This window comes from Lycium ferocissimum, chromosome 11 (genome assembly GCF_029784015.1).
Source record: "Lycium ferocissimum isolate CSIRO_LF1 chromosome 11, AGI_CSIRO_Lferr_CH_V1, whole genome shotgun sequence".
Lineage (NCBI taxonomy): Eukaryota > Viridiplantae > Streptophyta > Magnoliopsida > Solanales > Solanaceae > Lycium > Lycium ferocissimum.
This window is the reverse complement of record NC_081352.1, coordinates 47,347,004-47,489,234: the sequence shown is the minus strand read 5'-3', so window position 1 is coordinate 47,489,234 and position 142,231 is coordinate 47,347,004. Positions and strand designations below refer to the sequence as shown.

The following is a 142,231-nucleotide window of genomic DNA, read 5'->3' as shown; positions in this document are numbered from 1 at the left end:
CCAAAATCGAAAGCATCCATTTGAAGAGCAATGAAAATAAGCTCTATTGAAGGCTGATTTTTCTGCGAAAATTCAAAAGGAAATATATGTAGAGGAAGCAGTGACGCTTTGGCTTATTAGTGAGAGAAGAGAAAAGCACTGAGGAATTTGGATTTAATGCAGCAATTGAACCGTTTCAAATAAATAGGTTCTGCCATTTTTATAGAGTAACATCGAAGCGTAGAATAAACAATACGATTTTGCAAAAGCTATTTATGTTTAATCATTGTAAAAGCTATTTATGTTTAATCAGACGCCTAAATAATTGACAAACGGTTACTCACAGCTAATGGCGGAGATGGTAGTGTGGTGGTGCTAATGGCGGCAGCGGTTGTGAAGGGATAGTGATGGGTAAAGAAGGGGGTAAATGAGTTAGGGTGGTGAGGTGGCATGTCACGTGGTGTCCACCTCACCGATGATGATTAGCTTGTATACGAATTTGGTGTCACCTTAGGGAATTTTTAACGGAGGAGGGATATAGTTGAACCCAAAGTATAAAAGTAGGGGTATATTTGGACCCAAAGTATAACGAAAGGTATATTTAGCCCTTTTTCAATAGTAGAGGGTATATCCTGGCCCTTTTCCGTTTTAAAAATGTCCCTACATTCTTATGGCTACAAAAGACTGATATTAAAAGTAAAATTTTAATTAAGTACAGAATAAGCAACCCATTAATGATAATCAAACGTTAACGTAAAGCTTCAACTACAACATTTCATCAACATCCCGCAATCCTAGAACAAAGGAAATTATGGTTATATCATTTTAAAGGGTACCAAGTGTCCTTTAAGTCATTAGCAAGGTCTTTCCTATGAGGAAAGGCACTAACATAAAGGGAAATGAATTTTAGCTCTCCCAATATAAAAGAGCACTAGTTGGTGGGAAAAGGTATCATTGGAATATGTCAACTCTATCTAACGTATATTAGGAATGTATACAATCAAAAGTGCGATGAAAAGTTTCATTGGATCCTTAGAAAAGAATCTTTCACTTGGAAAAAGGTCTATGGTCATACATTTTGGTTGCAAAGTACTTACTTTTATGTTATCAAGAAGCTAAGTCTAGATTTAATTCCGCATCAATGATGTAAAACATTCTAAAATGTCTGTTTCTATTCGAATGACATGATTGAATATATAATCAGAGTACTACTAAATGATTATGCCTTAATCCGTAATGAAAAACCACTAAAACAGTGAAGGCAAATCACGTGCAGTACTAGACAAAAAATAAAACCAAAGTTGTGCCTAAATCCGATAAGATTAAATAATAGAAGGTGAATGAATCTAAGAAACAAATGAAACAATCAAAAGAAATTTCTATTCCTCACTTTCCTATGGGAATCATAAAAATAAAAGCTGCAAATATAACACACATTCCTGGTGCTTAAACTTAACACCTATGTTGCTAGGAAGTAGCAAATATTCCGTAAAATTAATTGAAGTATACGCGCAGACGGGCAAGACTTAGCACTTATATATATATATATATATATACAAACATTCTCATGGTGATCTTTGGTTAATAGTCTATGGCCATACCCTTATGCCAAGAGCTCTTTTTATATTGACAACATGAGGTAGTGCATATATTGCGGGACTAAAAAAATTACTATTACAAGGAAGTGATTGTATAATTAGTGGAAAACAATGACATGTGACTCTGACAAAAAACATATGCATGCTTATTGACAATATAATTGATCCAGAAATAGAAGCATCTATCATATTCATATATGGTGAAATTGACGATCGATCAGCTTGCTAAACTGCAGCAGAGATTCTCCTTGCTCCTTCCCACTCACATGCTTAGCTCTATTATTATTTCCACAGCCAAGTTGTTATTTATGAGATTGTTGTCCATTTCCTTCTGTTCTCTTTTTTGCTACAGAAACATTCTGACTACTCTTGTCGTGCTAATAATGTTCGTTGGATCATTATGGTTTATTTTAACTACGGTTCTAACACATTCTATTCCGTCGGTAGCAAAAAACAATGTCGTCATTATTACCATTTGAGTTAAAAAAAAAAAAAGTCTCTACCATTCAGGATGAAGAGCTTACATCACGCTTCACTCCAAATCAGACTCTGGTTTCAATCAAAAAATGAAATGTCTCAATTGGTTGACTTTGTGTCTTAATTTTTGATAGATCTCAATTGGTTGACTTTGTGTCTTAATTTTTGCTAGATTCGACTTGCAACCTGATTCCGGAAGGCTCGCGAGAAGTTTGCGCGATCACACGAAGATAGCAGAGGACATCCTCATGCGTGTGTTGTTCACGTGATTACATGAGCGATCAGTACATACATGAGAAGTCTTGCAAGATAGGTGAAGTTCGCAAAAAGTTTGTGCGATAGCACAACACTACTCCAAGTTTTGTTAGGTTTTAAGGAACATTGTGTTAGAATTGAATATTGTAAAATTACTAGGTTCATGGGTTTTGATGTTATCAGTGTGACCTTTAGGATATCTATGTGATTAGATGTATAGTTATTATGTTATTTAGGTGCATGTTTTTCGAGATGATCAAGTTCACAGTGAGAATGTGCAAGCTTTTAGTAGTATGAGTCTAGAAATATTGTGATATTGTAATTAAGAGTGAAGCATTTCATAATATTAATATCTCCATATCTTCTAGTTCTCTGTGTGCCTCATGTTATTATGAAGTATTCATCTTATACTCCCAACACTTCGATCCAATAGATTTCGAGGACACTTGGGGTATTTAAGGGGCTCTAATTGAGGATTTATAATGTGCCAAAAAGTCACAAAGAGTGTCACGTACGTACGGTGGCTTGATCGAAGCTTATTAAATTGTTAAATTCTTGCTAGTTAATCATCTTTAGTCCGCAAGAATTTCATGTGTAATTTTGTTAAAGAAAATGTAATTGCTCATCCAATGGATCTTGCTCATGCTTAGGCCTAAATAGTTTTGCGAAGTAGATTCCGTACACCCATCAATAATGTTAACATAGTTGGCCTACTTAAAGTTATCTCTCCGACTCTTTGATAGATAAAATAGAGACAAGATCTTGAGCTGGCTTTATCACATTTAACAGGAAATGTACACTTTTCTTGGTTAAAGACAAACTTTGAAACAAGAGTATCCCCTCCTAAAGCTTTCAAAGAAACTTCCTACAAAAATTGCTTATAGTGCTTCTGTACTTGTATAATGTAGTTTCACAATTTCATTTCGAGATATTAATAAACCGATATATCTGCATCCAAGCAAATACTAAATTTCGTACCTTCATATTGTGGGCAAGCCTTAGCTGTTAGCAGGGCCGGGCCGGGCCGGGCCGGTCAGGGTAAGGTAAGTGAATCTCTTGCCATAAATCCCTAAATAGTAAAAGACCCCAAACATATGAAGTACTATATTATTATACAAAACATAAAATTTATGTAATTATTAATAATTTCATAAAAATTTTAATACTTCTTTTGAATTTGGTAGAGGTTGGAACTTGTAAGGTTGAGTAAATAACAATAGGTCTTCTCTCATTATATTAAATAGTACATTATCTTATCGTCAATTCTAATTTTTCATCCTATCCATATTATTCCATAGTCTTTTTTCATGTTTATGATGACTTCAGTTTCTAATTCAACTCAGTTTTTTTGAATTAGCTATTTCTTTTATGTCATATCTGATTGATTCATACATTAGAAAATAAGTTCTTTTGTGTCTCATCTTCTTTAACTAAGAAATCAATGAGACAAAGTGTTGCAATTCGCAATGTTCGAAACTCGGTGGATAATGGGCTCTCCATTTCTCTACCCCTTTCCCACTTAAATACCGTTTTTTCGTACGGTGGAGAGTTTGATACCATAATGTGCGCCTAACACACATATCACGTGTTGCGCTCTCACCCCGCATCAAAGTCATGTGGGCTTTTTTTTGTGTCTCATTATCGATGGATTTTATGAAAGAAATTTAAGAGCCTTTTAATATATTTTGGCTTTAGGGCATCAAGTTCGTTGAGCGGCTCCTAATGGTTTTGTCCGGAAGCCTTTGAATTTATTGTGATGGGCTTTGTACTGAAATGTCTTTAAGTTGGGAGATTAGGCTGATCTAAAAGGACCCAAGATTTTGCTGTAAATTGGAAAATATTAGAAATGAAATGAAAAATTTGAAGTGCAGTACTAGGAATTTTATTCCAGAAGAGAATGTTTGGTATTAAAAAACGGTTAAGGTAGATGCATATAATGGAGAGAGCACTAATGTCTAATGGTGCTCAGTAGAACATGTTTTCGGTGACTTAGCTTTAGAGGTAACTCTCACCGGAGAAAACTTTGAATCTGAACTATGATTCAGATCAAGTCTGTTAAAGCCATAATTAAGTAAATAAAGATACGTTATTTCTAATAATTCAAGCTCTTAGATGACATAGTCACAATCTTCAACAACTGTTATAAAAAATGTTTATGAATGTTTGTATCTTCCCTCTCCGGAAAGTAGTTTCAGATTTTTGACGTTCTGCCATGCAAATCTAATTCAAACTCAGAAACATGACGAAAGCGGATTGAACAATGGCATAGTGAAACTGCAAGATCAAAAGAAGACTAAAACCAAAAGGGTAACCCTAAGATCAAAATTGGCATCTAAGTTTAAAGAAACAAAAATTAAGACGAATGCTTAGCTATGATCTTGTTTTGGTTCTGTAACCATAACTGTTGTTCATGCGAAAGATCTGTCTGACTCAGTGTGCCATTTAACATCTGATCACTACTTGGAAACGTCCCAAAAGGATCGGAATGCAAATCACTATGCACTGGTGATGAAGAATTTTGACCATTAAAAGTTGGTGTTGCTTGAAATGTAGGCGCAGGCGTTGATAAAAACATGCCTGCAGCTGTGTTAGTATCCATATTTGGGGTTGCAGACTGCTCCATCGACGTGTCTTGTAAAAACGGATTGTAATTAGAAGCTGGCAAGGTGGTGGATGAAGTAATTGGTTGTGAATTTAGGCCACTACTTGGGAAATACGACGATGTATTTTGATTATACAATTCGTCCAAAAAAGAAAAGTTGATAGATCTCAATTGGTTGACTTTGTGTCTTAATTTTTGATAGATTCGACTTGCAACCTGATTCCGGAAGGCTCGCTAGAAGTTTGCGCGATCACATGAAGATAGCAGAGGACATCCCCATGCGTGTGTTGTTCACGTGATTACATGAGCGATCAGTACATACATGAGAAGTCTTGCAAGATATGTGAAGTTCGCGAAAAGTTTGTGCGATAGCACAACACTAATCCAAGTTTTGTTAGGTTTTAAGGAACATTGTGTTAGAATTGAATATTGTAAAATTACTAGGTTCATGCGTTTTGATGTTATCAGTGTGACCTTTAGGATATCTATGTGATTAGATGTATAGTTATTATGTTATTTAGGTGCATGTTTTTCGAGATGATCAAGTTCACAGTGAGAATGTGCAAGCTTTTAGTAGTATGAGTCTAGAAATATTGTGATATTGTAATTAAGAGTGAAGCATTTCATAATATTAATATCTCCATATCTTCTAGTTCTCTGTGTGCCTCATGTTATTATGAAGTATTCATCTTATACTCCCAACACTTCGATCAATAGATTTCGAGGACACTTGGGGTATTTAAGGGGCTCTAATTGAGGATTTATAATGTGCCAAAAAGTCACAAAGAGTGTCACGTACGTACGGTGGCTTGATCGAAGCTTATTAAATTGTTAAATTCTTGCTAGTTAATCATCTTTAGTCCGCAAGAATTTCATGTGTAATTTTGTTAAAGAAAATGTAATTGCTCATCCAATGGATCTTGCTCATGCTTAGGCCTAAATAGTTTTGCGAAGTAGATTCCGTACACCCATCAATAATGTTAACATAGTTGGCCTACTTAAAGTTATCTCTCCGACTCTTTGATAGATAAAATAGAGACAAGATCTTGAGCTGGCTTTATCACATTTAACAGGAAATGTACACTTTTCTTGGTTAAAGACAAACTTTGAAACAAGAGTATCCCCTCCTAAAGCTTTCAAAGAAACTTCCTACAAAAATTGCTTATAGTGCTTCTGTACTTGTATAATGTAGTTTCACAATTTCATTTCGAGATATTAATAAACCGATATATCTGCATCCAAGCAAATACTAAATTTCGTACCTTCATATTGTGGGCAAGCCTTAGCTGTTAGCAGGGCCGGGCCGGGCCGGGCCGGTCAGGGTAAGGTAAGTGAATCTCTTGCCATAAATCCCTAAATAGTAAAAGACCCCAAACATATGAAGTACTATATTATTATACAAAACATAAAATTTATGTAATTATTAATAATTTCATAAAAATTTTAATACTTCTTTTGAATTTGGTAGAGGTTGGAACTTGTAAGGTTGAGTAAATAACAATAGGTCTTCTCTCATTATATTAAATAGTACATTATCTTATCGTCAATTCTAATTTTTCATCCTATCCATATTATTCCATAGTCTTTTTTCATGTTTATGATGACTTCAGTTTCTAATTCAACTCAGTTTTTTTGAATTAGCTATTTCTTTTATGTCATATCTGATTGATTCATACATTAGAAAATAAGTTCTTTTGTGTCTCATCTTCTTTAACTAAGAAATCAATGAGACAAAGTGTTGCAATTCGCAATGTTCGAAACTCGGTGGATAATGGGCTCTCCGCTCTACCCTTTCCCCACTTAAATACCGTTTTTCGTACAGTGGAGAGTTTGATACCATAATGTGCGCCTAACACACATATCACGTGTTGCGCTCTCACCCCCAGATCAAAGTCATGTGGGCTTTTTTTTGTGTCTCATTATCGATGGATTTTATGAAAGAAATTTAAGAGCCTTTTAATATATTTTGGCTTTAGGGCATCAAGTTCGTTGAGCGGCTCCTAATGGTTTTGTCCGGAAGCCTTTGAATTTATTGTGATGGGCTTTGTACTGAAATGTCTTTAAGTTGGGAGATTAGGCTGATCTAAAAGGACCCAAGATTTTGCTGTAAATTGGAAAATATTAGAAATGAAATGAAAAATTTGAAGTGCAGTACTAGGAATTTTATTCCAGAAGAGAATGTTTGGTATTAAAAAACGGTTAAGGTAGATGCATATAATGGAGAGAGCACTAATGTCTAATGGTGCTCAGTAGAACATGTTTTCGGTGACTTAGCTTTAGAGGTAACTCTCACCGGAGAAAACTTTGAATCTGAACTATGATTCAGATCAAGTCTGTTAAAGCCATAATTAAGTAAATAAAGATACGTTATTTCTAATAATTCAAGCTCTTAGATGACATAGTCACAATCTTCAACAACTGTTATAAAAAATGTTTATGAATGTTTGTATCTTCCCTCTCCGGAAAGTAGTTTCAGATTTTTGACGTTCTGCCATGCAAATCTAATTCAAACTCAGAAACATGACGAAAGCGGATTGAACAATGGCATAGTGAAACTGCAAGATCAAAAGAAGACTAAAACCAAAAGGGTAACCCTAAGATCAAAATTGGCATCTAAGTTTAAAGAAACAAAAATTAAGACGAATGCTTAGCTATGATCTTGTTTTGGTTCTGTAACCATAACTGTTGTTCATGCGAAAGATCTGTCTGACTCAGTGTGCCATTTAACATCTGATCACTACTTGGAAACGTCCCAAAAGGATCGGAATGCAAATCACTATGCACTGGTGATGAAGAATTTTGACCATTAAAAGTTGGTGTTGCTTGAAATGTAGGCGCAGGCGTTGATAAAAACATGCCTGCAGCTGTGTTAGTATCCATATTTGGGGTTGCAGACTGCTCCATCGACGTGTCTTGTAAAAACGGATTGTAATTAGAAGCTGGCAAGGTGGTGGATGAAGTAATTGGTTGTGAATTTAGGCCACTACTTGGGAAATACGACGATGTATTTTGATTATACAATTCGTCCAAAAAAGAAAAGTTGATAGATCTCAATTGGTTGACTTTGTGTCTTAATTTTTGATAGATTCGACTTGCAACCTTGATTCGGAAGGCTCGCTAGAAGTTTGCGCGATCACATGAAGATAGCGAGAGGACATCCCCATGCGTGTGTTGTTCACGTGATTACATGAGCGATCGGTACATACATGAGAAGTCTTGCAAGATATGTGAAGTTAGCGAAAAGTTTGTGCGATAGCACAACACTAATCCAAGTTTTGTTAGGTTTTAAGGAACATTGTGTTAGAATTGAATATTGTAAAATTACTAGGTTCATGCGTTTTGATGTTATCAGTGTGACCTTTAGGATATCTATGTGATTAGATGTATAGTTATTATGTTATTTAGGTGCATGTTTTTCGAGATGATCAAGTTCACAGTGAGAATGTAATGCGAGCTTTTAGTAGTATGAGTCTAGAAATATTGTGATATTGTAATTAAGAGTGAAGCATTTCATAATATTAATATCTCCATATCTTCTAGTTCTCTGTGTGCCTCATGTTATTATGAAGTATTCATCTTATACTCCCAACACTTCGATCCAATAGATTTCGAGGACACTTGGGGTATTTAAGGGGCTCTAATTGAGGATTTATAATGTGCCAAAAAGTCACAAAGAGTGTCACGTACGTACGGTGGCTTGATCGAAGCTTATTAAATTGTTAAATTCTTGCTAGTTAATCATCTTTAGTCCGCAAGAATTTCATGTGTAATTTTGTTAAAGAAAATGTAATTGCTCATCCAATGGATCTTGCTCATGCCTAGGCCTAAATAGTTTTGCGAAGTAGATTCCGTACACCCATCAATAATGTTAACATAGTTGGCCTACTTAAAGTTATCTCTCCGACTCTTTGATAGATAAAATAGAGACAAGATCTTGAGCTGGCTTTATCACATTTAACAGGAAATGTACACTTTTCTTGGTTGAAGACAAACTTTGAAACAAGAGTATCCCCTCCTAAAGCTTTCAAAGAAACTTCCTACAAAAATTGCTTATAGTACTTCTGTACTTGTATAATGTAGTTTCACAATTTCATTTCGAGATATTAATAAACCGATATATCTGCATCCAAGCAAATACTAAATTTCGTACCTTCATATTGTGGGCAAGCCTTAGCTGTTAGCAGGGCCGGGCCGGGCCGGGCCGGTCAGGGTAAGGTAAGTGAATCTCTTGCCATAAATCCCTAAATAGTAAAAGACCCCAAACATATGAAGTACTATATTATTATACAAAACATAAAATTTATGTAATTATTAATAATTTCATAAAAATTTTAATACTTCTTTTGAATTTGGTAGAGGTTGGAACTTGTAAGGTTGAGTAAATAACAATAGGTCTTCTCTCATTATATTAAATAGTACATTATCTTATCGTCAATTCTAATTTTTCATCCTATCCATATTATTCCATAGTCTTTTTTCATGTTTATGATGACTTCAGTTTCTAATTCAACTCAGTTTTTTTGAATTAGCTATTTCTTTTATGTCATATCTGATTGATTCATACATTAGAAAATAAGTTCTTTTGTGTCTCATCTTCTTTAACTAAGAAATCAATGAGACAAAGTGTTGCAATTCGCAATGTTCGAAACTCGGTGGATAATGGGCTCTCCGCTCTACCCTTTCCCACTTAAATACCGTTTTTTCGTACAGTGGAGAGTTTGATACCATAATGTGCGCCTAACACACATATCACGTGTTGCGCTCTCACCCCCAGATCAAAGTCATGTGGGCTTTTTTTTTTGTCTCATTATCGATGGATTTTATGAAAGAAATTTAAGAGCCTTTTAATATATTTTGGCTTTAGGGCATCAAGTTCGTTGAGCAGCTCCTAATAGTTTTGTCCGGAAGCCTTTGAATTTATTGTGATGGGCTTTGTACTGAAATGTCTTTAAGTTGGGAGATTAGGCTGATCTAAAAGGACCCAAGATTTTGCTGTAAATTGGAAAATATTAGAAATGAAATGAAAAATTTGAAGTGCAGTACTAGGAATTTTATTCCAGAAGAGAATGTTTGGTATTAAAAAAAAGGTTAAGGCAGATGCATATAATGGAGAGAGCACTAATGTCTAATTGTGCTCAGTAGAATATGTTTTCGGTCACTTAGCTTTTGAGGTAACTCTCACCGGAGAAAACTTTGAATCTGAACTATGATTCAGATCAAGTCTGTTAAAGCCATAATTAAGTAAATAAAGACACGTTATTTCTAATAATTCAAGCTCTTAGATGACATAGTCACAATCTTCAACAACTGTTATTAAAAATGTTTTTGAATGTTTGTATCTTCCCTCTCCGGAAAGTAGTTTCAGATTTTTGACTTTCTGCCATGCAAATTTATTATTCTAATTCAAACTCAGAAACATGACGAAAGCGGATTGAACAATGGCATAGTGAAAGTGCAAGATCAAAAGAAGACTAAAAGCAAAAGGGTAACCCTAAGATCAAAATTGGCATCTAAGTTTAAAGAAACAAAAATTAAGACGAATGCTTAGCTATGATCTTGTTTTGGTTCTGTAACCATAACTGTTGTTCATGCGAAAAATCTGTCTGACTCATTGTGCCATTTAACATCTGATCACTACTCGGAAACGACCCAAAAGGATCGGAATGCAAATCACTATGCACTGGTGATGAAGAATTTTGACCCCTAAAAGCTGGTGTTGCTTGAAATGTAGGCACAGGCGCTGATAAAAACATGCCTGCAGCTGTGTTAGTATCCATATTTGGGGTTGCAGGCTGCTCCATCGACGTGTCTTGTAAAAACGGGTTGTAATTAGAAGCTGGCAAGGTGGTGGATGAAGTAATTGATTGTGAATTTAGGCCACTACTTGGGAAATACGACGATGTATTTTGATTATACAATTCGTCCAAAAAAGAAAAGTTGAAGCTGTTACCATTGTTAGAGGTAGCAGGCATGGAAAATGGTGCTTTTGTTTGTGGGGTTGCTTCAAATAATACCATATCCAAAACACTACTTGCTCCATTTCTTGATACTTGTTCTGGTTCTTGCCTTTCTTGGAAGGCATTGAAAGATGGCAATGGCAATCGCGATGTGGAAGTGTTGTTAGCAGCACTATTAGGCATGGGTTGTACTGATTTTGTTTGTGGGGTTGCTTCAAATAGTGCCAAATCCCAACCATTGCTTGAAGAAGCCTTAACAGGCAACTCATTCGTTCCATTTCTTGACACTTCTTTTGGTTCTTGTTTTTCTGGAAAGGCGTTAAAAGATGGCGAAGATGGCATTAATGCCTCATTTAGTACAGCTTCCCATCCTTTCACTGAACTTGAATCTGATAATAGCTTTGTTTTGTCCTTGTTCTGTTCATGTTTAGCTTCTTTATAGTTAGCTTCTTTCACTTTCTCTGCAACAGGTTGTCGTTGCTTCTGATCTTGTACTTCTTCGTTGTCATCATTTCCATTATCTTCTGATAATGAAACAAGATCAATCATGGACACTGGCAATGACCTTGCAGAACCTGTATCACACACATCTTCATTAAATTGCTTCTTAAACTGAATATCCGAGTAGGCCTCCAAATCAATTGAAATGGAGGGACTCCGCCCAGTGACAGTGGCTCTTATGAGATCTTCTAGTGAACTACAAGGCGAACCGTTCCCAGAAGGAGTTTCACTCCTTTCCGAATATGGCTCAGTCGTTGCATAAGAGAGTTCAGATTGTCCGCCATAACTATCAAACCTACTTCTTGATGACTTCATTGAGCCTGGCCCTTGAAGAACCAAATCTCCTGAAGATTTTACTGGAAATGAAGATTGGTCCTTAAGAAATTCTTGTAATGACTCAATTAACTCCTCAGTTATTGTTTGCACGCTTGGATATTCTGATGTCCTGCCAACAGCTATGCTTTTACAGAACGAATAAAATGTGTTGATCTCCTCAAATTGCTTCGCGGCTTTAACACAAGTTTGAAAGGCATTTACACATGTTTGATATGGTAAATGAAAGAAACTATCAAGAACAAGTGCAAGGCCATCAGAAATATCCTTGTAAAGATCAAAACTTTCTTGTACCACGGCGTACAGAGCATTTTGCACTAGAGAATTGGTCTTGGCCTCACCTGTTGGCCTTGTAGCAATTGCCCTTTCGAGCAATCTTTGCCAATACGAAATCTTGTCAAGTAGCATTGGTGGTTTCATTTCACGTATCGCCTCATTAGTCCTGCTCCTGCTCCTCCTACTCCTGCTACAATCACTGCTACTCCGTGAATAGTTGGAAGTCTCCCGGTCCTTATAATTGCACCGCCTTTGGAGTTTTCCGGTGAGGAAACAATCCAAGCGCTCGTCAAGATATAGTGCAAACGTTCTAATAAAAGCAGTGAAATCCCAAGGGCTAGAATTTGAATCATCGCGAAAATTGGAAAGGTTGAGAATTTTGGCCCCACGTTTCATTGAATGAAGGACTTCTCGAGGGAAATAAGGATCACCATCTTGGAAGATTCTAAGGACAAGCATTAATGATTTGAGGGCGACGATCCAATTCCTAGTACGACCAATGCGTTTGCCAATGGCACGTGCACAGGCAGCCGCGTAGGCCTTGTTGGAAGAGACTAATTGGACAACCTCGTGAATGTAACGCTCATCGACAGGGACATCGTCGTGTGTGGTGGCTTTTAGGACAGCCACTTCGAGGGTTGAGGAAGCGTTGTTGGAAACTTTGGCAAGGCTAATGCTAGTTTGGTCTTTCACTGCACCTATTGCCTTCTTTAGCTTGCTTGGCATGTTAGGCTAATGCTCTCTTCTTTTTCTTTTGTCCGATTTTTAAGATTAATGCAGAATACTTACATGAAAATCTGATCATGTAACTAATCATAAATTCTTTACAAAAATAAAAAAGGCGACCCCTTTTTCAAATCAAAAGAAGTACCTCACATAAAAGTTATTGGAGTTCGGTTCAAAACTATGAGATGTTGCGTTTTTATCTTTCTCTAAGCCGTTTGATCATATAAGAGATCAAATCAAGAAGATTTGTACTTTGATAGTAAAATTTATTGATGACAAGAGTTGGTGCTTTGATGAGGGGGAGAGAGAGGAGTGAGTCTAGAAGGCAGTAGAAAAATAGTTTTTTCTTTTTCTTTTTTCCTTCCTTTGGATCAGTAATTGCGTTTCTGTTTCAGATGTGAAAAATGAGAGAACCTCCATGAGTTTCTCTCAGCCTAGTTGTGATATTTTATCTCAGCCACGAAAAGAACAAAGAATAAAACTCATACATACAAATGTAGTCTATGGTTGTGTTGTATAAATATTTATGTTTCAGAAATTGTTCGACAGTTATAATGTAGTTAAAATCAAATGATTATTATTATTGCAAATGTTAATATCTCATTTCGGAAGGTTTTCTTGTTATGGATCTATAATTCTTCCATGAAGGATAATGTAGGGTTGTATATATGCTTGTTCCTTGATTAATACTTTGTTAAAAAACACTTTTAGTGCAAACGATTGAATTGGTTGGAGCTTGCGATCCATTTTAAGATTATTGAGTTTCATTATCTTACAAAAATTGGTCATATAGGAATGTTAAGAGGATTTTAGTAAAGATAATGCTTTTCTATAAAATATATGATCATATGTAACTGTTATTTTTTTTTCCATCTACATGTTAAAGTTTTATACATGATACAATTATTTTTATGCTTTTTAGTATTAATTTTCTTTATTGAAATTGACAGGAATTATTGGAGCAACAATGATAAGTGATCGATATTGATCAAGCTACTATACAATTGGACACAATGAAAAAAGGAGAAGACTATGGGGCTTTGTATCTCATGCAAGACACTACCATTGTAATTGTTATAGAAAAATTATGTATTGTGAATATTTTGAAATTTAACTGTGTAATTATGTGTAACTTGAAACTCATTTTGAATCTAAATTTTTTGATTTTTCGCTACGTTATATGGAGTTTGTGTGATCATGACTAAACGCATATATAATTGTCAAAAATACAGTTATACGTTTTCACCTTTCATAGCAAAACTAAAAAGAATTGACTATAATTTTATGTATTTTGTGGCAAAAAGTATGAATTCTTAGCTATGTACAAATATGTTTGTGGCAAATACTTTAATTCATTAGATACGAATTTCGAACTCGTAGCTAAATATAAATATTATTGCCACGAGACTAAACTATAAAATAGCTACAAAGTTTAAATTTTCGTAGCAAACAAATTAAGTGATTTGCCACGATGAATTTTCATAGCAAACAAATTAAGTCTTTTGCCACAATAGAATATATTTTAGCTACAATATAAAGATTGCTACAAATTTTATTTGCCGTGGCAAAAGAGTAAAACCATCTGCTACAAGTACATATTTCGTAGCAAGAATTATTTACTATCACAGCTACAACACAAAAAAAGTTCGTAGCAATAAGTACTAGTCCTTAGCCACGGACCATGTAAAGTTTGTAGCTAACTTTTAGCTACGCTACTTTTAACATTTACGAATGCTTTCGGCAAAAATATTTGTAGCTAAAGTGTTTAGCCACGGAAATTTTCATATTTAGCTACAATGTATTTCGTAGCTATATGTACTCTGTGTTGTAGTGTGAAATGCTAATACAAGAGGCCAATAAAAAGGACAAAAATTGCTGCTTATGTACTACCATTATTTATTGAACAGGTAGTGCTAACTCTAAAGTGTTAGCTTTTCATGCGCTAGTGATTTTTCTTGCTTTAGGGATAACGATAGAAACAAAACCAACATTTTTTATGGTAGACCAACATCAAATCATGAATCTTTTAATATAATAATTGTCTATGCAACGTCCTAATTGTATAGTATTTGATAAGTAAAACATTGTTTTTACTATGATCCTACTAGTGGTCTTTAAATTAGGGGTGTAAATGGTTTTTCAAAAACCGATTGAACCGACCGAACCGTACCGTAAATGTACCGAACCGATTTTTAGGTTCTTTTTAATAAAATTGAAGGTTTTAAAATAAATCGATAACCATACTGAATTATTAGGGTGGGTTTTTTATTGTATAAAAAATACCGAATCAAACCGAATAAATACATATGTCGAAATATATTTTATATATCATAATTTATAATACATAGCTTTAGATATTTTGTCCTTGGGATGAATTTATATAGAGAGGGCTATAACTAAAACTTAAACCTACCCGTCGACCCAATTGAAACAAAATACATAAAGTCTCGAACACTACTACACGATAATATCATCAACTGCTTCAAAAGAAGAAAAAGTTTGGTTTCTCCTCCTCTTCTTTTTGTTTATATTTTTTCTAAATTTTTAAACTTCTTATTCCAATTAGCAATGATAGTAACTACATATAACTTTATATTGCAAATTTTTTAGTATAATTACTCTTTCTCCACTGCCACTGGAACCTATATGACAATTAATTTATATAGTTCTACTTTTCAATAATTTCTTATGATAAAAATAATCTTTAAACACCAATTATCATGTCTTGGTACAATTGTTAGTTTGCCGCCTTGCTACCTGCAAGATCCATCAATCAATTGTATAGTTCTAGTTTTTAATAATTTTAATATTCTTTTAGAATCAACGAATATACGTATTTATCGTGTAGTGTGTTCCTTATAAGTTATAAGTCGATGTCGTTGTATTTGTGAGCATCAATAATGTAGTGTTTTTAGTTTGTTTCTTCCATAACTTTTTAATCCTTGTTTTCTGTATTGCATTAGGTGATTTTTTTAAAAATACCGAAAATTAATCGAACCGTACCGATACCTAAGAAAAACCGATCTCATTGGGACTGTTTTCAAAAGTTTAATTTTGATTATATATAATAGAGTAACCGAAAAATTGGTATGGTATAAATTTTTGCAAAAAACTGATCGAACCGAACCATTGACAGCCCTATCTTTAATTGTAAAAATGTTTGTGATTTGTAGTACTTCTATGAAATTGTTATTTCATAAAATTGATAAACCAAAGCGTGAATTCGTTTAGAAAACTGAATGTACATACTTCGAGTCTCTCCACTCCAATTTGAATTGAGTAGACGCCTACAATCTACATTCCCTCAGAACCCAGGCCTGGACTAAAAATTGAACTCTTATCAATTGGGCTCATATAAAAAATGAGGGGAAAATTACGTGGGGTCAATACTTAAGCCTAGTATTACCACTGTTACCAACGTTATCAAATATTTACTAATATTACCAATAATTTACCAATTTTACCAAGCTGTTATGAATAGATAATGTGGATGCCATGGCCCACATGGGTACTGTAGAAAACACACTACTTCAAGTATTGTGTACTGTAGCAATAACACTACTCCAAGAATGATATATAGCCTCAAAGTTGATATGTAAAATCCATCCCAAAATAGTAGAAAGAAAAGAAATAGTACTACTGCTCATTTCTCTCACTCTTTGTGCTTTTATTGCTTTTAAATTTTAGTACACAATTATATTTTACAATACGTTATCAGCACGAGGCTCTATAAATTGTGGTTTCCCTTTGGAACAAGTTGAACGCCATTTCTCGCGAGGTATATCTCGATGATCCAGTGTTAAGATTATTAGGCCTAATTGCCAATTCTCACTGCACATTAATATATTCCGCTAAATAAATATTGATTTTATTATCTGTGTTTTTAAAAACTGTTCTTCCATCATAATATAAAAGTTGAACTATATGCTTTATCACTATGCTTATTATTATTATTTTTACATGATTCCACAATTGGTTATTTTAGTATACATAGTATAATAATTACTTTACAAACATAACTATTTGTCTTAACAAGAAAGAATATAGTACACGATTATGTACTGCCTATAACTGTAGAAGTTTTTTTTGACAATACTTCTTATTATGTCTAACTTTGGATATTTTCTTTGATAGTTTTCACTATGTCAAATTTATCAAAGCTTGAATTTGTGGCACTTGATATCACCAGAAACAATTATTTATCATGGGTCCTTGATGCTTAAATTCACCTTGAGGCTAAAGGTCTTGGGGATACTATTAAACAGGGAAATAAATCATCAAGTCAAGATAAAGCCAAGCCTATGATTTTCCTTCGTCATCATCTTGATGAAGGATTGAAAATTGAATATTTAACTGTGAAAGATCCACTTGAATTGTGGAATAATTTGAAGGATCGATATGAACACCTAAAACCTAAAGCCGACGGTATTACCGAAAGCTCGGTATATGACCGGATGCATCTCGGCTCCAAGATTTTAAAGCGTAGCCGACTATAATTCTCGCTATCCATCAAGTTAGTTCTCAGATTAAAATTGTGTGGAGAAACTATCACTGATGAACACTTATTGGAGAAGACTTTTACCACTTTTCATGCTTCAAATGTGTTGCTACAGCAACAATACCGTGAAAAGGGGTTCAAAAAGTATGTTGATTTAATTTCATGCCTACTTGTGGCCACGTAATAATACTCGTTAATGAAAAATCATGAATCCCGTCCCACTGGGTCTGCTCCATTCCCTGAAGTGAATGCAGCAGCAGGTTATGATAAGCCTGAAAGAAGGCAAAATAATTACTGTGGTCGTGGCCATGGTCGTGGACGTGGACGTGAAAGGGGACGTCATAATTATCGTCAATCGATGGTAAGAATAAACAAGAGATCAATAAGGGTTCTCAAAATAATGCTTCAACAGGTAAAGTTAATATGTGCCACCGATGTGGTATGAAAGGTCATTGGGCATGCATTTGTCGTACGCCCGATCATTTTGTCAAGCTTTATCAGGCCTCTCTCAAAGGGAGAGAAAATAATGTGGAGGCACACTTGACCTTTCGTAATAATGATGATGAAGCAGCTCCCTCAAACAAGCATGATGATATTAAGGCAAAGCTTGCTTATAAAGATGATGATTTTAAAAGTCTCTCAAATATTACTCATTTAGAAGCTGGAGACTTCTATGATGATATTGACTGAAGAATTGATCATCTCACTGGGGAATAGTACTATGAGAAAAATTGTTGTTTACTTTCATGTTTATCACTAGTTTGTGTTTCTTAAGTGTATTTCCTAAAATATCATGTCTTACTAGTTTCTATATTTCTAGTGCAGTTTCCTAAAGTTGTTTGTTCTCACATTTCTTATAATGTACCTTTTATTTTTATGAAGAATATGGAAATTCTCCAGTCGTCAGTTGGACCCAAGATCAATTACGATGATATATGTCTTATAGATAGTGCTACAACACACACTATTTTAAGAGATAAGAAATACTTCTCTTATTTGGTGATGAACGAAGCCAATATTAATACAATATCTGGAAGTACAAGATTAATTGAAGGCTCAAAAAAGCTAATTTATTATTATCGGAGGAACAAATTTGGCAATTAATGAAGCATTATATTGTAGTAAGTCTCAAAGAAACCTACTAAGTTTCAAAGACATTCGCCAAAATGGCTATCATATTGAGACTACAAATGCTGAAAAGATTGAATATCTTTATATTACTACAATAATGTCGGGTAAGAAATATGCGCTCAAAAAATTATCCGCTCTTTCTTCCGGCTTATACTTAGCATGATTGAAACACATGCCATAGTAAACCAGAAGTTTACTAATTCAAATGATTTTATTATTTGGCATGACCGGTTGGGCCATCCCGGTTCTAATATGATGCGCAATATAATTGAGAATTCATACGGGCACTTTTTGAAGAACCAAAAGATTCTTCAAGGAATTCTCTTGTGCTGCATGTTCTCAAGGCAAATTAATTACTAGACCATTAGCAATTAAAGTTGGGGTTGAATCCCTTGCATTTCTGGAATGTATACAAGGTGATATATGTGGGCCCATTCACCCACCATGTGGACCATTTAAATATTATATGGTTTTAATAGATGCATCTCTGGAAGATGGTCACATGTGTGTTTGTTATCAACTCGCAATTTGGCATTTGCTAGATTACTTGCTCAAATAATAAGATTAAGAGCACAATTTCCAGATTATGCAATTAAGACAATTCGCCTCGATAATGCTGGTGAGTTTACATCCCAAGCTTTTAATGATTATTATATATCAACTGGGATAACAGTTGAGCATCCGGTTGCTCATGTTCATACTCAAAATGGTCTAGCGGAATCATCAATCAAACGCCTTCAATTAATTGTTAGACCAATGCTTATGAGAACAAAACTTCCCATTTCGGTATGGGGTCATGCTCTTTTGCAGGCAGCAACTCTTGTGCGGATTCGTCCCACAAGTTATCATAAAGTCTCCCCATTACAATTGGCTTTTGGTCAGGAGCCGAATATTTCCCATCTCAGAATATTTGGATGTGCGGTATATGTTCCAATAGCTCCACCACAACGTACAAAGATGGGTCCCCAAAGAAGGTTGGGGATATATGTTGGGTATGAATCTCCTTCTATTATAAAATATTTGGAACCTATGACTCGAGATTTATTGTCACACCCCAATTTCCGATAGGGTGTGATGGGCACCCGACCCTTACCTAAAAAATAGAGCGAACCGCCAGACTCCCGATGAATACTCATAGCCATACTTGGGCCCACAAAACATAACATAAGCACGGGGTGAAATTTTTTCGGAAAACATACATACCTTTTCGTCTTTTTCAAATCAAATAAAATGCAACCATAACAAATCAGTCTCACATGAAATTCATAACACAATGCGTGCGTACATCGGCTTACATAGCGCTTACAAACGGACATCTCATACACACGACAACGTTCGCAAAGTCTCTAACATAACCGGACACCATACAAACGCACTCGACTCGGCGGCACCCGGAGAAATGGAGCTCGCCAATCCCGTTAAACATCATCTGTCGACATCATCTAAGCTGGCATCGTTGGAGTACCGCCAACGCGGCATGAAACGCGTACCCCCGAAAGGGGGGGTCGGTGAATATGTACCGAGTATGCAAACATTATACCGAAAACGAAATAAAGCGTACCAAACGCGAGCATAATAGTCCGGATGAACGTCTTGTACATCGACATCCAAGTCGTACATACATAAATCATACACACACCGCGGCCGAACCCGGCAAGTTAATATCATAAATGTATAAATATACACGGCACACACACATACGTACCGCGGTCAAGAATCCGGACCAAGTCACGTCACGGCCCAAAATAAGTATCCAAAAATTTGGACGATATCACACGTACACATACCGCGGCCAAGTATCCGGCGGACGGTATATCTCCAGGTATATCCGGGGACAATATCACACATACACATCTGTAAAATGAAGTATCCAAAATAGTCGTAGGTCACGGCCATGCCAAGTATCCGCCATCAATATCACACATACCTGGCCGGACTCGGCGAAAAAGGTAACAACGAGAATGCACGAACAGAATCACAAGCAACCAAATACACACTTTGGAATCGTAAATAGCCACACGTATATAATTTCTTTTATTACAAACTCGACAACCAAAGCACACCATATTTAAAACCAAGATAATAGTTAAATCGGGTTCTTTTCGAGACATTATTCGAAAACATATCAAGATCACGTGCATATGAGTAAATAAATAATTAGGTTGCCTTCCAAAAACCGGTGACCAAATATATTTGCTAACATCGGCAAGTGCGAAACAAGTTTGATTTATCGGAATTAGTATACAAAAGTTACAATTTTTACGAAAGCGTTCTTATGTGTCAAAATATATTATCAAACTCAATGAGGTAGTTAAAATAGCTATTTTATAGTAGTCGGGGCGATAGCCAAAAGTTCTTTTTCAAAATCACACAAATATACCAAATAGAGCAACATTGGGAGATCTCGGGATGCGTGGGCCCCACCTCAGGTCGAGCCGGGGGGCGGCGGACATAAAATTACCGCATTAGGCTACCTAAAGCCATCCATAAAAGTGTCGGAGCGATCCCACACGTTTACAACAATTACACGGATTTAAACATTCTTTTGATCGAATAAGAGGATTATAATTCAATTGGTGAATGAATAGTATGCAAAATCAAACTCGGATTTCCGAGAGCGGAATTATCCCCAAGGTTCGATCTTAGCCTAGTAGGGCTAGGACATGCCAAAAGAAGGAAAGGGCAAGCTTTACATACCTTTGTTGTGCCTTCACGCTCGTCCAATTTCAATTCCGTTTAGTCCAAAAACGCAAATGGTCATCTTTACCGATTCTTATTCATGCAAGTTAACATTTTAACTTTGGTTAAGCATTTGGCTACCGAAATTTCGGCATCACCTCCCTATGAGATATGACACCCAGAGATTCAACTCGGCTCAAAACAACCAACAACAACCCAACAATAACATCAATAATCACAATAAACACAATATAATACAACTAATGACGATGATCTTTCCAACATAATACAATAACTTCCATTTATGTTCCGATAAACTACATACGTTCGAGTCAACATCGACATTCACATATTCACATACCAACCCGAGATCATTTCATCAAGATTTAAGAATATTTCAAGTAGTCCACACAATATTCAAATCAGCCCATCCAACTTACAAGGCAATCGAAACGCGTCCAAGTAAACATCGACGACACATTTCTTTTCTTCTAAACTCATAACTACATCAACAATTCACTTGTTAGCATTGTCATTAGCATAAATGTAAGACCTACATAGGAATCATATTAACTTCCAATTCAGCCCGCAACCAACACAACTTCAATTTCATTCATTAAACTTCATTTTATCACATGGAATTCATATCGACGACGATCAAAATACTAAATAACATAACTTCATTTCTTGCATACAAACATTTATTTCATACACCTCAACCTACAACATTCCATGAATTTCATTCATTTTCTATACCTTACAACAACACAAAAACATCTTGCAAATTCATTAATTCCTCACCTTAACAACACACACTCCGATAGAGCCGTACTTTTATTTGCCTCTCTCACGCATGCCTCGACTATATATATATATATATCTTTCATGAATTTCATCCATTTAACGTACTACAACACATATAAATCATCTATAACACATAAAGGAAAAGGTTGAACCATACCTTCTTCATCCCACTTCATGTTTCGGCTAGGACAAGGTTTTGCAAGAACAAGTTTGGCTTGATTCAACATATACTTCGGGTTGTTTAGCACCTTCAAAAGTAGAAAACATGGAAGAGAATAATTTTTTCTTCATCAACATCTCATGGTCAATTAAAATGGCCATGCTTAGTATTCTCCTATCTTTCTCAAGGTTTCTTGATCTTTCTTCAAGCCTCTAGAGTTATGAAAGCTAGAAGAGAAGGGATTTTCATGGCCAATTTTTCTTGGTTCTCTCTCTCTCTCTCGGTTTGGTTTCTCCTCCATGGCCGTATGGGCCTTTCTTGAATCTTCTCCACACTCTTGAAATTTCTAAGGCACCACATGGTATAGATGACTTCATTGTCATCTTATACACACATATTCAACTAAAACATGTGGCCATGGCCCACGTATGCATGTGGCCGGCCACCTCCACTTTCTTTTCTTTTTTTTTTTGAATTTCAAGTCTCCAAATCTTCACTTTTGGCCCCATATTTCATGGATACTAGTTTCCATGACTTCACTCTTTTGAAGTTTTCCTTAATGTTTCCATCCATGAGATTCAAGCAACTTAAGCCTATAAAACATACAAAAGTCTCTGCTTCATCTCCCGGATCTCTTGTCCTTACCTTTCATGCAACTAATTAGGAATGTCCCGCGTTATGCGGGGTATAACATTTATTTACGGCAAGATTTGTTGATTGTCATTTTGATGAATCAATATATCCAGCATGAGGGGAGAAAATAAGCAGCTGAAAAGGGAGATAGATTGGAATGCAATATCATTATCTCATTTAGATCCTCGTACAAATCAATGTGAACTTGAAGTTCAAAAGATAATCTATTTGCAAAATATTGCAAATCAACTGCCAGATGCATTCACTGACCTATCAAGGATTACTAAATCTCATATTCCAGCTGCTAATGCTCCAATTCGAGTTGATGTCCCGGTAGGACAATCAATTAAGGCAAATGAGTCTAAACCACATTTAAAGCATGGTAGACCGATCGGTTCCAAAGATAAAAATCCTCAAAAAAAGAAAAGGAGCAAATAATCAAAATGATAATAATATGGAGGCGGTTGCTCAAGAAAAGCAACGAGACATAACAATTGATAAAACCTCGGAAGAGGTTCATGTACCTGAAAATAATGAAAATGAAGAGATCTCAATAAGTTATGTCTCCTCAGGAAAAATATGGAACCGAAATGATATAATTGTCGACAATGTTTTTGCCTATAATGTTGCTATTAAAATAATGCAACAAAGTGAGGATCTTGAACCAAAATCTGTCGAGGAATGTAGACAGAGAAATGATTGGCCAAAATGGAAAGATGCAATTCAAGTTGAATTAGCTTCGCTTGAAAAACGCGAAGTTTTCGGACCTATAGTTTCAAACACCTTAAAGCCAGTGGGGTACAAATGGGTTTTTGTGCGAAAACGAAATGAGAAAAATGAAGTCGTAAGATATAAAGCACGACTTGTGGCACAAGGATTTTCGCAAAGACCTGGCATTGATTATACGGAGACATATTCTCCGGTGGTGGATGCAATCACCTTCAGATATCTTATAAATCTAGCAGTTCATGAAAAACTTGATATGCATTTGATGGATGTTGTCACAGCCTATTTATATGGCTCACTGGACAATGATATTTTCATGAAAATCCCTGAAGGATTCAAAATGCCTGAAGCATATAAAGATTCCCGGGAAAAATTATTCAATAAAGCTTCAGAAATCTTTATACGGATTAAAACAATCAGAGCGCATGTGGTATAATCGCCTTAGCAAATACCTATTGAAAGAAGGGTATAAAAATGACCCAATTTGTCCTTGTGTCTTTATGAAAAGGTCTGGATCAGAATTTGTCATAATAGTTGTATATGTTGATGACTTGAATATTATTGGAACTCCTGAAGAGCTTCCAAAGACATTAGAATGTTTGAAAAGGGAATTTGAAATGAAAGATCTGGGAAAAACGAAATTCTATCTTAGTCTACAAATTGAGCATTTTACAAATGGAATATTTATCCATCAATCAACATATACTGAAAATATTTTAAAGAGATTTTACATGGATAAAGCACATCCATTGAGTACCCCAATGGTTGTGAGATCACTTGATATTAATAAAGATCCATTTCGACCTTATGAAAATGATGAAGCACTTGTTGGTGCTGAGGTACCGTATCTCAGTGCAATTGGGGCATTAATGTATCTTGCCAATAATTCTCAGCCAGATATAGCTTTCTCTATAAGCTTATTAGCAAGATTTAGTTCTTCCCCAACAAGAAGACACTGGAATGGTATTAAACATATATTCAGATACCTCTGAGGGACCATTGATATATTTTTATTCAAATGAATCCAATTCATAACTAATTGGTTATGCGGATATTTGTCGATCCACATAAAGGTCGATCCCGGATAGGTTATTTATTTACATGTGGATATATATATCATGGCGTTCAACAAAACAAACTATGATTGCTACTTCTTCAAATCATGCGAGATAATAGCCATTCATGAAGCAAGTCGAGAATGCGTTTGGTAGAGATCAATAACTCAACATATTCGGGAAACATGTGGCCTTCCTTTGGAGAGGAATATTCCAACAACATTATACGAAGATAATCTTTGCATGCATAGCTCAACTAAGAGGAGGTTACATTAAAGAAGACAGAACAAAACATATTTCACCAAAATTCTTTTTTACTCATGATCTTCAAAAGAAGGGTGAAATAGATGTTCAACAAGTTCGCTCAAGTGATAACTTAGCAGATATGTTCACTAAGGCATTGCCAACCTCAACATTTGAGAAGCTAATATACAAGATTGGAATGCGTCGTCTTCGAGACATTAAGTGATGTTTCCAACAGGGGGAGTAAATACGCGCTGCACTCTTTTTCCCTTAACCAAAGTTTTTTCCCACTGGATTTTCCTGGTAAGGTTTTTAATGAGGCAGCAAGCAAGGCGTATTACAAACAACTATGTATAGTACTTTTCTTTCACTAGAATTTTTAGTTTACATGGACATCCAAGGGGGAGTGTTATGAATAGATAATGTGGATGCCATGGTCCACTTGGGTACTGTAGAAAACACACTAGTTAAAGTATTGTGTACTGTAGCAATAACACTACTCCAAGAATTAAGGCATTATATATAGCCTCAAAGTTGATATGTAAAATCCATCCCAAAATAGTAGAAAGAAAAGAAATAGTACTACTGCTCATTTATCTCACTCTTTGTGCTTTTATTGCTTTTAAATTTTAGTACACAATTATATTTTACAACACAAGCATTGAAATATCCCCATCCCCACCTTTTTAGCCTAATTAAATGGAACATATATTTACAACTATTTTTTTTTTATTGTATTTACTTTCTTTGTTAGTGCCCATTAATTATGGTATACCCACGCCCACCAGTTTCACGTACTATGAAACAAACATTTTCTCCCATAATTCTTGTGATTTCCCTAACTTCCCTTTTCTCCCAAAATTCTTCTGTTTGTGTTATTACTATAATTTTTTTTTGTATATATCAATTATAGGTTCATTCTTTTCACATTTGATTTTGTATTTTTACTGTATCTTTTTGTATATATCACTTCTTTGTCATCAAAATATACTTCATATATTTTAGTTTTATACTTTTTACCGTATTTTATGTTGTAGCTATTGATACAAGTTCTTTATCTCATTTTTGGGAGTATATGTGTTTGTGTTATTATTGTATTCTTTGTATATTAACTCTCTCTCTCTCTCTCTCTCTCTCTCTCTCTCTCTCTCTCTATATATATATATATATATATATATATATATATATATATATATATATATATATATTTTTTTGTATTTCTTATTGTATTTTAGGTTGTAGCTATTGATATAAGTTTTTTTATCTCATTTTTTGGAGTATGTATGTATTTGTATTATTATTGTATTTTTCTGAATATATTAGTTATAAGTTCATTTTTTTCACATTCGATTTTGTATTTTAACTGTATTTTTTTGTATTTACTAATCGGTTCATTTTTTCAGATTAGAGTATACTTTTTTTTTTTTTATATTGTATTTCTCAGTTGCTGAAATTGTACGATTTATATTTTTCCTCTTCTATTAATTCTTCCTCTAAAGATTAAGTTTATTGTTCTAATAGAAGAGTATATAAACATGTTTTATATTTATATTATATTTGTCAAATGCTAAAATTGTATGGTTTATATTTTTCCTCTTTTGGTAATTCTTCCTCAAGAAATTTCTTATTGGAAGGAAGATTATGAATCTTGAAAGAAGGTAACGGTAAATCCCTAAAAATAATGCCTAGAAAGAGTGACCCTATTAAAGGTAAAAGGTATCCTACTCTTGTTTATCCTATTTATATATTGTTGGTAATCAAACTACTGATATTTTCTGTAAAAATAATTTTACTGGTATTATATGTAAATAAGGTTGTAATGTTACCTGTATAAGAAATTTTCCCAAAAATGTGCCCATATGTACTAGTACTCTTGGCCCATGGGCAATGACCAGTGATAATAGCCCGAAGGTCACCAATGAGACAGCCCATCTGCAGACCACATCTGGGCAATTTGCATTATTCGGGGGTGGTTTTTAATTTTTGTCCATCAAATTGTTGGTCTTTAATTTTCTCCTTCACCTAAAAATCCCTGGGTTTCGGGTTCGAATCCCTCCTCAGTCAAAAAATTTAAAAAAAATTGCAAGACAGAGTTTGAATTTCGCAAGGCATAGTTTGCTTGCAAACTCTACCTTATAAAGCAGAGTTACACGCCTTATAAGGCAGAGTTTTCCTTAAGGTAGCAACTCTATCCTTAAGACAGAGTTTGTAGGCAAACTCTACCTTATAAGGCAGGCTTTGCCTGCAAATTCTCCCCTAAGGCAGAGTTTTCCCTCAGGCATAAGGCAAACTCTGCCCTGCGATTTTTTTAAAAAAAAATTTTGACTGAGCATGGGTTCGAACCCGAAACCTCAAAGTATTTTCGATCACTTTTTTAAGCGAAGGACAAAAATTAAAGACTACCAATTTGAGGGCAAAAATTAAAGACCAACGCCTTTGAAGGACAATCCTCGCAAAAATAAGACCACATCTTAAGCGGTCTTTTGCACTTTTGTCTCTATTCTGTGCTGGTCTTTAATTTTTGTCCTTCAAATGGGCTGATCTTTAATTTTTGTCCTTGAAAATCGAACTTATGCCTATAAGGGCATAAGTTACGCATCATAATATTCATAAGTTATGCCAGTGCCCGTAAAGAATTTATGCTGCTATAGATATAAGTTCGATTTTGAAGGATAAAAATTAAAGACCAACCCATTTGAAGGACAAAAATTAAAGACCAGTCCATTTGAATGTCAAACCGTGCAGTTACTTCCATCTCAAGAAGTTGTAGATTTGCATATACAAGTCAACATCCATTAAGAAAAGAAGAATATATGTTGGAATTAAACCAAGATTACTACTCCAAAGTTGTTTAGGATTGGTATTTGGTATTTATTTAATTCATATTTAGTTAGGATTTATTTGTCTAGTTCATATTGGAATGGGTTTTAGTCACCTACTATTTTGGTTTCTAGTATTATAAATAGGGATGCTATGTCACATATTTTAATTGTAGTGAGATTCAAGAGTTTTGAGTTATTAAATAAAGTCTCCTGCCTTCTCTATCTAGTTTGATAAATTTCTTTTATATAGTCATTGTTAAGTCTTCCGCTTGTGCTTATATTATTCCTCTGAATATTTTTATTTCCTTCAATATAAGTTTTGAAAACCGGAAGCTTAGGTTTTATTGTTGCTATTACTTGGTTTATATGTACACTTGTTTCCCCATACACTGTACTTTCCTAGTTTAATACTCAAAGTATATATCACTTGCATATATTTTTAATTGTTTTGAAATTAGATGGATATGTAGTATGTAGTATATTTTGGATTTTGTGAACCTTTCTTTGGGTGACAGATCAAGCCCAACTCCAAGTGAACGCAGACTTGAAATGTAGGGCCATGTACCCGAATTTGGAAACAGGACTGATAATCCACGTTAATATGGACCCCCGCCCGACCATTAGCAAGTCTAATTATGATTTATGAGGCAACACAGGGAACATGTATCTCAGTTGTAATTAAGATCTTTCAATTCTTTTTTAACATTTTGTATTTGACCTATAATTCAAATGATGTCATTTTCATTCTAAACTCTGGTTTTAAATTAATTTATTTAAGGTATAAACAGAGAAGACCTTTTATGAATTGGTTATTGAATCTAATGTTATTTTTAACAATTGTTATTTTAATTGTGTGCATTAAGTATTTAAGTTCTCCCTTCCGTCTCTTTCGATTTAATCTTCATAGATAAAGTTTTGAGTTTTGATCGTCAATAATTAAATTAATGATATAAGTTATTCTATTTTCATTTATAACCTTTTATTTTTGCTCGGAATTCCTTCATTACTTAATTTTTTAAAGTAATATTCTTGGTAACAATAAACTTTCTTTTCTACTCCAAAAATAAAGTTTGATTTTTTATTTAGTTAAACACAATAACATAAATTAACAAAAGGAAAAAAATCGTCATACCACAAAATTTCCAAAGAGGCAAATGTGAATAATTTAAAGGGTAAAATAATTATTTGTAAAGTCCAACAGATTAGAGAGGGAGATATGTTTATAATTTAACTTAGACAATGAGTTGATTTTTAGACAAAATTAGAAGGGGGAAAAAAATGAATTTCACCAATGAAAACTGAGATGAGTGATAATGCTTTTCCTTGTTTGTAATACAAAGAAAAGAATGGGCGTAATTTAGAAATAATAAAAAGTAACCCCACTTTGTTCTAGTTAATTAACGAATGAAAGTTAATTTTTTTATCAAATAGTGGAATTGCTTCTAGTATCTGTCATACTAAATGGAGTGACCAACTTAGTTATTAGGATCTTATCACATCATTTTAAGCTAGTTATTTAAGATCTGATCACGTTATTTTAAGTTAGTTCTTAAAAGGAGCACAAATGTTTGACTTGAAAAAAGACATCTTAAGCTTCTTTCTAGAAACAAAAAGGACCTCACAATGTCTCGCTGCGTTAACTCCGGTGATTATTTTACACTCTATTGATATTTGGATTATGGCTCCCAAGATAATCCCACTGGCATTGGCTGGCAATAAAGTTTTCAGTGAAAAATATATATATTATAAAAAAGCACTAAAGTTAATCAATATCGAACGCATGTTTATTTTATAAATTCAGTTCCATAATATCATTGAAAAGTGTGGTGAGATGGATGAGATTCTTTCTTCCTTAATCAGAGAAGAGTTCGAGTCCTGACAATGGAAATTTAGTTCCATAATATCACTGAGAAGTGTGGTGAGATGAATGAGATTCTTTCTTCCTTAATAAGAGGGGAGTTCGAGTTCCGACAATAGAAAAAATTCAATTCCATAATATCACCTAATTGTGATGAGATGGATGAGATTCTTTCTTCCTTAATTAGAGGAGAGTTTGAGTCAGCTGGCAATGCAAAAACCTCTCATAGGAGGCACTTTCATATTTAATGGATCTAACGTGGTGTAAATATAAATTAATCTGGCCAAGTAGATAGCTATAATAGTTCTAGTAGTTGTCGCACAAATTTGTACTGGGGAGAAAGAAATAAGGTTGATAGAAATCATTCCATGTATCTTCTGAAATCTATATTCATCTCCTTAACAGTTAAGAAACAGGTTCACGAGTTCACCCCCTCTTAACATCATTTAAGATTCACGTAACCTAACCCACAATTTGACTAAAGACACATCACAACCTCTTTCGACAAAGATAGTAAATTACCGGATTCCCATTGTCAAAAGACCGATTTGAAATTAAAGCCTTAAGCAGAAGCAAGTTAGGTTTTTTTGTTCTATTCTACGTGACACAGTGATTTTAAGGTATACACTTGAATTGTGTTCTCCTACATCCCATTTTACATGACATATTGCAATTTTAGAACATACGATAATTTTTTATACCCTTCTAACAGTACTATTATTTCGTACAAATTTTATGATTCAAATTTATTAAGCGAATATAATCCAAGGTGGATGTGATATTTTATGCTTCAAACTATTACTTTAATATTTCTATGATTCTATCCTACTACTTAAATGAGTGAGTGAAACGAACATCTCAAATTCTACTTTGCAGTCAAATGGTGTTAGATATAAAACGGAAAATTGAGTGCATTGTAAATGTAATGGTGCAAGAAAAGGTTAAAGTGACAAATCCAAATTTGATCTTTAAATGTATTTGAATTCTTGAAACTAATGAAAATAAAGTGATTATGATTACAGTAATATTAATACTTCGTTATACTTTAAAATTAAAATTTGACTTATAGATGGAAGAGATTTTAGAATTGCCAAAAAATTCTTAAAAAACATGAACATTAATAAAGTATGAAACGGGATAGAAGTGAAAGGGAAATGTCAACTACTAAAAAGCATGAAAAGCTTGAGCTGACTTGAAGGCCAATTTGCCTTCTCTTCCTTTAAGAAAAGTTATCTTAAAAAGAAGTTCTAAATGCCTTTATTTTCTCCCAAAATCAACACTTTTTGTGTCCACATATCACATTTTCAAGCATACAACACTTCCTTTTCTTAAAGAAGACAACACTACGTGAACCTTTTACATTGTTGCAAGTTGTAACGCCCAGCACCAATTATCATAGGAAAAGTTTGCCAAGCCAAACTATTTGAACGATAAAAAGACAAGAAAGACACCTTTTAATTTATAATCCTAAATTTTGAATATCTAAACTCGATTGATTATTAAAAGGAATAATTTTTTTTTTTTTTTTTTTTTTAAAAAGTAACAAAGAAAGTTCAACTTATGATGTCTTGGCAAGGCTGGTTAGAGACAGATTTTTCATTAGCGCTAAATACTCTATATGAAAAAAGAAAAAAAGAACTATTTTTTTGTATCTTGTATCAAACTCAGAGTGATTTAGTCCTATCTATTTATCCTGGAAAAATGGTGACTTTTGCCTTGAACTATTTAAAATGGGACAATTTTACCTTCCATTTTATTTTTAATACAAGAATGCCTTCGTCATTAATTGAGTAGCTCAAAAATACCTCATCGTTAGCCAAGTAGCTCAAAGTTGCCCTCTCTGCTAACAGTTACTCCAACTTGGAGACAAAAGGACCATTTTTATCCCTAAATTATTCAAAATGGGACAACTTTATCCTCCGTTCCGTACAATTGAGGAGCAAAATTGGCCTTTCCCCAATTACTTTCTTCTTTCCCCAATTACTTTCTTGTTTTCCAAATTTTATTTATCTCACTTTTCTTTCTTTGTGAAGGATTATTCTATACATAATAGGAAAAGTACTAAATATGTCTTTGAAGAAGTCAAAAATTCTGAGAGGTCTTGGAATGTGATCCTTAGTTCCTTACACAGAAATCGAAAGAAAAAATATTTTCTGAGTCCTATTTTTGAACCAACATATTCTGTCACTCTTAGAAGAACCATTGTCAATGGGACAGAGTGGAGTTGATTGACCAAAAGACCTTAAGCCAATACTAAATCAATTGCTTCAATGTATACTTTTGATCCATTTGCTTATGAATATTCACAAATTTTTGAATTATTAACCGTTCTAGTACTATTTAATTACTTATGTGTTATGTTAAACTTTTAAAAAATAAATAAAGGGAAAGGGACGTGGAGATTCGAACCCTCATCAACAAAGTGAAAGTTTAGGTAGCCAACCAATTGAGCTACTGGATCCCTACTGTGTTATGTTAAACTTGCACTTTGTTACTCCATGTTAGTGGGTAATACACTACTAAAAACAGTATGAATATGACATATTTGCTAATAAAGGGACCAAAACTGCACATTTTAATCAAGGGCGGGGGGAGAGTGTCGGTCACTAGTTCAGTCATATTCAGTAGCTTTAGTTCAAACGTTGTATTTCTCATAAAAATCAATTGAATACGTATAAATTATTACTTTAAAACCCTTTAACTTTAAAAAGACTAAAATCCAAAATCCATAAACTGCAAATCCTACATCTGCCTCTTATTATAATTAACTAAGGATTAAATGTATCGAGTCATATATCACAAAAGCCTAAAATTAAAATCTATATATAATATAAAGCTAGGCATAAGTAAGGCGATGTGGCACCTCTCTATGGCCACCATTCCTATTTATCTTTTTTCTCAATTTTTGACATTTCTCCTATTTTTCTTCACCTATCTGCTATTAAAAAACTATTAAAAAGACACTTCTTAAATTCTTAATCTATGTTACTCACATTTGCAATTACTCAATATTAAAAATCATTTATTGTGTTCCACTATCTTCAGTAACCACTATCATTTGAAGTTAAGGCAAATATTAAGACATATGCTTTTAATTGTATTAAATTATTTTGCTAGTATGACTAAGACTATGAAGAGGAAAAGTTGGAAAGTTACGGTTGTAGGCTAATATAACAACCTTGTGTTTGTTGGATTTCTGCTGCATCTGAGCAAATTCTCAAGACCCAAAAATAAATTTCAATAGAAAAATTATTCGATGCTTTAGTGTAGTTAAACATCCAAAGGATTTTTACGATATATTGATTCAAAATGGTGGCTTCGTCATTAAGGGAGTAGCCTTACTTTTGTAATGTCCTAACTTTTTCCTTTTCATTAGGTAACCGTCATGGGAATTTTTTTTTTTCCTTAAATTTCTTTTCTTTATTTTTGGGGTTGTAATTTTTTGTGATTTAAATTTTTTATATCTAAATGGTGCTTCCAATAAGAGGTTTGAGCCTAACAAACACGTGTTATATCCTTATGGTTGAGAATCAAATTTAAAGCAGCCCGATGCACAAAGTATCCCATATTAGCAGGGACCGGAAAACGACATCTCTAGTAAAATTTCTCATTTTCGTTCTATTCAATGCCTTTATATGGTTAATTATCACGAGAACACATTACAATTGTTTATGTAATCTGCCTTTATATTTTACTTTATTCTCTCTTTTTTTTGTTTTTTGTTTCTTCATTAGCCAAAGAACTAAACTAAGATTTTAATAATGATCTGAAGGATACTGAAAGGTATTAGAAGAACAATTGCTCGACAATTTCTAATCAAGATTAGCGATGACGTAATTTCGGTCATAATTTTTTGATGATACTTATTAACAAGTCCAAAATGCTATGTTCTTATAGATGATGATAGAATTATAGTTTTAGTTATTAGTGGAATAGTACTACTTTTATAATATGCCTTTGTTTTTTTCTTTTCGTTTAGTAATTAATCGGCATGTAATTTTTATTATTTTTATTAATGTTTTTTTAATTTTATCCTCGGGGCTGTAATATTTTTGGGATTTTAATTTTCTATGTTTTTCATATCAAGTTCATGCTCCTAGAGAGAGGTTCGACACTAACAAATACATGTTGTGTTCTTTACTCCCTTCTTCTTTATTTCTTCATGTTTTTTTCTTTTATTTAGAGTAAAACCACAAATTCATGTTTATTAGCATGTTAGCTTTATTTTTTTGATTATTTATGTTGGAAATTTTCATTTCTTTTAAAAAACAAATGTTTTAAACTAAACGTAGGGATTATAAATCTACTTAACTACTATACTTTTTACAATTTTATACTTATTCTTCATTAAATTTCATTTTATATATATTTGAAAAAGAAATATACTTTAAACCCCCAATAACTGAGACGACAAAAATACTATCCCCCCATACTGATCTATCAATTAACTACCAGCACAATGATTTTTAAATATGGTATGCGAGACTCCAAAATGAGAAACTATGGGTCCCTGAGTCTGAAGCTGGCAATATGATTTCTCGTGGGATCCATTACTTTCTGATTTGCTCCAGTGTTTAAAACTTTAAATGCAAAAGCCACGATAGTCCATTCTTTGGCTAGAGAAGACCTTGATGTAATTTATTGTAACAAGCAAACTATGGACTTTGAAGGGTAGGGGACCGGGGGACGGATGAACTAAATATTGAAGTATTGAAGTCAAATCTGGGCAATTTGATAAAATTTAGCACCACAAATATTAAGTCAAATATGCCCAAAATTTTAAAATAACCTTTTCTTGCAAGAAATTTGGGACATTTTGGAACAATATGCTCATGGCCGGCACATACCGCGTAGACGCTTGAATGACATTTACGCTTGGATGACATTTTAAGTCTTTTGCAAGTTTTTTTTTTCTCATCAAGTCTTGTGCAAGTAAAATTTGTAAAAAGTGTACAACTGTTTAAATGTGTGTACCGCCTTCTTCTACACTTCTCACAAGGATACCAACTTGTAACCTATTTTCTTTTTATAACTATGAGACCTCATGATTCTCAACTCACTTGACGGCTAGACCACACTCTTGGTGCACTAACTTATAATCTATCATTATGTGACCAATATAATATTCCACAATCTTGTCCAATAGTTGGAGAAATGAAGGAAATAACGGACAATAAATAAGGTGATTTTGGAGGAAGCTTCAAAAGAAGCAAAAGTAGTAGGGAACTATTCTATTCATATTTCTTTGTAGAGAAAGGATTAACTTGAATTTGAAGTATGTAACCCTACCAAATTCCAGCCCATGATACCCTAAAATATAAAGCAGAAAGACAGTTGAAGTGAAGAAATCATTAACTGCCAAAGTTTTAGCGGGAAGGAAGGATAGAAAAAGTAGAAAATAATGGCAGGACTCACAGGAGAGAGAGGACAAGTGCTAAGCTTTACAGCTTGCAAAAAACTTGGGATATTGCAATTGCTTTAAAGGGATATGTTACAGCAAATATGACACCAGAAAGGCAACAAGTCTCAGCCTTTCCTCTCTCCTCTTTAGCCTCAGTATCTGATTCATCTCCATTGGGCATTGGCGTTTCAAACAAGAAGAATCAACCAACCCCTCAACACCCCCCACCCCACCCCTCAATAAGCACCCCAAAGCCTCAAATTCTTTAGGGGGTTGGGGGAGGGGGTTCTCCATAAATATAAATAGACTACTTGACTACTTCAACAAAAATTTGGATTGTTACAATGTGTAATATAATGGGCGCGTCAGAATATACGCAAAAATTACACTATACATATGTTCAGGTGCTCAATCGGAGCAGACGGTAGTTCACGTGTCTAAATGAGATTTACTGGTAAATTTAAGAAGATGTCTATGTAATCAGCCTTTTTTACCGTGGTATTCGACCTAGTTTATGTACACTTCAACTATTCCATTGAGTAAATCTCCTATCAGTGCAGGAACTGAGAAACTTTGCCTACCAAAACTTCAACTCAATTTATGCATATTTCGATTATTTGTATTATCCCCTTGAATACTTGCTACTATTATCAGTAGAAGCACTGGATTTAGTAAAACTTGAAACGAATAAAAACAATTACCTAAACATTTCTAATATACTAATTGCATATTTCAGGTGGGGTGAGCGGTGGGGGGTTGGGGTGGGACAAGTTAGGCAGGCAGGGCATGTGAAAGAGAGAGATGGTGTAGGGAAATGAACTGGAAGAGACATAGAATGTGAGTATGTCCCACCATTTCCATAGACAATCTAACCATATAGAATATGACATTATATGTATTTGATTTTTCTAGTCTTCACAAGTCCCTCTTTCCATGTGATGTCGCTGTAAATGGTAAATGGTCCCCTGTATTGTCCTGATTTTCCATTATCTTTTTCTCTCCATGTATTTTATATGCCTTTATTAGTTTCCTTCTTCTGCAGCTTCGCAGTTGCTTCCTCCTTACATAAGCGAGCACATGGGGACCATCCTTCTTTCATTCCCGATAATCATGGCTGTCCAATTTTTCCTATCTAAATTTGCGGATCAAGAACACATTATCAACAATGTAGAACTCAATTTGGAACCCCAAAATCTATTAGAAGTTTCCATTCAGTCCAAGTGTACAAACTTTAAAACCCCTTTTTACTTGCACCAACCACCCAAAGAATTAAACTAAGCTCAAAATGTTATCTTGGCATGATTAAGGGACTATAAAACAATTCACCAAATGCATTATATAGGAATCTATTCCAACAACCGCCCTAAAAGTTTAGCTTTATGTGAGGATTATAAGCTATATTCTAACAATGTAAAAAACAACCGGCAAACTGACCATAATTCTAGCCGCACCAAAAGGTTGTAAATAACAAATAGTATATGAAAAGCACAAAGTACCAATAAAGAGAAGATAAATTTAAGAGAAGTTGCACACTTTGTAATTAAGGCTTGTAGGCTTGGCCATTACAAGATAAACAAACCTTTGAATATACAATATCAACCGATGAGGATGATTGAAAAAAGGGTGCGGGTGCAAGCACTATCTATCACTCACTTACAAAGCTTCACATGGTGAAATAAACATGAAAATTTAAATAAATAAAAAAAAATAAAAATAAACAAACAAGGATACTCCCTAAAAACCGCATCCATGCCATGTGTTATATAGTTTAGAATAAATTCAACTTTTTTTTTTTTTCATCTTTTCTTTTTCTAATAATTGAAAATATAGTATAAGGTTAAAGTTGGGGTATACCGACTACCGAGTGTGCAGTGATTGTTTGTTTTTTTTTTTTGCAAGGAAATGAGGTGGTTTTCCACATTTGACAGTTGGGAAAAATCCAAACAACCACCTGCAGGAAGCAACATAGGTACGATAATGTCAGGAAAATGGATTTAGTGAGTAAAAGAAAAAACTTCCAGGCAACTAATTAACAGTAAAATGTACTTAAAGTAGCACTAATGTTCATCACGTGTAATCCAGTCAGTTAATGAAATAGTAAATCTAACAACAAGATACTTCTGATAAGATGATGAACCAGCAAAGCAGTGGCATCAATGCCATTCATATCCAAAGACTGAATAATAAAAGTTGAGAATCATGCCCCCACTTGATTGCCAATAAATTTATCACAACTCACCCTGGCCTATTGCAAGCATTAACATGTCTAGCGTGTTTCACAAAAGAGAGGAGAAAAATGTACTTACTTAAGGTTGGACAGTCAGGATTCTAATTATAGTCCACCAACTTTTACTCAATGGCAAATGACTTGATCTTGATAGTTGTCTACAATCTACTAGTCCAAGGAAAGTAGTATCATTTGAACATATGAAAATTTGACTAGGCCTAGGACTCATATTAAAAACTCATCATCTCATGCTCCCCCCTTCCTCTTAAAATGATTCGGTTGAAAAAATAGTCTTACAAAATCATTACTTTTTTTGAGTAAAAGAAGCCCAAAATACTCTCTTGTTTCTCTTTTGGAGGGGAAGGGGGATCAAGAACTATAATGAGTATGAGCCACTAGACAAAGAAGTTGAAATCTCTTAAACTAGAACATCTATGTTTCAAACTGATCTTCTGGTTTAACAAAGGATGTGTACCTAAACACAATGTTAAGCAAATTAATTCAAGCGCATGAGCATGGGCATTCTAGTCTTCAAAAATGGAAGGCAAATTAAAGAAAATAGTACTACATTAGCATGTCAAATTGGAATGTTGTTGACCGGTAAACGTTAGGACCCACTAATGCCATGTGGAATAAGTTAAGATACAACTAAACTGCTAAGTAAATACTGTAACTAGATAATTAAAAATGTTATGGAAAAATTACCTTTTGTTGGCTGGGGTTAGTAGCTTAGCTAATTACTCCATGTCCTTGTGAATATGCTCTTCAACCTATTCCCTGAAAGTCTCTGCAATGCCTTCTTAGCTCCGGCAACCTCCCCGTCCGCCAGCTTCTGCAAATGCGCGTATGCTCCGGCTTCCACTAACCGCTTCCTACAACCCTGGCTCCCTCCCGCCATGATCGCGGCCACAACCGCCACCGGAAACTTCTTCGACACCACATCATTCTTCCCATCCAACATTTGTACCAACCTCATCACACTCTTCTCATCCTTAACCAATTCCTTCCTATTCGATTTCACAGTCAACAACGAAACCAACGCATTCGTCGCCACTTCTTGCAACCCATCTGGTTTAGCTGATTCCATCAGCTTCACCAAAGAGGGAATGCAACCAGCAATAGCCCTCTTCTTTTCATCACTAATGGATACATTTGCAAGTAATGAAGCTGATATATACTGTAACATTAAGCTACCATGTTTTATAAGCTCAGCTAACTGAACACTAAACGTGGTATACGACGAAAGTATCCTCGACGCACAATCAGAAGACGATAACGAATGAATTGCACGTAAAACGTATTCTAACGTATCAGGACTAGATGATTCATGTAGCAAATGAAGCAATCTTTGTAACCCCTTTTCTTGAATTAACAAATCCCTGTAATACTCACCAGATGAAGCTAAAATCGCAATGCAATTCGCCGCCTTTTCTTGAATTAAAGCTCTCCCCGAAACCATTAACTGTAAAAGAACAGGTATTCCACCTTCTTCAGCTAATGCAATACGAACATCTTCATTAGTAGAAACATTTTTTAAAGCCCCAACACCATGAATTTGAGCTGAAATCGACCCGGATTTAATTAAATCAAGAAGTACAGAAACCCCACCATAAGCTGATATAGCCCAAGCATTTTCAGGGTCATTTGTAATACACTCAACAGCTAAAACAGCTTTTTCCTTCATAATAACCGAACCAGACTCAATAATCCTTAATAAAGGACCTAAACCACCTTCTTCAAACACACATTTCCTAGATTGTTCACTCAAATAAACAAGCGTTGATACCGCGAAAACCGCCTGTTCACGTATATAACAATCCATATTAACATCAAGTAAATTAATTAAATACCCAACATGTCCTTCTTTAGCAACTAAACCAGCTGATTTCTCATCTTCGTTAAGCAACTGTATGAGTGACTCCAAAGCCTTTTTCTTAAACTCGATACCACCAATCTGAATTCTCGTAAACACATCTCTAATAAAAAGGACTAAATCGTCTTTACTAGAGTTTCTATCAGGGTGTGAAAGTACAATAGCAGTAGATTGACGTAACACACCAGAACGACAAAGAAGATCAAGATGTTGAATCTGTTTAGTCAACCAACCCGAACCCATATCAAGATCCGACTGCATTAACAGTTTACCCGGAATCTTTTCCGGGTCAGAGCATTGTTCACATAAGGTCTGGACCCGAAGCAAGATAGACAGCAGGTTCGGAAGTAGGGTTGGGAGAAGCTCGTTTTCAGACCAGTGAGGTGAGTCAGAGATTTCCGTTAAAAGGGATTTAACAGTAGCGAGTTTCGAACGGAGAACTTGCCAACGTGAAGTGAAGGATTTGATGGAAAGTGAAAAGGGGAGGAGATGAGTGAGGAGTTGGTTGATTTGGTCAAGGGTTTGGTGGGTTGTGTTAGAGGGTTGATGAACTTGTGGTTGCATTTTCTTGGGGAAAAAAGTGAGTTGGGTATTGATGATTTGTATTGCCCGGGATTAATACCGGGATAATAAAGAGAACACAAGCATATGAGCAGCAAAAAAAGAGCTGAAATTTGGGGTTTTGAGAGAGAAGAAAGATATGGGAAAGAGGGAAATGGGGGAGAGTGATTAATTGCGTAGAGGCAAAGGTAAAGTAGTTTTCACAGAGAGTGTGTGGGGAGAGCTTTAGTTTAGGAGAAACTGAAGACTGTATTTCTGTGTTGACGAGAAAATGATTAAAATGGTCCCTTATATATAATAGTAGGTTTATAATAGTCTATTAAGTATCACTTGAGAAGTTTGGGTTATTTGAGTTTGTCAAAAATGAGCAGTTTTGGTCTCTGCTGGATATTTACAAAACTCTTATTGTTAAAGTTAATTGGCACTGTGAAAAAGAATGTATGTATTCTTTCAGTTCTAATTTAAGTGTTTTATTTTCTTTTTTTATCTGGTTCAAAAAGATTGTTTCTTTTTATAATTGGAAAAAGGTCAAAAATACCCCTTTATTTTGGGAAAAGGGTTAATAATATCTTCCATTATAAATTTGGGTCAAAAATACCCCTCCCGTCATTAAGATTTTCAAATATACTCCTGTCTCAACGAAAATCTCCAAAATAATTCGATTTTATTTTTAAACCCGCTCTATTTAAACTAGACCCAACTAAACAAAAAATTCATATGGGTTACCCGATTCAAATGACATTTTACTATATTACACACATATTTAATTTAGGACCACATGATTTATCTTTAAATATTGTGTCTGGTCAAACTAAGATACTTAAAATGGGGGCGGAGAGAGTAACCGGAACTCACATTTGGAAGTAGAGATTTTGTAGTTTATGTTATTTTCGGTCTATTTCAAAAGTCATGAACAACTTTTTGAGGTGCAATTTCTGTAATTTTTTGTGTCTGGAGTTGCGGTTGATGAAATTATGACGAAAATTTCTAATGTTTCTAGTTTAAGTATTTTCTCCACAATTCCAATAACATTTAACAATAAGAGTTTGGTAAATAATTGACGGAGATCAAAAGTACTAACTTTACGTCAAACTTAAAGGATCAAAACTGTTTAATTGATACTTAAGGGACTATTTTGAATCTACTACAAAAGATGAGGGACCACTCTTGTCGTTTTCTCCTGTATTAACTATTGGGAAATTAATATAATTGTGATAAACGAGAACTGCGGAATTACAGAGTGGAAAAAACTACAGAAGAAACCCTTATTCGGTTGGTAGTTGGACGCGGCTGTGAACCGTGGACGGTGACAACTGACCAGGAACTAACGTGCCTCACTATTCCTCTATTTGCCGCTTAAATAAATAAACAATTATATAAATGTAGTACTCCCTCCATTTCTCATTTATGTAAATTTATTATTTTCTTAAAAACATTTTAAATTTTATCATTAATGAAAAGTTTTTTTCGTAAATTTGGGAATGTTCAAGTCAAAGTTTCAAGTCTGATTTTTTTTTTTATTCGCTTGATATTTGATGTTTCGGTATCGGCTATGGAATCTGATTAAATTTATATTTGCATCGGAAAATCTTGTATTGAGGGATAAAGCGCTCCTAAAACAAAGGCAATTTCATACTCATAACTCGAAATGAAGAACTTCAATTAAGGATAAAGCAGTCTTTACCACACCACTACAATAATTATCGATAAAATTCAAAAGTTTTATAGCCATAAAATTATGACTTGTTTATTAGTGTCATAAGTTTCAAAAAATCTTCTCTTTTACCCTTCTTGGCCAAATTGCAAGAGAAAAAAGAAAAAAGAAAAAAAAGAAAAAAAAGGAGTATCTTATTCAGATTTCAATTTTGGTAGCAGAATTAGTTAATGCTGACTATATCTTTTGAACAATGACTGGTTTGACTTTTTATGGTGCCCGTGAATGCAGCGTACTTAGTACCAAAATAATCGTTTCTAGTGTGAACTGTTCAAATGAGAATTAATTTTACCACGTTATAAATGAACTGAATAAATAACTGTACTTGATGGAACATGCATGCACCTGCTTTCCGCTTCCTTAAATTTTTAGTACTACATTTTGTTGGTATACGACTCTCACAAATCAGCTTGTCGATGTATCAGGGAGACACGAGTTAATGATAAAACTAAATGCACAAGCTCAAATAACCACCTTGATCAGCTTAGTTCAAGAAACAAAGTACGATTAAAGTCTTTTTTCTTTCAAAAAAAATCTATTAGATGGTAGAAAATAATAAAAAGAAGATAAATGAGAATCTAATTCAAACTTATTATATAAAGATTACCATATTAATATTACTAGACTACTCCATAAATTTGATGGTGAACTAAATCACTGTCACCTGGAAAAGTTATGCAAGATAATACCCTAACAAGCTAACAAGCCTCAATAAAATAAAATAAAAAATTCCCATAGGATCCTTTAACATATACTTCTTCCTATTGTTTGTACAGTATTGAAGCCCGTGAAGGGCTTCCCCAATTATGTTTATACTTCTAAACTCTAAAGTCAACCTCAATAGCTGTTTCCTTATTTCATTAATTATTTATTACACGTAGAATCTTCAACAATAAAGTTCTTTTATTTGTATATAGGATTTCATCAAGTTATGTAAGCTATTTTGGATTTGTCAAAATGATGCAAAACTTATATAAATCGAACTGCTGTCGGTGAAATTGCAAGATATTATTGTTCATTTATCGTAGGTTTTTATGAAGAGATTCTTCATATGAAACAATTAGTTTTTTAATTTGGAGGAAAACATATTTTGGATCTGTTGTCTTCAAGTGGCAATAATTTGGTACTCGTCCCAATTTTTGTTCCATAACTTCCCTATTTCTCATTCTTATGTCAAACATTTGCAGAAGAAATAAAAGAGAAGAGGAGGAGGAGGAAGAATAAGGAGATGGTGTACGTTATTATTGTAAGTTATCTCACTATTTGTGAGTTACATTAAAAACGTACATTATATTTCAGACAGTAGCCTAAAAGTGGAGAGCTGTGAAAATCACCCTTCGGATTCAATGAAAAAAAAAAAGGGGGAAAGGACATAATTGCCCGGTCGGGTGAAACTAATTCCATCCGGTGGCCACAATTCTTCTAAACTCAAATTATACCCACTAAACTAATCTCATCCATTAGCCAAAACTTAAATAAGACAATTTTCAAATAAAAACCCAAACACAAAAATGTTTGAGGCGATTTTTGTATATAATATGTGTCATTTGTGTATAAAATATGTATCAGTACCTATCTGTAATATATAGAAACTGTATAAAATATGAATCACTAAGGTATGTATCATTTTGTATATAATATGTATCATTTTGTATATTATGTTTGCATAAGTGGTGCACTTTTAGTTAAACTCTCAAATATCTTTTTTATAATATAACGAAAAAGGGCAAAAATGCCCCTGAACTTTCAGAAAAGGTATAAAAATACTCTTTATTCATCTATTTTGTTAAAACTATCCCTCAATTCAACTTTTTAGCTGATTTATGTTCTTAGACTAACGGATAACGCTAATTTTTTTTTAAAAATTTGAAAAACTGGATTTTTATAAAAATCTGAAAAAATGAATTTTTTTTATGGAAAAACTGTGTTAAAAAAAAAAAATAGAAAACTGTCTTTTTTTAAATCTGGAAGAAAATTATGGAGTATTAGTTTTGCACATTTTACTTAAAAAACAATCAGTTTTTCAGATTTAAAAATTGAATTTTCTAAAAAAATGGGGTTTCCACCGGTTAAAAAAAAGTTTTCCAAATTTAAAAAAATTCCACATGTGTTAATGAAAATCCAATTCTGTTTTTATTTTTATCTTTTATATATATAAAAGGCTTACTACATTTGTTTTTTTAAAAAAAGGGTTTTGAAAAATTATTTTCCTTATTCTACAAATAACGATTTTTCAGATTTCTTTTTAAAAAAAATAAATCAAATTTTCAGTAATAAAATGTCATGCGTAATTTATTTATTTTTTAAAAAAAATTAGTGTTGTCTGTTAATCAAAGGGAATAAATGCGCCAAAAAGTTGAATTGAGGGGTAGTTTTAGCAAAATAGATGAATAAAGGGTATTTTTATACCTTTTCTAAAAGTTCAGGGGCATTTTTGTTCTTTTCCGTTAAATTTCTAAAAAAATATTTGAGAGTTTGACTAAAAGTGCACCACTTATGCAAACATAATGTACTTTTAGTGCTCCATGTGAAAGAATATGTATGATTTTAGGTCCAACCCCAAAGATAATGTACATTTGGAAAGTCTTAAATATTAGAGTAGATTTTTCTCAAAGAATATTTTTATAGATTGAAATAGTTAAATAATTGAAAATAATATTTATATAATATAATCGCTATAAAAATAATTTCAAAGTTTTTTTTTTCACGTATAAGAGGAGTATAATAACTTATAAAGAAAAAATTGTGATCTGTGCAAAAATCTCAATTTCAAACTTGAAGCAATTAGATATGATACTAAAATAGGATATGACTATTACTGTAATTTATTACAACTGCGCATCGCGCGGGTACGGACACTAGTACAACTTAAAACGTTAGGAGAACTGATGTTCAGGTTGTTTATACATCCTTCATTTGCCCTGCGTCTCATGGTACTCAGGACATAAAAATGCATTTTCATTCTGCCCAACTTTAGAACAAAAAATGAAGAAGTGTCGGACCTGATATTCAGCCCAACCCAAATAGGACATATGCATTTTGATATTTTACATCACATGATGATTTAGGAACTCTAATTACATTATGTATAGATATCTTCAAATAATCATCATTTATAAGAAGAATTTTCATTATTGTTGCAATTTAAGCCAACCACTAGATCTTTAATTTCAGTTTTGGTAAAATTTATCCCTCTCACTCTTCCCAATTCTTTTTCTCTCTCCCCCAATTCCATCATTCTCTCCCTATCACTGTATACTTGAATGTGTCATTTGAGATCCTTACGTATGAACGTGTTTGAAAAGTTAGTTGATCTTGGAGTTACTGAGCTGAAAATCGAAGTTGACGTTTTGGTACAAATTGAAATTCAAATTCCATTGTTGTATCTCGTAGTGTGAATCTGAGAACCCATGTTTGCGATTGTTTGCATTAAAAAAAAAAAATGAGATTTTGTTTGTTTGTTGTAAATCAGTTGGATATGATTATTTGTATGTCATGTGTATTAACATAATATACATGGCATACACATTACATACATATAATATACAAGTGATAAACACACGACATACAAGTTATATACATGCGACATACATGTCACTGTTCTTCTTCAACCTCTGACTTCAATTTGAAATTTGATCTAAAGCCTCACCTAATCTAAACCAAATTGTCTCAAATTTGAGGTATAAGCTCATCAAAATATACTCAAAACACTTGGAACAACACTCAATTAAAAGTATTTTTAATCCTGCAAATTCGAATTTCAGCTTCAGACTTGTTTGAAATTCACCCCAATTATCATCAATCTCATATGAGTTTCACTATTTAATCTCAACCACACCATGAAAGATATTTTTCAAAATTTCAATCGACTTCAAATAAGAAATGTGACAATTCCGAAAATTGAAGCCCAAATACAACAATAGTGGGTTTCCATAATTTTTCTTTCATATTCGAAGTTTAAATACAACATGACGGATAAATTCAGCTCAACAAGTCAAATTTTGAATATCAATATATTTTAGAACTTAAACAGTAATTGAATAAGAAAGAACAATGATAGAATTTTGAAGGTTTTATAGATCATGTGAAATTTGTTGGTATGTTTTGAAAGTAAAATAATACTGTATGTTATTGTAAATATGAGTTATTTTGTATGTCTCAGTAAATGTCCTTATGCAAATTTAAAATGATGTTATATGTGCAAATTAAATTTATATAATTTTGGTTGATTTGCACAGATAAGACTATTTTATGCCGTTATTTAACTTGTGTGAAAAAATAACGTCTGCATCAGAAGTTGGACAAAATATACTAGTGAATCGCTAAAAGACAAGCATGATTTCCGCAACTCACAGAGGACCACTAAGTTCAATTAGCACAAAAAAATTTGGTGGATCACTAGGAATTTTTAATGGATAAGCATGCACAAAAGATATTTACATGAATTTATTAAATCTTGAGCAAGAGTTCATTAACATATTCATATCATTAAAGGATATAATATCTTAATTAGCATTAGATATTTCTTTCTAGAAACATACTTTGTCCCGCTATTATGAATTTTGTTTAATGAATAAAATTCAAATGGTTAAATTGATATTCTAATTTCAACATCTTCTATTTTATAACTTAAAGACTTTTTAAATATGTAGAAATTTTATAATAATGCCAAGGGACTAATGTGCAACACAGGTTCCCAAAGACTAGTACTACTGTGAATGCCCCAAATCTTCACCCAACTAATACAAACTATTTTGTTGTTTCGTGTAATCTTTTTCTCACATTTTTTGATCCCTTTTTTACTCCAAAATCATCATCATGTATTTAAGACATCAATTAGCTAAATCAAAATATAATACTATCAATCAATCGAAATACATCACCATTAAATCACTATAGTCTGAGACTTATTTAGAACATCTAATCATAGACATGTGTAGTTAGTTAAGTGGCTTAACTCTTAGATCTGCATCCTCAGTCAATTTCACAACCTTCTGCCTCTTTGGTCCCGAAACAGTCACTTTCACTTCCCTATCAAAATGTCCACATTTGTTTGAAATCGACATAAGCGTGGTCATCTTCTAACAGTAACTACCTCCTATTCCATAATTCATTTTTCTATCCCCCTCAAATCTCTAAGGTTTTAAGAGGTAGGTGGTTTGGATGATTTGTTGATTTTTGTCTTCGTTTCAGCATAACGTGTAAGGGATCAGAAGCTTCTTTGAGTAACCTTTCTCTCTGCCGATGCCATTGTTGCAAAAGCTAAGAAAAAGTGGAAAGTGAAAGTGATTGAATATATAGAAGTGATCGATTGATTTGAATTTTAGATCCTTACACTTTTGAGATACTTATGTAATATTTCTCTCGTTAAATCGGACTGATAAAATTTGCTTATAAAACAGTTTGATATGAAATATGTTATGGGTTATACATATTTGATATTTGTTAAAAGTTTCACGGTAGATAGGTTTTGCATAATTTTGTGTATAAATATATTTTGATATGAAATATTTTATGAATTATGATGGTAAAATTTCTAAATTACAACTTTTTCTAAAGAAGTGTGAACAGTTTATTAGTATATATATAGAAAGTTTAATATATAAGATTTTTGATACTTATGCAAGATTTCACACGTTAGATCGGATTGATAAAAATTTACTTGTAAAACAATTTGATTTGAAATATGTTATTGGTGATACAAATTTGATATTTATGTGAAAAGTTTTACGTTAGATCGATTTTGCATAATTTTATGTATAAATATATTTTTATATGAAAATATTTTATGAATTATATGATGGTAAAATTTCTAAATAATAACTTTTTCCAAAAAATTGTAATTGTTGTAATTGTTCCATCTTGATATACAAATATTATTTGACATTAAATATGTCATTGGATTACATTTTATAAAATCTCTAATAAATAGAGCACTGCTAACCGTTCTTGCATTACTTTCTCCAGCCCTGAAAACTCCGAACAAAGCTTCTTCAACTGAGTTTGATAAATTATTATTTTTGCTCATGTTAGTAGTAGTAGTAGTTTAATAAGCTTCAATCACTAACGTAGTGGTGGTGGGGTATAACTTGTCAAATTACTAGAAACAAAAGGATAACATCTCACCAATTTTTCTTTCTTATTTGGAGATTCTGGAGAGGGTGGGTGGTCGGAGGAAATGTGTCATGATATAAGCCCACATCAGGTAAATTATCTTTTGGCCCATGTTAAGTGAAGCACAAGAAGTTGGGTAACTTGCACGATTGTCCTTCTAAGGCACTGGTCTTTAATTTTTTGTCCTTCGCTAAAAAAATTTCGGTTTCGGGTTCGAACTCCCCGCTCAGTCAAAAATAAAAATAAAAATTCTCATCAAAGGCAGTGGTCTTTAATTTTTGTCCCTCAAATTGGTGGTCTTTAATTTTTTATCCTTCGCTAAAAAAATTTGGTTTCGGGTTCGAACCCCCCACTCAATCAAAAATAAAAATAAAAATTGGCAAGGCAGAGTCGAAGGAAAATTCTGCCTTAGCCTTCAGGCCTTTTTTTTTTTTTTTTTTTTTCTCTTTTTACTTAGTTGGAATTTTACAAACCTCTGTCTTAAGGCTTAACTTTTGCCCGGTTAGGCCTAATTTTGGGCAAAAGTTTGCCTTAAGGCCTAACTTTTGCCCGAATAGACCTAACTTTGCTATAAACCTCTGCCTTGCATTTTTTATTTTTATTTTTTTATGAGCTGGGGTTCGAATCCAAAACCTCGGGATATTAGGCGAAGGGCAAAAATTAAAAATCACCAATTTGAGCGGCAAAAATTAAACACCAGTGCCTTTGAAGGGCAATCCGCACAAAAAAATGCAAGAAGTTAGCATTATGATCGCTTAAGCTCTTTATTTTCAGAATTGTGTCTTTGAGTTTTTGCATTAGTCCCCTCGTAATTTTCATTTCCTTGTAACTAATAGGACATGTATCACATTACACGTTCAAGTTACCGTCCTTCATTAGTTGGTTTGTAATATACCTGTTTGTCCAAGCTTTTGGGAGGTCAAAAGTGTTTTTTTCCTTTCAAAAATGACTTATTTTTAAAAAATGAGGTATTTGGCCAAATTTTTAAGAAAAAATAAATGTTTCTGAGGAGTAGTAGAAACTGTTCTTCAGAAGCTAAACAAAGTAGCTTTCTCCTAAAAATACACTTAGAGGTACTTTTTAAAAGCACGGCCAAATATTAAATGCTACTCGTTCAAATTGATTAGTCAAACACAAACTGCATCTCACCAAAAAGTACTTTCGAAAAAAAATATGCCTTTCAAAATGATATGATTTTAAAAGCTTTTAATATATGAAAATCAATCTTCTTCCTAAATTCTTCTATTCTCTTCTGTCCCTTTGTTCCTTTTGTTGAGTTGTTCACGATTTGAGTTAATTACTAGTAGCTCAATTCGTGACAATCTGATGGATAAAATGATCCCTATACTTAATTTGAGGCAAAGACTACTTATTCTGTTCCTTCTTAATCGCGAGGAGAGTTCTCGTAATTGATTGGCTTAATATCATGTGAACTGTTGACTTATATCAGACTCATAAATCTTAAATCTTGAACACGTTATATCAAATTGCAACAATTTATAATAGTTGCTATGCCTCAACTACAAATGTGGGATTAACTAATTGGTAAAACTACTAATATTGTATACTTTTAGGCCCTGTTTGGATATGGTTTGAAATCAAGTTGATTTGAAGTTGAAGTTTTGTTTGAACATACAATTTGAATTTCTTAAGTTATATATTTTTTTTTTTCATAAACATGAAAACCCTACAAGTTGTGAAAATTATCAAAACTTTTCCAATTCTTATACAATCTTACCAAATGAGCAAACCATAGTTCATAACAAAGTTAACACGCTACTAGAAGACATTTCTAAATAATACAACATCTACTGATCGAACTTTAGTTCAATAAAAAGGAAATTAACATGAGTTCTTCACTTCGAGCATGCATTTCTGATCAGATGACCGAGAAGACGAACCAACATTGTTACTTTGAGTCAAGTTTTACATTTAAAAAATATATCTACCAACTTATGAATCTTTTTTACAAAATATAAAAATATTTGTCAAGTTTTACATTTTAAGAAAATTGAATCACAACTTGAAATCTCAAATCCTACTTTTTAAAGAATTTGGAATTTGAAATCATAATATGAAGTTGAAATTTAAAATTTATGCAGATTTTATAAACAAACACTGATTTAAAATTAAAAGACTGAAATCACTCTTCCAAATCCTATGGCCAAACGCCTACTTAGAATGCATATGTGGGGAGCTAGAAATGCAAAACTGTATCTATAGAGTAGTAATGCAAAACTGTATCAAAGTAGTAAAGCATTCAAGGAAGTCAGAAATGACAGATAGCTTTTTATACTTTGTGTAATGCTTTAGAAAAGTGATTACCCGACAATGAAGAGAGACAGGGCAATATAGATGTTAAATCGTAAGGTTCTATCTTTGTCGCGTATACTAAACTTATTGGAATAAACAGCTTTTATGCTAAACTTATAGGAATAAACAGCTTTTATGCTTGAGCCTTTTGATAAATTTTAATTTTAATTCTTGTGATATGACTAACAATCAACGTATTTAACATTTAATTAATTAACATGTATATTTTTGGTCTCTATATGTAAGAAATATATTATATTGTGATTATTTTTAAAACTATATTACTCACATATATGACATATATGAAGTAACAATACAAGCTTAACAAATATAGATCATTAAATGTTAGAACAGTAAATAATTCTAGTAAATTTGTAAATTCACAAGCAAAGAGATCAAAAGTGCATATTTCAATTAAATTGAAGGTTAAATGCGCTTAGTCAAATATTACAAGGACTAAGATCAGAATTCATCAATAATTTAGGGACCTAAAATACTCTTATCCCAAAATTTTATTTGTTTATCTTTTTTTCGTTTTACATTTTTCCATTCACTTCAACTTCTGTATCTTTTTTTTTTTTTTTCCTTTAAAATTTACTGATCTCTTTATTGGGTTCCTATCTAATTTGATTTCACAATGGTACCTCAGACTAGTTGGGAAAAATATAATATCGAGTCCTGTGATATTCACCTGTGCAATGTTCTTAATCTTTGTTTTCTATCGAGTTTTAGATGAATCATCACATTCATGTATGGTTTAGGAAAAAGTATAATATAGATATTATACCTACATTAGTCATTAATTCACGACTCAAACATGTATGATGTAACCTATGGATTACATAAAAATAACACATATCACTGCTCTGCTTGATTAATCTTGAAATAAATCGAGCTTAAACTCTATTAATTGAACTAGTGAAACTATAATAAGGTGACAATTTTGAACAATGATTAGGCCAGATTAATATAAGGTGGACTTTAATAAAGTGCTGAGCCCTGGGGTCCCTCATGTTTGTTTGATTTGCAAATCAGTCAGAAAATTGAGCCTTTGCATAATGACAAAAAGACATTTGATTAGGGAATTTGATTATTAAGGGATCTTTATTTGTTTATTGAATTGAAATCTAATCATAATCATCATGCTTCTTAATGCACATGCTTATTATCTCAGTTTTCTTTTGCACCCTTTTACAGCTTTTTCCCTCTGGAATGGAGAATGCCTTTTTTTTGTTGGTTGACCTTTTTAAAAATTGGAAGAAAGGTAAATTGGAAATGGTCGAAGTAGTTTCTTTTCTTTCCGTTAATTCGAAAGTAGCTACTTCAGCTTCAGCCACTCGAATTTTTTATTTTTTTATTTTTTTTATTTCTCATCAAATGAATTTTTGATATTTCTTTTTATTTCTCATCAAACGAATGACATCTTCTTATGAAAATTCTAGCTATTCTTAGCATGATATTCGGAAACCTTCTTTTTGTAATATACTATTTGACGGAGTTTTTATTTTCAGGAGACGACCATATGTTTGGAATAAACTTACTACTTACAAGAAAATGCCTATTCTAGATATAAACAGTAGCATATCCAATTGGACCAATTCTGTTTTTCCAGATTTTATACTGAAAGTCATTTTCAATAAACAAAAGCAATAAGTAAACGAATAAAAATATATCAACCCGGTGTTACCATGAAGTTTATAACAAAGTACTACTATACCGTTTATAGTCACGAATAAGTAGCTTTTCTTCTAATTGAATCCACTGCAAATTGATTTAAGAATTGAGGTCTAAAAGCTCATTGCAAATTCCATCATGTAGGGCACTGGATCTTAGAAGAAAACATTTTTTGTTATCGGAAGAAACTATCTTACTATCCCGCACTTCCTGAAATATACAAAATATTTTAAATAAATTATCGGAGGAAATTATTATTTTTCTATTACAATTTTTCTTTTTGCATAATGTTCTCCTTCGTATAAAACACGTCTTTTTATTTAAAAATTATGGTAGTAGGCGATAGCGGTTGTAATAAGTACATTCATTATTTATCATATATCTGTAAATAGCATCTAATTTCTTACGCATGCAGATGATCTATTTTGCATGATTTTTCCGTTTTCTTGTTGTCATATAATTAATACTTATTAGCCGTACTTATTTTGGCATGACTTAATATTTTTAAATTATGATTATTTTCTTTATGGCTTATTAATTAGCAATATTTTTTTAATCGATTTTATTATCTTTTTTGTTGAATATTTTAATACAATGTCATCACTCATATCATATTTTGTGTTATTTTATTAAGAAACACCTTAATTATCTAGTTGTATCTTACTAGTCCAATATTTGAAGTAAAAGTTATATGTCTTATATGAAGACTTTTCCGGAAAAAAACCCGAAAAACTGAAAAATCCGAAAAAAATCGAGATTGAAAAACCCAACTTTTATTGATTTGGTTTAGTTTATAGATTTAAAATCCCCACGCCACTGATTTAGTTTGGTATTTAAAAAACCCGCACCAACTTGTCCATGAACACCCCTAGCTAGGTTCTTCTATAACGGATGTTTTCAATGTATCTAATACTCCCTCCGGATCAAAAAGAGTGTCCACTTAGCCATTTACACACCTCTTAAGAAAATACTAACTCCTAGAAAAAAAGAAGATGATTTGACTAAACTGCCCCTAATTAAATAGGTATAGGGATTTGATCACACAACATTTAATAAGAGGGTGCACTCTTTTTTTACCCAAGAAAAAAAGACCAAGTGGGCACTGCTTTTTATCTGGAGGGAGTACTATATATTTCCTTCGCCTTATGTAAAGATGACTGAACATAATTTTTTTTTTTTTTTAAAATAGAAGAATTTAAAAAAAAATTATGCGCTAAAATAAGTCATGAGTATTTATATATAAGTATAAATTGTTTCGAATGAACTATGAAGTAGAAAATTATATTATTCTAAATATATATAAATATAATTTTTATTCCAACCCAGCGGTAACCAATCCAACCTTGAGACTACCGGTTCATGGGTTCGAGTTTGGCCCGGATCAAAAAAATTTGTTTTCCTTTTTTTTTTTTTTTTTAGATTAGACTATATTGACACTCGTTATTTTTTTCGTACTGCTTTGAGTTGTTTGTCCTTGTACGAGGGTTTATTAGAAACAATCTGTCTACCTTTCAAGGTAGGTGTAAGGTCTCTGATACACTCTATCCTCCTCATATCTCACTTCCTGAGATTTCACCGGATATGTTATTATTATTGTATAATTTTTATTTGAGAAAGTCTAGAAAAGAAAGTATGACACGTAAAATAGGAGAGTGAAAATACCATCTACGCAAATGTAAAGGTTTTTAGGAATGTGAGGCATTATTAGGACGAACTTACAATAATAATTACGTAGTTATCCTGTAAATAAGTGAAAAAGCTCACTCACCCCATCCCCCGACACTCCACACTCTCATTCACAGTGAATTTTGCCAATTACAGAATTTCAGTCATGAGCTGTAAGCCTGTAACTAATCGCATAATCTTTCCAAAATTTGAACCTTCTTTTTCAACATCCCTCTTTTAACATCTTCCCCCTTTTTTACATCATCCCTTTCTTTCTAATTTGTCTTTAAGAGACAATAATTTGTCTTCTTAACTCTCTCTCTCTCTCACACACACACTGACAAAATAAGCAAACCAAGAAGAAGAAAATTTCATTACGGATACTTCGCGTAGTAATCCAATTACATCAATGTGATCGTCATTATACCAAGCTTTCATTTTGGACTCTATATATTAAGTAAGAATTTTCACCCTTTTCTTCTCTCTTCCTCATCATGCTGTTATCTTATTTTATGGTTTTTTTTCTTGACCTTTGATTCCATTGACAAAATTAAGTTGAATAATCAGAGAGAAAAACTACTAATTTGCAGGCCAGAGGTGGTGGATTGCAGACTACTTAAATACGCGACGGACTATTGTAAGTGGCATAATGAGCTTGCTGTCACGGTCCACTGAAATTTAACCCTTTATTCGTCAGAAAAAAAAGGTGGTGGATTCAACAATCTTTAGTAATTCAACCCTTTAAGTAAGAATTTCATCCTTTTCTTCTCTCTTCCTCATCATGCTGTTTTCTTAGATTTTATTGACAAAGTTAAGTTAAATAATCAGAGAGAAAAAGATTAAGTTGAATAATCAGAGAGAAAACTACGACTAATCTGCAGGCCCACGATATTGTAAGTAGCAGAGAGTAGCCTTGCTTTCATGATACACTGAGATTCAGCCTTTTATTCGTCAGGAAAAAAGGGGTGGATTCAACAATCAGAGTTTTAAAAAAAAAAAAAAAAAAAAATGGACGGACAAGATAGGCCCAGGACGATATGGAGAATCTTAAAGCAACGGCTGGGATTCACTGGGCTAGCCTGTTGTGGTTCCACTTGGAACCTAAGAGTATCAGAAGAGGCCCAATTTGAGGCCCAATTAGAAGAGCCCATGATTGTAGCCCGTCAAGGGAACGTGAACCTTGCTACAGCTCTAGCAGCAGAGCGTCGATTTCAGAGCGTGGATGCCACGGCGCAACTGAAGACGTTGATGAGATTATTTGAGGAAACGGACGGTGGAGATGAGAAGAAGAGGAGTCTCAAGTGGTATATTAAAGAAGAAGGAGGTGCAGGTGGAATTGATGACATGTGCTGCGTGTGCATGGAGAGGAATAAAGGCGCGGCGTTTATCCCCTGTGGACATACCTATTGTAGGGTGTGTTCTAGAGAATTGTTGGTGAACAGAGGCTTGTGTCCGCTTTGTAATCGTTCCATTAAAGAGATTCTCAATATTTTCTAAGATCTTTTTTTTCTTTCTTTTGTTAAAAAAAAAAAAATCTATTAGGAGCACTTTTAATATTTTGATCTTGATATTTTCTTGGTCGACTGGAACGGAGTTATATCATCCTCACTCCTTTTATTTTTTTATTTTTGGGTGAGTAAACATTTTATTATTTTGTGTAGTGAAATTCTTATTGGAATAAAGTGAAGCGGACGAGCGGAGCAATGACCCAACTAGAATAAAGTGCTTCTTGCATTTAATTGATCTGGCCTTCAGATATCGTCATATTTTACATAAAATTGCACGTTTTGTCCTTAAAATAGACTGGTCTTTAATTTTTGCTCTTTAGACTTCAGCAACTGAAGTCATACCAGAAAGATAACTTGTGGGATATTATGATATGAAAATTTAAACTTATGCTATGCCCAGTCAATTTTTTTGTTTGTTTGTTATGAGGGACATAAATTAAAGATCAGCACAAAATAAGGATAAAAGTGCAAATAATCCATATTTATTTAAGCCGAAAATGACCAGCCCTGCACTAATTTTTACGTTTAAATCTTGCAAGAGATCCCAGTTTATTTTATTTTCAGTCAAGTACTGCTTAATACTTGAACCTCATAAAAAAGGACCAGAGGTGGATTCATGTCTCAGATTATCCAGGTGAAAGAAAACAGCAATTTACCATAGAAAACATTCCCAAGAATGACATTCACTTGAAAAAAGCTTATACGGTTATTGATATTTGGATTGCCAAAAATCATGAGTTTCCTGCAATGCTCATTTAGCAAAATGGTTTTTGGTACTTTTAACACCTAAACAAGAAGAGATAACTGTTTCTGCAAAACTTTTATAAAGCAAAAATTCTATCGGGTCAAAACTCAACCTCCCATGGTTAATATTTACTTGCATTACACCATGCAGTTATTAGCGGAATTAACCGAACATCATTCTCAGAAGCTTGTATAGATTAGAGCAAGTCTCACTTCAATTTTCCAGAAAAACAAGGTACCATACTGTACTAACATGTCATACTTTAAAACTAGTGAGTATAATATAAAGCATTCCCTCCCACTTTACATCCGCAAACTCCTGACGAACTGTCAACTGATTCAGCGACTTGTATAACTTTCTAAACGACCATTCAAGTCGAGGATTCCACAAAAGCAAAAGGCAGATAGTATTACGAACCATCCATAGCAATGTCACTCTCTGAGGTATTCCGCTGATTATGAGCAGCAGCTCCAAAGGTGAATTCCTGTGGAGGAACGCCAAAAACAGGACGAGCAAAAACTGATGTAGCACCAGAACTGTTGAAGGTTGGAATTTGAACTGAATCACTGGGTGTTGGGTAGTTAAAGCTGAAGGCTGGCACGGGAGAAGTGAAGACTGGCATGGCAGAGGCAGGCTGGTTCTCCAGTGACCCAAAGATCTTCTGCTCATACTCCTGTAGTTTTTGGAAAACCCCTGCATTACAAAAAATAAAAAGAAAGGTCTCATTGACATATAGGGGCTCTAACAAAAACTTTTTACTAACAATTTAAAACAGCAAGCACCCCAAGAAACTTTATTGCATATGGTGGACCAGCAAAGTGGCATATCCGAGTAGACTAATAGTTAGGTATCATAGCTTTCAGATTGATAAAAGGTATATCACGAAGAAATGCTTATAAGGGTATATCTAAACCTTGATTAAGGTCGACAGAAGGTCTACGATCTTTCACCCACTGATAGCTCTGTGCAAGTTTCCAGCCTTTACTTTTCATCAGGTAAGCAATTACAATGGCAGGTGACCTGTCAACAAAGCACAATTAAGTTCTAATGATAATCACTAATTCTTTAAACCAGAATGGCAGTCTTCACAAGCACAATCAACTGAAAGCAATTTAATGGAATAGTTTACTGCATTTCTCATTCTCAATCAGCATATCTATGTTTCCGCCTCAAATGTAATAAGAGTAATAAGTATCAACCTGAAAACAACAACACACGCTTTGACCTGTACACCTTTATTTCAGGGAAAACCGGGGGAAGAAAAAATAGAATGGAGGAAAGGATGCAGCACAAAACCAAAAAGAAAAAACAGATGATCATGAAAACTTATGCACACAAAATTCACAAATCAAACTCCTACCTGCTTTTCCCGGACATACAATGTACAAGAACACGAGCCCTATCCTTTTCACATTGTTCTGCAGAAGAAAAAATACCATTAGCATCAGTTAGTCAGCAGAATGTCTCCTACAAAGCATATAAAGATTGTTCTAATACAAAGTTGAAGACACAAACATGATAGTTTCAACTAAAGCAGTCAGAATTGCATGATATCTTATTTAGTACTAATACCTTCCTACTCAACAGTTGTAGAATGTACAGAAAGTTCAAGTTAACTCTTCGATCTGTCATGTACAAATACATATCCAACACATAACCAAAACATACGAAAAGGCAAAAGAGGGTTCCCCAAAAGTTCAAAACAAGGACCGGCCCTGGACAAATCTATGCACTAAGAAGGCAGTAGAGGACTCAACATTCAACTGGAAAAAGCTAACATTGAAGATGTGTGAAAGAATGAATTCTCTGAATAGCTCGCAGTCGAAGTCCAGGCAGATTCAGAAGAGAAGTTTAACACACTTGATCTGTCCTTCACAGACAGGGATCAATAACAAACAGCTAGAGGGTAGAAGTAAAACACATACAATAAAACTCTCTATACAAGCATGTCAACTCAGAGGGAGGATGCCTAGTCTCGTTGAAAGCACAAGACCAAAGCTTCAAAGTTTGGAACTAGGTGATTATTAGGAAAAGGAACAAGGGACATAATCAAGCATATTGTGACTTAATAAATTGATCAGAAGTTAACTTACAGGAGAGCAACTCCAATCAAAGAGCTATTTCAGATCAATAAGCTGTAAACATTTACAGATGAAGAATTATCTCAGTTAAAGAATCATTATGTGATCCGATGTTGAATAATATTTAATTTTTTTGATGAACAGTTTATTGGTGTAATCGGAAAAATCCTCCATATAAGTTGTATACAAAAATAAAAATAAAAAAATATATAGAACCTTACACAAAAAAATAATTTTTCTTCCTTTGTCATGTTTGGCAAATATATCTTTTCCTAAAAGACAAAGTATTGAATCGAACTGAAACCAAACGAAGCTCACCTTCACAACGGCCACATGCTTCTAATGATTATCCATTTGACCCTCTTTTTTAATAAGTTAAATCTTCCTTCTAAATTTTCACCTTTTTCCCTCTCTAGTATCATATTTGACATTTTCTCAATAATTTATTTCCTCGTGCTATTTTTCAAATTTCAATTTTTCTTTTTACTTTTATGTCTTGATTTTTCATAAATATTATTTGCCTTTTATGCAACTATTAGTATAATGTGTGTTGTTTTACAAATATAGCTATGATGTTTCCATAATGTAAATGGAATTAATAATGCAGAGGTTTGATTGATAAGTATTGTAAAATAAAGGGTTTCTAGTTATGGTTTTCGGGTTTTGAAGAGGTTTCCTACAAAGTTCTTTTCATAAATAACATTTGTATTCTGTATGAAAGTACCCAAGAATTAACTATGTGCTAGTAAAAAATTTACTTCAGAAAAAGTCATTCAACCACAAATTATTTGTTAGGAAACTTCAGAAGATATTGCCAGAACTTCTTCAAAAAGATGTTTAAAACCCAATTTATTTGGTGGTAGTAACTTTACATGTTTCAAATCCTATTGTTCCTTGATATCCAACAAAGCCAAGTATCTAAATAGAAATTATCTGCAATCCTGTGTCAGACTAAAAAACTCTCGAACCTGAAAGGTCAAAAACTGTCAAAAGTAAGCTTTACACATACTAAGTTCACAAGTAATGACACTCACCTAAGAATTGGATGGCATCGTCAAAGTGCAAATCCTGGTCATCTTGAAGGCAGTGATAAGTAAAGGAATTTTTATATAGATTTTGACAAGCAGGTACAGTCTGTACAGAGAAAAAGTAAGTGTGAATGAGAAACCTGGTTCCATAATTTTGAGAGCCATAAGGGATCCATAGAGCATGCAAAGTTTTTCATGCATAATTTCTGAAGCACTAGAAAGAAAATTGAAATTGCATCAATAAGAAAATTGCAGAGAAACAGCTTAGTGTACTTGAAAAAGAGTAGGAAGTAAACGAGCTATGTAGAACTGTTTGCACTCTCTTAACCTCTAAATTGAGTTACCAACCAGTAAAAGTTAAAAGACCCAAAGTCCAGCTCGATGGTAAACGTGACAAACAAACCTCACCGGGTTCTTTCTGTTTTTGAGTATAATTAATCCACAGCTCCTATTCAAAAGATTCAAAGAATGTTCCTTTAAAGAACTATAAACTTCACGACCTCCCTGGCGGTATTTCATGATAGCTCATCAAGATCCTGATCAATAATGGAAGGGCATAAACAAAAACAAAAACAGACAACAACTGCCGAGCACTCAAGCTAAAAATGAATAAGGTTCTCTTCCTTTTCTTAGTAACTAGCATCTTATTCAAGATCTCCCACATAATCTAATGGAAGATATACAACGGAAAAAGGAAAACTAACATTTCCCTTCTCTGGACAAGATACTACTTGTTAGACAGTGAGAAAGCATCCAAGAGTGAAATCAGCTATATTGCACGAACTCTTCAAAATCCCTGCTCCACCGGTGTCGACACGACGTAGGTGTCGGATCCATACTGGAATTGGTAAACTTATCTTGGGTACTTTGACCATATTCTATGACCGAGAAGTACAGATTGATTAGGTATTTGGTTTATTTTTTGGGTTTTTGACTATGTGTGTGTATGCGTGTGTTATCGTGATATAAAGAACGAGACTGCTTTTTTATTACTCGAGACAAGAATAAAATATTGGTGTTTATAAAGAATGAAGTTTTATTAGTTTTAGTTCAATAACTTTAACTAATCGAAATATATACTTTATATGCCGTAATATACATTTATTGGCTGTATCACAGCACCCGCATCCACACTCAGATCCATAACCACGAGTCCTAAAATTTATCTGATGAAGAATCCAACCTCTAGATCCGCACCCGGACCGAACACCCACATCCGAGCTTGAGCAACATAGAAAATCAGCCCATACAATTAAGCATTCACCCCATGCCGTGTATTACACTTGCTGCAATTTCATCCATCTAAATACCATAATTTACATTAATTTCATTCTCTTTAGCTCTCTTGTCAGTTCCATTTCTTTCTTCATTTGCAGGAACTTCCTGCTCAACAAAAAATTCCCTTAGGAATCAGCCCATGTAAATAACTCCTACTGTCTTAGGCAATATCGTAATCTACTGAGCTATAATCTTTTGCCTTCCTACAAACAATACATCTCGCAATGATACCAGCACAATATGCTTTTCCACCAGTACAGTACACATCACAGTTAAAGTTTTTCACATGCATCATCATCATACATGAACCAGACAATATCATATCCGAACCGCAGCATTTGTTTCCTCAAAACTCCTATCATCTAATATGGACTGCTCCCACTAAAGCTGACTTAGCACTTAAAACCGTGGATTCAGAAACATATTAACTACAAGAGAATGTACTACTTCACCAGAAAAAGAAAATGTATTGCAGATCACTATTTACCCAAATGGCAAGTACAAGCCCAAAAAGAAACCCATGGAGTTCAAAATTAAAAACAACAAACCCTCACTGGGATTATTAAATAAAATGAGATAATATCCATGTTTCTTCCTATCTCAAAGGGGAAAGTTAAATTCCAAACACCAACCGGTCCTCCGAGGTCCAAGCATATGAATGTAACATATCAAAAGCTGTTTGTGTGTCATACTCTCGTATTTGCATCCTTCCCTTTCTGGCCAAGTGGCAAACGTGGATGCAAACATACTAATGACAACATAGACATACTGTATTGGTTCTTTTCTTACAGGCCAGCTCGCTTTAAATTTCAGTACCTGCTCTACAAACTAAATAAATGCGTGGTAAACCGCCATAATTTCAGTATTACTTTCAATAAGTTACGTTAACCTCTAACTTGATGACACGGGTTAAGAACAAAGACATCTTTGTCAAACACTAAATACCATCAAATATCACTTTCTGAATCATGAATTCTATCATAAAATCATGGATATGAACATAGGAGCAAAAACAAGAAAAAACATGCTTCTGAGTAAGCAGCCATTACTTATGTCACTAAAAATATGCTAGAAATCTCACATCAATGAGTTATTCAATAATGTAGCAAAAATTAAACTACAACAGTACAGCACAATAACAGTTAAAGAATTTAAGATAAACTTAAAACCCTTTGAAACAAATTCATCATCCATTTCCAACATCGATATCACCATCATCAAAATAATGGTCTGACCTAGATCTGCGCAGACGCAGACCAAGAAAATTCAGAACCATGACAGACATTCACACTATAATTGTAGGATGTAGTTGAAGTCGCACACCAAATAGACAAGGTCATAAACAACTATCTTTGAAGAATTGTGTAGGACCATAAAGATATGCATCATGTGTTAGAAGATACTTTTTTTCCCTTCCTAATAATGGTGGTATTTGGGCCAGTTCACGCTCACCTCGACTAATTCACAGGGTACCTATTATCTCTCACCAACACAAGTTCTTGCCCACCAAGACTTTATAAATGAGAAGAAATCACCTAGTGTTTTTTTTTTTTTTTTTCCTAATGAAATTTGGACCTCGCGTGGTGTAAGATACTAACAACTATGACACCAACTCATTTACAAGAAGAGGATTGAACTGAACTTCTTCACAAATGTGAGAAGGAAAATAAGCTAGATACTTTTGTGAAAGAAGATTCTTCTTCATTGCTTACCGCAATAGTCCTCTTATCCCTTCCTTGTGAACTATTCCATAAGCAAGAATATCATTTTTCTAGCCCCAACTTAAAGCAAAGATTTTCGTACAGTTCCCAAGAACTCAAAAGACCTAAGTGCAAAGCTTCTGTACAGACTTGACAAGTTGCAATTTATTACGGGAATAAAGGGTGTGGGTTAAGGCTGTGCACGGATCGGATTGGATTGAATTTGATAATTGTCGGTTTTATATTTTGGTTTTTGGATTTCGCAAAATGTAATCCGAATCTGACCCAAATAAGATCGGATTGGATCAGATTTGTTAAGTCCAGTTTCGGATTAATCGGTTTGGATATTTCGGATTTTCAATTTTGAACCTATATAAGTTAAGTTGCTTCTTTTTCTTACAAAAAATGAACATCCAAATAAAGTATTCATATCAAATTGCCTTAAATTCTTCATTGCTATCACAATCATCTAAATAAAATATTCATGCAAGCAATGAAACTATTACCAAGGAAATGCAACAGAAGAATTAATAAGGTCTTATGAATTAACAAGTCCAATATAGTAAAATCATGCCATACATAAAATATACTGACAATGACAACAACAAAAAAATATCTAAAACATAGTCATCTTGAAAATTTTAACAAATTCAAACATATTGGACTTACTAATTAGTATTGAACAGGTTGATGTCTAATGAGTAGGGTATACGTATTTGATTTATTAGATTGGACATATAGGTAATGCGCTAATGTCTAATGGACAGATGGATGGAAGGGCTAAATATAAGGTATAAGAAATTCGTATTTTCTGATATGTAAAAATCCAAAGCTCCAAATCCGAAATCCAATAGAAAATCTGAAAATTTAAAAAATTAAACCCGAAATCCAATCCATAATCTGAAAATCTAAAATAAAAATCTAAAACGTTTGGATTTCGGTTGGGATTCGGGTTTATCCAAACTATGCACACCCCTGGTGTCGGTATGTGTTACAAACATTATGTTGTGGTTAATTTAGTGATTTAAATTCGTTGGCACACCTTAGGATTGGAAACCCAGGCCACTTCTTGCAGATTATTACTTTATCCTCGAAGAAAAAGAATTGGCAAGCAACAAACGAAAACAGTGAAAGGTATTCAGGACAAAATTTATAGGGGAAATTGCCTAGTTATAAGGGAAATTGCCTAGTCTTTATCCCCACAACTCACCACCAGACTCCAAGTTATTGACCTTGACTATCTAAATATTAGTGAAGTTATCTCAAGAAAAGCATCTCCAAGAAATTTGGATACACTATCATCCTAGCCTCCCTCCCCACAAAGTACGCAGCTGTCAAGTTTTAATGGTTTTAGGGGTCGTTTGGTAGGGTGTATTAGGTAGAATAATGCCGGTATAAGATTTTAGTACAATGTTTGGTTGGAAATTTAAGTCCAGTACAACTAATACCGGTATTACTTATACATCCTATTCAGTACTATTCTTATACTTAAACACCCTATTCAGTACTATTTAGAAACTATGCAATTCAAACCAAATAGTCGATAAGAAATAATCCCGGCATAACTTGCCTTCGAGCCAAACAACCCCTTATTCTTCCAAAAGACAACGCAAGAGATAACGAGCATATCACCAAATCCCTCAAACACAAGAACAAAACAAGGTCAACTAGTTATAATTTACCAACAACAAAAAAGAGTCATATTTTGCAACTTATTTACTATTTGAAAATTATGCAATGCATGTTCGCAAACCAAACAGTCGATAAGAAATAATGCAAGCATAACTAATCCCATCATAACTTGTCTCTGAACCAAACGACCCCTTATTTCTTCCAAACGACAATGCAAAAGATAAGGAGCATATCTCCAAATCCCTCAAACACAAGAACAGAACAAGGTCAACCAACAAAATGAATCATATTTTTGCAACTTTTTCTTCAAAGATTGCAACATTTCAACTCTACTTAACAATTCAATCAACACCAAGAAAGTAAAAAAGGGACAAGTAAGATTGACTAACATTAAGAACTCGAGAAATCCCTTGAGTCTTGAGAAGTTCAGCTCTGGAAGCATTATCATAACTACCCAAATAAAGAAACTCGGGCAAGATCTCTGAAGGAAAAGCACTAACTTGAATTGAAGAACTCTTATCAGTTACAACTGCCATTCTATGACCACAAATCCCACAAGGTTCACCTTCTTCATACTTGTGATAATGACCACAAATACCACATGGGTTTTCTCTTTCTCTTTTCCTCATTATCAGAAAAATCAAGAACGACCCACAAGAGGAAAAAGAAGAAACTTTAATCTGTCTAGATTTGATCTGATTATTTGTAGTGATTCTTTAAGGGAAACAAGAGAAAAGAATTTCTAAATCCAAGTGTTATTATTATAAGGAGAAGTGTCAAAGGGAAATTTAGGCTAAATTTGGTGATTTTATAGCTACCGGGGGATTCTTGAGTGTTCGATGGAGTACAAGGTTAGCATAATAGTTAGGGGTCGTTTGGTATATAGGATAGGGTGGCATATTCATCATCATTAAGTTTAAGATTAATTTTATACTCTGTTATATTTGGTAGGAGGTACATAAATTTGGTAATATTATACCGCCTACCGGGGATTCTTGAGGGTCCGATGGAGTGCAAAGTTGCATAACAGTTAGAGGTCGTTGGTACACGAGATAAGTGAGATATTACGGAATTAAGTTTGAGCTTAATTTTACACTCTGCTTGGTGAAAGGTACCTTCTACCAACTCTATATCTTCTATCAAACAAAGTATAAAATTAATCTCAAACTTAATTATGTGTATCTTACCTTATCCAATCAAACTTGAGACTATTTTATCCCTCTTTCCAAATAGAATAAATTAATCTCGGGACTATAATCTCGAAATAATTTAGTCTGCATGCCAACCGATTCCTTTAGCCAATAGCAGCGGGGATAAATCAGTGATGCATATTAATTTGGTACTGAGTTTAATTGAGTTCTTCCCTTTTCCTGGATTATATTTTGTTTCTTTATCTTCATGGAAATTGACAAAAAAAATAAAAAATTCGTACTATTAAAAATTACTACTACTTTTTTTCCTAATAATTATTATTTATAGCTAAGCATAAATTAAACTAAAATACTTTTGTGAGATGATTCAATCGCTAATGTATACCTCATATTTTTTAAATATCAAACTCTTAACCCTCTTGTTTTGTGAGAGACCCTACATGTTTTTTTCTTTTTAGTAAATCTACTCGGCGGTGTGCCTATGGCTTATTTTATATATTTTCTAAAATAAAAAGCGAACTTCAAAACGAGGTATATTAGGCCTTACTTTACTAATCCTATTATGACAAAGAAATTAATATGCATATAAGGGAGCAATGAAATTATGGGAGAGTTGAGTGTTCACATTTGATTATGGGGATATCTATAGCTAAAATAGTAAGTACGCGTTTAGACATAAATTGAGTGATACTTTAAAAAACAAGTAGTGTTTGAAGTTGAAATTAAAAAAAATTGTAGTTGAAAGTTGAAAGTTGAAGTTGTGCTTGAACATATATTTTGGAAAAGTTGAAGTTTTGTGAGAAAAAAAGAATTCACTTCAAAATAAATTTTTAGAATTTGAAAAACGATCTTCAAAAACTAACCAAAAAATTAATCTAATGTATACAACAACAACAATAACATACTCAGTGTAACTCTATAAGTGAGTTTGGGAGGGTAGTGTATGTGCAGACTTTATCCCTACCTTGAGAGGTAGAGAGATTATTTCCGATAGACCCTCGACTCAAGGAAAGAATTTCAAAGCAGTTCGAAAAAAAAAACCTACTAATCCTGATCTGTGTCCTCCATAACCTCATATTAAGGTCATGTCATCGGTAAGCTGAAGATGTGTCATGTCTTGTGTAATCACCTCTCCCCAATTCTTCTTCGATCTACCTCTATCTCTCCTCCAACCCAACATTGCTAACCTCTCAATAATTTCTCTAAAAAAAAAAAAAAAAGAAGAAGAAGAAGAAGAAGACATAGGAGATAAATTGTTGAAACGTTCATCATGCCAATTGCATATTGCTAATTTTGTATAGGAGATATCATTTTTTATGTCTTCAGGTAATTAATAGCTTTTTGATTAAACGATGAAGCTTTAATTCTTTTGAATCGACTGAACGAAAAAATGAAATCGAATTCAAAGCGAATTGATAAACGTGATGATTTTAATATTTTGGAGCTGAAATTTGATGTAGTTTTGCTGAAAATTTTGAGATGCTGATAAAATGATGTCATTTAAGTATTCCAAAGTTCAAATTTGTTGTCGAGTGAACGGAAAATTGAAATCAAATTACAAAAAGCGAAGATAAAACATAACAAATTTATAGGTGTGTGTGTGAGAGAGAGAAGGGGGTTAGGAAAGATTGGTGCCTAAAACTAAGTTGTTGCTATGTTTTGAAAATCCCGATATATGAAATAACTAAGTGCATACTCGTTATAATAGTAATTAGACTTTAATTATGTACTTAAAGGTGGATACGGTAGGTCCAGATTACCTGTAATCGGTTAAATGAAACGGAAAGGAGGCTCACATGACGGAATTAAAAACTTAAAAGGTTGAATACATAAACAACCCCTTAAAGTTGTCATCAAATTTCACTTAAACCCCTCAATTGAGGCTTTTACCTATTAGGCACCTAATCTATCTCTAAAATGTTGAACGCAAAAAACTCAATCCCAAAATAAAGTAAGCATGTGAAGCTCGATCGCTCCTTACATGGCAGTGTGACCAATAAAAAAAAGGCTTAATACATCAACGGTCCCCTCAAACTTACTAGGAAATTTTATTTAGACACTTGAACTATGACTTGATCCAGTTGAACACCTGAGAACATAATAAAGTTTCTATTAGATATTTTCGGTTCAATTTTTTTTTTTTTTGGCGTACTCTCAATGTCCATTACGTAAATATGTTAACCACTTAATATGTCACCTCATTTAATTATAAGAATTAGTCTCAGCAAACAATAAAACCTCAAACATTTTTCAATTGAGGATAATGTGTATAATTAAATAAGATGATATATTTCAAGTGGTTAACTTATCTACGTAATAAGCATTTGAGATCATGCACAAGAAAAAGTTTCAAAATTTGAACCGAAAATTTCTAATAGGAACACTTAATCATGTGTTCAGGTGGTCAACTGGAATAAACAATAAGTCGAGTGCCTAAATGAAATTTGCTGGCAAGTTTGAGGGGCTATCGATGTATTAAGCCATTAAAAAAAGCTATGTCCGTAGGGTCAAGAAACTAAGAGGGTGTTTGGATTGACTTTCCAAAAATAGTTTATAAGCTAAAAGCTAAAATGCATAAGTTGGTAATGCTCAACTTTTGGCTTTAGGTTTATTCTTGTACTTTTTTAGCCTGAAAGTAAGTATTTAAAAACACTTTTATCTTTCTCAAATACCACAATAAATAAAAAAGAGCTTAAAAGCCAAAAAAAAAACACTTAAAATAAGTCAATCAAAAACCCTCTAAATCTATATTTTTTTTTCTTTCAAAAAAACACATTGAAATTCTCCTCAACCAGGATAAAATACGAAGATGGATATAAAGGAGGATGCCCTCGGTGTAATTTTTGGCCGAATAAAGATGTTCAGTGAAATTTCAATAGTGGAGTTTCTTGAACTTTGGGTCTTGAGAAAACATCGCCATTGTAAATGAAGCCAAAGAGGAATAAGGAAATTACTGTGCATATGAGGCAGAATTTGGTTCTTGCGACCAAATATATACCAAATCAGAAACAAACGCATACGGACTAAACAAACCAAATATACACGGACTTGATCAAAACCAAAATAAATTATACAAGGACTTAATTTATATAAGGTAAGATTCTAACCAATTCTAAAATTCTAAATGTTAGGACTTCTTAATTCTTACCTAATTGAACAAGGAAGAATTTAATGATCAAAAGTTTAATTGATTTTAAACTTTTAAATATTAGAAAAGTAAATTAAATTACTTATACATATACCTAATGAGTTTAATTTTTGTGCACTATTTGACCAATACTCAATCGAAGGGTTTCTTGAAGTAGAATGAGATTTCACGAAAGAATTCTAGTTGTATAGTAATAATTCATCGTTGCATGCAAGTCGTTTTAGTGTTAATAATAGCTAGTCTTCTTTCTTTCCCTTTTGGCAGTTTTCAATGTCTAATCTGGGAAAGAGGAAGCAAGTAGAGAGCTCGTCCAATGAAGAGAGGGTGGGGTTTTTTTCTTTACTGTATTCTTGTTTTTCTCAATTTGGGTTCTTGTTTTTTATGACTATATTCTGCATACACCATTTGGCTATTTGATTGGTATACCTTGAATATCCATGTGTTAAGTCTTTTGTATGTGTTGATAATTACTTGTTTAGTGTATTGTGGTTGTCTATGTTGCTTGGACTCTCCAAAAATGTTGCCGCACCCGTGTCAGATTCTCCAAAAATGCATTAATTTTGGAGGATCTGACATGCACCAGTCAATATTTTTAGAGAGCCCAAGCAACATAGACGGTTGTAGCTTCACAGTTTCTTTATCCTTATGGTTTTGTGTTCACAGGCAAACAATGATTCTGGTGGTGGTAGCTCTCTGTCGGAGCTTGCGATAAACAAATTCCAATAATTGATCTTTGACAGTATGTATGACTAAGCATTCTTTTCTGATGATTTTATTTCGATTTTCATATTCACTTATGTGCAAAGTTTTGTATTCACAGAAGTAGAAGATATATCTTATGCTTTTGTTCGTCGACTCAAGGTAGAGAGTGATGTCTTGATTGCTTTATTGTGGCTTCTTTATCTAGTTGTAGCTTCACACCTACTTTATCTTAATGGTTTTGCGTTCACAGACTGAAGCTAATTGGTTTCTCAGAGACAATGATTTTAAGCGATCGCCATTACTTCAAAAGCTTCTGGATGGTGGTAGGGTGTGTGGCTGATCCCGTATGTTGTAGAGATTTTGTATTTTGTTTCCAAACTATAGGCTGAATGTGGGTTTTAATGGTAACTGATTTGTTGATTTATAGTTAGATCATCAATCAAGGGTTGCTCGTGTTTTCGCTAGCAATCTGCAGGAGTCGACGACCAAAGAAGATGAAGAAATTCTCTCTGACAATATGACTAAGACTGCTCCGGTTTCTTTTCTACTGATTTTATTCAACTTGCATATCATTTACTTGCAAATTTTTATTCACAGAATTGAGTCGTATTATAGAAGATGTATGTTCTGATATTTTTGACTTTCTAGAGACAGTATTCGCCGCAGCTCCAGGTAGAGAGTGACTTCTTTGTGCATTCTTTAGTGTGTTGTGGTTGTAGCTTCACTGTTGCTATATCCTTATGGTTTTACGTTCATAGCCTGACGACGGTCACAACAAATTCTAGTACCTGCCCGACCTTAAGCAAAAATTTCAAACTCAGGAGGTTGGTCTGGGGTGTTTTAGACCCCTTATGTGGTATAGACTGAAGCAATGTTGATTAGCTGTAGTGATTGTATTTTCTTACCAAACTATAGGCTGAATGTGTGTAACTGAATTGTTGGTTTACAGTTTGACTTTGCTATTCAATCAATGGTTTCTCATCTTGAGTCTGTTGATAGCCATACACAGTTGTCATGGATCAAGGAACTTAGAGAATGGTTCTCAGGTATGACTAAGACTGCGCTTGCTGAATTTATTTAACTTGCATATCACTTATGTGCAAATTTTTATTCACAGGTTTCATTTCTGAAATAGATGATCTTGAATCTATTGATGTTTGTCTTCTACTTGAAAGTATTAAACAGACAACGGAGACATCAGGTTCACAAGAGCTCAAGGTAGAGAGTCATGTGTTGATTACTTCTTTACTGTCTCGTGATCGTAGCTTCACACTTGCTTTATCCTTATGGTTTTGCGTTCATAGTTGGAAGCTGATGTGAGTCTCATACATATTATATCTGACTACTTATCACGCTACTCATTGGAACCTATTTTCGTGATTAAGCATGAGGTGGTGCAAGTTCTTTTAGACCTTCTGGAAATAAATAGTGTTTGTGAGAAGGTATGTTTTAAAATTGGCAGACCCCTATGCTGTATAGACTGAAATTATGTTAATTAGCAGACTGATTGTATTTTCTTTCCAACTATAGGCTGTGGAGGAACTGCGAAAAGTTGCTTTCAACGGTGTAAGTCATGATAATGCTCTTTGGCATGGGACTTTGGATACTTTGCTGAAAAAGTTGGAAACTGCCAATGTTTCAATGCTGAGAAAACTCAGGTTTAGTATATCAAAGCTTTGTGGAGGCAAAATAGAACCTCCTTTTAGTAAGGTCAGCTAATGACTGATGAAAAGTTTTTAGGCCTGTAATTATGTGATGCAACGATATTGGTTTTCTTAAGCATTCAAAATAGGTCGAACTTAATGGATGCTTTACATTACTGATTATAATTCAATTGTTAGGTGAGACTAGCAATCAAAGCTCTTCGTAAACTTGTCAATGAAAATGTTGATCAAGAGGTGCTAAGTAATGCATACGACGCACTTTCTTACCTTTCTGGTACAATAGATTATTCCTGCCGTACATTGGGTTGAGGTTTTGTTGAAGAAGAACTCGATTTTGATTATGCAAGCAACAGTGAGATTGTTGAAGCCTTCCGTGAGGCGGATGTTCTTCCAGTGTTGGTTAAGCTCCTCATGTGAGTGGGATGTTTTAGTTTCTCATTTAACCCACTTCTTCCAATCTGACTTACGATTGAATATGATATATGCGTCAATTGATGTTTCAGGAGATACAACAGTACTTCAATAAACCGCCCTTCCATACATACTGTTCTATTTATTAGTAAAGATAACGACAAAAAGGAGATTTGCATACGTGGGGTGCGAAAATGGTCATTTATTTTTCGTTCTTTCTTTTTTGTCCTGTCAAACTATTATAACATACTCCTTCCTTCAAAGTGCTAAAATAGTTCCACACTTGAAAATGGATTTTTTTATTTTGTTATTTATTTCAATCTTCTGCTGAAGTGTTGTTACCTCAGACATGCATATTATTTGTTTTGACTAACATAGTCCGCAATACAGGGCTAGGAACAACACTTCATTGATTGCCTGTCAAGCTTGCTAGATAGAGAATTAGAGGAAGAGATGGTCTGCGCGATTATAGCAAAGATTACTTATGAGAGCATTGTGTGGGCAAAGGTATGTCTTCAAGATTTAAAGGACAGCTGTGTACATGTCTTCTCTAAGGAGTTTGCAAATCTTGGGTGGTCAAATAGGGAGTTCTTTGCATTTGTACCCTGAACCTATGCATTACTTTTTGATTCACACCTTATCATTTTTGTGTGTGTGTGTGTGTGATTTACCCCACCTTAGTATATTCATTTCTTTGCAAAATCGTGAAAGAGTTCATTTTACTTGGGGGGCGAAATAAGAACTATATTTTGTCAAAAAAATTATAAAGAAAGAAAGAAGTTGCCTACAAGAATGATGTAATCAGTAACTGATTTGTTATCACTAGGCTCCTGCTGTAAAACTATAGGCTTCTTGGGAGGGAATTTGTGTACTGATTCTTCTATTATCTGTTTCTTGCTTACTTCATAATATGACTTGTAGCATATGACTTAAAACATTTAGTCAAGGATTAAAAAACACGTATTAGATAGCGATTGCTTGTTTTGGAAAATGTTTTCCATGTAGTACTTTCTTTTTTTAGGAGAATAAACTTTGTATGTAGGCATGTCAAAGTCAAAGATACTGAAGTTTAACAATGCACAAAGGTAGTGCATCAAATATATTGGCGTTATAAATTTAATAGTTTGATGACTACTGAGATTTTCTGGGTCTGTACAAAGACGGAATGGATGTAATCACACCTCCGTTGCCTCCTCTTCTCTCAGACATGGATTTCTACATTACTGATAGAAATGCAAATCAACTTCTCTTACATTGATTTCTACATTACTGATAAAAATGCAAATCTCCTGTAGCTAAGAAAAGTTTACTTCTTCAAATACCTAATTGCTTTTGGCATATGGCGTTTATGGATTTTCTTTTCGTTCTAATTATTGGCTTAATCCTTACAATGATAGACAGAACAGTTAAAAACCAGTGATTGATGAACTTCATGTAAAGTGATATGATGTGGTGATGAGTTGTTGATTTAGGTATGTGGGTTTCAAGTTTAACCTCAAGCTGGAACTGCGGATGAATTTAAATCTAAAACCATGTATACTTGTGGTTGGTGTTTGAATTTCTTAGGCTGTATTTGAGGCTGGTTTAATAGGTCATCTGCGCAAATTGCTTGAAAAGAAAGGAATAATGGGTATTGCCGCTGTTGCAATTGCAAGGGCTATTGATGGTATTGTAGATGATGAACAGGAGTATGTAACCTCTTTTCCTTGATAAATCATCTCTGATATATTGATATTTGAACTCTCTCTCAATGTTTTCTTGTGCTTTTGGCTTTAGGTCCTTGGTGGAGTGCTGCATACGTCCTCTGTGTAATTATGTTGATGCCGATGATAATTATGTGTTGTGGCTAGTCTAACAGGAATAGAAAAAATATTGAAGCTTTGGGAAACAAAAAGGCAAATTATTGTGGCAAGAATGTTTATGCTCAAAAGATCAAAACGTTTGGGAAGTTCGAAGAATTGGAGCAAAATAATGCATTACGAGTTAAGGAAATGGAGATGAAATACTGTCCGTCAAAGCAGGGGTGGAAGCAGAGGGTGCAGGGGCAGAGGGGCGGAGGCAGAAGATTAAGTAACTTGCATTATGTTTCTAGTAACCTTTTCCTTGACATACTTTCATCTTCATATGACAACAGTTAGCGGAAAAAGGAAAGTGATAGTTTTTGACAAATCTCTTTATTATTATATTCATATTTCTACTTTTACTATCTTATAAATGAGAAACAACCACAAGACGCTTACTAACCACGAGGGTACCATTGGAATTTTAAATTGTTTGTTTTATGCTCGCGCATTCATGTGTGTACTTTGGGTTGAGTCATGAATGGACCAAGAAATCAGTTTGTTGGCATTTAATTCCCTTTACATCCGGGCCTCGGGGTTTCCTACTTTATCTCTGTATTCCTTTAGCTTTTCTCTTAGTTTTTGTGAATCCACTATGAGCCTGTTTTGGTAAATCTTCCTGCTGTCCGTTTCGGTTCTACTATGTCACAGGCACCAAAGGGATGTTTTCCTTGCCCGTGTACTTTTTTTTGATAAGTCAATTGTTCAAGGATGCCTTGTAATGCTGGTCACTGATCACGTGATGGAGCATTTCTGAAAGTTAAGGCTTAATAGCACCTCAACCGTTTAACTTCCAACTTTTTGAACTATTAGAATGCATACCTCAGGTAATGATTCAGGAACAGGGTGTTAGATTAGAATTTTGCAGATGGCTTTTTGATAACTGCATAAGCTAAGTAGCAATAGTTTGGTGCAGAGTGAGTGCATTGATCTGAATTAGAGTTGAACTTGGTTTGCTAGTCAAAAATCTATGGAAGGAAAATATTGAAGCTTAGGGTAACTATAGGTTGGCTGTGGAATTAGAGTTGACTTGGTTTGCTAGTCAAAGAATTTATTGAAGGCAGATATTGACTGTCTATACCTTCTAATTGGTGTCGTGCTATTTGGATTTCAATCAACAAAACCAAACTTTTTTCTTCTTAAAGAAGTAGGAAATGTTGATGTTTACAAGAGTTTTAGCTTGATTGAAATCTAGATTATTTTGTATGGCTATCCCCCTCTTGTTACCTGTATTTCACTGGGCAAGCAAATCTTGTTAGTATCTTGTACAGGCAGAATTCAATACCTTATTTGTTTGAGTAAAAAGACACTTCGGCAGTTTATATTTTGTGAAGTGGTTATTTCGATAAATTTAGAATATTGTATGCTTTACAACAACAGAAACATACCCAATGTAATCCCATAAGTGGAGTCTGGGGAGGATAGAATGTACGCAGACCTTGCCTCTACCTTTATGGGGTAGAGAGGTTGTTTCCAATAGATCCTCGGCTCAAAAGAGAAGTTTTTCGGAGCAGGGTTGCAAGAAAAATATGAAAGCAAACTATCAAGGTATAAAGCAAATGAAGCAATAGATAGTATTCATAGTAATACACATTAAGGAACAAGAACATTGTATGCTTTGAGTCTTATTAAATCACCATGCCAATTATAAAAACAAGTTACCCAGATCTTCTTTGCTATCCTGCTAATACAGTCTAGGCCAAAATTTGTCTAACTTGCTAATCACTTTTAATTTCTAGCATTCCATTTGCTTATACTCAAACCTTAAGGAGTGCAAAGCGCTATTCCCAAGTATGCCTTCTCTTGGCCTTCACCTTGTCATTAGTGGAGGGGTGTCATCCAATTGTTTCAAAGTATTTGAATTGTGTGGTTCAACTTCATCTGCATTATTAGTTGCCACCTTGAAGGGTGTTAAGTTACCTTTCTATAGGCACTTGAGAAGACAAATGACACACATACTTAGGAACTTGGTCTGCAAACTTTTCTTTATATAACTGCAAGGATAAGATTTATGATCTTTTATGTCTCCTCTTCCGTATATCAATCTTGTTACAGGAGCACCATTTTAGAAGGTGTTGGATGTATCTGGTTTAATCGCTCAGAAGCCAAGGATCGTGAAATTGTTGCACACAAGTACGTGATATCAGAAGAATCATTCTAGACATTTGATTCGGCACTGTTTTTTCGTACAGATTTTAATTTTCAGGTTGAGGCATCATGTTGAAGGGGCCGATAACAACCCTCTTCTTATATTCCCCGAGGGAACTTGTGAAAATAACCACTATACTGTCATGTTCGAAAAGGTAGAACTTGTGTAAATAACCACTACACTGCCTTGTAATGCAGCCACAAGATAAGTTAAAAGTTTCGTTTAATATTAGTACAAAATAACAACAGCAAGTGTCCATAGGTCTTTAATGCTTGAAATATCAACGTCACTTTCCCAGTATGCTAGGACAGGTATAAAGAAGGCCACAAGACTTTGCATAAGTTGTCAATCATGGTTACCCAAAATAATTTCTTATTATTGTCCTCTTGCCTTTGTCGAGCACCATAGAGTTTCGGATATTTCATAAGAGGCACGAATCCATAGTTAGGTAGTCTCCATTATGAACCACTAACATTGTACCTGCAACTTCAGTCAGAAATTATCAAACAATCTGGTTAATTTCCCAACATACATTACTCATTTTGAGAATGTATTACTCATTTACTACTTAACTCTTCATAGCTACATTACAACTAGACACGAGCCATTGAGTATTTTAAGCTACTACATTACAACTAGACACGAGCCATTGAGTATTTTAAGCTATGTTTCTTTTTAAAGCTTAGAAAGGTTTAGTGCTAATGCCTAAGGGTAATTCCTATTGAACTGTTCTAACTTACCAAGTCCTAGAAATAGTGAGAAGCTGAGAGAGAACTGTACTCTTGCTATAAGTACACTTAGCAAATAAGAAAGTATAGATAGTCAGAAATTAATGTCACCAACATTGTCAACCATTAAAAGTTCTGCAATAAACTAACATTGTTATTTGCGGTGTTGATAATCTCTTTATAAAGTGATGCCGAATGGGAACTTAGCCGAAGCTAGTAAATCACGAGACTCAGACTGAACCCTGTATTGGTATAGGATGAAGTTGAGGCAAAAACGATAGTACGAGTGAAAGCGAGGACGATTCCAATAATCTCCATCCCAATATAAATGAATTTCTGGCACTTTCTTATGATCCAAAATGAATGAAATTTTCAAAGTGCAAACATGTATTAATTAATTTTTTCCAAAATTATCCTTCTCTTTAATGAGTTTTTCCAGGCTTAAGCTGATTCTTTCAGAAAGCCTTTTGATAACCTTACTACTAATAAAAAGGGGAAAGATGCACTCAATCCGTTGCTTCTTGCTCCAACATAGGAGAAGGGGCTGACGACCTTTTTCCACAGGCTGCTATGCTTGTCGGCAGAATCAGGGGTGATTATATAACCTATTTTTGAAAAACATTGTAAAAATTATACAGAGTTGCTTGATGAGCTGGTGAATTTCTCTCTAGCAAGCTTAAGAGTAAAGTAAAGGCAGGAAAGGTTATTCAGGAGTGTCACCAAGAAATGGGCTCTGCAGTGTTTGTTTCTACTCATCACAGAGCGAGTTTTTTCAAGTGAATAGTCTCTAAAAACAATGTTCCTATAAAGGATAATTAGTAGTAGAAGACAACAACAACAACATACCCAGTCTAATCCCACGGGTGGGGTCTGGGGAGGGTAGAGTATATGTAGACCTTACCCCTACCTTGGAAGGTAGAGAGGTTGTTTCCGATAGACTCTCGGATCAAGTAAAGCAGAAACAACACCAAGATAGCAAGAAAACTAGAGCAGAAGAGACAACAAGTAGTAATAGAAAACTAAGAATAAGAGATACGAGAATACTATGTAACACTTGAGCTAAGAAAACCCAATAAAATAGTAAATAAAAGGATAAAAATTAAAGTTCAATTCATAATAATTAGCAAAACTTCACCTAAAAGATAATCTGGATATATAAGGACTATAACCAACTAATGGGACAAAAAGGAAAATAACAGACCCACTCATCCAGGGACACGTGTGACCCTAGGCCTTTTAGGATACTTAGGCAACTATCTACTAAGACTTGGGTTAAACAAGACCTAATAAAAGTATTGGGCTTCAGCAACCAACCCAACGACCAAAATAAACAACCCACTTAACTTATAAAGGGACCCGGCCCATTACATTCCACTACCCTTAAAGAACCTTGATAGATTTCAAGGTTCAAAGTTAGGGAATTGGGATCGGAGAAATGACGGGTCTTCCCAGGTGGCCTCCGACGATGACAAATTGGCCCACTGAACCAACCATTCTGTTTCCATTCTATTTCGCTTCTTCACGCTCCTCTGATCCAATACAGCCAAAGGCTCAGTCAAAATTCGTCCGTCATTAGCACAGTAAGGTGGATCTTGTGAAGCAAAATTTTGGTCCCCGATCTTCTTTTTTAGTTGTGAAACGTGAAAAATGGGATGAATCTTGGATCCTGGTGGCAGCTTGAGCTCATAAGCAACTGAACCAATTTTTCGAACAACCTCGTATGGTCCGAAGAACCTGGCAGAAAGCTTCAAGTTCCGGCGTATTGCGACAGAGCTCTGGCGGTAAGGCTGTAATATTAAAAATACCCAAGCACCTACCTCAAATTTTCGTTCGCTCCTTTGGTTATCTGCAAAATGCTTTATCCTATTTTGTGTCCTGAACAGGTTATCTTTTAAATGCTTGTGTAAAAAAAACGCTCCTTCTTCTCTCTAACGTCTCTTTCTCTCTCTAATGTTAACGGTCGACCTGTACGGGCCTGCGCCCACCCGACTCGAGCGGGCACCACCGGATCAATCTTCGACACCGTCCAGCAACACCGCCATCCTAACCCCCTCCACCACCGCTACTCCTCTTCTGACCAACAAAACTACCATCCCTTCCCTTACCGATAAGGAACCCACCAATTCTAGTGAAACCCATCTATCAATTTCTGATGCCTCTTCATCTGAGAATGAGGCTAATGATGTTGAATCCGGCGAACCTGTCAAAACCTCTCCAACAAATGAAATTGATTCTGAGCAGCCAACAAACCCCAAAGAATCTTCTTCTAATTTCCCTAAAATATCCTCCAATTTTGACAAACAGTCCAATCAAACCCTCAATAATTCAAATCAAGAAATCAAAGCAGGGGACAGAGAAAAAATTATTACCAAGAAAGCTTCTACCTCGAGCTTTAAGAAACCCAATGAAAATTACATCTCCAAAGCCTCTTTTGCTGCGACTGTCCAGGGAAAACTCGCGGATGAGGCTAAGAATGTTACGCCAGTAACGATCACTCATGGAACTCATCTAGGTAAGCCGGCGGTATTTTTTAACGCTCAAGACTATTTTGTAAATCTTGCGGATGCTTGCAAGCTCACTATAGTAGGCAAATTTACAAAGGGTAAGCCTTCGATGGATGAAATTAGAAAGATTCTGGCCGCAAAATTCCATCTAAAAGAAAGTGTCAGAGTTGCTTATTTTGATCCCCAACATGTCTACTTAGACTTTGCTAATGTGACTGATTACAATCATATTTTTTTTAAGAATTGGATTCACATAGGCGATTCTCCCATGAAAATTTTAAAATGGTCTCCTGATTTTAAACCCGAAAGTGAAACCACCATTGCTCCCGTGTGGATTCTCATTCATAAGCTCCCATGGCATCTCTTTCGTTGGGATATAATTTCTAAAATGTTAGTTGCTGTGGGTGATGCTGTTGCCCCGGACATGGCTACCTATTCCAAATCTAGAGGTAATGTTGCCAAAATTAAAGTTGAGATTGATTTGCTTAAGCCAAGACTTGATCAAATATGGTTGGGCTTCACTCGGTTAGATGGTTCCGAGGATGGTGTGTGGCTAGACATAGAATATGAAGATGTTCCTCACTATTGTCTATACTGCAAACTTCAAGGGCATTTGCAAAGCCAGTGTAGAAACAAGGCTAGAGATGACATAATTAAAGCTCATAAACAGGAGGAGATGATCAAAGATAAGAAGAAAAATGATGACAAACCTCAAGATGATGGGTTTACTACTGTCACCAGAAAAGGGAAAAGAAATTATCAAAGAATCAAAAATCAGGGGAACAGTGAAGGTGACCCCAATATTAGCCATAATAGAAACAATCACAATCCTAACAACAATCAACCAAACGATAAGTCCAGGGAGCCTCAAGGCGCGGACAATCAGCACCAACACGAAAGTCAATCGCAAACCCAAACTATTCAAGGTAAAGGAAATGCCAACCATCGACCTGATCAGCTCAATACCAACAAGAAGACTTCTCATTCCAACAAAATGATCACTGGAAACACCAATAAACAGAGCTCCAAAGGCAACAACACTAGCAAACAAACTGTCACTATCAGCAAGAATGTCAACAATCAGGGTGATAAGAAGCAACATGACAAAAAGATTGGAAACACCAATAATGTTGCCACTGGAAATCAGAAACAAGGGTTGCCAAAACAGATGGGGAAAACTTCTGACAAAACCAACACTTCCAGCCACTATAGCAACAAAGTTCAATACCATTCTCAGGTCCAGGCAGAATCAAGCAAGAAAAATCTCATGGAGAAACAACATCAGGCTCAAGGTGAACCAAAAAAGAATAATACTATGGACAAACAACATGAAAGTATCAAAGACCCGCAGAAGCTGAACAAAGAACAAATCAAACAACACCAAAAACAGTCTCAGAAAAAAACTTTGGATCATATTCCCGAACACCCAAGAGAGGCACAATTTTCTGAAAGGAATGCTACAAACAGACAACAAAATAAAGAATTGGTTCAATCTCAGGAACTTCAGGCTATGCAAATTCAGGAAAGTTCTGACTCAGAACCACCTGATCCAAATGAGGAGGATAATCAATCCAGAACCATTAAGGTGGCTAACCCCAAAACTCTTCAAACCAATTCATCAGAATCATTTGATGATGAGGGTACTGAATCTGGTGAGGAGGACGAAAGGGTCACTGACAAAGGAAGATGAATATGAAAGTCTTGGAAAAGACTATGTTGCAAGCTCTGAAGGCAGTGATGAAGAGGCCAACAAACTTTTAGATACTTTTGCGCCCCCCATCTTGGAAAAAGAAGTTAACCAAGTATTTGGGGAATTATTGACAACTCAAATCTTTCTCCTAGAGGTGGAGGTGGCAGAAGAAACAAAAGATACACCAAAATCAGAGGGGTGGCACCACTGCCAATACTACTGTGACTAGATCACAGGCAAAAAGTGCTTCTTAATTTTTCTTTTTTGATGATTAAGTCTCTTATCTGGAATGTCAGGGCAATCAAGACTAAAGGTGCCCTTGAAAGACTAAAAATAATCAAAGCTTCTCAAAACATTACTTTTCTTGCCCTCATGGAACCTTTTACCAAAGCCTCAAAGATCAACAGATACAAAAGGATGTTGGGATTTGATTATTGCTATGCTAATTGTAATAATACAATTTGGATCTTTACTGATATTAGTCACAACTGTTTGATCAAAGGAGATGAAGAGCAACTTTTAACTTGTGAGCTGGTTTGGAATGATATCACGATTATGATGTCTATTGTCTATGCCAAATGCAAAGCCCATCTCAGAGTTAATCTCTGGGGCAATCTTAGGGTCTGGTCTTCTATTATTACTACCCCATAGTATGTGACAGGGGATTTTAACTGTATCATTGCCCCAGAGGAAAAGAAAGGAGGCAACCCTCACGTAAATGGCCAAGAGCTTTCCTCTCATTGATTGTATGATGGATTGTAATCTTGTTGACATGGGTTACACAGGCTCCAATTACACCTGGTGTAATAGAAGAAGCTTTGAAGACAGAATTTGGAAAAGGCTAGACAGGGTCTTAGCCAATAATGAATGGATCAGGACCTTTCCTGACTCTAATATTACTCATTTAATTAGAACCGGTTCTGATCATTCACCACTATTTCTTTCCTTCTCTGCAGGTTATACTCAAAGGACTAGATACTTCAAATTCTTGGATTTTTAGACTGAACAAAGTGACTTTCTTGATATTGTCAAGCAAGCATGGGACATTCAGGTTCGGGGTAATCCAATGTGGAGAATGCACTTGAAATTGAAGAGTGTTTGCAAGCATCTCTCATGGTGGTCCAGAAACTGCATTGGAGATATCTTTGAAAACACCAAAAAGCTAGAAAAAAAGGTTAAAGATCTGGAAATTGCTATGGAAAACAATGTTTCTAGTAGTACTAGGCAAGAATATAACAAAGCTAATGCTGAGCTGATTAAACATCTCAAAATTCAAGATTCTTACTGGAAACAAAAGGCAGATTAAAATGGTTCAATGAAGGAGACCGCAACACAAAATTCTTCCATTCTGTTATCAACAGCAAGAGAAGAAGATTGAGTCTCAAAGCTATCAAGGATGATGATGGGAATTGGATAGAGGGAGAGGATCAAATTGCTTCAGAAGCTATTAAATTCTTTCAAAATCAGTTCACTCAGGAGGACTATCAACCTGACTAGAGCATTTTGGATCTCATCCCAAAGAAAATTACCGTGGAAGATAATGAACTTCTAACTGCCCTACCAACCCTAGAAGAAATCAAACAGGTGGTATTCTCCATGAGCAGTGGTTCAGCACCAGGACCCGATGGAATCTCAGGTAAGTTCTACCATTCATGTTGGGATATTATATCTACTGATCTTTTTAATATGATCTTAGATTTTTTTTCATGGTAATGACATGCCTAGATCCTTCACCCATACTTGTCTTATTCTTTTACCTAAAACTGAGAGTCCTAAAACCTTTTCTGAGTTCAGGCCTATAAGCTTGAGCAACTTTTCCTGCAAAATTGTGTCTAAGCTTCGTAATAAAAGGCTCACTAATCTCATGAATACTATCATTTCCCCTAATCGAGCTGGCTTTATCAAAGGGAGAACTATCACTGAAAATGTGATACTCACCCAGGAATTGGTTCACAATATCAATAAAGGCCCTATAAATGAGGGTAATGTTGTCCTGAAATTAGATATGACCAAAGCTTTTGATAGGGTCTCTTGGACCTATCTTTGTAAAGTTATGAATTGTTTTGGTTTCTCTGATAACTGGATTCATATGGTTAAAAGGCTTATCTCTAACAACTGATATTCCATTAATATTAATGGCACCAGATATGGCTTCTTTAACTCTAGTAGAGGTGTTAAACAAGGTGATCCCTTATCTCCCTCCCTCTTTGCTATTGGTTCTGAGCTTCTGTCCATCCTCATGGATCAATTGACTAATGAAGGGTTCAATCCTTATTTTGTAGATAATAACTCTCCTAAAATTACTCATTTATGCTATGCCGATGATACCATTTTATTTTCTTCTGCTGATCCCCTTTCCCTTAAAGCTATGATGCATAAGTTATCCATTTATGAGCTGGTTTACGGCAAAAGGTGAATAAGAATAAATCATGCTTTTACACTAGTTCTAACACCTCTTTTTCCTATATCCAAAATTTTCAAAACATAACAGGTTTTAAGCATTCTCTTTTGCCCATGATTTATCTTGGTTGTCCTATTTACACTGGTAGGAAAAAGATTTGCCTTTTCACTGATATGGTTGCTAAGATTGCTAGAAAGATTCAATGGTGGCAAGGAAAAATGCTTTCCATTGGTGGGAAAGCCACCCTTGTTAAATTTGTTTTGCAATCGGTTTCTATTCATCTTTTGTCTGTTTTATATCCTCCTAAAGCTATTATGCACCAAATTGAAATGATTTTTGCTAACTTCTTTTGGGGTGACAATTGTGGTAAACACAAGCACCACTGGAAGGCTTGGGATAAACTATGTTTTCCCTAATGTGAGGGGGGACCGGTTTTAGATCTATTGAAGATATTTGTAAATCTTTTTCTGCTAAGCTTTGGTGGAATTTTCGATCTCAAACCAACACTTGGAACTCCTTTCTAAGCTCCAAATATTGCAAAAGGATTCATCCTGCTGCTCAGAATAAGAACTATCTCCAATCTCACCCTTGGAGAAGAATGCTCGACATCAAAGATACTATCGAGCCTCACATTTTGTGGAAAGTTGGCTATGGGGATATCTCATTTTGGTGGGATAACTGGACTGGGTTAGGTCCCCTAGCCAATTTTGTTAATCACTATCCAAGAACGGGTAAGGTAAAAGTTTCTGATTTTTATTACTATGATGGTTGGGATGTCATTAGACTTCAACAACTGCTCCCTATTAACATCATTCAACATATCACCAAGCTTAATATCAATAGAAATGTTAAGGATTATGCTATTTGGACTCCTGTCCATTCTGCTAAATTTAATTGCAGTTCTGCTTGGAACATCTTGAGAAATCACAATATCATTACTCTCACTGGGAAGAAAATTTGGCATAGGAAACTTCCTTTCAAGGTCTTATTCTTTATGATGAGAATGCTTGAAAATAAGCTTCCTACTGATGATGCTATTATGAAGTTTGGTATTCATGGCCCTTCCATTTGTAACTGCTGTCCAAAAAAAAAAAGTTGAAACAGTCCAGCACTTGTTTTACGGACAGTGACTTAGCTATCAAAGTCTGGAAATTTTTTTCCGACTCCTGTGGCATTACTCTTAAGTTTGATAATCTTAGGTTCAATATCATGCAATGGTGGCTATTAGAGCCAAAAAATGGCATTCATTCTGTTCTTGTGCAATGCCTACCAACAGTCATATGTTGGGAAATTTGGAAAAGCAGGTGTGCAGCCAGATTTGATGAGATTAACATCAACAGCTGGTATGTTATTCAACAGATTAGGCATCTTATGTCCTTGCTTCTCAGCTCTGAATTTCCTTATCTCAACACCAATAGAACTTGGACGTGTGTTTGTGATGCAATTGATAATTGTAAGCCTAAGCTTTACGCAAAAGTTGTTATCTGCGAAACCAAACACTCCCTCTTCAAACTTAATGTTGATGGTGCTCCAAAGGTTCCACAGGAAGAGCTGGTGGAGGGGGAGTTCTTAGGGATTACACAGGCAACATGATAATGGCTTACACTGAGTTTTATGGTCAAATCAGCAACAATATTGCTGAAGCCAAAGCCATCCTCACTGGGATTCGATGGTGCTCCTGCAATAACTTTCATTAAGTCATTATTGATTCTGATTCTCAAATTATCATCAATATGATCAACAAGATTATCAACCCCTCTTGGCAAGTGTTGGAGATTCTTCAGCAAATATGGAACTTTAGCTTTACGGGGAACTACATATTCCAACATTGCCTTAGGGAAGGCAACATGGTGGCTGACAAGTTAGCTAATTGGGGTGAGCTCACCGGGAGAAACATTTTCTTCAATCAAACTGTCTCTTTGCCTACTCAAGTTAGAGCTCTTTTGAAGAATGATCAAGATGGACTTCCTTGTCTTAGAATTAGACATGTCAAAGGACACTATACTTTTGTATAACTTTGTCCATGACTCACACTATTTGTATCCTTTTTTCTCATGCTTTTTACTTTAGCATAGGTCACTTCCTTCACCTGGATGAGCTTTTCATCCTCAATGTAACTCAAGGAGGTTTGGCCAAAAAGCCACCTCTTGTACTCTCAACTTTTGCAGTGAAATCCACAGGTCGGGGTCTATACCTAACCCTCCACCAATAGGTGGTTTATAAAAAATAAAAAAAAACAGGTTATCTTTTAGTACTTTATCCATCAATTGTCAGTCTCGGAGCAACTGATCCACTGTATCTAGCTTGGTCTGGGCTAGGGCTGTTCAAAACCGACCGCTACTGATAACCCAACCGCAAAACTGGCTTATTGGCTTATTAGTATTGGGTTATCGGATTAGCGGGTGGGGAATGGATTTAAATTTTATAACGGCTTATCGGTGCGGGAGACGGATTACTCAATTTTCTTATTGGGTAAACCGTTAACCCGTTAAGAATCTGTTATATTTTATTATATTTTTATCCCTAAACATATAAAATATGTATGGTAATTATAATTTCTAAACATATAAAATATGCATGGTAATTATAATTTGTAAACTTAAAATAAGCCTCAGCAGGCCAAGCCCATTTAATTAGTAAATAAGGCTGCAATAGTTGCAACAGCCCATTTAGAAAATAACCCTCATTTAATCATTTTACTAAAGAGTAGGAACTGCTGTAGTGCCGTCATTTTCCACTCAACTCATTTTCCACTCAGTTGAACTAATGGATTCCTAGGGTTTTTTTTTGCTTTTTACACGGCGTCAAGACTGAAGAGAAGATCGCAAAAGTGGGCTGCATTTGTTATTAAACCACAAGTCCACAACAACTCAAAGAACTTCTAGTCTGCTACTACACGCAAGGTAAATTTCGAGTTTATTTTTTTCCACTTATGATCGTAAATTCGTAATGGGTTTTCCCCTTCTGATCCATGGGGTTTCCTCTATTTTGCAACTTTTAGAATTCTCCCTAGTCAATACTCCATAAAGACACATATTTCCTAGTATTAGCAAGTAGCAACTTCAAGTTCACACCACTGTTCAATAAAATAAAAAACTACAAATCAATTTATTTGGCTCAATACATGAACTGCAAGGTCTTGTGTGATCGATTTATTTTTGCAAGAGTTTCATTTGGCTTGACTATCTGTTCATCTATTTCCAGCCCTGTGATGTAAAGTTGTTGCATTTTTTGCTCTGTTTCTATTTTCAATTTTGCTTCCACTACCATAATGTGTCTATGTTGTATTTGGATTAACAAATTCTCTATTTTTCTGTGCTATGTGTATTTTTCGTTACTATTTGTTGTGCCGATCATATTTTGCCTGTTCTAATTTTGGTTGTTTATTGAATTGTTTTTTCTTATTACAGGGACTCAAAGTCTTAAACTTGTAGCATGGCTGAACAAAGTGATAAGGTGATAGGTGAAAGTGAGGCTTCAAATGCAGTAAGTCATGCTGAGATAACTCTGTCAACTAGTGCTAAAAAAAAGGAGAAAAAGGTGCATTGCTTGGGATCATTTTACGAAGTTGAAACTTCCGAAGGTACGAAAGCAAAATGTAGCCATTGCTATAAGTTGTACTATTTTAAGTCAAGAGATGGTACGTCGACTCTTCTTGGTCATTTGTTGACATGTCCTAAACTTCCTCGCTCCTCTTGTTGATAAAAAACAATCAACCATAGGCTTTAAATCTATTCGGGGGTAGTCAAGGTGATGTAGGTCATTTGTCTCTTGGAAATTTGACCAAGAAGAGTGTAGGAAGGCTTTATGTCGTATGGTAATAGTTGATGAGCTTCCTTTTAGCTTTGTCGAAAAAGAAGGTTTTAAAGAATTTATGAAAATGGCTCAACCTCATTTTTGGATCCCTTCCCGTAGTACTGTAACTAGGGACTGTTTTAATCTGTTTAATGAAGAAAAGCAAAAGTTGAGGAGGTATTTTATAGAAACAAAACAGAGAATTTGTATTACCACTGACACATGGACTTCTATACAAAGAATCAATTACATTTGTATCACTGCCCATTGGATCGATTGTGATTGGAACATGCGCAAGAAAATACTTAATTTTTGTCCTATTATTAGCCATAAAGGTGAAGATATGGCAAATGGTATTAGTAGGTGCTTACGTGAGTGGGGGATAAATAAGATCTTTACTGTCACAGTTGATAATGCAAGCTCAAATGATGTGACAAGAAAAGAATTGTCTAAGCAATTAACAAAAATGGGAACTAATTTGATGAACGGTAATCACCTTCACGTGAGGTGTATGGCTCATATCATGAATCTTGTTGTCCAGGATGGTTTAAAAGAATTCTCTTTGTCTATTGAACGTGTTAGACATGCAGTTAGATATGTTAGGCAGTCTCCTGCGAGGTTGAAAAGATTTCAAGAAAGTTGTGACGATGAACAACTCAGTTGCAAAAAATCTTTATGTTTAGACGTTCCAACTAGGTGGAATTCCACCTATCTGATGTTGAGTAGGGTGTTGAATTTGAGAATGCATTTTCAAATTATGCTTCCGTGAAATTGGCCTAAGACATTATCTTGAAAATTCTTATGTTGAAATTGGAATCACTAGCAGGTGAACTTTTGAGTAGTGATTGGGTCCATGAAAAGAATTACGAGATTTCTTGAGATATTTTATCTTCTTACTTTGAAAATATCTGGATCACGTTATGTTACGTCAAATATTCATTTTCTTGAAATTTGTGCGGTTGCTGTTTATTTGAATCAATTGATGGCAAGCGAAGACACTGGTTTAAGCGATATGGCAAAAAAGATGCAAGAAAAATTTAATAAGTATTGGGGAGATCCAGCAAAAATGAACAAGATAATTTTCATTTCGTGTATTTTAGATCCTCGTTACAAGCTTGAATCAGTTAGCTATGCACTTGTAAAGATGTTTGGGGAAAAAGGGCCATCTATACAAGCAGAAGTAAAGAAGTACATGACTTCATTATTTAGTGAGTATGTAAAATCCAACTCAAAAGGCGGCGTGCTTCTTGAATCTTCACCTTGCTCTTCTTGGACACTTCTACTTAGGGCTTTCTAGCGATCAAGTAAGTACCCAAAGTACAGGACTTTTAGAATCACTCATGAAAGATCTAAAGAACTATAAAACAGCGAGTGGAGGTGTGGATGCTAGAACGGAGTTAGATAAATATTTTGGTGAAGAAACTGAGGATGATAGTAAAGAATTTAACATCCTAGACTGGTGGAAAATGAACTCAGCTAGATTTCCTATTCTTGCTGAGATGGCTCGTGATGTATTAGCTGTACCAGTTTCAAGTGTGGCATCTGAATCTGCATTTAGTACGGGAGGACGTCTTGATTCATTTAGGAGTTCATTGACTCTAAATTAGTGCAAGCTCTAGTGTGTCTTCAAGATTGGCTTCGAAGTGAAAAATTAAAACGACTTTGTTAGCGTTGAGGAAGATCTTGATAATCTCGAGCGGCTTGAACAAGGTAATAATACTTTTTATTATATTTGTTGTATATTATTGTTATAAATGGTTTATACTTATTACATGACTCATTATGATAATTTTCTCTTGATTGCTTGTGTGTGGAAAGACCCTACCGTAGTTGACATATAGTACAAGGTGACTTTCATAATGTTCTTTATCTTCTCGTTGTTTGTTTGAATGCACTTAAAATTTTACATATTAACAATTGTTTTTTATTGTAGGATAGTTCTTTGGTTGTTTAACGAATAGAAAAAGCACCAAAGAAGTGCGAAAGAAGTTGTGCAAGGAAAAGCTCTTATGTACTGAAAGAAGTTGTGCAATTCTGTTTTGGTTCTTGTTAGTTCTTCCAACAATGTGATGCTCTACTGAGTCTGGGGGGGCTCCTTTGCTTTTGTGATATTTTGTATTATGTACTAAGAAAAAGCACCTGCAACTGCAAGGGACAAATTAACACGTATTGGTAACTGGTAAGTGTATAAAATTTTGAAAGTGATGATTATTTTTGCCTTTTCATTAGTATTAGAACTGCAGATTGGACATAAATTTTGCCTGATGACTTGTGCTAGACTTATAAGAGCATTTTGGATGTTAATCTTTGGTGTATGGTAAAAGGACAAGGAGAACTGCTTACTGCTTAGGACAAGGAGAACTGCTTAGGTGAAGGAGAACTGCACTTAAGGAATATTTACCAAGTATTAGTCATTACCAAGTAAATCGGTGCCTAAGCAAGACTTTTTCACTGAAATAAAGAAGGAAAACTAACGGACCAAATACAAGTCCTTTTGTCAGCAAAAAGGGACAAAATGTTCCTTGTTGCATGAAAAAATGCAGAAGCATTTCACAAGATCCAAGTTCATACAGAGCTCGCAGATTGGCATATTCAGTAGTCCAGTAGGAATATTTACATTGGCATATCCACAAGAGTACTTGTACTAGTCCAGTAGTGGACTAGTGGTAACCAAAATAAAAGATTGAATGTGGTAACCCATACTTAACCGATACACCGCCCGATAACCGTCCGATAATTGCTAATCCGATACTTAACAACCGTTATCTTATAGGTTGGCTAGCGGATAGTACTTTTAAAAGCCGATAACCGATTAAGCCAACCGTTAACATAATAATCCGTCCGATCCGCCCCCGATAAGCGACCACTAGTCCGGGCATCTAATTCAAAGGTTGGGCGAGGAGGATCATAGTAAAAAGAGCTTTGAATGGTGACATGCCCAAAGAGCTGTGGAAGTTCAAGTTATACCAAAATTCAGCTTGTGCCAACCATTTACTCCATTCTGTTGGTTTATGGCCCGTCATGCATCTGAGGTAAGTTTCCAAGCATCAATTTAACCTTTCTGATTGACCGTCGGTTTGGGGGTGGTAGGAAGAGCTTGGCTTTAATCGAACTTTGTAATCCGCCCGAACAATTCCACAGAATGTACTAACAAAAATCGGATCACGATCTGAAACTATTGAACTGGGTAAACTATGTAGTTTACACACATTATCAAGGAATAATTGTGCAATTTGTGAAGCGGTATAAGGATGGGTTAAGGCAAAAAAATGGGAAAATTTTATAAATCTATCAATTACCACCAAAATGGAATCTTTTCTACGTGATTTGGGCAGGCCACTGATGAAATCCATAGCCACATGTTCCCAAGCTCGAGTTGGAATTGGTAATGGCTGCAATAATCCGGGGTAAGAAATATTTTCATCTTTGTTTCGCTGGCATATTTCACACTCCCTAATCTGTTTTTTCATATCTTGTAATAAATTGGGCCAGTAGAAAATGTTTCTGATTCTCTGTTGAGTAGCTAACACACCCGAATGTCCTCCCCATGGTGTGGAGTGTAGTTCAGTGATGAGTTTTTTCCTTATTTGACCATTGCTTCCTACCCAAACACGTCCTTGGTGTCTAAGAATGCCTTGCTGCAATTGGACCCCCGTGCGCATTTGGATCGAGAATGAGTGGGTATGACGTCCTGGGCCTGTTGGTCACCTTCATAACTTTTCACAACCTCTAAAACCCAGCTTGGTTGCACGACCGTAATTCCAATGCATGCTCCTTCCTCAAACTTTTTCGATAAGGCGTCGACAGCTACATTTTCCGCCCCTTTTCTAAACTGTATTTCGTAACTTAGGCCCAACAATTTAATCACATCTTTGTGTTGTAAAGATGTAGTAATGCATTGATCCTTAAGAAATTTGAGGCTAAAATGGTCAGTTTTAATCACAAAATGGTTGGGTTGCAAATAGTGGCGCCATTTTTCCACTGCATATAATAGTGTTATTAACTCTTTTTCGTAAGTGGACAATCCCAAATGTTTTGGCCTGAAGGCTTGACTGATATATGCAATGAAGGCCCCTTTGGGCCAAGACGGCCCCAATCCCTTTACCACTTGCATCTACTTCTACGACAAAAGGCATGCTAAAATTTGGCAAGGCCAATACAGGAGCTTGAACCATCGCTTGTTTGAGCTACTCAAATGCCACTGTAGCTTCCTCACTCCAACAAAACCCACCTTTCTTCAACAAATTTGTTAATGATTTACTAATCGAAGCAAAACCCTTAATAAATCTGCGGTAATACCTTGTAAGGCCCAAAAATCCCCTTAATTCCTTTATGCTTTTAGGAGTGGCCCAACTTAGCATAGCCTCCACTTTTGGAGCATCAGTACTAACACCATTAGTTGAAATTATATGACCAAGGTACTCAATTTTTTGTTGAGCAAAGCTACATTTAGATCTCTTAGCAAATAACTGGTGGGCTTTTAATAGGTTAAAAACAATCTGCAAATGCTCCACATGGTCGTATAAAGAGGTGCTATAAATTAGGCTATCATCAAAAAATACTAACACAAATTTTCTTAGAATTGGGCTAAATATTTGATGCATCAGGGCCTGGAAGGTGGCTGGTGCGTTTGTAAACCCAAACGGCATCACTCTAAACTCCCACAACCCATGATGGGTCCTAAACGCGATTTTATATTCATCCCCCACCTTCATTCTAATTTGGTGGTAACCTGAGCGCAAATCTAGTTTTGTAAAATATTTAGCTCCAAACAATTCATCTAACAAGTCTTCCACCACCGGAATGGGATATTTATTTTTAACCGTAATTTCATTGAGCTTACGATAATCAACACACATCCTCCAAGTTGAATCCTTATTTTTTACAAGTAATACCGGTGAAGCAAAAGGAGACACACTGGTTGTTACCATCTTAGCTTTAAGCATTTCAGCCACAATAGTCTCAATAGCATTTTTCTGGTCAAATGAATACCTGTATGGACGTAAATTCACTGGTTTAGCTCCTGGAATTAACTCAATCGCGTGATCACTGGGCCTGGTTGGTGGTAATTTCTTGGGCTCTTGGAATATTTCTTGGAATTGGCCCAACACTTCTAAGACCTGTTGTGGAATTAATTCTTGTTTCCCTTCCTCACCTATCATACACAGTTGGGCAACATAATTACACTGCCCCGTATGCAAGAGTCTGTCAATTTTCTTGGCATCAACATCAGTGATTGGGCTTGATTCCTTATGGCCCAACAGATGCACCACACGAGAGTCCTTCATAAAAGTAATACTTAGGGGCTTTGTGTGTAAAGCAATTGGAGCAACTATGTCAATCCAATCCATGCCCAGCACAATGTCACAACCACCCACCTTTAATAGTTTAAGGTCAAAAGAAGATTCCAAGTCATGCATCTTCCATTTAAATGTTGCTACTTTCACTTGCGTGGGCCTTGGGAGCCTTTTAATTTTGTCTGCCGTAACTTCTACCAATTGGGGATCCACAAAGCTATGAGTGGATCCACTATCCACTAACACAATGAATTGGTTTTTCTTGGCCCAACTCAAAAGTTTAATGGTTGAAACACCTTCAGTATGGCCCATAATAGCATTCAGGGATACCTCACCTTGATCATGTTCCTCCTCTTTTTCCTCCAAATTTTCTTCAGGTAAGGCCTCCTCCGCATCACAAAAAACCTCTCCCTCCATTACGTTAACCATTTTGGGCTTACATTGGTGACCTGGATGATATTTGTCCAAGCATTTGTTGCAAAGATTTTTGGCTCTCATTTCCTCAAGGGACATTTTTTTTGGGGCTAGGTTTCGTAGGGTGACGACATTGGGACTTTTAGTAGAGATGGGATAATTGTTGGGCCTGGGAGTTTGGTTATGAACTCTGGCAGCCCATTGTGAATTTATTTGTTGGTAGAGGGCTTTGAAGGACTGTTCGTGCAATTTAGCACAACTATAGGCCTCCATCAAGGATTTTGGGTTGGCAAATTCCACTAATGGCATAATATCCTTAAGGCCACCAATGAAACATTCAACAAAATAAGCTTCCCTTAATGATGGATTGTTTAGAGAAATTTGACAACGTAATTCCTCAAAACGTCTTTGGTAATTTTCTACGTCAGTAGTTTATGTTAGTCGATTGAATTCCGACGTAACACCACGAACTGCGGTTACCAAATCTGTGGCAAACGTCTACACAAAATTTGGCCCAAGTTACATGGCCTCCACGGTCCAAGACATATCTATCAAACCAATTATCCACATAATCTTTTAAGTGTATTCCTATATAAATCATTTTTGTCTCCTCAGATATGTGATATAACTCAAAAAATTTGTTGCAGCAATGTATCCAACTTTGTGGATTGGTTTCACAAACTCTAGAAATTCGAGCTTTGCAAGGGGAAACTTCCATTGACGAAGAGCGTGAGCTATACCTTTCAGGCCCACTTCAAGAGCGGTGGAGGTACGCTTCAAAGGCGATGGTTGAAAGATCCAAATGGAACCATAGGGGTGTAAGAATAGGATTGGTTGTATGGTATTGAATAAGGATTGGGCTGGAACATTGGGCTCATGGAAGACAATGGAGTGCTGGGGTTTAAGGTTTGCGACATGGCAATATTTGGGTAGCCTTGTGACGAACTAAAAGAAGTGGTCGGTGGAGTGAAGGCTACTGGCATGGGTTCAAGGGTAAAGAAGAAGAAAGAAGAGAGGTTTGGTTTAAAGTATAGGGAGAAGGGTTTGAATAGTGAGCTGCTCCTCTTGCCACAAAAGGGTTTGAGGTTGGTGTAGAAGTATTTGCTTGGTAGTTACCTGCTACAGAAGAATGACCCAGATCTGTATGTATAGCCTTTGAACCAATCGGTGCCGGAGAATTCATTGGCGTAGATGCACCCGGATTTCAAGTCATTTTCATGTGCGCTATCATCTCCTTAACTATTTTGGCAGATTCTGTAAACTCTAACATTTTAGCTTCGAAATAAGATTGCCTTTCATCCATACGATCAAATTTCTGTGAGGCCGTGTCAACCAAAGCTTGGAGTTGAGATTCAAGCCTTTTTACCCCTTCATCAAGTGGGGCTGCACGTTGCTTATCCACTGTTATTAGCCAAGATCGAGGCTCCTGATACCAAATGTAACACTTGAGCTAAGAAAACCCAATAAAATTGTAAATAAAAGGATAAAAATTAAAGTTCAATTCATAATAATCAGCAAAACTTCACCTACAAGATAATCTGGATATATAAGGACTATAACCAGCTAATGGGACAAAACGGAAAATAACAAACCCACTCATCCAGGGACACGTATGATTCTAGGCCTTTTAGGATACTTAGGCAACTATCTACTAAGACTTGGGCTAAACAAGACCTAATAAAAGTATTGGGCTTCAGCAACCAACCCAACGACTAAAATAAACAACCCACTTAACTTATAAAAGGACCCGGCCCATTACATACTACTTAGTAGAAGACAAGTATAGTCTCTTATCAATGGTTGCCTCATGAGTTTGAAGGATGAAAGCATTAACCATCTGCTACTACTATTTTAGTTGACAGGGCTCTAGAGAGTCTTAATTTTAGTGCCATGTTGGGATCATCCATTGGTTGCAAAAAAAATCTTGCACTGAACCTTTCAGGTATACTCTGTTGAAATTCATAGCAAAGGGAAAGCCAAGATCTTTAAGAAAACAACTTCCTATTCGTAACAGCATGGATAAGCTCACAGTAACCCGTCAATTTGGGATCCAGACCAGAGTTTTTTTCCTTGGGAGGTGTGGGAAGGAGTTGAAGTGGAATAATATCAATTCACACAGAAGAAAGCTTCACTGAATTATACTCCTTAAACTTCTATAAAGAAACTATTGAAAAAAAATTCTACGCCATTCAGGAAGAAATAAGCTACTCTATGGATCAGAATACCATCAGCAGCAACAAAATTAGATGTCACTTTGCCTTTTGTCTTAGAACTACAAAATACCTTGACAAATTATAGGTCTTGATCTATGTCACCCACAGCCTAGGATTTTGGGTCGACTGTCAAAATCTTTTATGCACACACACTACAAGAAAAAATATATCTGGCAACAAATTTTTTTTTTTTTTTGTTGCCATAGATTGATCATTGTTGCAAAAAGTACTTTTGGCAACAAAAAAAAAAAATTTTGTTGCATGAACTTTTCCCAACGGCTGTTATTGCAACAACGTGCAACAACTTTTTTTTTTTTTGTTGCCAAAAGTACTTTTTGCAATAATGATTAATCTATGGCAATAAAATTAAATTCTTTGGCAACAAAAAAATCATTTGCCAACAAGAAAACTAAGTTGTTGCCAAATATAAAAATTTTTGTTGTAATTTCTATACTTTCTTGTAGTAACAATTTGATTCTCAATCTCCCTCAATCAATAACTTTCATATCAATTTATCTCCATGTAAATTAGTCGTAGACTAGTAGCATAGAATTTCACAATGTAGTTACCTTTCGTAAAGAGCTAAACCACTGGGCACTTTATTAAGAAGCTAAAGTACAATACATATATACCTTGTTCCTAGCGAAACCGACTTAATATAGACATTATCAATTGGTAGTACCTTCTGTTACTTGCCCGAAAGAGGAGAATGCGTGACTGACTGACTGTATCCCACAATATGATAAATCTATATATATATATATATATATATATATATAAAGCTAGGCAAATAATTGACAAGCAATTTAACACCTTTCTAAGACTAGCAATCATATTTTTCTTTTTTCTCCCTTTTTTGACATTTTTCTGTATTTTCTCCTTATTTTGCAATTAAAGAATTAACAATATTCTATCCTATTTATTGAGTTTCATTAAATTCTGTAACATCCATATTCATTCATTGTGTATGAGTTACTGTGTCAATTATGAATTATTGTCTTATGAATTATAAGCCTCACAGATGACATTACATAAAAATGACTACTTTGAGCTTAAATAGAACCGCCGTATATGTAGTGCAGTAGAATTATAGCAGGAGGTAGATGTCTTCATGGTCAAAACAGATTATATTTCATAATGGCATCGCGAATTCATCACATCTAAGTAAAAGAAATGAATAAAATAACAGGATGTACAACAAACAAAAGATGGACAAAAGCTTACCACAATGATGCTACTATACGTTTATAAAGAACTGAGAACCTGATGCTACTAACCATGGAAAGGGAGAAGGATTTTATAATGTTCTGGCGTGTTCTCTGCTATTATAGTCTCCAAACTGTGACCGTCAATCTTTATTGAGCCTGATGTACTTATGTTGATAATTGCTTATATCCACACTACTAATTTAAGTCACTGCACACGGTACAATAATCAATTTATTAGTCGTTCTTATCAGCTGTTGGGATTAAGGCATGTTGCAATCTTAATGAGGGAATATGATGAAATAAACCTACAAATGCAATAACTTAAAATTATTATCCCCATTAGACCTACAGCCCAAATGAAAGTGAATAAACGGAAATACAAGATGTAAACCTCTCCAAGGCAGCTGTTTAATCACAAAACCGAGAGATGTCCACAATGTCGGAAAACATGCATAATCTGTTCCTCGTATTATTGTTGTGAGAGTCATAGTGAGGTTAAGAAAAAATTATTTAGAATGTCTAATGTAACTAAGCTTTAATTTGGTGAAATTTTGGCCGTTTTATCACTTTATCATGACCAACATTGCCAAACTTTACATCACTATATTAATTGGTTGTATAATTTGTAGATTGGTCTTGCTATTAAAGGAGGAAAGGAAATACTTGAATCGGATCACACCTCCATTGCATTTACAAAAGGGCCGTACATTAATTATAAATTGTACAATGCAGCTAGTTTAGGAGAAGAAATAGTGTTAGTCAGGAAGTTATAGGTCAAACAGTGATCATGACCTATAGACTGAAGATGAATGTACATTTCCATCAGATTTAGCGGCGGCGCGACTCGTGTTCAAGGGGCCAATTAACACCATTTTACCGTAAAATTAAAATTTATAGATAATTTTTTATGTAGTATATGTTAATTTTTTTGACTTCTTTGAATATTTACTTTCTTATAGTTTGATTCCTTTACTGAATTAAGTGTAGTTTTAAGACTTTTACAGATATTAATCCCAATATCCTTAATTGAGAAAAAAATTAAGCGCACATTTTAGTTAGTCATTTTTTTTTCCACTACCCCTATTTATTAAGAAGATCCATGTGTGATGTGTCTTAGGTGAGTGTTCCATCACAAATATAACTTCAAGACATTCACACGATTGAGTGGATATATTCTTATTTAATTTCCTCCAAATATATGAACCAGTGGATATTTATGTGGGGATCAAATTTACTTCCAAGATTATTTATTTGAAAATAAGCAAGAAAATTAATTCTCTAAAGTAGAATACAAGGTCCATTTTTTTCTACCCTTATTTATATCGTGAATAGGGAAATTGATATGACTCTTTCCTTGAACGGAATTGGTAAAGTTGCAAACTAAGATAACAATTATATTCCGCATAAACCATACTACTATAAAATAATTGAGAGGGTGATTAACCAAGTTCGTAAGTTGGTCAAATTAGTTTATAACTTCTTTTTATTTAAGTGTATTGACCAAATGCACTTATAAAGCAAATGCTAACAAGTTAAATTGCTCACCCCTAACTTATAATTTTACAATTAATTATAAGCATTTTCTGTTTTTTACAATTTAATTATAAGCATTTCCTGTTTGACCAACTCTATTTATAATTTCACTAATAATATATTTTATAATCTTAGAAATATTCTTCCTAAAACATAATTATTAATTATCACTTTGTTCTACTTTAGTTATCCGTCATTTTATAAGTACAAATACTTTTAATTTTATATTTTCTTGTAAATAAATTTAAGGAGATTTCAATTCCTTTAACAAAATTTTTTTGTCAACATCTTTTACCAAACACAATAACTTGTATTTAAACACGTAGTTGCCTATATATAAAATTAATTTCAGCGCCTAATTTTTTTTCCAACACTTGTGTATTGGTAAAATAGAAGCGAATTATTTGACTGAACACGTGTCAGACATAAAGAAGACCACAATCAACTATTAAGTTAGTGAATGCAAGTCATACAAAAGACTTATTTGATTATCTGAGAATCAGCTTGCGGACCAGTCTTATTCACACCAAACAACACAAATCCGGGAGGATCTACACGGGAAGGTTCAGAGTGCCTGGTCAAAAGATAACCCAGATAATGATCAAGCCCTGAGATATCAGAGATTTCATTTAACACCCACGATCTTAGCCATTAACTGCTGAAACTAACAAGGATCACTGAAGCAATTACTATTAGCTATCCTATAAATTCCCCACTTCCCCACGGTTGTATAATCTAATTTTTTCACCCTAATCACACACAATTTTACAGTTACTTTCTGTCAATTTTATTGTTCATCTCTGATCTTCAGAGATTATCATCATATGAACCACGAAAATTAATAAGAATCTCTTTACCTCTTGCTTTTTCATTTTTTGCTTTTTCAATTATACGTTTTGTCGTTCTTATTACGTCACTCTCGTTAAGTTTGTCTAATGATTAACAAGATCTGAATTAATTACATTGCTTATGACCCCATTCTAAATAAATTGACTGATTGACCTAATAAATAAATTTTTAATTAAACAAGTTGATGCTTATCAACTAATTTTCATCAGCTTACATATTTGGTTCAATAGCGAAAAAGATAATTGATTTTTTTTTCGTTTACTATACCTGCATTCTCAATGAGTTCTGTCAAAAAATGAGTACGCAAGTTCTTAACTTCTTATAACTACAGCAAGATTGTCACAATCTAGGAGTATTAAATTCGAGTTCATCCAAAACCAAGAATCACAGAAGAGTGACAAAATTGCAATTCCCGATTCAAAATTAAAGAACCGCTGAACGGTAATTTACATACTTTCCAACCCAGTCTCATTAATTGCTTCCACTAAAACTTTTATTGGACTCTTCACTACTATACAAAAAGTTTTGCTAGTCATATTAATAGTAGTAATAACTTTAGACACCATTAAATGATCCCAACAAACCTTTACACTGATCCTCCTTCCAACCCAATTAATTAATGACTTATATAAAAATCACCAAAATTTGCACTCAAAAATCCCAACTCAAAAATGGCTTGTAACACTTTCATCAGTATATTCCTAAGTCAATTTTTGTTACTAATGTCTACAACTATAGGTGGCAAAGTTCCAGCAATTATAGTGTTTGGTGATTCCTCTGTTGATTCAGGTAATAACAACCAGATTTCCACGATTCTTAAGAGTAATTTCGAGCCATACGGTCGTGATTTTTACGATAAAAAGCCAACTGGAAGGTTCTGTAATGGGCGAATTCCACCAGATTTTATATCTCAGGGTTTTGGACTAAGGCCATTTGTTCCAGCTTATTTGGATCCAATGTTTAGTATATCTGATTTTGCTGAGGGGGTTTGTTTTGCTTCTGCTGGTACTGGTTATGATAATGCCACTTCTGATGTGCTTGTAAGCTACTCTGTCTCAAATTATGTTTTTGTACGCTCCTTAAAAAATTATTAATTAGGAAGAGTTTTTGACTGTTTTACCCTTATTTATGGCTTAAAATATATAATCTCTCTTCAAAATATATGTACTCAATTGAGGTGTATGTACTCTTTAGGAACAATTACTACTAAGGATAAAATGAATTATATATAGACAGATTATTTATGGCTTAAAATATATAATCTGTCTTAATAAAATCATACTCCGTCGGTTTAAAATAATTGAGGATTTAGCCTTTAAAAGTTGGTCAAAAATGATTGAGGTTTTAGTCTATATATATCAAGAAGGTATTTAGTTCTCTTTTTCAAATTTGCCCTTGACACATTCCCATATCCCCACGATAATTATGTCATAATAAAAAGGGAAAAAAATCATTTTGGATCGAAGGGAGTACCTTTACAGTACTTTATTTGTAATTTGTAAAATGGTCTACTTTTCTCATTTCTTTAAAGTTGGAGTCAATTATGTCCTAGCTGTTACAAAACTAGCACATAGTTGTCAATTCAACTAGTGGAATCATTACACAATAATATAGGAAATTGAAGGCCCAAAGTTGCCGCTGTGGTTTGCGACATTGTCCAAAATTGCCTTTTTTGGTTCGCAGAGTTATTTTATATTTGCTTATATTCATGGGCAAGTTGTTTGATATGAAAGTATATAATTGATTGTAGTTAATTCAATTTGAAAGATTGTAAATATTCCTCTAGTGGATTATGTTAAAAAAAAAAATGTTTTTGTACACTAGGAGCCTACTTAAAGAGCTCTGTTGTTTTAGCTAACAATAACAGATAGTAGTAGTAGTAGTAAAACTTACAGCTATTTTTCCTTGGATTTACTAACTTAAATGTATAGATAGCTTAAGTAGTTTTTCCACTAACAGTTTAACATAACCTATCAGAACCTTTTATTTTCCTTATTTTTCAGGTAACCAGTACCATTTATTATTAGCGTCACTTGATAGTTTAAAAATTCTTTTGCATATACGGTATTTGTACAAGAAGTAAACTCTTTTACTTTGCAGCATGTGATACCATTGTGGAGGGAATTGGAGTACTACAAGGAATATAATAGGAAATTAAAAGCATATGCAGGCAAAAAGAAAGCCAAATACATAATAAAGGAGTCACTATATTTAGTCAGCATTGGAACAAATGATTTCTTGGAAAATTACTACTCAATGCAAAGCACACGCTCGTCTCAATACACAGAAGAACAATTTCAAGAATTCCTTCTTCGACTTGCCCATAATTTTGTGAGGCAAATATATCATATGGGTGCAAGGAAAATTTCCTTAACTGGACTTCCTCCAATGGGTTGTTTGCCTTTAGAAAGAGCAACAAATTCTATAAGTGGGAATGGAGATGGATGCAATGAGAAATATAATAATGTGGCTAAGCATTTTAATGTGAAGTTGGATGGTTTGGTTAAGAGGTTAAATAAAGAGCTTCCGGGGATTAGAGTGGTCTTTGCTGATGCTTATAATCTCTTGCTGCAAATGATCAGAAAACCTCATTCATATGGTAAGTACATATTTCCACTTTTATTTGTCTCTGAAAACATTCTTGTGCCCTCTGGGATAGGTTAAGTCCTAAAAGATTTAAAACATATGCTCGATCAGTTAACTCCTTATATTTCAGGTTATACATTTATCAAACAACAATTACCATTTAGGTAAGCTATGTCACTGTATGGGAGTTAAACTCATCTCTAAAGAGCTTTCTTTTGTGTATCACGTTGACCTATATTGGAAATAAATCCACCCAATTTTATGTCGGGGTCCTATTAAAATCAAGGGCGAATACAAGACGATGTGCTAATTACAATCATATGAATGATCCAACAGTATAATTAATGATAAAATTAATATACTTATTTCTTATTGTAAATAGGTAAATTTGGATATTTTCCCCTAAAAAATCTTAACCTTTTTTTAGAGGCAGTACAGTTGAGCTCCTAAGAAATGACAAGAGGTTTTAGTGCTAGTAGTATAGCTGTTGCATTATATGCTGTTCACCTGTTCTTCAGTCTCTTTGTCCAATTATTTGGCTCGATCAGCGATTAAGTCTGAAGAAGTTAATAAAATCATGTGAGTAGCTTTAATAATTGACATTATTATATGGTTTTCAATAATTGACGTTGACGAAATGATCTTCAAATAGAACAATGAGATCATATAACGAACCCTACTCTCTTATTGTATTCAACGATAATGATGCATCGTTCCTAAAAGTAGCTTAGCCCCTTCAAATCTTAATTAATTCTCTTAAAGTTTGGTAATACGTCGTTGTTACTAAACTTTATTCTTCAAACTGCTATTAAAAGGTACTGAGTTAATTAATCTTTTATTACTTCACATCATATAGTTCCTAACAAATTATCTCCAATTTGTAACCTTTTCAATATGAATTTATCAGTGTATTTAATTTTGTCATTTTTCTTGCCAACCTATTTTTAAAATGCAGGGTTTCAAGTGGCAAGTGTAGCATGTTGTGGTACAGGATTATTTGAGATGGGTTACTTGTGCGATAGTTTGAACCCTTTGACATGCAAAGATGCAAACAAGTTCGTATTTTGGGACGCATTTCATGTCACGGACAAAACAAACCAGATTATTTCTGAATTCTTGTTGAAACACGTCTTTGGACAATTTTTATAGTTGCATTAATGTTGGATCATACTATGTGGATTTTGTAGATTTGGCAGGATGCATATGTGCTTTTCGATTTTTGGAATATGAGTTTGAGAAAAGTACAAAGTACCATTTTTTAATCTTAAACATTTTATGCCAGCGTTTAACCTTACAAGTTTCACATTCTCGTTTTTATTTCATTACTAGTCTCTCTGAAAGTGCGTTGCACATTTATATCATATCATTGTTATTTTTTTATATATATGTTGAATTTTTCATACGCATTACTTCAAACAATTTTTGCTCGAGTTATAAAGACATTTAGACATACATTATTTGCTAAATCAGTGTTTGCTTTATTAATTTATTTATTATTTCAATTTTCAAATGGAAATCTTTTAAGTTTTAGTTTTTGTTTGAATATCTCAAGTGAAGTAATGTTCTACTCATAATAGTCCAACTTTTTCTGAAATTCATGTCAAACACAATTTAACTTCTTTACAGCATCAACTTATCTCCAAACATTAATTTTTCAAAATTTCAACCAATTGTTGTCCAAACAAAATCATTTGAAATAGATATCTAATATCGACATTGTAATTAACAATTATAAAAATAAGTTTTTCCTAATTTGTTGGGTAGTACGGAAAAAAGGGAATCGACTCAATGATGACAACAATTAACTCCAAATTCTCCTAAATTTCGCATTTGTTTCCCTTTTTTCCGTCTCTCTCTCTCTCTCTCTCTCTCTCTCTCTCTCTCTCTCTCTCTCTCTCTCTCTTTGTTTTTTTTTCCTTTTGCTTTGTGATTTTGATAGCTATGAGCAAAATATTACTCCCAATAATTCACCAATCTTGGAAAAGAAATAAGAGAACTTTTTAAAAGTTGAACCTTTCAGTATCATACAATAACAAAAAAATAAAAAAGAACTCATGAAATTATGCATAAAATTGTCAAGAAATGAATTATTCAAAAATTTTGTGCCTAAGGACTAAGAACTTAGTTTTCAAGACTACAATATTGTCAATTCAAAATCAAACTACTTCACTCTCCCTTCAAATTGTAACACATAATACTTACATAATTCTTCAAGAGAACCTTTAAAGTTATTTATCAAATTGGTAAATGTATTCTACCTCGAATTGTACTGCCTCTTGCAAACCAAAATAGTAATGATCAGTTGATGATCTTATCAATATGCTATTGTTAAATGGAATTCGTATTTTCACCACTACTTGCATATACACCGTTATTGAGTACGTTGTTTAAAAAAAATTAGGCAATGATTTTTAAATAAATTATATCTTGAAGATAGTAATTTCCCCTCATTATGCAAATGGTTTACTGAAATTTGATAGACACAATGGCTACTAAAAAAAATTAAAGTTGCAATTTTTTTTTCTAACACAAAAACTTAACCCAGTGAAGAAATTTAGAATTAGAGCATAAGAATAAATGTGAACATACCACATTTGAAAAGCTAATTTGTTCGAAGGAACACAACCCTTCAAATCAAGGTATAAGGTTTATTTATAATAGTTTTAGCTATTCTTGTAAGTATTATTATCAAATATACATTGTAAATAATATTAATAGGTTTATCTTTTTGATTTTGGATTTTCTACTTTTAATATAACAAATCGATTAGAAATAGATAATGCAAAAGGATACAGTCAAAAAAATGAAGGCATGAAATTAAATATTACCAAAGACAAAATCTAACCATCAAGTACACGAATGAAAAGCTATGAAAAGAAAATGGTTGAGGAAAAAGGATAACAGTTGGGTGAAAGAAGATTGAAGTTGGATGAAAGAAAGAAAAAAAAAACTGAAAATGTGATAGAGTGCCAAACGGGGAGTATATCACTATATTCCCTTTATTTAAACTTGTACAATAAACACAATAAAAGAGGATTGTGTAAAGCTTCTAGCTTGTTTTTCCAAAAGAAAAAGGGAGGACACAAATGATACCTATTGAAGTGTCCGTTGATATTCTTATTCTAATTCTTTTCTATTTTGGGTGCGATTTCTAATGCAGGTTAATTTCAGTCTAACAAAATGATGCAACTAAACGGTGGCAACTATTTAGAAAGAGGAAAATAGGCGTATGTCTCTATTTGTAGTTCTTAAAAATTAAGGTATTTACATAGCAAATAATAAGAAATGTATTTATGTAATTTAACTTTTAAATTGGTCCATAGAATTAAATTCTACATATAAGAAAATAATGATTGTTATTTTATTTATCTTAACTCAATAAAAAAAAGAATTATGTACCTTAGAAGTCATTAATAATCTCTATTAATATATTCAACTTAAAATTTATTTGAGTTTGATAATTTCATTACTTCAATTTCAGAAGTATTCAAGCTAATTCCTTTTTAGTTTTGGCAAGAACATGTAACCCTTAAATATTGTAAACCGATTTTTTCTGTAAAGCTATTTATTGTTTATTGTTAAGTACACAAACAAAATTAACTACTCAGAAAATATGTCATCTTTTTTCAAATGACAAAAATTAATTTTATATGTTTAATCTATTTAAAAAATACTATAGGATTTGTCTCCAACATATCAATAAAGAATAAATCACTATCAAAAGTGAAATCCAGCCTCTACAATTGATTAATCTACTTTTTCTTCCTTTTGGAAAGGCACGGGACTATGCATTCTATTTTTATGTAAGAGCCTATGATTATACATTGTATTGTTTAGAGAAAAGACATCATTTAACCCTTGAACTTGGCACGAAAACTCAGTTTAGCAACTAAACTTAACTTGTATTTATTTACCCCCCTTAACAACTTTCATCCCAATTATTTACCACCCTGAGAGCTGACGTGGCAAAAAAAAAAAAGTAAAAAAAAAATTAAGAGAGTGAAAAGGTGGGCCCGCTGATATATATAGATATATATTATTATATAATTAAAAATAAAATAAAAATAATATATAATTAAAAAATAATTAATTATTTTTCTCTCCACCCACCCCACCCCCACCCCACGATACCCCCGCCCCCTCTCTTTATTACCCCACAACCCCGCCCCCACCACCATCTTCTTCACCCTTCCTTTTTATTTTCTCTTTCTTCTTCTTTCTCCTCATCCTACCATAACCACCCATAACAACAACACCCACATCTTTAACCCACACTCACACCCACCACCACCACCATCACCCCACCAAATTTCATCCCATTCCTTCTCAAAATCATCCATAATCATTATTTCATAATTTTATTTTTGAAAGAAAACAAAAATCAAAATCAAGAAACCAAAAAATGGTAAGAAAAGAATGATGAGAATATAGAGAGAAAGAGGAATTGATGGTGGGAGCGGGGGTGTGGGTGGGGTGGGGGTGTGAAGATGACGTGAAATGGTGGGGGAGGGGCTGTGGCGTGGCGGGGAGGGGGGCGGGGGCGTGGTGCGGGGTGGGGGTTGTGAAGATGGTGGGGGAGGGGGCGTGGGGGCGGGGGCGTGGTCGGGGTGAGGGGTTGTGAAGAAGAAGATGGTGGTGGTTATGGAATAATGATTATGGAAGAAATGGAAAACAAAAATCAAAATCAAGAAACCAAAAAATGATAATAATAATAATAATAATAATAATAGCCAACAATAACAACCAAAATAATCAATTTGGACGAATTTGAAAAAAAATGGGGTGAAATTTGGTGGGGTGATGGTGGGTGTTGTTTTATGGGTGTTATTCTTATGGGTGTTTATGGTAGGATGAGGAGAAAGAAGAAGGAAGAGAAAAATAAAAAATGAAGGGTTGGTAATTTTTTAGTATTGATTATTTTGCTTGGCGGCGGCGGTGCGGCGGCGGCAGGGCGGCGGTGGCGGAGGTGTGGCGGCAGCGGGGTGGGGGGTGGTGTTGAGGAGAAAGAAGAAGAAAGAGAGAAGGAGGAAAGAAGAAGAAAGAGAAAAAATAATAAAAGAAAAACAAAAAATGAAGGGTTAGTCATTTTTGACATGGCAACGACGTGGCAACGACGTGGCAATGATGTGGCAATGACGTGGCGCGAGTGTAATGCACCTCCCATTGTGAGAATGGTATTATTTTCTTAGGGTGGTAAATAATTGGGATGAAAGTTGTTAAGGGGTAAATAAATACAAGTTAAGTTTAGTTGCTAAACTGAGTTTTCGTGCCAAGTTCAAGGGTTAAATGATGTCTTTTCTCTATTGTTTAATTGTGGTTTTGTTAATTAATGATTATCACATAATCCATTGCTAAATTTCAGTCTAGTACCTATAAACGCCTGCCTGCGTTTTATAATTACAAAAATTCTTCTACGGTAAATATTACTCCATCCGTTTGTAAATTTTCGTCTGGTTTTGATTTAGGACGGAGTTTAAGAAAGTATAAAAGACTTTGGAATCCTCTAATTGTTAACTAAAGATATGTAGAATATATCAAAATGTCCTTTAATCTTGTAGTCTTAATATGCCATGTGAAAAGTTTGAAATAAAGAGTTGTAAAAAGGGAAAGAGACATTCTTTTTCAAGCGAATTAAAAAGGAAAGTTAGACAAACATTATGAAACGGAGAGAGTATGACAAAGATATAATGCACTATTAATGAAGGTGCTTGATCATGCCGTCATTAAATCATGAGAGTTGGATTATTTTCTAAAGTTTGTATCTTTTTCATTATTATTTTTTTTATTTTCATTCTTAACTATATTTAACACAATGATAAGTTTGCCATCTATTCCTTCATGTGAAGCAATAAAAAAAGAAGAAGGAAAATCATACCCGCATCTCTTTTTTAATCCAAATAGCCTAAGAACAAAACTAAATCAGAAGTTTATCATTATGGTAGTAATCTATGGATACTAAATTAAACCAACATTTATATGCAAGGAGGAAAAACCTAGAAACATAATTTAGCAGTTATTAAATAATATAATTAAGTTCTTCCACTTGTCACACACAAAAAGCGATAATAATAATTTAAAAAAAAAAGTTATGACCTGCCGAATAAACATATTCAGTGCTTGCATTTCTGAAACAACATTGGGGCAACATAACCATTCATATAATGTATCCGCTAGTTAATTCTTCTAGTGTGCTGGTGTTACTAAACTAAATGCTTTTATGGATGATTTTGTAGAAAAGTATTGAAAAATGAGAAGTGACAATATGTTTCCTTTGTTCTGAGAAGTTAAGATTTGGAAGTGACGATGTATTTCTTTAGTTTGGGAAGTGATGATTTGTTTCTTTTGGCTTTGTAAATAGCATGGTTGTGACTATTCATGAAGGGGTTTAAAGTTTTTTTTTTTTGCAGTTGTTCATTTTTATAAAGAAAAATTATAAGTAAAATATTTAAGTTATTAGAAGGGTATTTTGGTAATTTAACTTTTAAGTTTTGGAGTTTATACTTTTAATATATATATATATATATATATATATTAAAGAAAAGTAACTTTAACTAAGATATGTAGTGCACCATTCGTGGTCTGATCCGAAGTAGATGATTTTACTTTCTTGTTATATGTATAAGGTAATACCAACCTCTAGTATCACGAGCAATATACAAAGGATTTTCTCTTCTTATTTTTTTGATAACATATTTTAGTTTTTTTTTTTTTTTTTTTTTTCAAAAAAAAAAAAAAATCCTGCTTATTTTGTCAATTTAGTTAGATAAATGTTCTTTGTGTATGTAGGATTTTCATTAAATAAGATAAGAGGTTTAGGGTATTTGGTTTTGAGGAATAGAGATAAAATCATTAGTTTATGAAAAATTTGAAATATGTAAATGATTTAGGTGTGTTTACTAAGGATGTATTTATAGCTAAGTCATTTGTTGGGATATTTAAAGAAATTTACCCTTTATTTGAAAATAAATATGTCATCTATAGAAAACATGAGAGAAAAAGATAGGGCTGCGGGTTATGCAAATGAGAACCTGCCTAAAACTAGACTGAAATTATGAGGTTTGCCAAGTTGAAATAATTGCACGGTTTACCTTCAAACAGAAATAATTGCCCGGTTTGCCTTCAAAGTTCAAATGGACTGGTCTTAAATTTTTGGCCTTCAAATGGGCTGGTATTAATTTTTGTCCTTCACAATTCAATTTATGTCTAGTAGGGCATAAGTTCTTTAAAGAAAGTGGACATAACTTGTGGAATATTATGATGCGAAAATATAAATTTGTGCCCCATGAAAAAGTTATTTTCCTTGAGGTGCAAAACTTAAAAATCAGCACAAAATAGAGCAAACGTGCAAATGACCCTTGCCAGTTAGAGTCCTGTCAAACAGAGGCGGACCCAAGATTTGAAGACGAGGGGGGAGGGGCCACCAATATCTTTAACATACTCATGTCAATTACTAGCTACAAAGGCTTGCAACTCTCTTAAAACTTAAAAATTGCAATAAATTACGAGTAAAGTATAAACTTCAAAATGATAAATGTCATTAATTTCTACCAATATAGCAAAAGTAGATCATCCATTCATACTTGATATCGACGCGCTTTCATTTTCTGAAAATGGTCAATGATAGTATTGTTGCTTATATTACAAATTTTTCCTTCTTGATTTAACAAACTAAACAATTATTTAACAATTCATCACCAATACTATTACGCAGTTCATTCTTGATATGCTTCATGATGAGATGCTCTTTCTACAGTTGCCGTAACGATAGTTAAAATCAACGTCACTTCACAAGTATGTACACAAGAGAATAAGTCTCCACAAGATTTGCATTAACCAACGCTTCTGTCAAATCACCAATTCCTTTCAAATTAGAGAATCTAGGATCACCACATCCCATGAGGATTATGAAAGTATCAAGTTTGTAACGGAGATGTCGAAGCTTCAATCCACCAAACTCATCTGGATAATGCTTGGCCAATGTTATTATTCTTTCCATATCAAAATTAGCAAAACCATTAGCCGGATTCAAGCTTGCCATACTAAGAGCAATTTACCACTCACAACATCAAAACAATTGTTAAGCCCCTAAAGTTACAAGTCAATTATAGCATAAAAGTGATCAACATGTAAGTGATGTAAAGTAACACTACTAGGTCTACGCTTTGACTTTCCATGGATATAAATTCGTCCATATTAGGTACTGAAATAACATGTTTATCACAAAATGAGAAAACGTCATTCATCAAAGGTTTTCATCCATCGACTCTCATCGAGTGCAATCTTTCCTTAGTAATGTCAAGAAGTATCATGGCATTGACAATATCTTGATATTTCCTCTGTAAAGATGCGCTAAGCTCATTCGACATCACAAATATTTTCAACATCAAGTGAAGTAAGAAAACAAATTCAAATTCATTGATCATACTAAAAAAAGCTCCTGCTTGCGATCTCTCACCACTGCTAGAACCACCAGATTTAATCGCATCAAGCACATGAGCTATAGATGAAAATAAAAATAACAAAGTTATCCAATGTTCTAAAATGAGATCCCCAACGAGTGTCACCTGGTCTTTGAAGCCCTCGCTCTTGATTTAAACCCTTCCCACTTTGAACTTCACCACTCTCTAGAAGTTGCCTCAACATTTCTGCTTGATGGTCCCGAAGTTGATCTCTACGCTTAAATGATTCTCCAACCACATTCAACACGTTATCAATAATACCAAAAAAATCTTTCACAAGCAAATATTTTTTGGCAACAACTACAAGAGGCAATTGTAATTGGTGAGCAAAACAGTGAATGCAATATGCCGATGGAGTTTCGTACAAAATCAAAGCGTTAAGATCATTCATGTGTCCCTTCATATTAATAGCTCCATCATAACCTTGTCCATGTATTTTGAATGTACTTAAAGAGTGACTCATAAGCAAAGAACATATTGTTCCTTCAATGATTGTGCCGATGTATCACCAACACGAACAATAGCAATGACTGGCTCATTCACTTCGTCTTTTTTTGTTAACATACCGCAAAGCAAGGGCCATTTGTTCAAGATGCCCTTAGACTCAACAACTATCCATCCAAGTCATCAATTATAGCTTTCACAGTTTTTTGTGCACAACCAATCACAATCTCCTGTTGAATTTTTGAAGAAGTCAACATGGCATTGTTTGAAGCATTTTTTTAATATGACACTATCCATATCCGGAAGCATTTTTGCAAACCATTCCAAAAGCCCTAGAAAAAGGCCTTTGCTTTTTGAAGATTCATCATGACCTCGAAAAGACAATCCGAATTCCAAGAGGAACCTTGCCACACATGAACACGTTGCTCACTTTTGTCTTCCTTAAATTGCTTGTCAAAAGCAACTCGAATCGATTGAGATTGATTTTTCCAAATCTAGCATCTTGTTGAAACACCTATTATGATGCTATTTACTTCACCAACATGTAAAATAAATCTTTCCAAACTTCTGTTCCAAGCCTAAAATCGACTTTCGTGAAAGAACCACCTACGCTTCCCTTTACACAGTTATTTTTGAATAAATAGAAACATAAGAAAAATGCAGCATCTTTCTTCACACTATACCCCGTCCACCTAGAATACGAATCCTTGGACCACGCTAGAACAAATCGACGATTTTTTGTCCCGATTAAAGTTTGAGGGAATGTATGAGCAGGACCAACCAGTTGGCAATGCCCTTTCTAACTATAGTGTCTTCTCACATTATCTTGTATCCTAGGGCTATATTTATCAATAGGTATTCTTTCTCCAGGGTCATATTTAAGTGACTCCACATCAAACACATCTATAAGACGGGATGAATCACCTCTGGAACTTAAACTTGATTGAGAAGAATTAAATTTCTTCAAAAATTACATCCATTTCAATTCACAAGAATCAACAAGAAATTCCTACAAAACAATGATTTCATCAAGAATATAAGTAAACCATTAAACCCCTAGGAAACAGGTTTCATATTTGAACTTGCCTTGCTAAGGGGATTGCTCCCTAGCTCCCCAAGGCTAAATTGCAGTTGTTAATGTACAAACAGGAAACAACAGTGTCAATTTATACTACTATAGGGTTTTCTAACATATCATCATTAATTAATTCCCAAACTCCAAGCAAATTAAAGTCGTTGTCTATATGAGATGCACCGCATGTGCGACTATAAAAGTGTACTGATTGATAAGTTAATTCCCCCAAATTTTACTCAAATTTGGTAAATTTATCTAGCAAAGTCATTTACACAATATTTTTAACAGGGGATCCCCCCTTCCTTTCATAACACAACATAAATAATATGAAATGGAGGAATCACACTCCTCATAAAAAATTATAAGTAAACACGATATTTTCAATAGGGGAATCACACCTCTCCTTTCATAGCACAAAAAAAAAAACACGCAATATGAGAATCACACCCTAAAATAGAAGAAACACTTACCAGTTTGCAGATGCCGGCGAAACTCTGATGAGTTACGTGAAGATTGGTTTGAAACTTTGAAATTTTTGGAAATGGGGTTTTTGTTATGTTCTGATGAAGTAGCATAGAGGACATATGAGATTAGGGCTTCTACTTTTTAATTTTGTTTTTTTAATTAAATGAAAAAAGGGGTGGGACCGGATGAGATGATGAAAATACATTTAAACAAACAAAAAAAGGTGACGCAGATGTAACTGCTCGGGTTTGAAACCACGACATCGCGCAGAAGAACAAGCTAAGTTGCACCTTTGATCAGCGCCCCCGAATGATTTTTGTGTTTTAGGAGGCACAATTAATTACATCACCCTTTTCTCAGGGTATATATGCATATATATATATATATATATATATACAAAAGAAATTCAAAACTTACCGAGTGCATGTTCCTTCCCACTGCTCCAGGTGGGTGCACCTCTGCTGTCAAGCCACCTCTTTCTTGTAAATTAACCGGCTCGCACCAGCCCAAAAACGGCAGGCTCAAGATCTTGTCCAGACAAGCATTAGACACTCTTAATTTTGTATGAATGGCACCAAATAGTTGCTTGTGATGATACTATTTAAACAATATTTAATTTTTAAAAATTATTTAAAATTTAGTTAGTATTGGTAAACTTCAAATATTTTTGTTGTTGTCCCTTCCTCGCATCCATTATGGTGTTTTTTTCAGAGTATATGTCGTTTATCCAGGAGTCTAATTTTTTGCTTTGTAAATATTGCATTTCCTAGGTAATTCAAAAGTAATAAGATTGAATCTTATTCATAAAAAAAGATACTGTAAAATACTTTAGGAATGTCTTCTATGAAATCATTGAATCTTTTTTATACATAGTTCATGAAGACATGATCAATTCCAAGTTTCAATGACTATGCTAACATCAAGGCTTAGTTATGGCAAATTCAGATATTTGGATGTGTGTAGTTAGGTTTGGTAGTTTTTAATTACAGATCTATGGTAATTTAGAAGTTCTCAAATTTCTGCTCAAAGGTCTGAAGTTGAAAGGTGGTTAAACTTAACTTCAACCATTCGGGTGTGAAATTTGAATTTCAAACTTTAAAATTCAATCAGGGCCGGCTTTAGGGTAAAGCTGATAAAGCAAAGGCCATAGGCCTCAAAATTTTGGGGCCCCCATTTTTTACCATTATAGGTTTATAAATTAGTTTTTGAAAAAAATGAGTATTTTAAAGTATAAAGTATAATTTTTTAATTCAAATATAAAAGAAAACTTTAAAATAAATTTGAACAATTCGAAGCATATGAGAAATTCTAATTGTGTTATTCAAAAATCCGTTAGTAAAAACAACGATGTGTACATTTCATGCACGAGAAATCGTACTGGTCATATTCCAACTAAGTTTATTTCATGGGATGCATGTGCGTGAGCTGGTTTTATTGAATATACTTGAGACCTCTAATTAAGATTTGGCTTTAGGCCACAAATTTTATTGAGCCGCCCTTGAACAATCATCAATGAAGTAAATTGGATTCCCACTGTATTTCCTCGAGTCCTTTGACAACAGAGATTTTGTATGTTGCCATCCAATAATAACAATGGAAAAAAAAAACAATGAAATCATGTATTGAAAAGTTCATTTTACACAATTAGCGAACCACTAAATCATTTCTTCATTTAATTGGAAAAATCATGAAATGCAATGAGCAGCTGAAGTAAAACCAAGACTAGAAAGGGGTCATTCAAATTCAACAAAAGACAACTGAAATTGACCACTCTATAAAGCATTCGATTAAACACCCACATAACGTCTCAATTTCAACGCCAAAAGAAAAATAGAAGAAAAAAGAGTGAATTACTTTTACAAAATGTAACATGAAAAAAAAAAAAAGGAGCAGAAAATTATGACACATGGAAATCTACTATTTTCCAGACACAAATTACACGTCAATATTTCGGTAGAGCTGACAACAGATAGGACACGACTGGCTATTCCCCATTCCTTCCAGCCTCAGATGCACCAATCATGAAATTGATGACGACATGAGGGAACGATTTGGACTTCTTCTCCAACCTTGAAGGATTCCAAGCATATAGTGCAATCCTCCGCCCTAGAAAATGGTTCGAAGGGGAATAAGCTGACGCTGACCGGACTTTAGTGGTCGACGCCCTCACTTGACACTTGGGTTGATAGAGGAGGTGTTGCCTCAGAAGCGTCAGCAGTGCCAACCCACGTTTGATCACTTGTAAATCGGGCGTATCGAAGATACCTGATGATAAGAAAAGATAACTATAGTGCCGACTTTAGGGTAAAGTTGATAAAGCAAAGGCTTTAGGCCCCAAAATTTTTTGGACCCATTTTTCACTATTATAGGTTATAAATTAGTTTATTGAAAAAAATGAGTATTTTAAAGTATAAAGTATAATTTTTTAATGCAAATATAAAAGAAAACTTTAAAATAGATTTGAACAATTTGAAGCATATGAAAAATTATAACTAATGTATCCAGAAATCGGTTGGTCAAAATAACGATGTGTACATTTCATGCATGAGAAATCGTACTGTCCATATTCCAACTAAGTTTATTTGATGGGATGCACGTGCGGTGCACGAGATGCATGTGCGTGAGTTAGTTTTATTGAATATACTTGAAACCTCTTGTTAAGATTTGGCTTTAGGTCACCAATTTTATTGAGCCGCCCTTGAATTCAATAAATCTAAAAGTTGAAGTTTGACTTGACCAATTCTCAACTTCAGACGCAAACAACCAGGGCCAGCTTAACCATAAGGCTAGTAAAGCAATGGCTTGGGGCCCCAACTTTTCGAGGGCTCCATTTTTCCTAAAATATTACTATATATATGCATTATTAAATTCTAATTCAATGCTTTTACTATTCTTAATATTAAATATTCTAATTATGTAATATTTTAATATGTTTTTCCTTGCTCTGAGGGTCTATGGGAAACAACCTCTCTACCTCCCAAGGTAGGGGTAAAATCTGTGTACACACTACCCTCCCCAAACCCCACTTGTAGGATTACACTGGGTATATTGTTGTAAATATATTTCTAATTCCAAAAAGAGAATTTTATTTTGAAGAATTAATTAAATCTCAAAAAGGAGCCCTTAATAACTATATTATCAATTGAAAAGGATTTGTTTAATAACTTCACATCTATAAAAGCTAGAAAAGTATATTTTAAATAAAAATACATAAGACGATATTTCCTTTCTTTTAAAAAAATTTAGGACCTCTCTGTGAAATTTTGCTTTAGGACCCCGATCTTGTTAAGCTGGCCCTGCAAACAACTAGAATTGAAAGTTGAGTCTTGCGATCTCGCATTTCAGTCTCGCAAATCTAAATTTAGTTCTAAGGCAAACTAAACTTTATACGCTTTTATAAACTCCAATTATTTTGTAAATAAAGGATCCTCCAAGCTGCTATTCGTGCAGCCCCAAGCAAAAACTAAATAAATATAGAACCCACTAATGATCACATAGAAGCGGCCAGCCAGCCACCCTCTGCCTGGTCGTTCCATTAATTATCAGTTCATTTGATTTTCGAAATCAAAAAAATGTGATATAAATTGAGACATATATCTAAAAAATGCAACATAAATTGAGACGTAAACTAGGAGGAGTTTTGCCTTATCAAATATCAAATGCATGCTTATTGAAAAGCCAAACTTTAATTTGTTTCAACATATTGAAAATGAATCACTCTCAGTTATTATCATCAGAAAAAAGAAAGAAAGGGGAAAAAGAAAGAAATACTAATGACGTCGATGGAATTGCTTAGCAATAAATATATGTGAAGAATATAAAGGATATCCAACTACCACCTCCATTTCTGCTCAACAGTAGTGAATATAACTCCAATGTAGCTTCCAAGTTAATGACCTCCCTCATTTCTTTCGGTGGTTGGTTGGTGCTACCATATCACATTAACTTCTATTTTCTCAACCAGACGTGACTGTTCTCGCTTTCTGCATCACACATATTCTAGAATCTTAATAATAGGACCCTTAAAAGGATTCTTTGGACGAATTTAATTAACATCCAGACAATATAATTCTTTTTATATTATCAGTTTGTTTTAACCTGTTACGGACGTTTAGCACGTAAAATGAACTATTTTCAGTGTATTAGAGTCCGTCTAAGTTAGCTAAAAGTAGTTGATAAACATAAAGTATTTTCAAGTGCTAAAGTTGATTATGCAAATAAGTAATTAGGTGTTTGGTTAAAAGTAAAACTAGTAGTAACACTTAGTGTATTTGGTAAAATGTGGTTATAAGCACTTTGTCTATTAAAATAACGTAAATGTTCTTAAAGTTGTTCACAAAAAAAAAAAAAAAAAATTAAAGGTACTTCTATATAAAAAAGGAAGAATAATGAAAATAAAATAGAAAAATAATTAAAAGTTATGTTTTTGAAATTTACTTCGGAAATTACAAAAGATACTAATAATAAAACCGTAAAAGATTTGGTAAGAGAAGAATATACTTATAAGTTATAAAACTATAAATTAGGAGTGATCAATTTATGAATTTGACTGATAAGCACTCTTGGTATTATCAAACGCGTAGATGAACCAAAAAATATCTATAGATTAATTTGACCACTTATAAGCTTAGCCAAACACTCTTTTAATCCACCTTTTTGAACTATTAAGCGTAATTATCATCTAGGCGACTTATTTATATTATTATCAGTACATTATATGAATCTAATTTGTTGACTTCGGAACGGCAAATTTTCTTCTTCATGAATTAAATGCAAACGTAGACTTGCATACTTATTATTTTTGCGCTAGTAATCAGAATCCCTCTGGCTGCTGATCCATATTGAGTACACCCATGCAGAGGTGGCATTACATGAGCCACCAACAAGACCAATTCCACGAGCTTGCACCACGTGGATGACCCTAAGAAGTTGTTCCTAGCTAGTGTAATTCAAAGCACTTCAAGTTTCCAACATTGGATCAAACATTAATTGGGCCTACATCTTTTTTTTTAATACAATTACATTGTTCATGTAAGAGCGTATCCTTTTTTTTTATTATACGTCAAAGAATCACGGGAAAAATATGAAATACGTACAGTATTCATTATGATAACGCATACTTCCGAAAGGAAAAAAATGCACTAAGACTTTGGGGTGTGTTTGGTAGGGATGAAGATGTTTTTCGTGAAAGTTTTCCTACATAATGTTTTTCTGAAAAATGTTGTACGTATTTAGGTGTTTGATAAGTAAACAGAAAATATTATCTGAAGGATTTTATACTATTATTTAAGCAAACACTATGAAGGTGGAGATGGGATGAGCGGGGTGGAGGATGAGGGATGGGGGTGCTAGAAGTGGGTTATGGGGTGGGCGGCTTGTGACACGGGGGCAGGGTGTGAGGGTGGACGGCCTGAGGCGAGGGTTGGAGTGGAAGGATGACAGTTTGCATGTAGAATGTTGTTTATGGAACTTATTTTTTCTATTTTCACTAAAGAAGTCATTTACCTAATTTTTAAGGAATTTGTTTTTCTTTTAGAAAATGTTTTGAAAAACATATGGACCATCATAAAAATGGGAAAATAGAAAATGTTTTCCATCATACCATAACCAATTATCTAGTTTAATTTTCCTTTAATTTGAAATTTAAACTTTCTTATGGCTTTTCTCAAGGTTAAGAAAAATGAAAAAGAAAAAAAATCATATGAATGAGCAAGTTATGTCCTCTATCATGTCTCCCTGAAACTGGTAGCCCACTAGCCACCAAATACCAATATAGCACTTTTCATTTTGTCGTATTGTACTACTATTGGCCCGTGGATGACTTTGGCTGGTATCTTAAGTTGCAGATATATTACTGGAAAAAAAAAACATACAGATATATTAGAATTTAGAAATAAGGCACATTTTCCTTCATATAAAATAGTATTTTTTTATATAAGGGGCACAATAAGGGTGGTTAATTATATATTTTTTAACTGAAAATTCATATTGTGTATAAGTAGATCAATATTACATTTTCTACATATATATTAATTCTTGAACATCATAAATTTTAGGTTTCAGCACAGATAATATATACGCCAAAATGTCAAGCTGGCTTTAGCATAGACCTGATCGAGCTTCTCAATTCTTTCCCCATAATTAAGTGTAAAAATCAGTTTTGTTTTTATTAATTAATCATGACTCATGCGGAAGCTAACTTCAATTCAGTTCCGTCTCGAACGGAGGTAGAGAATTTCATTACTACTCAATCACAATAAAAACAAAAGACTTCCTTTCTTATTAATGTGCAGTGCCTTTTACTCAATACGTAATAGGGTAATCAATACAAGTAACGGATAAAATACACGCTCTCATCAGCAAGTTGGAAACTTCAAACCTCAGGGAATTAATGAGAATATATTTTTATTTTTTTGGATTACACCGAAATTCGTTACTTATAACTAAAATTGACTTGGATTAACATATAACTAAGTTCATCAGTTATGTATATAAGAAAAAACATGCAATCAAAATCATTTCTGCATGTTAATAGACAATTAAAACATTTTTTAGTACTATTAGATAAGTGATGTCAAACTCAAAAGTACTCCTAAGTCCTAAGGATATATGCATATGGTTTGGTTGAGGGCCATATAAAATTAACAAATAGGAAAATAAGTCATTTCAAGTGCACTTATTCTTCAGTACTGAAAAGGCTAAATTAAATTTTACTACAAGAGCCAAAGAAAGTAGTTGGATTCATGAATTAAATAATGCACCTATTTTTTGGATTTGGTTGTTTTTACAGAATCAAGTACTTTCCGTCATTGCATGCAATGTCAACATGAAAGGACCCTCGTGTAGTAGCTCTTTGTCCCTGTCCTGCCTAAAAATGTAGTAGCACTTATTTATTACTACCCCATTAAAACCCCCAACAAATTTTAGTTCATTCGTGACTTCGTCTCCCCTTTTTCTAACTGCTAACCTTCATTTTTTGTACTATATAACTACTCAACCGCATAGCATGAAAATAACCAAGTGAAATTAAAATGGCACATAGTAACATATCATCATGGCTCCTTATAGTTCAATTATTTTTCTTGTTACTAACCCAAACATATGCCAAAATTCCGGCAATTATTGTCTTTGGTGATTCATCGGTCGATCCAGGCAATAACAACCATATTGAGACAATTGCTCGGAGCAATTTTATGCCATATGGTCGTGATTTTGCAGGTGGTAGGGCGACCGGTCGATTTTCTAATGGAAGAATTACGACTGATTTTATTTCAGAGGCAGCTGGTTTAAAACAAACAGTTCCAGCATACTTGGATCCAGCTTATAATATGTCTGATTTTGCTGTTGGAGTTAGTTTTGCCTCTGCTGGTACTGGATATGATAATGCTACTGCTGATGTTCTGGTAAAGCCTCTTTGCAGTACTCTTACATGTTTTGTTTGCTTTAGAGCTTGTACTTGTAGAACAGTTTAATCAAAGTAGTACTTGGTTAAATAGCGTTATACACATACTTTGGTCTTTGGGTGTGTAAACAAACTCTCACATTAAACATAGTAGGAGGGTGTTTAACTAAGCTTATAAGCTGGACACGCGTGCTTAAATATTCTAGTATGACTTATTTACACGTTTGATAATTAAACATTAATAGTCCTTATAAGCTAAGAGCTTAATTATAAGTCAAAGTAAATCAAAAGTCATAAGTTAGTCACCATCTTATAAATTCATTTGGTTTGGTTCAAGCATTTTACTATTTATCGATCTCTAATATTTTTTCTAATTCTCAAAATATTAGAACCTCAAGTCCCTCTATATTCCATTTTTATCAGTTGTTATTGTCGTTATACATATAAATTTATAATTTTGTAATAGTTTGAAGGACATATTAGTTATTTTAATAGAAAATTAGCTTATCATACTAAAAAATTACTATTTTCTCACTTAAATCTCCCACTGAAAAATGTTCCCAGCTTTTCAATGAGAACCTGTTCTCACCATGCATCTTCCTAGTGAACTGTTTCGGTGGGAAGGAGATTGAAAAAATTATATTTTTTAACACAAATTTTCCATTAAGTGTTAATGGAAAAACCTCTATTTCTAATAGTGATATAAAAAGAATAGTATGACACCTTATGTCAAGAGTGTCTTTGAATTTTAGTCCCACACTACAAGAAAAAATATATTTGGCAACAAAATCTTTTTTTGTTGCCATAGATTGATTATTATTGCAAAAAGTAGTTTTGGCAACAAAAAAAATTGTTGCATAGACTTTTCCCAAAAGCTGTTATTGCAAAGAACACGCAACAACTTTTTTTATTGTTACCAAAAGTACTTTTTGCAACAATAATCAATACTATGGCAACAAAATTAAATTATTTGGCAACAAAAAAGTTCATTTGCCAACAAGAAAACTAAGTTATTGCCAAATATTTAATTTTTTGTTACCATTTCTGCACTTTCTTGTAGTGCCATAATATTGTGTTGGTTGTTTGAGAGCTAATAGTAATTTGACTTTAAGAAATAAATAAATAAAAATTGGTGCAAAAACTAAAATATATGCAAGGTACCAAATTTCCTTACCTTTAAGAGTTAATTAAAGGTGGTAAGATTTCACATCTTTAGCTTTTATCGGATATTCTCGAAGACACGTATGTAAGAGTTCAAATGTCTAACTTTTATTGGGTATTTTCGAAGAGACATGTAAGAGCTTCACATGTCATGACTTCTAATTTGTCTCCCCCTTATAAAACATCAATTTTCATATTTTCACATACAAATATCGGTATCATATTTTTTGAACGAATTAAAACAAAATAGAGTACGACACAAAATGGAGTAGATGAAATAGTACACTACTAGAAATAAAGGTTTTTTTCACCAACATTCAGTAGAAAATTTGCGTTACAAAACATGATTTTTCCACCTCATTCCCACCAAACTAATTCACTGAGAAAATGTATGGCGGGAAATAGATTCTCATTGGAACGCTGAGAAAATTCTAATTTTTCCATGTGAAAACACAATTTTTTTTTATTTTTTCCACCGACATTCAGTGAGAAATAGTCACTGATCATTTTTCAGTGAGAAATTCAGTGGGAAAATAGAGATTTTCTAGTACTGGTATTTAGTCATTGGGAAAATAGAGATTTTCTAGTACTGGTATTTAGTCATTGTATGATAATCCTAGCTACCATGTTTCTCTTGTTGTTGTACTGAATGGCTACTCGCACATGATCCAAAATTGCAGGGTGTGATACCCTTGTGGAAAGAAGTGGAGTACTACAAAGAATACCAAAAGAAACTAAGAGCTTATCTTGGTGAAACAAAGGCAAATGAAGTACTAAGTGAGGCATTATATGCCACAAGCCTTGGAACAAATGACTTCCTTGAAAACTACTACACAATGCCTCAAAGGAGATCTCAATACACTGTGGATCAGTACCAAACTTTCCTAGTTGGAATAGCCAAGAATTTCATCACAAATTTGTACAATCTTGGAGCAAGAAAGATATCACTTGGTGGGCTTCCTCCAATGGGGTGTATGCCATTAGAAAGAACAAGAAATGTGGGAAATGGGAATGAATGTATGGAGAGTTACAATGTTGTGGCTGTGAATTTTAATGGAAAATTGAGTGGATTAGTGGAGGAGTTGAATAAAGAGCTTCCTGGTATTCAAGTTGTTCTTTCTAACCCTTACGACCCTATGCTACAAATGATTAAAAAACCTTCCTCATATGGTACGTTTTCTCTCTCTTTTTAGTTAAAAATAGATGTTCTTATAGTGTATCTTAGTAAAATACAAGCAATATTTGAAAGTAACGAATAGAAAAAGAAAAAAAAGATTTAAGTTATATACATTGACTATGTAATGAAATTTTTACACCAATCGTGTAATTATTTAACTTTTTATAATAGGTGAGTTAATATTTTACTCAAAGTTACCGATCAATGTTATTAAATAGAGTTACCAGCAATTATCTTTTAAGTGACATGATTGTGTAAATAACTTTTACACCTTTAGCGGGGCCAAATGCAACTTGTCGCTACCGGATTCATATGAACCCAGTACTTTCATACGAAGTATAAGTTTTTGTGTACAAATTCACTAAAATTGTCCTAAAGAGTAAATATGAACCAATAATTTTTAAAATACATATTTTTTTTAAAACAATTTTAATAGATTCGGTACTAAGAACCGTAAAAGTTAAACCCATAAAAGTTTAGATCAATGATCTGCTTCTAACCGTCAATGCACAAGATTTAAACTAAAAAAGAGTTAAGTTATATATACTGACGGTGCATGTGTAAATTCTTTCGCACGATCAGTGCAACTTAAACAATTATATACATGAGGTTGTTTCTCTATTTTTCAAGAATTAATGAATTTTTTCACACCATTGATACACAGACATAAACTGATAGTATTTTATCTTGTTATTAATTGACAGGGTTTGAGGTTGCTTCAATGGCATGCTGTGCAACAGGACTTTTTGAGATGGGTTATACATGTGATCGATACAATCTTTTCACATGTCAAGATGCAAACAAATATATATTTTGGGATGCATTTCATCCAACGGAGAAAACTGATCGTATCATTGCTGATCATGTGGTTAAAACAGCACTCTCCAAGTTTTTAGCATAATTAGTTATTATAATATGGAGATAAATCTATTCGTATGCTTTGGTTGTTTCATAATTCCATATATAATTAGTAGGGTATGTAATTTACGTGTGTAAATTCTTAGATGGAGTGGATTTTTAGTTACTTAACTGGTGGTGTTGGGTGATTTTCTTTCATCCCTTATATGAAGAAGGGATATATGTAATGAGAAAATGAGTGTTTTTACGTGCTAATATAATTACCTTTTCTTGAAATTTTTCTTGTTTATATTCTTTTATCTTCTTCAAAAGTCTTTGTTTGCCATTGATCTTTGTCAAAAAGGAAAATGGAAAAGGAAAACATTGAGCTTAATTCCCAGAAAGAGTAGGAGTAAATAGTAATTATAACTTATTTTGTGCTCTACAAAAATTAAAAAGATAGGCTTTCATTTATTACTTCCGCCAAAAGTAAATGGTCTTATTTTAATTCAACAGATAGGCTTTCACTTATTTCATACATGCATCTTTTCTATGTTCCAAGCAATGATTACATACAATTTTAAAAACAAAATTTTATTACTTTTGACGCTAAACTACAAAGTTATTACGTCATCTCACTTCAGATGGTCATATGATCCCTTCATATTTCCGTAATTATCAGTAGTACCCATTTTCAGTTCTCATCTCAATAAGCTGGCAATTAACATGGACATTTTAAGATCATTTTTTTGTGCGGAATGTCCTTCCAAGGCACTGGTTTTTAATTTTTGTCCCTCAAATTTGAAATCTTTAATTTTTGTCCTTCACCTAAAACTCATGAGTTATGGGTTCGAACCTCCGCTCAGTCAAATGTTCAAAAAAAATCGCAAGGCAGAAGTTTGTCTTAAGGCAAAAGGCATACTTCTGCCTGAATAGGCCTAACTTTTGCCCAAAATTAGGCCTATTCGGGCAAAAGCTAGGCCTTAAGGCAGAGATTTGTAAGATTCCAACTAAATTAAAAAAAAAAAAAAAAAATTGCTTGAAGACAAACCTCTGCCTTGTGCCTGAAAGCAAAATTATGCCTTAAGGTAGAGTTTGAAACTCTGCGATGCAAAAGTCTACCTTGCAATTTATTTTAATTTTTTACGGAGCGAGGGTTGAACCCGAAACCAAGAGATTTTTAACGAAGGGAAAAAATTAAAGACCAACAATTTGAGGGTTAATCGTGCAAATGACCCTTTTAAGATTGAGGTACCCAAACCGAAAACAGAATAGTGCTTTATTCAGCTCTTTTATTTGCTACATTTCTTTTTCCTATAGTTTCACTTGAATCACTACCTTTCTCCCATACTCACAGGCAAAGTATTCATAGCTTTTAAGAAAAAACTTGGACAAATTTCGAGCGAATGGATTCAATTATGGAGGATCGATCCAAATATCATGATTCTTGACACGAAAAATAGCCAACTTTGAAACCAAATACATAGTCCAGAAAATCTGGAGATTTCCTACAGCAATGCTTAGTTTATGACATTTATCTAATTTAAAGGACTGTTACCAATATAGTGAATAGAGCTACAGTCTGCAATATATTATGTTCTAAACCTCTCATAGCACTGATTTATGTAACTAGACGAAAATAAGCCAACAGAAGAAAACGACTTCTGATATAATCCCCAAGAGTAACAATCCATGTAAAGTTCCAGTTAACAAAGGAAAAGGGAAATCTTTTGAACTGGGGATGTCAATCTGATGATGAATAACATATACTAACACAGTAATACACGGCTTTGTTACTCAAAACTGTTTCTAGTCTAGCTTATCGTAATCCTCTATATGAGAGTGTAGAAGACTTATAACTCATCCTTGTTAGGCGTGTCATCCCCCATAAGTTCATCAAGAGAGAACTCGTCTTCTTCAATGATTTCTCCATCTTTTCCATCCCATGGTTCACTTTTTACAATTGAAGGAGTGGCTGCTAATGGAAGATTACCTTTTCCACCTAGTCCAGCTTCTTTCACGAAGTCTCTGTATATGCAAAATGAACAATGTCATGTTTCAATCCCAAATACACTGGAATTCTAATCATATGGAGATAGCTACTTACATTATAGGCTGACGCTGGAATGCACCCTTAAGAGGTGCATATACTCCCTTTTTAACATTCAAAGCTACCATAGCAGGATATCCATAACCACCAACACCGACGTGCTTTTCAAGATCTGCTTGCTTACCAGCAGCCACCCAAAGATAGCTGTAAAATTGACAAAATCTTATGTTATCTCCAAATCCGAGAACATTTTAATCCACTTGATTGTATCGCACATGATAAAACTTTTGTACTTGCCTGTAGGGATTTCTCTTGAACTTCTCTGCAACAGCTAACAACATTTCTAGGTATTTGTTCCTTCCATCTGCCTTGGAATCTAATATATCCGGCAGGAATGAAACAAAGCAGATTGCAGCAGAATTACATTTCTCTTCCATGACATCCTTCATTAGGAGATAGGACAAACAAAGTCATATTATCTTAATGGGTATGATAGGCAACAGAAAGGAAGAAGAGTTCACAGGATTAAAGTCGGCTTACTGGGCTAGTCAACTCAATCACTTCAGGAGGTGCAACATTTGTTTCAAGCTGCTCTAATCCAAAGGACTCAATGGCTGTAGCTGTTCTTGCACCTTCGTATGGGACTGGGCTTTCCTTGTCGGCACCAAATACCAAAATTGTGGGGAAACCTTGGACATTGTACCTGCTCATCAAAGACTGATGATAGACCCTAATTAGAACTAGGACACTCAAAAAGGCATTGTTGAAAGTTTAGGACACTCAAAAAGGCATTGTTGAAAGTTAAAAAGAAACTCCAATTAGAAATCCTATTTTCACAACTATCATTTGTAATGCCAAGTCAAGGGATGAGAACAACCATGTCAACCTCATTTTCCATGTAATTGTATATGATAACCCAATCGTATCTCACCATTTTGTTTAGTGTTTGTTTAGTGTTACGAAAAACTTTATCATGTGTCGCACACAATTAACACTAGTTGAGCGAGCCTTCTTTTTGTCTCACAAAAAGTGGACCCAAATCTTACACTTTTGGGTCCATTTTTTTACGAGACAAAAAGAAGACTAACACAACTATCATTAGTTGTGTGAGTTACAAAATAAAAAGTTTCAACATATGATTATAGAGTTAGAAGTCGTCAGAGGAAAAGAGAACTGCAGGCCCGAAAATATGAACAATCAGAAAACCATCAAGAATGATAGTATAGATAATAAATGATCCAATTCCTTTGTTGCAGGTTCATTTTTTAGAGGTTTCACTTCATAACACAAGCTAATAGGTGCAAGCAGCTTTTTAAGCTACTAGAACAGTGTGTCAAAAAATTTGTTTGCGGAAACTACCTTCACATGTGTCTGTATTCTCTTACTATTTGAAAGAAGAAAAACAGAGCTAAAAATCAATTAGATGAAAAATGCCGAACTGATCATAAGATTCCAAACTTACCTTCTCTGCATCACAGTCTACGTGACCCAGCTTCACCTTACCCTGAAGGTTCTTAGCAGCTTTCTTCCACTCAGGAGCAAGCTTTTTGCAGTGCCCACACCTTAAAAGTGCCATTTAAATTTAAGGCATCAGTAAGTAAACAGAAACAATTATATAATTTAAAAGCAAGTAATTGCTGAGAAGGGTCTGAAGCAAAGAAGAAAAGTTGGAGGAAGGAGGTAACTTATTACTCATTTATCACACTCACACGTGTCCTTTAACCTTTAGCACACTCATCTTCAGAAACTTAGGAGTGACCACAAGGATAAACTCTAACGAAAAGTCCACCTCAAATGTTAAGAGCCTTCTAACTTCAAGCGTTATAGACAAACTAAGGTTCCCTGCCATATAGTTGTATAAGGTTCTAATGTCTGGTACATCCTCTCTCAGATTTGTGAATAGTTAATTACAAATGACGTAAAGCACTACATTTACTGGCATACACAATTATCAGAGGTTACATCAGTTTAAAACAATGTCCCGCAGTTTCCTCCTCAAGAAATCGGAACCATAGATAAATAATGGGCCAAGGAATTTAGGGGTTACTACTTATATAACAACTTAGAATCATTTATAGATCTTTATTCTGCGCCCTGCTACAGCAATAGTCTTTAAAGAGCAATCCAACTACTCAAGTGAAACACTCAGAAATGCTTAGAGCAAGTGTTAGATAAGTCATCACCATGTGAAGGAAACAAAAGGCATATATACACCAAAAGAAAAGGTCTTAGACTCTTGCAAGTACAATAATTTAATGGCTGACAATTAAGAAACTAAAGTCGTAACCCTTGAAACTTACCAAGGTGCGAAAAACTCAACTATCCAGAGATCTTTGCTCTTAAGCACTTTCTCATCAAAATTTCTTGAGTTCAATTCTACTGATGCACTAGGCTCAGAACTCTCAGAAGATCCTCCTGTTGCTTTTCCATGTACTCGCTCTTTCAGCAATGCCTTGATCTGTATATAAAGCAGTTGACATCAAAACCTTCCCTGGTTTCTCAAGAAGACTCAAATGGACATGGAGAAAGGACTCAAGACCATCATTCCATCAATTGTACAAGACATAATGATTAAAAGCTCGATAAATAATTTATAATTTAAATAGATTATTTACTATCATCAAATGCGTGAGGAGTGAATGCACAGAATCCTTTTTCTTTTGACAAGTAAATGAATACAGCTTAACCCCTGATATCGTAAAAAGGAATTTATTCATCTTAACTACTAGAGTTGGATTTAGCAGTGCATTATATCTGGCAATAAGAAAATGAAAGGCAGAATCATTTGATTTGTTCAAGACAAAGGGCTTTTGCAGGAGGTGAAATTGGAAATGGACAGAAAAAAGACATGAAGCTAGGTGACTTTTTAACATAAATAAAGTTGGAAGAAGAAAGCCCTAGTACATACTGACTTTCAAACAACGTAAACAATGATAAGTACCTGCTGCAACGCGAATTCGGCAATTGGTTTCGCTTCGCGTGCCCCTTGGTAATCAACAGGAGGTTTTCCAGGTGCAAACACCTTGATGGTAGGAAATCCTCTGATTCCATATTCCTAAATCATGAATATATGTGTCAGTTTTCACTTCTGAATTTATCTGAAAGTGTGAAACAGAACCCTTAAATCCGACCAACTGATACGATGATGACGCTTGGCATCTTTAGATTTTAGAATATTTCATTATTGATAAGAAGGATAAATGTGCACGGAAAGATGTGAAAAATGAAAGCAGCAATATCATAAAGCCAGTTTGAATGACGATTTGAAATAGGTCAGAAATTACAATTCTAAAGATTCCAACCAAACTGCAGTGATTTTTAAAAGCGAAAAGTGCAATACAACGACAAGGTTCAGGGGACTTGGAGTGAAGAGCGAGAAAAGTGACGCATGCTTCTTTGAAATGACGCGCAATATATGAGAATTAAAAAATATCCAACATATGTGACTTTAGTACAATAAAAATTAAATTGCAATTGAAGCAACTCACCATCCAATATAAAATAATGATTATATTGAAAGGAGCGACCGGTTCTCATTGATATCACTTTGTGCACCATCATTTGAAGCACAAACTTCTCTAAAGCGCATGGCAATAACCCCTTGCTTCACATCACTTCCTCGCGTTAAGCGATGCCTTGTAATAACACTAGATCAAGTTGTCCTAATTTGACTTTACTACTGAGCTTCTTCCCATATTCTATTAGACTGGAATCTTATTCAGGCTAGGGAAACTACTAAGTTATATAGCGTGGAGCTATTTTAGATTGGTTCACGGTCCTCCTAGTATAATTTCCTTTTCTTAGAAAACTAGGAACAACATGAAACCAAGTCCTATAAGCTTCAATAGCAACTGTGAAAATCAAAATGAATGTGGACCAAGTCGTAGCAACCACGCACAAGTTCAATGATTCTTTAACTTTTTTAATTGTTTCGATGATTCTTTAACTATGCTAACACGTCAAGGACCTCAACTCTTTCTGTAGAATTAAATGTTCCAAGAAAGTAAGCTAGTCGCATGTTTGATAAATAGAACCTAAGTGAGATGGATAGAAATCTTTTAGCTAGTTTTCTCCTCACATTTCCTCTAGACATACAGTCTATTCAAGGATACTTCAATGACATGTTAAGATATTCTCAAACTCATAATTCCCAAAAAGATGTCCAAGGCTTAGAAGCCCAAAACTGAGTGATTGGCCATAATTCGAGCGACATCTATCTATGTAACATGAATCTGGGATCGGATATGTATTTGTTATAGTGTAAGGCCTTGGAAGGTAGGACCATATATAAATATAAAATAGGCAGTTTGGATCTGGTCCATAATGAATGTCATACTAGAGAGTTTCATTTCATCATCTAAATACATTCTTATCTGAAATCCTAGCAGATTTCAATAGTTCTTGTTCAGGTTATAAGGCAGAAGACACACTTGATAAAAAATTAAGGCAGAAAACACTATAACCAAGGAAGTAACGGATATGCATATTTAAGAGATCATTAACTAAGCAATACCTGTGCGAGGGACTTGTGAGCATCAGCATCAAGAGCTGCAACAGTGGCAACACCTTTCAATATGGTAGCTGCCCTTTCCCAAATGGGTGTCAGAGCTTGACAATGACCACACCAAGGCGCAAAGAACTCAACTAAAACAACACCATTTGAATTTAACACCTGCAATTACCCATAAAATGTTTAAGGTTTTTGAGATGCAATTTAAAGCAGCTATGTGGTGAAAGTAAGAAGTGAAGAAATTATTTGCAATAGAAAGCAGTAAGAAACTCCCAAAGTATTATATAAACACATTTCATAAAGATTCAGACGGGGTTCTAGTTTTACCCCAAAATTAGTTATTGTTTTGAAAATGAAAATTGGAGCTTAGATGGACTGACTTTTTTTTTTTTTACTCTTTGTCAATGATCCAAACAAAAAAATGCCAACTTTATAGTGCCAAGGTAGTCTATAAATTATTACCACTAGCATATAGGAACAACATTTCAATAAAGCAGTGCATTAATCTCTAACACCACAAGAACACATGAACAAAACGCAAATTCATTATAGCCATTAAGTAATAGTGATTCCAAACAACAAGAAAGAATAACATTTAATCAATAAAACAACTCACACAAAACCCAAACCCCAGTTCAATCCTTCCCTAAATATTACACAAACAAACACTGATCTCGCATTTAGTCAAATACATAGATTGATATATCAAAATGGGGTTTCCCCTTACAACTAAACTCAAACTAAATCCATGTTTAAAAATTGGGTCTTGAATGAAAATTGGAGGAAATTAGGCACAAAGATTGATATAACAAAATGGGGTTTTCCCTTCAACTAAAATCAAGTAAATCCATATTTAAAAATTGGGTCTTGAATAAAATTCAAGAAAATAAGGAGCTGTAAATAAAATACCTTGGACTTAAAATTGGATGCAGTTAACTGAACAACTGGTGATGAAGGTCCATACAACGCACTAGCAGTAGCAATAAGGTTTAAAGCAATCAAGAAAAGTGGAAAAAATGAAGCTCGATCCATTTGTTTTCTTATTTCGTTGTTTTTTTTTTCTTTTTCCAAAGAGATTTTATGGAGTATTATTAATGGTGAGGGCTGGTACTGAGGAGTAACAATAAAATAAAATAAAATAAAATAAAAAAGAGAAGCACCAATGGTCACTCGTGGCAATGACTACGTGGTATTGACAAATTAGAATTGTACATGTCAGCTTATGACGTTATTCCGGTTTCAGAGATCCAAATTGGACTCATATTATTTTTTAGTGAAAGAAAAATGAAGGTGAGATTTTTTTTTTTTTTTTTTCCTTTTCCTTTTTCAAGTAGAAAGTTCTAGATAATTTCAGCAAAACACTTAAACGAGCCACTTAAACATAAATTTGATTGAAATTAGAAGAAAAAAAATATTGAAATAGAAGATAAAAAATAATATTTGTAAGTTAAATTTGTTTTTAAAAATGCATTTAATCCAAAAAAATATAAAAATTATGTGAGTGAAAAATCCTTCAAAACCAACCAAAAAATTAGTTCAATATATAACCAATAATATTCTGAAAAGAAATAAAAATACCATCTAGTTTTTGTATTGGCCAATTAGAATTGTCCATGTTAGCTTATGATGTTATTCCGGTTTCAGAGATCCAACAGAACCACTGGACTTATCAATATAGTGATAGTGAAAAAAATGAAAAGTAGGACTTTTTTTTTATATTTTTTTTCCCTTTCGTCGATGAGATATTTCCATTTTTTTCTCCTTTTCCTTTTCCAAGTAGAAAGTTCTAGACATCTTTACCATTTTTTTTTTTTTTGGAGTTTACCAAGTTTATTAGGGAAACTAAGCTGAATTATCACATAAATGGGGTAAGTGCACAGATATTCATTTGGACTTTGGAGGACCTTTATGCAAAGCATAATTGAAATTTATAAATTTTTATAAGTTTAACCATTTCAAATTTATGGGTCAGAAGTTACAAACTTCATATAATTTTTGTCTGAAATTTGCATGGCATCCTCAAACTCGACCTACGATATTGTAATTTGGCTTGCTAGTCTCAAATTCGAAACTACTAAATTTTTGCGTGAAAGGGTCTAAAATTTGGGACAATCAAGTCAAATTTCAGATCAGAATATATGAAGTTGGCATACTCATGTGGAACTCATAAAACATATCTCCAAACTAAATTTCTTTTTGCTTTCTGAATACAGAAGAAGAAAGGTCAAACATACTTGAGAATATCACATCTACTAGAATCGGACACCATTTGCATTGTGAACACTAGCACATTAGTTTTAGTTTCTTGAATTGTTCTAAAAGATTTTTCTCAGAACTGCTAGTATGACAACAACTGGCTTTGGAGATGGATCCAATTCAAGGTTGCAACCATCGTGACAAAGAAAATATTAGCAATCGTCATCCCTATAGCAGGAAATTACATAATAATGATGAAGAAAAAGGAGGGAGGAGTAGGAGGAAGCTATAGTTATAGGGCAATTTGCAGTAATGGCCTCCGCTGGGGGTGGTCTTTAATTTTTGTCCCTAAAATTGGTGGTCTTTAATTTTTGTCCTTCGCTTAATACTCCGAGGTCCTGAGTTCGAACCTAGGCTCAGTTAAAAAAAAAAAAAATCGCAATGCATAACTTTAAAAGACAGAGATTTACCTTAAGGCAAACTTTTGCCCAAAATTAGGCCTTAAGACAAACATCTGTCTTAAGACCTAATTTCTTAAGGTAGAAGTTTGCAAAATTCCAGCAAAGTATTTTTTTTTTTTTTGTTGGCCTTAAGCCAGAGTTTGAAACCCAACTTATGTTTTAGGAATTTTTTTAATTTTTGATAGAGCGGAACTAAGAGATTTTTAGCGAAGGCTAAAAGTTAAAGACCACCAATTTGAGGGACAAAATTAAAGACCAGTCCTTTTGAAGCCTATTTCGGGCAAAAAAAAGTAGTTGGAACTTGTTTTGGGCTTGAAGAGCCCATGCACAAAGCGTCCAATGTGTTGTGTCGTGCATCCTTAGGAGCTAGAGCAACAAATTTGGCCTTAAGATTAGTGCAGGCATGGGCCTACAACCTCCGACATATTGTATTAAACTTCCATCTTTTTGCGCGGATTGTCCTTCAAAGGCACTGGTCTTTAATTTTTGTCCTTCAAATTGTTGATCTTAATTTTTTTTTCCTTCGCCTAAAAATTTATGGGTTCTGAGTTCAAACTCCCGCTCATTCAAAAATTAAAAAAATTCGCAAGGCATAATTTTGGATCCAAACTAACTCTGCCTTAAGGTAGCAAACTCTGCCTTATAAGGTAGAGTTTGCCACCCTAGGGCAAACTCTGCGTTATAAGGTAGCAAACTTTGCCTTAAGGTAGAGTTTTGCAGGCAAATTCTGTCTTGCGAAATCCAAACGTTGCCTTGTGAATTTTTTTAAAAAGATTTTGACTGAGCGGGGGTTCAAACCCGAAACCCATAAATTTTTAGGCGAATGATAAAAATTAAAGACCAAAGAATTTGAGGAAAAAATTAAAGATCATCCCCGAATAAGGCCAATCGTGCAAATTGCCCATTAAACTTTGTTGGAACGACTTGTTGGGCTTTTCAGTCTTAATTGGGCAATTTGCACTATTGTCCTTACTCGGGGGTGGTCTTCAGTTTTTTCCCCTCAAATTGCTGGTCTTTATTTTTTACCCTTAGCCTAAAAATTCATGGATTCCGGGTTTGAACCCCCGCTCAGTTAAACATTTTAAAAAAATTCGCAAGGCAGAATTATAACGCAGAGTTTGCCTTCAGGCATAAGGCAAAACTGGCAAACTTTGCCTTGACAAATACTCACTATCTAAATAGGGGTGTACAAAAGAAAAACCGACAAACCGCATCAAATGGATAATCCGAGCCAAATCGAGAAAAAAAATATGATTAATTAGTGGTTTGGTTTGACTTGTTTTGGTATTAAAAAAAAATCCGACCATAATTGGTTTGATTTGGTTTTGACTAAAAAAAGTCAAACCGAACCAAACCAATCGGACATTACAAGTATACAATTTTTGAAACAGTTTATATATAAAAAAAATTATTTGTAATGTAATTTATAAATATCTCTTATACTTTTTCATAGTTTCTATCTTTTAACAAATTATTTCAAGATTAGACTTAGAAATTTGAATGGTCTAATAAGTTTTATAGCTCATAGATGTTAGTAACTCAAATAAAGCCCAAACTAAAATCAATCAATACTAATGCTAACAAAAGAATTTTAATTGTCACACTAGAAATGACAGTAATGTTGAATATTATTCTTTACGTTTGCATTGGTTTAGACGCTAAAAATATATAACTTAGAACATGTTTGGATTGGCTTACTTTAGGTGTTTTTAAGCCAAAATAGCTTTTAAGCACTTTTATAGTGTTTAGATAAGATTAAAAAAAAAGTGTTTTAAGCACTTATCTTTAAACTAAAATAACAAAAATAAGTCAAAAGCCATAAATTAAAATTCCTGAGCCCATCCAAGCAGGCTCTTAGTTTTGTCACGTAAGCCGTACTGACACAATTCTTTGATGTAGCTAACTTTTTTTTGTTGAATTTTTCTTAAATGACATCTTTTCAGTTCTTCTAAAAGAGCAGCATTTAAGTTTGAATTTATCAATAGAGTCTAGAGTAATCAAGCCGCATGTTTAGAATGTAATTTCGTGGTTATCTTCTTCAACAAGATCCAATCGAAAATAAGGAGCCACTTGAATTCAAATTATGGTATATACAATCTATTGCTTCTTACTTCTTATACTTTGACTTTAATGTAGTCCAAAAATTGTTCTACACTTCTCTTTCTGGCCCCATTTCTTTCATATCCTCACTTGAATTCTGTGTATATGGTAGTGGACTTGTTCTCAATTCATATTATTGTTTAATTTGGAGGACTTATTTGAACTGCTGAGTTTATAAAAACAGATGAATTGATAATTAGTTATTAGTATATGATTCTAGAGCTCTGTAGATATCTTTACAAGAGTATCAGCTTGTCGCAAGCTATTTGTCTTGTGATTCTCTGTTAATTTGAGTTGGCAATTTATTTTAGAGCGGAAACCAAAAGAAGGAGAAAAGTATGTGAAATCACTAGTCCTTTCACGTCACTCCATTTTAGATCACTTTTTTACTTTCTAAAGTGATTTGTAAAACCAAAAAGTATTTTTTTTTTTGCTGAACGAAACGATGCACTAAAGAAAGAAATGGAACCATTATAGTCATTACAGTAGTGGGGTAGATCGAAAAGATACTACTCCTAAGTTGTCTTTGTTAAAAGAAAGCATAATAATAGTTGATGGTGAGTCCCCAAATGTTGTTTCTTCTGAGTTTTGCCTCCCAACTTCTTGTGTGCGAGCATATTTGGCTAACACATCTGCTACTGTGTTCGCTTTACGCGGTATGTGGTGTATCTCCTGAATCCCCATGGCTTCCGGTAGGAACCTGCATTCACAGTCACTCTGTTTGGTAGAGCTGTGTTTAATCAATATTGATTTTGCAACCTGTTTCCTTTCTTTTATGTCAGTTGTTTTTCCATTTTGTTGTTTAGGACGTCTAAAAGTTATAATTTGATTCAATTGTAGACACATCCATGTATGTAAAATCAATTAACACTTACACTACTATGCTATGAACTCTCATACAAATATTAGCTTGAATAATATTTCTATTGTGCCAGGTGTTTAGTTTTGAAAAACAATTAGCTCTATCCATAACTAAGTATATTATAACATAATTATTAAAAGACAATCAAAAATTATTAGAAAGTAAAGAAGACAATGATTGGGAAATTTTTCTGTGTATATTTCTTGTATAAACATCCTCTACTTATACTAGCTATAAAGGACTAAAATGCAATAATCAAAAATGCTCCTAACAAACCTATGAGCTGTACAAAAATTCTGTACAAAATTTCCAGAATGTAATTTGGAATCTTATACACCTATATACATTTCTAGAATGATCTAAATAAATATCTTGTACTATTTCTTATACGTATGCCATGTGTATATTGTACTATGCTTTAGGTTTTGTAGAATTTGTTCATGAAGGCTTTTGGGAAAGTCTCGAGGCCAATTCTAATAAAAGGCCCAGTTGGTTTGTGGTCCAAGTCTGGTTTAGAAGACCCAATGTGAGGGTTGGACATAACAGATCACTTTCCCTTTTTGTTGTTCTTCATACCATCGATGCCTTTGTCTTCTTGTTGTCTTCTTCCTTAACAAATTCATCACTTCTGAGTAGATCATCATTTGATTGTATAGAGTGTATTTCAACAAAAATACAAGTAAAATTTCCTATATATTTAACTTCATGAAATATTAGAGAATAATTTTTTTCATTGAAAATTTGTATTCACACCTTTGATTAAAAAGAAATAGATGTATCAAGTATCAATGACTAATTACTTTCTTGTATAGAAATTTTTTATTTATTGTTCCGCGTCAATTTATCTTACACTTAATTACTTATGAAAAAACTCATTCAAACAAGTCTTAATTCACATATTAGTTTTGGTCCGTAGAAACCATTAATGGAGATAATAAGAGAGAGCTTGATTATTTCAATCACGGCTTGTGACCCAAGAACTCCAGGACATTGAGTTATTCCGCTTATGACTTTCACATACCATTTCCACATTGTCAACCATTGGCATTATACCTTTTGTTGGTAATGTAATGACAAAAAACATGCATTTCTTATGGATCCCTTTTTTAACCTACTTTTTTGTTTTCTTTAAAAGTCTCACATAGGAAGGTGTAAAATCATTTTGAGCACTTTATATTGAACATCTTTCTCATGAGATTAGTTGAGTTTCCTTCATATTCATTGAGTTGAAATTTTGCAATTACTAACGTACACCGTCATTGTCCACTCGTGCTCGTGATAAGTGACACGCGTGTGGTGTAGCTTTTTTATTCTGGTTTTATTTTTCTGACCATTTTCAAGTACAATTTTAGCACCTGGTAACAACTTCAGAATAAATCTTTGTAATTGCTCTACAATAATTTTTTTAACAGCTCTAGAACAAATATCCTGTAACAGCTCATTGAATATATTCCGTAACAATTTGATCTCCGCAGGAACTATATGCCAGCTCAAATTCATTTTATAACAGTTCTAGCATTTTGCCTATAAAAACAACCTAATTATATGAAATACAAGTCACAATAATATTCTCTCAAATTTTACAATTTAAAATAGTAAAGTAAAAGTATTATGAAATAGCGGCTAACTAGTGTTTATTTTAAAAGTCTAAATAGAATGAGATTAATTAGAAAGTCGAATTACATATTCTAACCCAAAAAAGTTCATTTCGAATTGATTTGAGAAAATGAAACACATGTGATTTAAAGAGATTAACAGCCTTTCCTTGATCTAGCTAAAGAGACGTCCCATGCATGGGGAAAATGACAAGTAAACCAATTATCTCTAATACTATTCTTAATTTTATGAAACTAGTTAAGTGTTATTACTAGTTAACTCTGTCTGTCTTAATCCTCCCCCCACCCTAACGAACGCATACCCACACACTTAAATAACACAAAAAAGAACTTAAATCCCAATAGCAAGTGACCAATCATCATCGACCTTTCATTTAGTCGTTTGACTATCAATTTTGGTAAGAGCGTCTACCAAACACATAACGAACTATATAGGCTAGCTACCTCTTAAACATTTCTATCAACAAGCAAGCCATTGGGAAATAGCTTTCATGAAATCTCATGAGAATACATATAGTTGCAATTTAGTAGTGGAAATTGAGACGCAATCAAATAAATGTACGTAACCCGCTAGTTTCTCTTGTTTAAGTTTTTCGTTACCGGGTTACATGTATGATAGTTACCAAGTACTTACTCATGTTGAATTAAGTTCTTAATTATGTTTCTTAAGTTTACGACTTTTTACTCAAGCATTTAATTTTACTTGACAGATTCAAAGGTATTAAACAAAAAGGATAACTACTACTTACATTAGTTGGAGGACGGATTAGAAAAAGAATTTCCCTTGTTTTCTTTTCCTATAAAATAGTTTGTGGAACACAGGCTAGTCTGACACCGCTTATTTTGATTCGTTCATAAATATTTAAGGAAAATATTATAATTACTTAAGCGATTGAACGGTATTTTTCTCTTTTAGTCCGAAAATTGTCTTTTTATGCTTCTTTATTTCACCCATCATGTATTTCTACAAATTGATGAAGGACAAATTTTTTAAGAAAGCAAGAAATACTAGTAGATATTTACCAGAAACACGTGTTAACACCAAGCATGTCATTTTTCCTTAATTAGGACACTTATGATAAGTGAGATCCAACTCATTCCCAATTTATATAGTAATTTATTTATATTTAATTCGATTTGTGCCTACTTTTTAAAATTGCTGAAGATCCCCCAGCTGGAATATGATGTGTATTATATCAGATCTTGACAATTCTTCGTTGAGTATTATTGGAAGGAAACGTGAAATTTGGAATGAGATTTTCTCAGTTAATATTCTCTTCTTTTCCTTTATTATTATCCTCATGCCCGGCCAGTTAGGTGTCTAATTTTTGTCTCAATTCAAAGAAAAATGGGATTTGTTGAGTAGTAGAAGCAATGTTTTGACACTTCAACTGTTTTCCTGCTCCCTCTATATGATTTGGTCCCTATCCTCTAAATGTCACCATATTCCAATATTCAAATTAATAGTCTTCTAAAGATATTTGAAGAGAAGATTACGATTAAGTACAAGTAATAATTGGCTGTGATGACATCCTTGGAGATGTCAACCAAGAAATCACTTTTTACTGAAATTGAATAAATAAATAATATTACTCCCCATCCCATTTATGATAATAGTACGTACGTGAAGCTTAATATGTTGCTCCTAAATATAACTAATAAGACTTGTATAAGCAGAAGTAAAAGAAAATATTAGAACAATGGTTGAAAATTATTTGACAGAAAACTTATCACATTAAAGTTAATTTTCGAGAGTACTCAAACTAATCCAAATTTTGAAAATCATAAAATTTGATAAAATAATATCATTATTGAAGTATTTTCTAATATTCTTAAACGTTTCAAAACAAAACGAATAGTCGAACTCGAATATATCATAAACTAAAAGAAAAGAAGTGATATTTTCTAATATCTTTACTCTTATTTCCGTGAGCATATTATTTGACCATCCATCAACCATATAGTTTAATTTTCATTCTAAGACAGTGGGAGTCCACGAGGAGCCCGTTTGGATTAGCTGAAAAAAAGTGGGTTTTAAGTGCAAGTGCTTAAAGTAATTTTAAGTGCTGAAAGTTATTTTATAAATAAGCAGTTACAAGTTTGAATGCAAATGCTTAAAGAGTTTTTAGAAGTAAGGGTAGTATTGAAATTAATAGAAAATATAGGGGATAAAAGGATAAAATTATTGGTCAAACCAAAATGGCTTTTAAGAAAAAAAAAATTAAGGTTGAGTAACTTCTTGGTTTTGGCTTATTTTAAACACTTTTTAACTTAATTTAAACTGTTTTCTATTTTTATCAAGCACTCAAATAAGTTAAAAATGACTTATAAGCTGGTTACACCAACTTATAAGCCAATCCAAACAGGCTCAAGGTAGTTGGCGTTTGCACATCACCTGACTTAGTTCTTTGCATGGCGGCCCCCTTCCACAAAAAGTTGTGCCACACTGTGTCGGAAAAAAATAATCGGTAACATGGATTGGTAAAACTAAAATTAAATTATCTGCAATTAATTTAAATTAATCTCGAAATATCCCGTCAAATAAGCAGCTTAAAATTAAGGAGGACTTCAAAGAACAAAAACTTGGGAATAATAGAATATGCGGATAAATAATAAAGCCCTCAATATATTTTCCTTTCATTCCTAATTACATATTTTGGTAATTAATTCAGTTCCAACAAACAAAGAGTATATTATATTATATTAGTTTATAAGTTTTGAAAATATATGATCTACTGAAAATCTGCAATAATTACGAAAGAAACTAATTGTGCTAAGCTAGATTTGACTCGGTATATGGTCTGGTGTATGAGGTGGCGTCTTCTTTTAAATACATGCATGTATTGACTTATATGAAATATAATTTTTTCTTTCTAAAATATATATAGTAAAAGATGTTGGAACTTTGGAAAATTATAAAGAGAGGTAAACGGTAACCTGCTTCCTCTAGTAAGTTGAATGATATGCAAGTGGAAATTAATGACGCGTGCTCGTTCCTAATTTTGAAAGATTATCTAGTCTAGTCTAATACTTCACAGTTATTAATTACGGTCTAGATATTTCTATATTCACAAGTATATTCGTGTTATCCTTGAATTTCCAAAAGAAGATTGTGAATGGCTAATTAATACAGAAATTACAATTATGAGACAATATTAACATCATAAATCCTACGTACTCCATATGTCAAAAATATTATGCTTGCACTGACGTAAATCTTTATATAGTCTTCTATTTTTTAAGAAGATTAACCCGATAAATGGAATGAAATTGAGAGAAGTGAAACATGTAACCGATTCTAAATAGTTTGGGATTGAAATATATATTCCGTTATTTTACAATTATTTATCTGTGAGATCTTACTTATCTTGCGAATGGAGGATCAAAAACGTTTTACAAATTAGTTCTGAAAGAAAATAGACATTCTCCCGTGCATATTGTATCAAATCAATTAATGCAAAATCTGCATATATAATTATTTATCGCTTAACTATATATAGTTAAATCACTAGGTGCGAGTATATATTTTCCGATAAATACCATCTCTCCCTTGGCATTGAATATCGAAGGCCGGAGGGAGGAAAAGATCAATGCAGAATATGTACATTGATAATACAAATTGTCAAATGTGTAGCATGAATGACCGACTCACGTCCTTGACCAAGCAAATTACTACTAGGTTGTATCGTGTAAGGTGAATGGAAATTAAACTTACTGGTAACAAAGTCCTATGATCCATTTAATATTGCTTAGTCAATATTATTCGTTGGTTAGTATTGCGTGTCAAATGAGATCCATACAACATTTTAGATTACCTTAATCTAGAAAATTGCCATATTCATAGTTTCATACGAGGATGTACTTTAACATGTATAACGGAGTACTTCATTTCTAATTTATCCCTTTTGTCTATGCCACTGGATTGAGATCTCTCAATCTCGAATGGTGCTTCCTATTTTACTCCATAAATAGCATAACATTTGTAAGCAACAGCGTAAAAAGAGCTAAATTTTGACAATGTATTGGGATTTGGGACTTTGTTGACTCTGTTTTTCCATGCTGGCCTTGGCCGGTAGCCCAATTTATGTAAATACATATATTATGAACAAATATCTATAGGGAAAAGTTTGAAATTCTTTTAACCTTTTACGTTTCTTTGACTAAATTGTTGTACATATATTTTTATTTCATTTACGCGAGTAGTAATACTTAGAATATGTACCACTGACAAAGGGAGGATAGACGGATTTCTTCTCCTCTTAATTAACCAGAGGTCTCAAGTATTTGAAGAAGCGTTTTCCTATCAATGAGTCATACGTGACTTGAATATGTAAGCTCTAAATGTTATGTGGTTAAAAAAAACACTTAAAGAGTACTTCAAAAAAATAAGCTCTAAATGTCATGTCGTTAACAAAAACACTTAAAGAGTACTTCAAAAGAAGAAGAAAATAGTAAGCACTTCAGCAATTCAGTAGAATTGAAGTCTGGACCAAGTAAAAGTCATCTACCCCCTCTATAGGCAATAAAAGATAGCTAAAGAAAAATTAAAGAATGCTAGTTACAAATGTCAATAGAACCTCAACTACTAACGACAATGGAAGCTACCTAATCTGAATAAAAAGAAGCTTATAGGAATTAAACCATTGAGAAAACTCTGAAAAACAAAATAGACGAAATAGTCAAATTGAACATAGATGTTCTTGTAGATAATTCCACAAAAAGACAGGTTGAAAGTCTTATTCAGATTAGTACTTATTTGATGGCCAACTCAAGCTGTTCTATAAGGAACCTTTGCTAAATTATTATCTACAAATTTTCAAATGCCCTCGTTTTGCATTAAACAAAGTCTTCCACGTAATCGTGGAAAAGTTTGGCAAATAATTAGATATATCAAGACCCTATGGAAAACGAGATTAGGGAAGGTGAAATAATTGTTTTTGCTAGGATAAACAATTCCACTAAAAGAATAAAAGAAATAAATATATTACGTATACATTCTTGATTAGAAAGTAGGTGCCGCCTGTGGCTTTTGTACGTGTATGAACTCCTCCTTATATAAAGGCATTCGTTTCTCATTTTCTCTTCACCTCACATTCTTCAAGTTCTATAGCTTTACAAATTGAATTGAAAGTGTTCTTGTTTTTAGAGGAAATGGGGCATCAAGTTTTCTTGTTTGCTTGCACCATAATAGCTCTTCTAGCTTCTTGCTCCTCATTGGTTTCAGCTGATGTTGTTGAGCATTCTTTTCATGTATGTACTAGTAATTTTCTTTATTTCCCATGCAAAATAGCTAGTCAACTCTTCATAAAACCTTGTTTCATATAAATGCATATATAGCAATTTAGATTTTTCATAAGACCATATTTCCTTTTCAAGTTCCTTTTTGGTGATTAGACGACTTTTAGTTTAACTTTCGTTTAAACCAAAACTATATATTCCCTCCGGCTCAATTTAAGTGGCATACTTTTCCGTCATAGTGATTTGTCCGAAAATGAATGTCATACTTCTTCAATTAGAAATAAATTTACTAACTTTAAACTTTTCATTTTATGTTAATGGAATGATTTTTAAGCACACAAATGTTTATGAATTGTTTTAAATCACAAGTTTCAAAAGTCTTTCTTTCTTATATTTTGTGTCCATTAAAAAACCGTCACGTAAATTGCGGCAGTGCATGGCGTATTATTTTCATCATTTCCTCCTTGAAGTCTAACTTAAAATCCTACTTCAAACTATAAACCCGACTGCATTGCCATTATACATACTAAAATAATCCATCTATAGATATACTATACACATACTCATGTATCGACCGAGATTCTGACCATGTCTTCCACTTGTTACACCTCATCTAAGTTGAGTATTTAAGAAAAATGGCAAAGATAATATGTATTTGGTAGGACTTCTACATATTTAATGTAGAATTTAATTATTTAATCATATACACTTACAATATACACTTACAATTTTACATTATTAGTGTATCTTAACCTGTTATGACAGGTTACTTGCCTTATCTTTCAAGTTATCATCTATCACACTTATATATCATGATTGACAGTATAAAAAAGATTTACGCTAACATCGAATAGAAGTAAACTCTTTAATTAATGTATTGCTTATGATATTGGTTTTTTATATATAGGTGCAAAACCGTACCATAACGAGACTGTGCCGTAGACAAGTGATCACTGCTGTAAATGGAAGTCTTCCTGGTCCAACCATACGCGTAAACGAAGGGGATACCCTTGTCGTTCATGTCTTCAACCATTCACCTTACAATCTCACTATTCATTGGTAAGTTTTTCAATATTTTAATTAGAGGTAGAGATAGAATTTGAAGTTTATGGATTCTGAACTTGTCACCAAACTCATATACGTAACTCATTTTAGTTATTGAATTTGATTAAATATTTATACATATTTAATAATTTTTTTAAGACAAATACAACGTTTAAGCAAAAGCTACTGAATTCGTCTGAAAGACGTACATAATATTATAGCTCCGTTCCTTGTTTTAATATAGGAAAATATTTATACATGTAATTTAATTTGTTAAAGAAGGAGAGAAACAAGAATTATAAGAACAACCACTATTTTTATTTTTGTTAATTTTGGTTTCATAATGTTACACTTGTGCAAAGTACTCCTAAATATCGCAATTGTATTGATAAGATGTCGTTTTACAGAATCAAATCCTGGAGTTGAAATTAAGGCCATTAACATAAAAAGTCAGATTCAATAATAGTAGTAATAATATATAATCACTAATTATTTAATACCTCTGTGGCATTTATCTTTATCAGCCTATCACCCTCCAATTTGTTAAAAGAAAATAGTTGAAATAATTAGATAATACTATCATTGCATAATCATGGAATAACTTGAAAAATTGATAAAAAAAACTAATGAAAATTAATTTATGCAGGCATGGAGTCTTCCAGCTATTGAGTGGGTGGGCTGATGGACCCGAATTTGCGACCCAGTGCCCGATCCGACCCGGACATAGCTATACCTACAAGTTTAAAGTAACTGGACAAGAAGGGACTTTATGGTGGCATGCACATGTATCTTGGCTTAGAGCCACAGTTCATGGTGCACTTATTATTCGCCCTAAAAAGGGTCACTCTTATCCTTTCCCTAAACCTTACAGAGAAGTTCCTATCCTCTTAGGTAACTTAACCTTCTTCAATATATCTTCACAAGTTTTTACAATTATGAGTTTACTTTGATATTTAGTTAGTAACCAATAATGTTTCTATGTTTACTTTAGGTCGTATTCTTTTAATTTGAAAAACATTTTTGTCAATATTATATTAAAGCAATAATTTGTGCTTAGTCAAGGTTCCAAAAGTGAATCTGGACAAAAACTACATTTTTTAGCTTATTAAGAAACTTTCTGCTACTACTCAAAAGCAACGTATTTTTTTCTTAAAAGTTTGACCAAACATATCAATTCTCTAAAATAAGCACTTTTAACTTCCCAAAAGATAGGTCAAACATGCTATTATGGACATAATATTTGAATATCATATAGTCAATCCCAACTTATTTGAGATTGAGGCATATAAAGTTATTGCTGCACTGAAGTTACCACTACAAGGATAGACATGATATGCATGGAGTGAAATTTTACCATCGATAAAACTAGCAAATGCAGACGTATGTTTTCTTTTTACTAATGAAAGGAAATTTATTGAAAGTATTTTAACCAGCAAATGAATAAGTATATGTGTTGAAATGTAAATGCAGGAGAATGGTGGAATGCCAATGTTGTGGATGTGGAGAATGCAGGACTAGCAAGTGGTGCTGCGCCTAATAACTCTGATGCTTACACTATCAACGGCTGGCCAGGCGATCTTTACCCTTGCTCTGTTAATCGTGAGAATTACACACCAACCACATTTAATTTCTTATGTACCCCTTTAGTTCTATTTTGTTGTCATGCTAACTTGGACTTTCTTTTTAATTTCTATTAGAAACGTACAAGTTGAAGGTGAAACACGGGAAAACATATCTCCTTCGTATCATCAATGCTGCACTCAATAACCAACTCTTTTTCAAGATAGCCAACCATAAGATGAAAGTTGTTGCGGTTGATGCTGCTTACACTGACCCCTACATCACGGACGTAGTCGTCACTGGGCCGGGCCAGACGACCGACGTCCTCTTGATGGCCGACCAGATCCCGGCATCCTACTACATGGCTGCTAACCCCTACGCTAGTGCAGCCGGGGTGCCATTTGACAACACCACAACTAGGGGAATTATAGTGTATGAAGGTGCACTACCATCAACACCCATA

The 142,231-nt window shown here is 34.0% G+C and overlaps 9 protein-coding genes and 1 long non-coding RNA gene across 11 annotated transcripts in view; 6 read left to right on the top strand and 4 right to left on the bottom strand.

Annotated features, from left to right (window-relative positions):
* Positions 1–9,948: 9,948 nt before the first annotated feature.
* Positions 9,949–13,105, bottom strand: LOC132037713 (clathrin coat assembly protein AP180-like). The gene has a single exon (XM_059428306.1). The coding sequence runs from the start codon at positions 12,702–12,704 to the stop codon at positions 10,443–10,445; it is 2,262 nt and encodes a 753-aa protein (XP_059284289.1). The 5' UTR covers positions 12,705–13,105; the 3' UTR covers positions 9,949–10,442.
* Positions 13,106–36,207: 23,102 nt separating this feature from the next.
* Positions 36,208–39,613, bottom strand: LOC132035859 (protein ARABIDILLO 2). Its single transcript, XM_059425999.1, has 2 exons — positions 37,647–39,613; positions 36,208–36,665 (listed from the first exon to the last, which is right to left on the bottom strand). Exon 1 carries the CDS (start codon positions 39,376–39,378, stop codon positions 37,675–37,677), a length of 1,704 nt encoding a protein of 567 aa, XP_059281982.1. The 5' UTR covers positions 39,379–39,613; the 3' UTR covers positions 36,208–36,665; positions 37,647–37,674.
* Positions 39,614–53,863: 14,250 nt separating this feature from the next.
* On the top strand, positions 53,864–54,352 carry LOC132038424 (E3 ubiquitin-protein ligase bre1-like). The gene has a single exon (XM_059429096.1). The coding sequence runs from the start codon at positions 53,864–53,866 to the stop codon at positions 54,350–54,352; it is 489 nt and encodes a 162-aa protein (XP_059285079.1).
* An 804-nt stretch (positions 54,353–55,156) lies between these two features.
* LOC132036117 (protein-tyrosine-phosphatase IBR5-like) lies at positions 55,157–63,794 on the bottom strand. The gene is made up of 5 exons (XM_059426352.1): positions 63,217–63,794; positions 58,224–58,323; positions 56,469–56,526; positions 56,022–56,128; positions 55,157–55,801 (listed from the first exon to the last, which is right to left on the bottom strand). The coding sequence occupies exons 1-5, from the start codon at positions 63,454–63,456 to the stop codon at positions 55,518–55,520; spliced, it is 789 nt and encodes a 262-aa protein (XP_059282335.1). The 5' UTR covers positions 63,457–63,794; the 3' UTR covers positions 55,157–55,517.
* Positions 63,795–68,288: 4,494 nt separating this feature from the next.
* Positions 68,289–72,146, top strand: LOC132036452 (uncharacterized). Of its 2 annotated transcripts, XR_009409586.1 has the most exons (5): positions 68,289–68,874; positions 68,946–69,046; positions 69,133–69,270; positions 70,294–70,410; positions 71,470–72,146. XR_009409586.1 is itself a non-coding variant. In XM_059426797.1 (4 exons), exons 1-4 carry the CDS (start codon positions 68,799–68,801, stop codon positions 69,545–69,547), a joined length of 504 nt encoding a protein of 167 aa, XP_059282780.1. In that variant the 5' UTR covers positions 68,294–68,798; the 3' UTR covers positions 69,548–69,788. The 2 variants fall into 2 exon arrangements, 1 of the variants encoding a protein (XP_059282780.1); XM_059426797.1 differs by lacking the exons at positions 70,294–70,410; positions 71,470–72,146 and adding an exon at positions 69,359–69,788 and having other exon boundaries at positions 68,294–68,874.
* A 15,779-nt stretch (positions 72,147–87,925) lies between these two features.
* On the top strand, positions 87,926–88,555 carry LOC132035823 (uncharacterized). The gene is made up of 2 exons (XR_009409444.1): positions 87,926–88,043; positions 88,347–88,555. It is a non-coding gene; the product is annotated as an uncharacterized LOC132035823 (long non-coding RNA).
* An 8,409-nt stretch (positions 88,556–96,964) lies between these two features.
* On the top strand, positions 96,965–100,414 carry LOC132037521 (GDSL esterase/lipase At2g04570-like). The gene is made up of 3 exons (XM_059428046.1): positions 96,965–97,565; positions 98,626–99,124; positions 100,067–100,414. The coding sequence occupies exons 1-3, from the start codon at positions 97,197–97,199 to the stop codon at positions 100,258–100,260; spliced, it is 1,062 nt and encodes a 353-aa protein (XP_059284029.1). The 5' UTR covers positions 96,965–97,196; the 3' UTR covers positions 100,261–100,414.
* Positions 100,415–116,494: 16,080 nt separating this feature from the next.
* Positions 116,495–120,428, top strand: LOC132036357 (GDSL esterase/lipase At2g04570-like). Its single transcript, XM_059426677.1, has 3 exons — positions 116,495–116,957; positions 118,798–119,287; positions 119,999–120,428. Exons 1-3 carry the CDS (start codon positions 116,586–116,588, stop codon positions 120,193–120,195), a joined length of 1,059 nt encoding a protein of 352 aa, XP_059282660.1. The 5' UTR covers positions 116,495–116,585; the 3' UTR covers positions 120,196–120,428.
* Positions 120,429–121,801: 1,373 nt separating this feature from the next.
* On the bottom strand, positions 121,802–127,799 carry LOC132036188 (protein disulfide isomerase-like 2-3). The gene is made up of 9 exons (XM_059426454.1): positions 127,601–127,799; positions 126,695–126,853; positions 125,123–125,236; positions 124,482–124,639; positions 123,644–123,743; positions 122,722–122,898; positions 122,479–122,624; positions 122,239–122,385; positions 121,802–122,159 (listed from the first exon to the last, which is right to left on the bottom strand). Exons 1-9 carry the CDS (start codon positions 127,721–127,723, stop codon positions 121,985–121,987), a joined length of 1,299 nt encoding a protein of 432 aa, XP_059282437.1. The 5' UTR covers positions 127,724–127,799; the 3' UTR covers positions 121,802–121,984.
* Positions 127,800–139,011: 11,212 nt separating this feature from the next.
* The window catches only part of LOC132037083 (laccase-7-like), a 4,301-nt gene continuing 1,081 nt past the window's right edge, over positions 139,012–142,231 (top strand). Inside the window, exons 1-5 of the mRNA XM_059427539.1 lie at positions 139,012–139,176; positions 140,072–140,223; positions 140,855–141,099; positions 141,679–141,807; positions 141,906–142,231. The exon at positions 141,906–142,231 is cut by the window's right edge and continues 634 nt beyond it. Coding sequence (XP_059283522.1) covers positions 139,078–139,176; positions 140,072–140,223; positions 140,855–141,099; positions 141,679–141,807; positions 141,906–142,231 — 951 coding nt within the window. The 5' untranslated portion in view covers positions 139,012–139,077. The remainder of the gene's footprint in view (positions 139,177–140,071; positions 140,224–140,854; positions 141,100–141,678; positions 141,808–141,905) is intronic.

Excerpts from the sequence above, each read along its gene's own strand:
- LOC132037713 (XM_059428306.1), bottom strand. The coding sequence starts at position 12,704 with ATGCCAAGCAAGCTAAAGAAGGCAATAGGTGCAGTGAAAGACCAAACT.
- LOC132035859 (XM_059425999.1), bottom strand. The coding sequence starts at position 39,378 with ATGCAACCACAAGTTCATCAACCCTCTAACACAACCCACCAAACCCTT.
- LOC132038424 (XM_059429096.1), top strand. The coding sequence starts at position 53,864 with ATGGACGGACAAGATAGGCCCAGGACGATATGGAGAATCTTAAAGCAA.
- LOC132036117 (XM_059426352.1), bottom strand. The coding sequence starts at position 63,456 with ATGAGGAAAAGAGAAAGAGAAAACCCATGTGGTATTTGTGGTCATTAT. Across the intron at positions 56,527-58,223 it reads CGATGCCATCCAATTCTTAG|AACAATGTGAAAAGGATAGG; the intron begins GTGAGTGTCATT and ends TTTCTTCTGCAG. Across the intron at positions 56,129-56,468 it reads TGTATGTCCGGGAAAAGCAG|GTCACCTGCCATTGTAATTG; the intron begins GTAGGAGTTTGA and ends CTTTGTTGACAG.
- LOC132036452 (XM_059426797.1), top strand. The coding sequence starts at position 68,799 with ATGGTTTCTCATCTTGAGTCTGTTGATAGCCATACACAGTTGTCATGG. Across the intron at positions 68,875-68,945 it reads ACTTAGAGAATGGTTCTCAG|GTTTCATTTCTGAAATAGAT; the intron begins GTATGACTAAGA and ends TTTTATTCACAG. Across the intron at positions 69,271-69,358 it reads TAAATAGTGTTTGTGAGAAG|GCTGTGGAGGAACTGCGAAA; the intron begins GTATGTTTTAAA and ends TTCCAACTATAG.
- LOC132037521 (XM_059428046.1), top strand. The coding sequence starts at position 97,197 with ATGGCTTGTAACACTTTCATCAGTATATTCCTAAGTCAATTTTTGTTA. Across the intron at positions 97,566-98,625 it reads ATGCCACTTCTGATGTGCTT|CATGTGATACCATTGTGGAG; the intron begins GTAAGCTACTCT and ends TTTACTTTGCAG. Across the intron at positions 99,125-100,066 it reads CAGAAAACCTCATTCATATG|GGTTTCAAGTGGCAAGTGTA; the intron begins GTAAGTACATAT and ends TTTAAAATGCAG.
- LOC132036357 (XM_059426677.1), top strand. The coding sequence starts at position 116,586 with ATGGCACATAGTAACATATCATCATGGCTCCTTATAGTTCAATTATTT. Across the intron at positions 116,958-118,797 it reads ATGCTACTGCTGATGTTCTG|GGTGTGATACCCTTGTGGAA; the intron begins GTAAAGCCTCTT and ends CCAAAATTGCAG. Across the intron at positions 119,288-119,998 it reads TAAAAAACCTTCCTCATATG|GGTTTGAGGTTGCTTCAATG; the intron begins GTACGTTTTCTC and ends ATTAATTGACAG.
- LOC132036188 (XM_059426454.1), bottom strand. The coding sequence starts at position 127,723 with ATGGATCGAGCTTCATTTTTTCCACTTTTCTTGATTGCTTTAAACCTT. Across the intron at positions 124,640-125,122 it reads CCGAATTCGCGTTGCAGCAG|ATCAAGGCATTGCTGAAAGA; the intron begins GTACTTATCATT and ends CTTTATATACAG. Across the intron at positions 123,744-124,481 it reads GTTGAGTTTTTCGCACCTTG|GTGTGGGCACTGCAAAAAGC; the intron begins GTAAGTTTCAAG and ends GGCACTTTTAAG.